Raw genomic sequence first — 116,507 nt, 5'->3', positions numbered from 1 at the left:
GGTGGAAGGCCCAGTGTGAGCAAAGCCACAGCAGCATCAAAGCATGAGGAAGGTGAGGGGAACCTAGACTACGCTGTGGGGCACCATTGCAAAGTTGCGGTTGATAAGGCTGCAAAAATGGGCTGGGACTCATTTATGAAGGAATTTGGACTTTTACTCTTAGAGACAATGGGGGAGCCACTGCAGCTTTCTGAGTAGGACAGTGATGTTGTCAGAGACTGTTTCCTTGATGATGAATCCAGCAGTGCTAGAGAGGAAGGGTGAAGTGAGAAGTGGAGGCCCACTAGGAGTGGGTTATGAGAGTTACAGAGAGATGAGGCCCTGATATGGATCAAAGACAATGAGGATGAAGGAGAGAAGCTTGGCGGGAAAATATTACAGAGGAATATGGTGGGGTATAAGGGACCGTGTTGAGGGTGGGGTGGGAGAGGTGATAAAGGTTAAGGAGGAGTCCTAAAGCCATTGAGGGCTTGGGTAAGGAGAAAGGCATCAGAGACATTTTGAGAAGGAGCTGCTTTAGGAAGGATGACCTGATTGCTTATATTTCAGGGATCAGGGGAAGGCAGACCGGCTTTTCTGTGGGGCAGTGTTTCCCAGCCTAGGTACTCTTGATATTTTGGGCCAGACAATTTTTTGTCCTGGGCATTTTAGGATGTGTGGCAGCATCCCTGGCCTTTACCCACTAGGTGCCAGTAGCACAACTCCCCAGGTTGTGATAACATAAATATCTCTGAACATTGCCAAATATCCCCTGAGGGCAAAATCACCCCCAGTGGAGGACACTGTTGTAGGGGAGGTTGTCTTCTCATGAGAAAAGCTGTGGGAGGAGTGGGAAAACCTGAGCTACACTTCCCAGGGGGCTCTGTGGGTCTGTGTCAGGAACTTTGACTATGGATGAGAAAGGTTGGAAGTTGGTAGAAAGAGGTGGCCTCAAGATGTGCCATCCTGAACTGGCCCCAGGGTGTCCAGATAGATTACCCTCCATTGTCCTCCATATCTTCAGTGAAAGCATAATGAAATGCCAGTCATGCTGGAATATTGTGGAGCAAACAGAAAGTGTGGTTTTCAAAGTAGGGTAGAACTGAGGCCAAGAGGACCCAGGAGTCAAAATGAAAAGAGGTAGGAGAAAGAGAGACACAGAAATCACAGGCTCCGGGGACTTCCCAGGACCCAGAATCCACATTTACTTCTGTCAAGTTAAAAGGGAGATGATAACAATTTGGTGCCTTTAAAAAAATCTCCGCATTTAAATCAGAAACACATTTTCTTAAGCATACAAGTCATTCATTAAAATGTCTCCTAACTTTGAGATCAGTAATGATACTACTGGACAGTCCTGCTAATGAGAGAATCTAAATATTCCCAAGGATATTGAGACAGCTATACGACCTTGGGCAAGTTAGTTACTTTCTCTGGGCCTCCATTTCTTCATCTTCATTAATTCCATCTAAATGGAATTAATAATTTCCATCTCATATCCCTGCTATGAAAATTAAATAAGACATATGAAATGCCTGCCACACAGTAGCCATTCAATTATTGTCTGTGTATCTATCCATCATCTATTTATTTACCTACCTATTTATCCATCCATCTCTATTAATTTAATTTAATTTATGTCTTGAAGAGTAAGAGATTATATGCAGCTATGGCACCATTAGTCCAGATGTGTGGTTTTATTGACATTATAATTCTAGAGAGTGCTTCTGGAGATGTCTATTTAAGACATCTGGCCCCCTCAAGAAACAGACACGCTGGATCTCAGTGATGTCTGTATGAAAAGTGGAAAGTCCATTGAATTACACATATATTTCAGGATTTAGATGTTTGGAAATGTACAGTAGAACCTTCATGTAATGGTTAGCATTTCCTACATTTTTCTGAGTGCTTTATGTCTGAGTTGATATACCAATATTAGCCTTGTTTCATTCTTGCAAAATAGATTGATCTGACCTCAGAAGTTCCAAGAGACACTGAAAAAGACCAGGAATTCTAGAACTGCATCTTGGTTTGGTTTTTGCCTCCTTTTGAAAATAAGACCTCTTTGCTAAGCTGGTATTGGTTAAATATCTTCCTTTCCTTAACCACATGGATATTGTTTTTCAAAAGGTCTAAAGGGCAGTGGCCTTTGGTGTCTGGAACATTTTTAGAGTATTTAGGTAATCAATACCCTGGTTATTATTTAGCCATATTTGAAAGAGAATCCAGTGAGTTCTGTGCGAATCTATCTGTATCTGGGTGAGTTTCCAACATCAGATAGATCTTACAGGTCCCAGCCTGTAGACATCTTTTACTCCAATTTCCTGAATAGATAGCTTTATTCCTTCAAGGTAATATAGCGTGGTGGCTTCTGGCTGAGATGTTTGCTGTTGTTTTCTTCATCTTGTCTTTGATGACTTGTCAGCCTGGGGTAACTGCACAGGAGAAGGTGAACCAGTAAGTGGGCCATATGTCTCTGCAAAACTTGCACATAGGAATCACCTGCTGGGGAACTAAGACACTTTTATGTTTGCAGCAGAGGCTGTGTTAGAATGGAAAATAACCTCTTTTCATGTTATTACTACTCCTGTGGAGGAGGATGGGACAGTGAAAAGACCGTGCACTTGGAGTCAAATTGGCCTATGTGTAAATCACAGCTCTAATGCTTAGAAGCTGAATAATTCAGGGTAAATCATTTCATCGGTTTGATCCTTAGTTTCCCTAGCTGTAAAATGAGAATAATAATACCTCTTCTATAAGAGTTAATGTAGATAAAATGAGATCCTGAATATAAAATGTACTCAGCTTATAGTAGACACTTAATAAATGATAGTTCTCCTGAGTGGTGCTGAACAGTTAACTTAACCCCTACTTTCTTATCTGTAAAAGAGCATCATAAGAGTACCTGTCTCACAGTTTTGGAGGAGGATAAAATTAGATAATGTGTTCAAAATCACTTTGGGGAAGGCAAAGGACTATAGAGATGCTGGGTCATTTGATTCTAAAAATGACTTTATCTTTTGCTATGGGATGATAGAGGGAGGTGATATAGTTTCATATGTACATTACATTTTACCCATTCTATTTTCTTGAGATTTCCAAGCTTGCTTCATGGGTTTTTTTTTTTTTTGTATCTTAATATTAAGTATTTTGTAGAGCCTAGGCAGTCCTTTATTTCACCTTTGGGATAGCTTTAAAGCAATCCCTGTCTCCCAAACATTAAAGATTTTAAATAGAATTATTTAATTCTAATTCTTGATAGATGATGCAATTTTGAATCATTAGTGCTTTTAAATGCTAGAGCAAGTGAGAATTCCTTTAAGTAACAGTTCAGAAGGGAGGAAAGCATTTTTAAAAGCAGTTAATTTGTAACTTGTATTTAAAGGAAATACAATTTTGAAATCAGAAAATTCATCTCTAATAATTAGAAGATAAAGGCAAGAGAACTGTGGTAAAGAAAATCTCCGCCGAGATATTCTTAATCATAAAAGCTTATCATTGTAATATTTTTTGAAAATGAACAAAGAGTCTTGATGTTTGATGAACTTATCAAACAAGACAGACCAGTGAAGGGGCAAATTTCAAGTCAAGGAAAAATAGAACCAATTAAATACTTTACAAAGTGCTGAAGAAGGAAATCATGAGGTCTTTGTAACTAATGCCAGTGTGTCTGACACTGACTTTGAAAGTGAAAAACTACATGGTGAAATGATTTTATTAGGTTAAAATTCTGGCACTGGCATTTACTAGCTGTCTGATCTCAGGCAAGTTATTTAATTTTTCCAAGCTTCATTTTCCTTACCTGTAAAATGGGAGGAAAGTAAGAACAAAAATTAAATGCATGAAAGTACTTAGATCAATACCTATTACCTATTACCTAGTAATCGTTCAGTGAAAGCTGTCACCAGTGCTGCTGTGTGATTGTTATTGTTATTTTTTGGTATTTCCATTCCCTTGATGGTTGACAATAATCAGACAAAACAAATTTATAATATGCCAATTGACAGGGATCTTTCTGATCAGTCAGAGATTTTAAACTTTATTTTTAAGTAATAGCACTCTTTTCCCCTGCAAAATTAAATTTCACATGAACCCTAACATTGAAAACATATTATATAGATTTACATTTTAATGGTACACATTTATTTTATAAGTTCATGTTTAACATTTGCTTATTATAAAATCTTAAAAATGTGTTATTTGAGAAAAACATTTTAAAACAATGGTGATGGAAGGAAGTTACAATCTTCAGCCTCAAAATCAGTGGGTCTTTATTACGTATTTTATACAAATAACACCTTTCAGTATGTATGTTGCTTAGAAGTTTTTAATTTCAAGTTTCTAATTTGCTTAGAAGTTTTAATTGCAATTCTTTTAATGTATTGGGATTTGTTTTTTACTAAGAGTGTGATTAACCTTAGTGAATATTCCATATGCTCAAAAAAGTGCATTATTCTGTTGTTCAGTGTAGTTCCAAGTCAATTAAGTCAAGTTGGTTGTTAATGTCACTCAAGTTTTCATCTTGTTCTATTGATTACTGAGAAAAGAATGTTGCAATCTCCAACTGTATTTGTGGATTTGCCTGCTTACGGTTCTATCAGTTTTTGCTCCACGTATTTTAAAGCTCTGTTATTAAATACACACACACACACACACAAACACACATCTAGAATTATTCTGACTGCTTGATAATTTACCCCCTTATTATCATGAAAGGCTTCCATGATAATAAGGCAATGGTCCTTGTTCTGCAACCTATTTTATTTATTATTAATACATATAGTTATGCTTGCTTTCTTATGATCTGTGTGTGCATGGCAAATCTTTTTCTATTATTTTATTTTAACTTATATGACTATATTTAAAAATATAATTCATGTGAACATAGATGAGGCTTGCTTTAGCTAGTCTAACAATCTCTGTCTTTTGATTTAGTAATTAGACCATTTACATCAAATATAATTATTGATATGCTTGGGTTTGAGTTCACCATGTTACTATTTGTTTTCTATTTGTCCCATGTCTTCTTTGTTTCTATTTTTTTCTTTTTTTGGGCCGTCTTTTAGATTTATATTTTTCTAATTCCAAGGTGGTATGGTTCTATGGGGTTATAGTTTTCATCAAATTTGAAAATTTTTGCCATGATTCATTCATATATGTTTTCTGCCCCATACACTCTCATCTATCTTTCTGATAGTCCAATTACAGAGATGCTAGCCTGCTTGATAAAGTCCCACAGGTCACTGATGCTCTTTCTTATTTTGTTGTTGGCAGTTTATTTTCTGTTTCATTTTGGTTTCTATAGCTATGTATTTATTAATTTTTTGTTCTGCAATGTTTAATCTGCTGTTAAGCCTGTCCAGTGAATTTTAAATTTCAGTTAATATAGTTTTCAGCTTTAAATGTCTCATTTGGTACCTTTTAATATCTTCTACTACCCTTCTCATTATCTTCTTAATTCTCCTCAAATAATGGGGCATATTTACAATAACCCTTTTAAAGTTCTTGTATGCTAATTCCATTATTTCTATTTCGTTGGTCTTTAGAATTAGGAAGGATTTAGTATCTAGCTTAATCCACTCATGTTGCAGAGCAAGAAACTGAACCTTAGAAAGAGAAGGGGAGTATTCAATAACAAGATAACTCAGATAGACATTTGTGAATACTGGCCAATTTAACCCTTATTACATTCTTCTAAGTGTGTTGTTTTTACTATCCATCAATTGAAGGCCAACATTTTCAACCCAACGTTTCCATTGATAAAAGCAGAATTCCTTAGGGGAATTAAAAAAATGTGAATGAGGACCCCAAACATAGAGGACAACTATCTAAGCGTCTAAAGTTTTTCTTTTTGTTAAGTAGGCCTATAGGTAGTTAACCCTAAAGAAGTTTCAATCATGATGTCCCTTTTTATTTTATTGCTTTTATGGACATCAGAGTATGTTTACCAAAGCATCTTGGGCCAAGGCCATGTGAATATTTTTAATAGTAGTCCAGAAGACTGAAAATTGATATGTATTCAGGAAACATGAATTTTTAATTAATAAAAACAATTGGAGTAGTGGATGTGACTCAAAAGTGAATCATGTAATATGGAAACTTTTATTCAGGGTAACAAATCTTTAGCAATACTTCAGGTGGCATTGGGTCTGGGCTATGAAGTATAATCGATCTGGGATTAAGTCCTGGCGTCACCACGCAGTGGCTATGGAACGTGGGCCAATTGCTTAAACTTCCTAAGCTTCATTTTTTTTTCATCTGTGAAATGGAGATAATACATATTTCATAGAGTTCTTGTCAGGACTTGAGTAAGTTTGTATAAAGTACTTATAACAGAACCTGGTACATGGTAAGCCTTTAGAAAATTATTTTTATTACCCTATTTCTCTTTTGTCAGAAATCCTTCAGAATACACCTCGGAATGCTTAAAAAATGCATAGGCTTTGGAGTCTTTGTTGGTTTGAATTCTGGCCTTGCCATTTTCTACCTCCATAACCTTAAGCAAGTTATTTCAACTTCTTATGAATCTGTTTTACTCATCTGTAAAATGGGAATAGTACTTCCTACTCCCACAGGGTTCTTGTGAAATTTTAATGAAATAAATTAAGATTATATGAGATAATATATTCAAGGTACTGTGCTCAGCACTAGGGTACAATGGTGAGCAATACAGTCGTGATCTCTGTCTTCCAGAGCATGCAGTCTAGGAGTAGGAATAAAGTGTTAAAAGATCTGTGTGTACGGCACTATGTTAGCATAGGACAGGCAGGCTAAAGAAAGCTATCTGGAGAGAATGAACTGAAGTGGAAAGGTTTGGCCAGATGAATGAGATATGATTAGCATTCTGTGGAGGAAATAGCATTATGCTAATACTGCAGGAGAGCCCAGTACATGCTTGGAACTTAAAGTTCTGTATGGAATTCTATGTGCATGTAGCACACAGTGGATACTTTCTTGGATTTATTTATTCATTCATTCAATAAATAAATATTACAGGTATGCTAGGTGTTAGGTAATAAACTGAACAGATAATGTTTCAACACTCATAGAATTTACTGTGTAGCGATGGAGTTAGTCAATAAATATGTAAACAAAAAATTATCTTAAAAATTGTGGGCATGGTGGCTCACACCTGTAATCCTAGCACTTTGGGAGGACAAGGCAGGTGGATCACTTGAGCTCAGGGGTTCGAGACCATCCTGTCCAACATGGTGAAACTCCGTCTCTACTAAAAATACAAAAAATTAGCTGGGCATGGTGGCACATGCCTGTAGTCCCAGCTACTCAGGAGATTGAGGCACGAGAATTGCTTGAACCTGGGAGCCGGAGGCTGCAGTGAGCCGAGATCGTGCCACTGCACTCCAGTCTGAGCAACAGAGCAAGACTCTATCTCAAAAGAAAAAAATTTTTTTTTACATTGTGATAAATACTGTGAAGGAAATAAATGGGGCCCTTTGTTAGAGGATATCAGAGCAATCTAAAGACAGGCTGATTGAGGGAATTTTCTGTAAAGGTGGCATTTAAACTGAGATGTGAAGGGCGGTAGGGAGAAGCCGGGTGAGGAGCAGGGTAAAGCGGAGGGATCACCTGTGCTGAGACTCTGTGGTTGGAAGTGGCTTGTCATGTTTGAGAACTGAAGGATGGGAGCAGCATGAAAGCAGAGAAATGTGCCTTAAGAAGATGTCACAAAATTGGACAGAGGCCAGATCCCAAAGAACCTTAGGCACCACAATGAGAAATTTGGAATTGAGTCTATGTGTAGTAAAACACACACAAACACAAAAACAAAAATCACTGAGAGTCTTATAAAGGAAGGATATTATCTGATTTCTCATTTGAAAAAAATTATCTTGATTGCTGTGCCGAGAATGGATTGGAGAAAGGTAAAATAGAAGAAGGTCTTGGCCCACAGGAAGGCATAACAAGGAGCTGCTTAAAAGAGAAAATGAAGAGTTTAGAAGTGGAACCATTAAGTTTGCCATGTCTAAGAGGCATTTGATAGACATATCAAATGGAGAAGTTGGATAAACAAAACAGAATTATAGAGGACTAGTCTAGGTTGAAGGTCTAAATGTAGGAACATTTGCACAGATGGTGTATGAAGCCAAGGTCGTGGATCTTACCTTCTTAAGGGTGAAAAAAGCAGAAAGAGAAAAAGAAGAAAGACCAGACTGCACTTTGAGGAATTCCAGTTTTTGGAGAACTGACCAGAGGTAGGAAGAGAGTGAGGAGGAATTGTGCTGAAGAAGTCCAAGAGATGAAAGTTCTCATGAAGAAAAAAGTGGTTCACAGACTGCGTCTTAGTCAGTTTTGTGTTGTTATAAAGGAATACCTGAAGCTGTGTAGTTTATAAAGGGAAGGAGTCTAATTTGGCTCATGGTTGTGCAAGCTATACAAGAAGCATGATGTCAGCATCTGCTTGGCTTCTAGTGAGAGCTTTTTTTTTTTTTAAATTGACGTATACATGCTTATTGTGTTTTATTGAGCACTTATTATATGCCAGGCACTGTTCTGGGCCCTGGGGATATAAATGGGAAAGACAAAGTCCTTGCTCTCAGCTCTCATGGAGCTTGTGTTCTAGAAAATGTATGCAAAATATTTTATAAACTTTAAGTTCTATAAAAAAAAATTAGGAACATCCTGGTGAGTACTTTTGTGCTGCGTCAAAACGTGGCAGAGAAGGTAAAAAAGGAAGTGGGCACATTCGAAGAGGGACCAAACAGGAGGAGGAACCTTGCTTTATAACAACTCATGTCCATGGGACCAGTGAGAATGAGTCTGTCTAGCCAGGAGAACCCACTCACTACCACAAGAGCAGCTCTAAGCCTTTCCTGAGGAATCTGCCCCATGACCCAAACACCTCCCACCAGGCCCAACACTGCCACACTGGGAATCAAGTTTCAACATGAGTTTGTTTTTCTCCCCCTACTTATTACACTCATGCAATCAACATGAGTGGGGACAGATAAACCATAGCAGAGGGCAAGTAAAACAAAACCAGACAACTTTCCACTGGACTTAGCAACATGGAGGTTGCTGAAGACTGAGCACTTTCAAAGTTAAATCTAAAATACCTCTATTGTATGATGGAATCTCCATGTAACTGGATGGGACTGGCTCAAGATTATATAATTAGTGATAATCAGATTTTAATACAAGCTGAGCCAATTTATTAGGATAACCCCCTGGTAATCATCAGGGTTAGTCTTTCTGACCTTCTAGCCTAGGATTGGTGGCTAATTAATTATTTTCTTTTCTAAATTGCTGAAGTGGCCACATTCTGGGTCAAGTATTTGACTTTCGCGTTGCTTATTCAACTCTAGGTTTTAGACCCTTTGCCCAATATGCTGCCCTATTTTAAAAGGCAGATGGGAAGCATCTCACTTGTCCACAGCCCTATCCGAGTACATTCAATACATTTTTGATGAAGATGGAGAGATTTGATAAGCATGTGTGAAGTTGACAAGGTTAGAGTGATGCTAACATGTATGCCAGGCTTGTGCTCGAGATTTTACATACATGATCTCATCCCATATTCAAAATAGTCTTGCAAACGATTTTCCCTGTTTTATAGCTATAAGAAAATTGAAGCTCAATAAGTAGCAGAAATCAGATTCAAATGCATATTTGCTGGACTCTAAACCTCTTTCTTTTACATCGGTGTTTCAACTGTGTTACATAGTCTTACAGATGATGCATACAAAAAGAAATGGCCTATGTTTCCTCACAAAGTTTGGGAAATGCCAGGTTAAGCAAATTAAAATGCAGAAACTCTCTGAGCCTTTAATATGTTATCGGGCATTTTGAATCTCCAAGAATGATATGGTGTATGCAGTTCATCCAAATGTATTTGACCATGGAACTTTTCTCCTCTTCCTCCCCAACCCCATTGCATATCTCAGGAACTGGTACTCTGCAGGGTACATTTTGAGAAACTCTGCAACAGCACCATATAGACTTGTGCTCATTCTACAGATTAAAAAACTAAAAGTCACTTAAAGCAGCTTGCTCATAGTAGCCCAGCAGGTGAGAGACAAACTGAAGATTAGAAGCAAAGACTCCTGAGTCCCTGTGCTCCGTATTAAATGTCTTACTGATTGAGTAGATTTTCACCAGCTGAGAGATGCCTTAAAAATATTTTCCAAGATTTATTAGGCCACGGAATTATGAATGGCCCCTTAAGTAATTAAAAAATTTATACAGTTCTTTTGGAAAGCCATTTGGCAATATGTGCCATAAGCTCTAAAATCCCTTCAATGCAGTCATCCCACTCTACAGGATATATCTTCAATAGATAACTTGAATACAGAAAAACTGGGGACTCAATAATCTAACTGTTTGATATAAGGGGTGTGGAACAATGTGTATTACCATAAATAGCTTATGTTTCTGCTCTATTATTAAGTGGAAGAATCAGGATATAAAATGTAATACTCAGTATGACCTCAATATGTTATGAAAATAAACAGAAGAAAATATAACTAAATATTAATGACAGTAAAATTTGGGGCAATTATTTTCATTTATAATCTTTCCTATGTTCTCTGTAATGAGAATGTATAACTTTTATAATCATCAAAAAATGAACTACATTGAAAAATTTATTGGAATAATAAAATGTTGGTCACATTGGTATTGGCTAAAAGGTTGGAGCCCTGTAATGACTTTAATGAATGGTCCTGGTGTACTTTCTGTACTCTGGCCTCCGTGATAGCATTAGCATGTACGCCTCTGTCTAGACATCATGTCACAAGGCTTTTAAAACTACAGCAATACACCAACTGCTCTCTGTCTAGGCTTTTGCTTCCATCCATTAGTACTGTTTCCCTCCGGTTTGACACATAATGCAGTCTCTATGGGCTTACAATGACATTATCTTGACAATTGTGTAGTGAGATGCAGAAATAATGCTAGAGTCCTTTTCTGTTCTCAAACCTTCTCCCTATACCTTCTCTCTCTCCTTCCAATTCTCCATGTTCCCCCACTTCAAACTTTTATTATTAGAACAGTCTATTAGAAAAATGACGTGTGTAACAAACCCTGAGCCATTTGAATGTCGAGATACCAGGATCTAATTTAATTTAGTTTATAAGAATCAGGTTCAAATAAATATCTCAATAATGTCACTGTCTATATCCCAGAAATTGGTTTTATTATTTCCCTTCCCTCCCTCTCTCACTCTCTTCCCTCCCTCTCTCCCTCCCTCCCTCCCTTCCTTCCTTCCTTCTTTCCTTCCTTCCTTCCTTTTTTCCCTCCCTCTTTCCCTTCCTTCTTTTTTTTCTTTCGTAAATATTTACTGAGCACTTTCCATGGGTCTGGCCCATGATAGGTGCTGGGAACTCTGTGCAAATATAGGCAGTATCTGCATTCATAGAGCCTAGAATCTGGTAGAGAAGAAATAAATTATACAAATATTACAAGTTTGATAATTAAGTATTGAGAAAATGTGCAGAGATTGACCAAATCATATGAAGGAGGTTTTCAACAAGTCTGGATATCAGGAAATATTTCCCTAAGGAATTGATGTTTATGATGAGAATGAAAGATACATAGGAATTAACCAAAGTAAAGAGGTAGATAATTGGATTTATTCAGGGTTGGGATTTACAGTTAGGTGTGACTGAGGGAACAGTAGGGTCTAGGTGTTTAGAATATAGGTAAGATTGTAAAGTGATGAATCATTGAATCAAAACTGGTTATAAAGGTAAATAAAGAGAAGAGGGGGGTCTTATTGAAGGGAGGAAGCTTAGATGTTGAGATAATGGAGATCCCAATGAGGTTCAACAAAAAGTGCAGTGGGAATCCCCTTAAACATATAAGTTAGAAGAACAAGAGGCTGTGGAGGCCCCAAGTAACTATTCACAGGTGATTCATGAATGAATGACTTGGAGGAGGAGTTGTTTTAGAGAGTGAGAAGGTTCAGAAGAGAAGATAATTACAGATAAGAGGAGCAACTGAGCAACCAGAGAATTGGATGACTCGTTTATAAGGATGATGAATCTCCTAGCATGATGACAGGAATTGATGTAGGGGGAAGATTGTGAGCTGGGCAATGAAGTTTTCTTTGAAGGGATGGGAGGGCTTGTACCTGCTAGCACCATGTTACAAATTAGAGTTTCTCAAAGTGTGTTCTGCAGACCCCAGAAAGTCCCCAATATCTTCTCAGGGGACCTGTAAGCTTGAAACAGTTCTCATAATAATGGTAAGACATTATTTTCCCATTTTACTGTGTTTACAGTTGCACTGATGGTACAGAGGCACCAATGGATAAAACTGCTAGGGCCTTGGTCAAAATCAAGGCAGTGGCACTAAACTCACAGGAAAAAACAAACAAACAAACAAAACTCCTAAGTTTTAAGTTTTACTTAAGAAAGTCCTTCTAGAAGCAGTAAGAATTGTTAATTGAATTAAACCTCAATCCTTGAATAGATGTGACTTAAATATTCTATGTAACAAAATGGGAAGAATGCATAAAGATATCACTGAGTATTCACTGAGTATGATGGTTGTCTTGAGGAAGAACAATTATTTGAGCTGTAAGTTAAGGTAGCCACTTGTCTTACTTCTTGGACTACTATAACAAATTACCATAGACTGGATGGTTTAAGCAGCAAGCATTTATTCCTCACAGTTCTGGAGACTAGGAAGTCCAAGATCAAGGCACTGGCAGATTCAGTGTCTGGTGAGGGCCTACTTCTTCGGTTAACAGGTGATCATTTTCTAGCTGTGTCCTCACATGGTGGAAGGGATGTGGGAGGTCCCTGTGATCTCTTTAATGAGGGCACTAATTCCATTCATGAGGGCTTCACCCTCGTGACCTAGTCACCTCCCAAAAGCCCCACTTCCTAATACCATCAGATTGTGGATTAGGTTTCAACATATAAATATTGGGGGGACATAAACATCAGTCAATAAGACCACTTTTTTTCCTGGAACACCATTTTTTCTTGATGAAAAAACTACCAAACTATGGTTATTTGGGCTTAGATATTTGGCGTGCATTGTATAAAAAAATGAAGAGATCCTATCATTTCAAGGAAAACAAATAACATTACTTGTTACTAATGACAAGATTTGAGCTTCTGTGAGAAAATTAAAATTTGGGGAAACATATCCACTACCATGAACTTGACGAGATCACTGGTGATATTAACAGGTTTGATGTTTAGATATTATACAGTGAAATGCATTAATATTTGTAAGGCACATACTCAGTGAACCATTATTTTCCAAATTTCAAATGCCTGATGTCATAAAAATTGTATATGGGCACAAGATCCATTCAAAGTGTAAAGACCAATGGATTTTAATGTGACAGAGAACAAAAAATTCACTGATATGCTTTCAGGTTCCACATACCACTAACATGTAAGAAATTGCCACTTGTCAAGTTTTCATGTAATACCAAAGGAGAACATCCACAGTTATTGGAAAAGGCTGTTAAAACACTCCTCCTCTTTTCAGCTACATAACCATGTGAGGCTGAGTTTTTTTCATAGATTTCAACCAAATCAATATATAGCAACAGATTGGATGAAGAAGCAGAAATAAGATTCTAGCTACTTTCTACTAAACCAGACATTAAAGGTTTTTGCAAAAATGTACATTTATGGTAACATGTAATAGGTTTGTTATTGTAATTTTAAATAAGTTAATAAATATTTTTTAAATTTCTCAGTTTTAATTTTGAATTCTGTGAATATTGGTAGATCTAGCCCACTTACCAGCTCTTTGGAGTCTTTAGTAATTTGCTGAAATGTAAAGGTATCCTGAGACCAAAAGTTTGAGAACCAGAGTTAAAGACAGACAAAATTTTCTGAACTATTCCATGGCTCCTTGTGCCAAGTTTCAACTTAGGTGTCATTATTCATCAAATTCATTACATAATTAGCATGAGATTTGAAACACTTTCTGTTCCTACACTAGGGTTATAATCATGCCATTTATCACAGCAGTGGCTGCCTGGTTTTCAGAGGCTGTGGTAATTCTAGTGTTAACAATGTTCTCACTTTCCCAGTGGGCCAGCCTGGCTTTGAAGTTGTAGCAGCGGTGCTATGGGAAGAGGCTAATGTGGAAGCCAGGCAAGCTTGCAGCTTGTCCCTCTGTCCATGGGTAGGCCTTTTAATTGGTGAGGGGGAAGTAAGTATAGGGTAAGAGAAGGATCGTGGGCTTGGAAATACACTCTCCCATGTCTGTTGCCTGATTCATAAAATGAGGCAGTAGCATGATGAGGAGCAGGAAGTGGGTTTTGCCATCCAACCAGCTAGTTCCAATTTTACCTCTGTCATTCCTGGGCTATGACTTCAGGGCTACTTAGCTTCTCAGAATCCCAGCTTTCTTACACTGTACATAAAATAGATCTAATAATATTTATCTCCAAGGATTGTTATACGGATTAAATGAGATAATCCACATAATGTCCCAGCATGTAATAATGAAAATCATCTTGTAGTAAACCTTTCATAAGCATTTCAATACATTTTCAATAACCCTTTTAGGTAATGTTTTTTAATGTAGTTTTATAGATGGGAAAGCTGTAGTTCAGAGATATTAAGTAATTTACTCAAGTTTTCAAAGTCAGAAAGTGGTTAAGATTCAAACCCAATCCTCTTACCCCTGACTCCACATTCTTAACCACTGAGCTTTCTGCTACTTTGGCTCTTCAAAAATTGTTAGCCCTCTTTAATATTCTTCTCTCTAAAAGTATAATAATTTGATGCATGGGGGACTGATATAGTATTAAAGGGATAATTTATATAAACCCTCTAGCACCATACACTCTCTCATTTCTGTTGGCATTTCTACATAAAGTAGGAGTACAATAAATGTTCATTCCTCATTTCTTCCAAACCATGTTTTACTGGAAGGAAAATGTGCACAGCTTTCTCATTTGCTTAAATTTTGCATCTCAAAATTGATGCAGGGATCTTTCCTTTCTTTAGGAGAGTAAGACGGACAGCTACACCCGCAGCAGTTACCTGCCAGCTGAGCAACTGGTCAGAGTGGACAGATTGCTTTCCATGCCAGGACAAAAAGGTAAGACACTTACAACCGGTTTTGGGGCATTTCGTATTTGATATGTGTATTAGGCATTCAAATGGAGATTAAGCAGTCCACTACGTCTAGGGGCCTGGGGAGAAATTGGGTCTAGAAATTGTTGTTTGAAATCCATTGTACATGGACAGTGAAACTTGTTTCCGTGTCTCCTGATTTTGTTTGTAAGGTAGTGTTGAGTGAGGCTGCAAAAGATGTATGTTATGGCTCATAGGCAAAAAAGTCGCTATCTGTACATGGGCACATTTCTCTCTGAGTCATGGCAAATCTATTGCCCACTAATGAGGGTCTTCTGGAGGAAGTAATAGCTTAGAAACAAAATACCAAGCTGCCCATGAGGAGATGAGATAATCCAAGGGATGTCCCAGAGTGTGTTCTTGAGAATTCCACTTTCATATATTGAAAAGACCAACACACCTAATGAAGAGAGGTGTGTCTACTTTGCCTATCTAAATGGTTTTGAATAGTTCAAAATGATCCCTAGTACCATTGACATATGAAGGGAAGAGGGATGTTGGGAGCCCTCCACTCAGGCAAAGGGGAGTATTAAAATTCTGACTTTGTTCAGAATCCCTGGCTCACAGTAATAATAAAACATAGTCAGCCAGGTGTGAGGGCTCACACCTGTAATCCCAGCACTTTGGGAGGCTGAGGCAGGAGGATTACTTGAGCCCAGGAGTTCAAGACCAGCCTGGGCAACATAGCAAGACTTGGTCTCTACACAAAATACACACACACACAAAATTAGCTGGACATGGCAGTGCATACCCATAGTCCCAGCTACTCAGGAGGCTGAGGCAGGAGGTTCACTTGAGCCCAGGGGTTTGAGGCTGCTGTGAGCTTAGATTGTGCCACTGCATTCCAGGTTAGGTGACAGAGCCAGACCCTGTCTCATAAATAAATAAATACATAATAAAACACAGTGTAACTTCTAGTCTGTTTTACTATTGTTTTAAAATTTCCTTCAGACACACATGCCTGTATCAGATGCTCCTTTCCCCACTCGGCATACCACTCACTGCCTGAACCTTGTCTATTAGCACATTACTGCCAAGTTTAAGTGTTAAGATTCAGTTCTGCAGTTTAGATCTGGCTTTGCCTCTTATCTGCATTGTTACTTTGGGAATATTTTTAATCATCTCTGTGCCTCAGTTTCGTTATGTATAAATTGGAGTATAAGAGTACCTTCTTTCTAGAATTACTGTGAGCAATACATGAGTAATGCACACAAAACCCTTCTCATGCTTCTGGCTCAGAATCCATGTTTAAGGAATTCTAGATGTTTTCCTTCTTTTATTTTTTCATTTTTATTTCAATAGTTTTTGGGAAACGTAGGTTTTGGTTACACGGTTAAGTTCTTTCGTGGTGATTTCTGAGATTTTGGTGCACCCATCACCTGAGCAGTGTACACTGTACCCGATGTGTAGTCTTTTATTCCCTCACCCTCCCACCCTTCCACCCCAGTCCCCAAAGTCCATTATATTATTCCTATGCTTTTGCATCCTCATAGCTTAGCTCCCACTTATAAGTGAGAAGATATGATACTTGGTTTTCAATCCTCAGTTACTTCACTTACAATAATGGCCCCCCGTCCATCCAAGTTGCTGCAAAGGCCATTAATTTCATTCCATGTTATGGTTGAGTAGTATTCCATGGTGTATTTGTACCACATTTTCTTTATCCACTCATTGGTTCATGGGCATTTAGGTTGTTTCCACATTTTTGCAATTGTGAATTGTGCTGCTATAAACATGTATTACAGTCTCTTTTGTATATAATGACTTTTTTTTTCCTTTAGGTAGATACCCAGTAGTGAGATTGCTAGATTGAATGGTAGTTCTACTTCTAGTTATTTAAGAAATCTCCACACTGTTCTCCATAATGGTTGTACTAGTTTACATTGCCACCAGCAGTGTAAAATGTTCCCTTTTCACCACATCCATGTCAACATCTATTACTTTTTTGATTTTTTAATTATGGCCATTCTATCAGGAGTAAGGTGGTATCTCATTACAGTTTTAATTTGTGGAATGCCAGCTGTTTTTTAATAATTATCTGTGCCTTCCTCTTCATTCTCAGTCCCATTGCCTTGAATTAATCCCTGCTTTTCTCTCACCTAAGTTCTTGCAGGGTTTGCGAATGGTCATCCTGCCTCCAGACCCACCACTCAGTTAGAGAGGTGCTCTGTGAATGTTCCTGATGAGTTATTCAAAATTGCATTGCTAGTAAGTGGCAGAAACACACACAATTTTGACCTAGTTCATTCAACATCAAAGCCTGAAATTTGTTATTCTGCCTGTCTCATCTCTGAGAAGTGCTGAAGAATCTTAGACTGTTCCTGTTTAAAAATGTCTGATCCCTACGTGCTCATTTTGCTCTGACATCCTGTATTAGTTTCTTGAGTCCACTGGAACAAATTCCCACAAACTTGGTGGCTTAAAACAACAGAAATGTATTCTCTTACAGTTCTGGAGGCCAGAAGTCTGAAATCAAGGTATCAGCAGAGCCATGCTCCCTCTTAGAGGCGCTAGAAGGGACTCTGTTACTAGGTTGGTGCAAAAGTAATTGCAGTTTTGGCATATCAAGCAACAGCAAAAACTGCAATTACTTTTGCAGCAACCTAATATTTGCCTCTTTCAGCTTTTGGTGGCATTGACAATCCTTACCTTGTGGCTGGATCACTGCAGTCTCTGCCTCCCTGGTCACGTTGCTGCCTCATCTGTGTGTCTTCTCCTCTGTGTATCTGCCTGTAATCTGTCTCTGCCTTCTTCTTACAAAGACACTATGATGACACTTAGTGCTATCTAGACAATCCAGGGTAATATCCTCATCTCAGAAACTTTAATAATGTCTGCAATGGCCAGCTTTCCAAATAAGGTAACATTTACAGGTTCCATAAATTAGGACTTGATATCTTTGTGTGGCCATTATTCAACCTGTTATATATCCTAAATTAAATTTTTCTTATTTATTTCAGTTTAGACAGCAGGTAGCACAAGACAATTACTTGCAGTTTAAAGCAGAATAGAATTATTTCCTTAGTGACTCAAAAACACGTGTGTTTTTAAAGTAATCCTTAAAATAATTAATTCTGTTAATTAGGTGAAAGACCACCCTAGTTTTTTTGTTAATATGTTTCTTCTTCTCAAAATCATCCAAACAAAGATGTACATTTCTGGAAGGAAACATTATCTACCAGTTAGAAAAGAAAATTATGTCTTAATGATCCCAACCACAGGCAATAGCACAGAGAAGTCCCTAAGGGAATATTGGCACCAACCTTCCTGCCACACAAATATCTTCATTACTTGATAGCAACCTAGAAAATGGGGAATCAATGGGAATGAACCTTATGGCTTGCACCATCATTCTCAGTATAGATACTATAGGAAGGATGACAAGGGCAGTAGTCACCATTTATTAAATAATTTCTATGTACCAGACAATTGTGCAAATGCCTTAAAAAAATTATCTTCTTTGACTTTCACAGCCAACTGTAAATGACAGACATCATCATCCACTTTGTTTAGGTCACCCATTAAGAACATGACAGAGCCTTGCTTTAAAACTTGGTCAGTCTGACTCCAAAAAGCTTCCGCGGCTGACCGCTCCACACTACTGCCTCCCGCTGAACCATCCTGGAGAGTAATGAGTGACATAAGTGGTCACTTCAATTCCTTTTGAAGTAGCCCAACAGCTGGATACAAGAATGATGATGACATTGATAACTACTATTATTGAGTGTATATCAGAAACCAGGCAAACTGATGATTTCTTTACATGTGTTATGATGAGTCTTTGCAATGTTCTCAGACATATTTCATTTTAAAATGAGAAAACAGGATCAGAGATGTTAAGTAGTTGATCCAGTGATGCATATACAATAGGTGGCAGAGCTGGAATTCTAACTCAGCTCAAAATGGGATTCCCATAGTATATTTAACTTCATAAACTTGTGAAGATTAAATAAGATAAGGAATGTAAAGTGTTTGGCCAAGAGTAGGCACTCAATACGTGGTAGCCACCATCACCATTATCAAGTTGGTAGGTACAGGTTTTAAAAATCGAATATAATTTTTAGAGTAAGAAAGAAAATTGGCTGCTAATTCAAAGAAGGAGTACTCAGAGGCAAGTACCTACTGTGTCTGATTTCGAATAACATTATGTGTTATTTGTTTGGAGAAGCTCAAGTCGTTACTAAACTATATTAAATCTGTTCCTATAAGTCACCGTGAAAGCACTGCAGAACAGTGGCATGTACCAGATCCCTGTTGCTCATTTAACTGTGAACTCCTCACCCCATAACATGTACAACAGGTATGCTAAGGTATCCTGGCACCAATTTTCAGGCTCAAATTTACCCTTTTGTCAAAGAAGCAAAAATGTAGTTTAGAATGACCTAACTGCAATATTCCAAGCAGCAATATTTTCTTTCTTTGGACCTTGGATAAATACCTTTACAATTCACTCCCAACCTCATTCTCAATGAAGCAGAATTATAAGCACAACATATTCATAATAAAAAGCTGTAATCAAAATAGATGTCATGTAATGGCAAATAGTCGTCTGTGTTGGAGAGCACTATACCATGCATAATGTCCTTGTTAGATATTCCATTCTCATTATGACATTGACTGGATATCTACTCAGTGCTGGCCATGTTAAAAAGTCTGAGATGCTTTCCTTCAAATAACATGTAACATTAGTTGATGATAAAGGAAAAATATAGAAAAAATATTTAAGATAATATATCTTAAGTTTCAAGTAGAAAATGGAGACAATAAGATCTATATGAGTTTACAAGAAAGTCAAAACTTTGGGTTATGAATTGTGGGAAAAAAAGTGAACAGTCTTAAAAGACCTCATAGTGGAAAACAGGCTTTAAGCTATATTTTAAAGGAAGGAAAAATTTGAAAGTGAGATGAGAAGTCATTCCAAGAAGAAAAACCATGAACAAGAGTCTACAGCCAGGAATAAACATAGTATGTTTAGGAACAATGAACAAGATATATTTGGCTGAAGTCATAGTTTCATGTAAGGAAATTATAGAAATGTATTTAACGTGGATAGCAGTTACACTTCAAAGAGTGGGAATGACTAAACACTTCGGAACAGGGGAAGTAACAGATAAACCAGTGTTCTTGGAAGGCACATCTAGAAATAAACTGATATAAAGAGAGGAAAACAAAAAAAGAAAGAAAGAAAATTGGCTCTACATTTCTATGCTGATCACTCCTTTATTTGCTGTGCTGAGGGGCAAGAGTGTGGGTGGGAAATTAAAATATACTGATGTTCTCCAACTGGTCATTAATTACAATCTCTTCCCACAGAATTTACAAATCTCTTACTGCTGTTATTAACTGAAAGGCAGGACAGACCTATGGACAGGTTTGATCTTCACCTCTCCTTGCTACCTTTGCCACTTTGCTAATGAGCAGCTAAGGAGACAGAGGTGGGTAAGAAGAGAAGTGAGATGCACTGCTCCACAACTCACCCATGGAATCACCTGGAAATACTGCACAGATAACAGTAACAATGTGAAAACCACCTCTGCTTATTGAGCACCAATAACATACCAGAAACAGGGTTGGGGGCTTCTTTACACATTCTCTTACTCAGAGCTCACACAGTCCTTTCAAGGGAAAGTGCCATTACACCCATTTCACACACTGGAAGACAGAAGCTCAGAAAAGGGAAGTGGCTTGCTCATGGGCAGTTGGTAAGAAAATCTGGGCCCCGAACCCAAGTCCGTCTAATCCTCATGTCCATGCTCTGTCAACTGCAGGACACAGGTGAAAGGATATTAGTCATTATAATCAGGTAAGTCATTTAGCTCACCCACCTCATTGCATAGATTTAGAAACTGAGCCACAAAGTACCAGACACTGATACTTCACACAGCAAGTAAGAAATTGATTGAGGTAGGAAACCCACTTCTCTTGCTGCTCAAATCATTGCTTTCTTAGCTACATACTAACGTTTTTAAAGGAATGGCCCATGGACTGAGCCAGGGAGAGAGGCACCAGGAAATACAGGGCTGCACGTTTCCTTATCGGCCACTGTGTGTTTGCTATCTGCGCTGCATGTTTTGTATTATTACACATTTTATGTCCTCAACTAGGGTCTAAGCTTCTTGAAGGCAGGGATAGAACCTCATGTTTCTCTGAATATCCTAGTTTTCAGCTTCCTTCTTCTACACTAGTGCCTGACACCGTACACTATATAGAAAGCATTATTATGAAACTCTAAAGTCCCAAGATTGGCGTGCATTTTAATTCCTTCCTTCTGTCAAGTGTCTATTTATCTGCAGTCAAAGGTGGACCCAGGGACTCAGATGATGTCTTCAGAGCTCTCTTTCTCTCTCTGTCTCTTGGATGGGTGCTTTCTGCATAATAGGCAAGGTATCTACAACTTGATGTCCACAGTTTCCAACAATTCCAGGAGAAAGAAGCTGTCTCTTTGTAAAAGAAAATCCCCAGAGAGAACTTGATTGGATGGGGTTGAGTCATGTGCCAATCCCTGAAGCAATGATTACAACAACTAGGCAGATGTGATGCTTTGGTGAACCAGGACTGGTTCATACCCACACATCCCTGTGACTGAGGAAGTGAGTCCGTTCCCACCTGAACTATAGGAGATATATCCCCAAAGAAAGAGGGGAATTCCAGGACCAGAAGAAATGCTGCAAAGAAAAAGCAACAGATGTCTTCTAAACGTGCCTCTTGAGTACCTGACCTTAGATCAAGTGCCAAGTGTATGAAGCCAAATAAGACATGGTCCTCTCTTCTCTACCCTCAATATGCAAATTGCTCACAGTCTGGTGGGAGAGATGGAGAACTATGTGGATGCTCAATTGCAACTTCATATGCCAAGTGCTAGTAGACAGGGAAGCGAGTAACTTGCAGAATGTTACCGAAAGATTAATAGGAATTTAACTTCTTCAAGAAGAGGGAACAGAGGTTCTTCCTAGCAAGTAGGAAGACCCTAGAAATATCTTGTCCAGGCCTTTCATTTGATGCTTGGAGGCCCTATTCAACATTCCAATTGGTGATTGTGCCACTTCTGGTGATACACCACTGTTTATGCATATTCATCCCTCAAAAGACAGCTTCGCAGGCAGGTCTCAATCATTAGATAATTATTTCTTATGTTGAGCTGAGACCTGGCTGCACAAGTCTTGGTTGATTGATTGATTGATTGACAAGAATGTGTCTTGTTCAAAATCTGATTTAGTACCGATACCGGAGCCTCTTGCAGCCAAACAAGTTTGGGGGAACCATCTGCAGTGGTGACATCTGGGATCAAGCCAGCTGCTCCAGCTCTACAACTTGTGTAAGGCAAGCACAGTGTGGACAGGATTTCCAGTGTAAGGAGACAGGTGAGTAGCATTCCAGCAGGATAACAGCTGTGCCTGTCAAAAGTGACATGTGAAACACTTCCCCAGGGAGCTTATTAAAATGCATACTCCAGAGCCCTTCCTCTCGAGGTTGCCATTCTCTAGGTTTGGGATGGGTCCTAGGAATCTGCATTTTAAGCCAAGCCAGCAGCCCAAGTAATTTTGATTCAACTTTGTAGGAACATTTGTTGATTCATTTAGAAAAAGACACAATTCATTCATTCACCCACTCATTGAACAAATATTATTGGCCACATATTATGTGCCAGGAAGTATGCTACCTGCTGTTAATATAGACATGAAAAAAATAATGCACCTTACCTTGATGTATTCCTAGTCTAGAGACCTAGAAGGAGTTAATTACAATACTGTGTGATAGCCATGGGCACATGCATGGCCTAGTGGGACTTTCTAGCAGGAGGTTCCCAAATCTGCTTTGGGCAGTCTGGGTGGGCTTTGAAATGGTAGTTGAGTAGAGACTTGGGAAACAAAATGGAACTTTCTAGGAGAAAGAACATGCAAAAGCATGGGGATCAGAGACTCCCAATCAGCCCAGAATGTTTGCAGCATCAGGGCTTTTGGAAGAGAGGTAGGTGATGGGTAGGTAGGTGATGGGCAGTTAGGGTCCAGACTGTGGCATTTGGAAGAAGAGGAATGGAGAACCACTGGAGGATACTGAGCAAGGGGATTACATGGGCAGACTGGCATTTTAGAAAGATTACTGGGGGCTGCAATGTGGAGAATTAGAGAGAGAGAAACTCAGGCAATGCCCAAACTGGGAGGCTGCAGATGGGAGCTCATGAGGCTGGAAGGAAGGCAGAGGCAGTGAGAACAGAAAGAGAATGGGACAGACCGGAGGTTTATTTCTGAGGAAGAAAGGACTTACTGATTGTGGGTGTGGGTCTGGAGGGAGAGGGGAACCCGAGGAGCAGCCACAGTCTCTCCTCTCCAGGTCGCTGCCTGAAACGCCACCTCGTGTGCAATGGAGACCAGGACTGCCTTGATGGCTCTGATGAGGACGACTGTGAAGATGTCAGGGCCATTGATGAAGACTGCAGCCAGTATGAACCAATTCCAGGATCACAGAAGGCAGCCTTGGGGTGAGGCCCTGCCTACTAACTATTTAGGAGCAGGGAATGATTTGTCTTCAATCGGGAGCATTAGTTTTGAGGATAGAAGGGGGCCATTTTGGAGGGTTCCTCTGGAGTGCATGCTGTGAGCTGCTCTCATTGTCCCCAGAGATGGCTTGTCCAGTCCTGCCTATGTGACACTGCCTATGCTCTCTCCCCATGTCTCTGCCTGAGAGTTCTCCTCTCTTTTAGTACACCTACCCTACTGCTCATCTCCCTTCACCCCAATGCCATTTCTAAGGCCCATTTAAGAAGCCACAGCTTCCATGAAGCCTTCCTGATGTCTCAGAAAGATAGCTCTTCTCTGATCTAAGCCATTGCCTTTCCAATAGCCCTGTTCCCAATCTGCTTTGCACTGTAGATGCTTGCAATAACCAGGGCTAATGGTGTGACACAGTGTAAAGAAAATGGGCTCAGGGTGAGACAGAGAGGGGCTTTAACCCCCACTTTCCCATTGCTTACTTAAACTTCTCAGGGCACAGTTTCTTTATCTGTTGAGATGAAATCAGCCTTGATTCTAACTTCTCTTCATTCACCTTATGTTCAGGTTCAGTTCCTTGAATGCATCACACTCTTTCCTTCTGAGTCTTAATCAATATTCCTGGAATATTCTTTCCCAAATTCCTACCTGGGTAACTCCTTATCTAATGTTCTGCACTGAATTGTGTCTCCTCTTACCCCCACATTTATGTGTTGAAGCTCTAACTCCCAATGTGACTGAATTAGGAAATAGGGATTTTAGAGAGGTAATTAAGGTTAAATGAGGTTATAGGGTAGGACCCTATTCAAGAGGACTGGTGGCTTTATAAGAAGAGAAAGATATACCAGCGATCTCTCTCTTTCCACACATGCATAGCGAATGAGCCATGTGAGGACACAGCGAAAAGGCGGCTGTCTTTGAGACAGGAAGAGAGCCTCCAGCAGAAAACAACCTTGATCTTGGACTCCTGGCCTCCAGAACCATGAGAAAATAAATTTCTGTTGTGTAGGGCACCTAGTCTATGGTATTTTGTTGTGGCAGCCCCTGCAGACTAGTACACCGAGGTACCATCTCCCCTAGGTAGTCTTTGTAACAGCCCCCTCCCCTGCTCTTGACTTTGCCTAGGTTGACTTAGTCCCCTCCCATTGCTCCCAGAGACTCCTGCAAGTCTTATTCTCACAGCTCTTACCCAATAGGGCTGGGGACGTCTGTTGGGGTGTCTATCTGCCTAGGCTAGGGGCTCCTTGTCATCTCTGCTTCTCCAATACCAGAACAGGGCTTAGCTCAGAGTGACTTTCTAGTATTGTTAGTCCTCTGCCACTCTGTCTTTGCTTAGGGTCTTGTCTCCTAACTTGAAAATAAACTCTTTGAGGGCAGAGGTTGCTTCTGACTCAGCTTTTTCATCTCCTCAGCCCCTGTGTCAGAGCTTGTCCTATAGCCTTTCGCTGAGTGTTGGTTGAATTGAAACAAATCAATATGATCAGCTGGATCTTTACAGATAAGGAAATGAGGAGATGTAGTAACTGTCACAGAGTGACACAGCCCTGTTGCAGCCCACTTAAGGACAAGTGGGGGTTCCATGAAATGCAGCCCTCATTCATTCTGGTTAATTGCTCTGAGATCAGAGCCCATCTACTTGATGGAATTGAACTTTGTAAGTGCATGTAGATATACATATATAAAAAGATGAGAAAATTCTGTTTTCTTTCATACCAGTAGTATTAGTTTGCTGGGATTGCCATGACAAAACACCACATCCTGAGTGGCTTAAACAGCAGAAATTTACTTTCTCACAATTCTGGAGACTAGAAGTCTGAAGTCAGGGTGTCAGCAGAGTGGTTTCTTCTGAGACCTCTCTCCCCGGCTTGCTGATGGCTGCCTTCTTCCTGTGTCTGCACATGTTCTTTCCTCGTACATATCTGTGTCCTAATTTCCCCTTCCTATAAGAACACCACTCACATTGGATAACAGCCCACCATAATGACCTCATTGCAACTTAATTACCCCATTAAGGACTCCGTCTCCAAATATACTCACACTCTGAGGCTTTGGGAGTTAGAATTTCAACACATGAATGTTGGGGAGATGTAATCCAGCCCGTAACATCAATAAAAGGGGATTCTTGTAGATTTCAAAAGTGACTGTAGAATAAACAATAGAAGTGTGAAATATTGACATGTTGAAATGAAAAATAATCCCTTCCTTATTGGCAGACCATGGATCTTCTCCCACGTGATTTAACTAGAAACATTTCGAATACACTTTCTGAACAGTGTGCTTCACCCACACTGAATACTGAAACTGGTAAAATGGTCCTGCTCCACTCTAACCACTGATGTTTGATGGTTCTTCTATTTATCTCAGATCTCAAAGGCCTTTCTTGCTCCTATTTTTTTCTAATTTAAGCATTTCCCAGATTAAAATTTTTATTTATTGTTCGAGAAGTAAAACATGTTTAAATAAAAATTGAGAGTTTTCTTCCATCTTCTCTTACCTGCACTCCATCCAACAGCCCTCTCTCCCTTCCCTCCCTAGACCTGACCCCTGTTAACAGTTTGGTGAAGATACTTCCAGATTATGTGAAAACTGCATTGACAATATGCATTATATAGAAAATATACCTATGTGTACTGGGCATTATAGACATAGGTATATTTTACATAAATGTGATCATGCTGTACATATTGTCTGCAACTTTCATGTTTTTACTTAATAGTAGAGTTTTAAGTTTTCTCCCAAATTTTCTATCTTTTTTTAACATACAGCATATTCTTCTATAACATAGTTAGCAAACTATGGTCTGAAGGCCAAATTCAGCTGGCTATTCTTACAAATAAAGTTTCATTGAAATACAGCTTTTACCCTGCAATGACAGAGTTGAGTAGTTGCAACACAGCTCTGTGACCTGCAAAGCCTAAAGCACTTACTATCTGGCCCTTAATTAAAAAAAATTTCTAACTCCTCGTCTATAGTACAATTATATAATTATTTGACTATTTCACATTGAAAGAGAATTAGATTATTTCCCATATTTTCCTCTTACAAACAATGCTGCAATGAACATTCTTGTACACATAGTTTTGTACACACGTGTGGATATTTCTGCATAGTAGATTTCCAAAAAGTAGAACTTCTTTGAACTACACCTTTCCCTTTTAACTGGGGCTTTCACAACCAGCTTTTCCAAATATATATAGGCTTTATGCTTAGAGGTTATAGTATACTCTTAGGGATTACCGTTTCTTTGAGTTTTGTTCGGTCTGTTAAGAGGCTGTATTTATAAGCTACAGGCAGAAACATGTTCAATGGTCAGGAAGATAGAAACTTCAGGGGAAGTAAAGGGAAGGAACCCAGGTTTTACTATCAACAAAATCTAGGAAAAAATTCAGCTATGACTAGAGACAAGTTATTTAATTTTTCTGAGCTTCAATTTCTGCATTTGCAAAGTTGTCATGAGGTTGAAAGCTAAGCGTCTAGTAGAGTACGTATTCAATTTATTGTAGTTATTATTACATCACTTCCACTAATATGAAGAAAGAGAAGGGGAAAGAAAGAGAAAAAGGAAGTTAACATACATTGAATTGCTACAATCTGCCAGATGCTCTATAATTATCCACTTATTCCTTTGAGGTGGGTTTTATTCACAGTTTATCCGCTGCTCCTTTTCTGCCTTGTGCCTTTTCACAGAGGCCATAAAGAATCATGACGATCGCTATGCTGTGGGTAGTCACTGCATCCCTTGGGAACACAGAGGAGGAAACAGCAGTCTTTCCAGAGCATTCAAAGAAGGCTGTCGACAGAAGGCAACGTCTGAGTTGGCTCCTTAAGGTTAAATAGGAGTTTGAGAGACAAAAAACAAGCAATAACTACATTATCTGTAACATAAGAGGCTTTGATTGTCAGGTCTTAGAACTCTTAGCCAACTCTAAGGTTTTTGTTCTGTTAACTTTCCCTTTTCAGAAAATTAAAGCTGTATTTCACCTGCTTGACATTATTTTACCTGAATATGGTAAAACCATCCATATCCTAAAACATGGAACCTGGGCTGATGATTTTTAAATACTCTAGAAAGGGAAGTATAGGGAAATATTTCTGGAAGAGTGTTGGGCTAGGGAAAAGTAAGTATAATTCGTTGAATGCCTAATATGTACTTTACTGCTGTTTTAGTTTCATACTCTCAGCTTCATGAAAACCATGAGAGGTAGGTATTATTATGTCTATTCTTTAAATGAGGAAAATGAAATGCAGAGAGCTTTTAGATTGTGTTCAAAGTCACACAGCTAGTAAGTGGCAAAGCTGGAAATTAAACAGGGGTCTCCCTGACTTTTAAACTGTGCACCCTCCAACGTCCCATGCTGCCTCAAAGATAATGACCTTTCTGAGGATTAGAGTCTTGACCTTAGCACTATGATTTGCATCCAATATTTCAAAGTTTTTTTTTAGCAGCAGAGCCCTTATACTAATAATTATACTTAATACTAACAATCACCACAACAGCAACCTTTATTCAGTCCTTAATGTATGCTGAGCAAAATTATGATTTCTTTACATGTTTCAACTCATTTAACTCTATCAGGGCAGTAGTATTTAAGAACTGCTTTTTACAAATGACTAAACCAAGGCACAGAGAGGTTAAATGATATGCCTGAGGTCACACAGCTAGATGTGGCAGAGATGGGAAATGGGCCCAGACTGTCTGGCTGCTGCCCTTGGATTAATGATAATTGCACATGTTCTTCTTTAACTTATTCAACAAATATTTAGGGCTGCTTCCCATGTGGGAATATGATTCTAGATGCTAAATAGGACTGTCTAGATGATCTAGGTAAAGGAAAACTGAAGGCTCAGGCCAGTGCATTTAGTCTCCAAGTGTTACCTAAAGTGGCCCATAAGCTTCTTGGAGGAACCTCAGGGCTCACAGAACATAGATTGAGAAACTATTACTTGTACCAGCTACAATGTCTTTCAGAAGATGACATTATATGCTACCTTGTCTTTCTAATTCTGTCTCCTAAAAGCTGCTTTTGCTTTTGCTTTTTAATTTCCAACTTTTATTTTAAGTTCAGGGGTACATGTGCAGGATGTGCAGGTTTGTCACATAGGTAAACGTGTGCCATAGTGGTTTAATACACAGATCATCCCATCACCCAGGTATAAAACCCAGCATCCACTAGCTATTTAGAAACTGCTTTGTTCCATGTAGGTACAATATCCTGACCCAGGAAGATGCTCAGAGTGTGTACGATGCCAGTTATTATGGGGGCCAGTGTGAGACGGTATACAACGGGGAATGGAGGGAGCTTCGATATGACTCCACCTGTGAACGTCTTTACTATGGAGATGATGAGAAATACTTTCGGAAACCTTACAACTTTCTGAAGTACCACTTTGAAGTAAGTCTGAACAGGGAGGCTCTGAGGCCACTGTGGTGTAGGTGGCAGAGAGGCAGAGGCCTATTTGTGGAGATGGCTTGCTCTGGAAGCTTTTGTTTTCTATAAAGTTTGCTGGTGGCTGACGTCTCCTTCATACCCATCCCCGCACATGCTTAGTGTTGAAGGGTGCTGAGAGGCAGATCATATATGTGGCTACCCACCTGTTAAATCTTGGCTCCATTCCAAAATCAGTAAAATAGATCTGAGGCTCTATTATCTGGGCTGCCGATCAGACAACTTATTTCCAAGTTGTGGATCTGTTAGACTATATACAAGACTGTTAGCAGCTAACTCACTGCCCTCCTTGGGCCCAGTTTTCTAATCCGTAGAGTGTGGGGGAGGACAGGGCATAGATGAGCAGGATTCTGAGACCTGTGCTTTTGTTTCACCAAGGGAAGCTCACACTGATCATTTTCATGTCTTGGCTCTTTGTATGTGATTTTGTGTGAAGCAAGGGTTCTTCTGTACAAAAATGCTTGCAAATTGCTGATGATCACTAAGACTCTCTCCATCTCTATGATTTGGTGGTCTCTTGGTCACTTGGAGCTCATGATCAGTCAAGAGCCTACTCATGGCCATTAATTTTCTTACCCTTCATCCTTTGGGTGAAACATCCACACAGCAAACATCATTGAATGCTTAACATGTCAGATCTTCTACTTTCAGACAAATTCTCCCATTTAATCCTCACAACACAATGGGATAGATATTATCTTTGCCTCATTTTAGACATTAAGAAAAAGAAACACAAAGGGTTAAAGTGTCAGGATCAAACTCTACTGCAGTTGGTGGCAGAGACAAGACCCACACCTAGATCTGTCTGAACTGAGTCCAGGCTGCACAACATTTAGAAGAGGAGATAGATTATACACTTTCTAGAGAGAGATAGTAGGATCCTAGGATTCTGAACGAAATACTGACAGAAAATAAGGTCAAGCTTATAGGGCCTGTTTTTAAGAAGTTTGCTCCCCCAACCCCACTCCAACCTCTACTCTTTATCAGGCCAATGGTAAACCAAGGTGGAAGACATAAACAACACCATCTTCCTAATCTCAAGGAAGGTCTTGGGCCTATGTATCAGGCAAGATGGACTAAGTGCTTTGGGAACAAAGAATTCTCAAATCTCAGCAGCTGAAGCAACAACACCTTGCTTATGCTGCTTGTCCACCCTAAGGTAGAAAGGAAACTGACCATCACAGACACTCAGGGACTCAAGGTAATGGAGGCTCCATTTCAACACATGTTTTCATGATTGCAGAGCAAACTACTCACAGGCTCATAAGGCTTACTTCATTGGATCAAACAAGGCCAAGACCATGACTCAGTTCAAGTCAGCAGAGAAATGAAATCCTGTATACCACTGCCTAAGACAATCCAAATCTGCGGGTTTCCTTTGCTTCTTTCCTCCCAGGCTTCCGCCCAGATGTGGCTTTCTGTATCTCACTGTTGCAAAGACAAGCAGCCAGCCTTCTCTCCTGGAAGGATAAGCCAGCAAGAAAGAAATCCATGCTCAGAGCAATATAGCATTTGATCAGAATCATCTGCGTCTGTGTGTGTGTGTGTGTGCATGCACGTGTGTGTGTGCAAGCACATGTGGTGTGTAAATAAGTATTTTATCAGTACCACTAAACACTAATAATGCTGTGTTTTCTATATTTTAATAAGTATCAGTCTAATGACTGGATTGCCTTATAAAAGAATTACCTACCATAATCTAAAATTTTAGATATTTTACAAAGCAAAGATTTAAGTATTAAATATGAATTGAGAAATGGCTCTATGTGCACAAAGCTAATATCTATTCATTTTTTTTTTCAGGCCCTGGCAGATACTGGAATCTCCTCAGAGCTTTATGATAATGCAAATGACCTTCTTTCTAAAGTTAAAAAAGACAAGTCTGACTCATTTGGAGTGACCATCGGCATAGGCCCGGCCGGCAGCCCTTTAATGGTGGGTGTAGGTGTATCTGAGTCAGAAGACGCTTCATTCTTGAATGAATTAAACAAGTATAATGAGAAGGTATTCAAACATAATGTCTGTGTCTCACAGTATTCCATAATATACACTGAACACATATTACCTTAATTGCATTAAAAAGTACAGTAGTAATTGAACCTTAATTTGCTTGTGTAATTGGAAATGTCTGATCAGTGGTAATCAGGTTTGTTTTTCTTATTACGCTTTTGCACACAGAATCATCACAAAGGGAATAAAATTGAATGATAAGACTAGGACTCTTATCACTTTGCCCCCCCTTCACCATCATTTTTTATGGTTACCTGGAGCATATAGGGAAATGTGTAGAGTGGTAATGTTTTAAGAGAAACAGCCGGACCCTCTAAATTTCACTTGGAAGAATTGTAAAGCAAGCCTTGCTTTTCCAAAAAGATAGAAGGGCTGGTATGCTAAAAAAAAAAATAAATTTCATTTTTCCAGCAAACCTTCACCATTAAGTGCCTATTATCCTGAGGGGTCAATATATGCTTCCTTGAGGAAAGAACATTCATCTAAGCTTAGATCTAAAGGTTAGTGCAAATTGTGCAGACAAAGGGAGACAAAAGTTGGCAGAAGGGTGCTCTAGGCATGGAAATCAGCATGTGCGAGGGCCTGGAGATGAGGAAGCCACACAAAAACTTGGGATTGAAAATACTTCAGCCAGCTGAAGCACAGGATGGGAAAGGAAAACAGAGATTGATGAGGCTGAAGAGATAATCAGGTGGCCAGGGGAATATTTATTGAATTAATTAGAAGCTTACTAAAAATTCTCAATAGCATTAATACCAAGACTATGGATCAAGTTGGGGTTCAAAAATTATCTTGAATGATGAAAATATAGTTATAAAAATTAACTTACTCAACACACATAAATTAAGTCCTAGAGCTTTGCCAAAGAATTAGCTATTGAGCTGAAGGTAAAGTCCTGTATTGTTCTAAGGGTTATCTGTAGTGTGTTAATATGGACTTTTCTAAAAGCATGTGGACGCCTCAAACTTCCATCATCACTTTGAATCAAGACTTCTATTGCCTGAAAGTAAAGCCCATAGATGGCCATCTTCCTGTAAAACCAATTCAAAATTCTTCCAGCGCTATCTCTTATTTTTTTTATATAAGGATGCTGCTTTTCTTTTTTACTTAGTTCAAGATTACTATTGGAATGTAAACTCCATGGGGGCAGGAGCCTATCTCATTCAAGATTATGTCCTCTGCATCTAGTGTAATGCATTCTACTATAGGCATTGTAGATCTTTGCTCAATAACTTCAATTGAATGACATTTCAGCATGTCACTAAAGATATCTTAAACACGATTTTTAATGGATATGTAATATTAGCATAGGAGGTTTCACAATGCAGTGCTTTGGTTAGCACTAGGAGAAGTGTGGGGGTGGGAATAGATTGGGAGAAGAACAGAAGGGGTGAAGCACAATGAAGAAACCGTTGTAGTAGCTCACCCAGGTGAGAGTTGATGAGAACTTGACCTAGGCAGGGGCAGTGGGAACAGAGATGGAGGTGTGGGGGAAGTCTGGCACACACTGGTGCCTAGTATGTGCTTGTGAAATATAGTAGTACTCCATTACATGTATTTGTGTTCATATACGTGTTTATATATAAATATATATTTATGTAAATACATATTTATATATCTATATATTTCTTACAGCTACTAAAAGCTGACCTTTTCATTCTTTCTTTTTTGTTTTTTTTTTTTTTTTTTTTTTTTTGAGACAGAGTCTTGCTCTATTGCCAGGCTGGAGCGATCTTGGCTCACCGCAACCTCTGACTCCCTGGTTCAAGCGATTCTCCTGCCTCAGCTTCCCGAGTAGCTGGGATTACAGGCATGCACCACTATGCCCAGCTAATTTTTGTATTTTTAGTAGAGATGGGGTTTTGCCGTGTTAGCCAGGATGCTCTCGATCTCCTGACCTTGTGATCCTCCAGCTTCCGCCTCCCAAAGTGCTGGGATTACAGGCATGAGCCACCGCACCCAGTGACCTTTTGATTATTTCTAATGGTAAACTATATGCTCTCTTTGCTCTTTTGCTTTATTCAATGGCGGTTGCTGAAAGAAATTCATTTTCACGAGAATCTTCACAAAGGTGCAGACTGCACATTTTAAGATGAGGAGGGACGACATTATGCTGGATGAAGGAATGCTGCAGTCATTAATGGAGCTTCCAGATCAGTACAATTATGGCATGTATGCCAAGTTCATCAACGACTATGGCACCCATTACATCACATCTGGATCCATGGGTGGCACTTATGAATATATCCTGGTGATTGACAAAGCAAAAATGGAATCCCTTGGTAAGTAAAGCAGAAGCTCTATGTACACAGTAGTCAACACAGACAACAGGTCATGGTTTGAAGTTTTCTAAGCACTGACTATGAGCCATGGGTGACCTCATTTAATTTTTAGGACAACTCTATAGGACAGCATAAGTATTATTATTTCCAGGGAACTGAGATCCAGAAGAGTGAGACTTGCTAATAAGCACCATAAACAGGATTTGAGCTCAGACTTGTCTAGCCCCCTAAAACTATATGCTTCCTATTGCATCATAGTTACTTTTATTTAAAAAAATAATTGGGGGGATTTTGTTATTTAAATGTGAAAACTTGTTTTAAATGTAGTATTATTGGTTAATGGAACTACCACACAGTCAGTGAAGCTAGAAACTTACGTTCATTTCAGACTCCTCCTTCTCCTTCACTCCGGTAGATCTCTAAGGTGCTTCAGTTCTCTCTCATTCTTCCGCTCTCCTCCATCTCCACTTCTACTGAGGTATGCTGGTGTCTCATCTTTCACTTGTTACTGCATCAGCTCCTAAATGGTTTCCGGGGGCGGGCTCACCCCTTCCAACCTATTCTCGATAATTGCCACCAGATGGATCTTTCTACTTCACAGATCTGATTATATCACTTCCTTGCTTAATATCTTGAATGGCTAAGAATAAAGACTATTAGCATCGACCACATTAATGATGTTACTCCAACCAAGGAGAACAGTGGTTCTCAAAGTGTGGGCCCCAACTGTCAGCATAGCATCACCTGGGAACTTGTTGGAAATGTAAATTCTCAGGTCTCCATCCCAAATCTAACTAAATCAAAAACTGGGAATGGGTCCAGCTGTCTGTGTTTTAACAAGATCGCCAGGTGATTCTGATGCTACTACAGTTTGAGAACCACTGACCTGTTCAATGAGTGAGAGGAAGGATGAGAGATCTATCCATATTGCAAAGCCAAGTTCAAATTCCCAGCTTTAAGAAGTTTCCTTGACTGCATCAGCCCAGGCTGGCTACTCCTCTTCTTCAACATGTACATAAAATTCCACACTAGGTAGTCTTTAAAAAACAATTTTCCAGTAAAATTGGGATTTTAATGGGATTGCTGGGTCAAGTGGTATTTCTGGTTCTAGATCCTTGAGGAATTGCCACACTATTTTCCACAATGGCTAAACTAATTTACACTCCCACCAACAGTGTAAAAGCGTTCCTGTTTCTCCACATCCTCTCCAGCATTTGTTGTTTCTTGACTTTTTAATGATTACCATTGTAATGGGCATGAGATGGTAGCTCATTGTGGTTTTGATTTGCATTTCTCTAATGACCAGTGATGATGAGCTTTTTTTGATATGCTTGTTGGCCACATAAATGTCTTCTTCTGAGAAGTGTCTGTTCATATCCTTTGCTCACTTTTTGATGGGATTGTTTTATTCTTGTAAATTTGTTTAAGTTCCTTGCAGATTCTGGATATTAGCCCTTTGTCAGATGGATAGATTGCAAAATTTTTCTCCCATCCAAAGGATTATAAATTATTCTACTATAAAGACAGATGCACAAGTATGTTTACTGCAGCAGTATTCACAATAACAAAGCCTTGTAACTAAACCAAATGTCCATCAATAATAGACTGGATAAAGAAAATGTGACACATATACACCACGGAATACTATGCATCCACAAAAAAGATGAGTTCATGTCCCTTGCAGGGACATGGGTGAAACTGGAAACCATCATTCTCAGCAAACTAACACAAGAACAGAAAACCAAACACCACAGGTTCTTACTCATAAGTGGGAGTTGAACAATGGGAACACATGAATACAGGAAGGGGAATATCATACACCAGGGCCTGTTGGGGGTGGGGGGCTAGGGGAGGGATAACATTAGGAGAAATACCTAATGTAGATGATGGGTTGATGGGTGCAGCAAACCACCATGGCACGTGTATACCTATGTATCAAACCTGCACGTTCTGCACATGTATCCCAGAACTTAAAGTATAAAAAAAATTTCCAAATGTTAGTATTATCTTCCTTATCCAGATAGCAAGATATTTGAAAACAAGTATCATGCCTGCCACTTTTCTATCTCTTTAACACTCAACACAGGGGTTAATACATAGTGTTCAAAACAAGACAGGAAGTTTGAGATGAAGCATTAATTTAGATTCCTGGCTAGAGTCATTCATTAATTCATCCACCTACATATTCATTTAAAAAAATAATTCAAATGCTCTAATGAGTATCCATTATGTGTTTGTGCTAGATATATGATGGTGAACAAATCTAAATGTGGTTCTTACCCCTCTTGCATTACAGTATTTTTCAAACTACATGTTGTAAGCCAAGTGTAGTTCTCAAAATCAATGTATAAGGATCACAAGAAAAGTTTTGAACAACAACAAAGGACAGAATAGAAAATATCATAGTGGATTATAGGCACTAAAGATAAATTATTACTTCAAGAAATCTTTTCCAGTTAAATAAAAACATGCATATTTGTATCATATCATGATGCAAAATAAGTAGCTTACAATGGATGTAAAAAATGTAAAATGTAAAAAAAGCATTTAAAAAACTTTACTCAAGTGGATCTTTTAAGAATCATTTGAAAACATGAGGAAGGAAAAAAGAGTTAACATTTGTTGAGCACCTACTAGGTTTCAGGAGCTATTGCACATATTCTCATTTAATTTTCTTGACACCACTTAGAGATTGGTGTTATCCAAATTTTAGCTACATAAATGCTGTGGCTCATCAGAGAGGCTAATTACTTAGTCCAGGCCTGCCAGAATCTGGGGTCAGAGCTCTGGACCTCTAGTCTTCCACCATGTGGTTGTGGTATAGCCTTTCATTTGGGCTCCCGTCTTTGGGGCTGGATTGCTAATTAATTGCCTCGGGTATCTGGTGGCCCCTCCTCTTTAAAATCTGTGAGGCTGAAATGGGCTTCCAATGTGGTTAATATTCAAAAGGAGCCCACCGACAAATTGTCCCAGGGATAATTACCTCAGCTCTGTTTATAGAAAACCATATGTCGATAATAGCACAATTTGCTATTTGTGAGAGCTGATTTTCTATAAATCCGTTAAGTTAGTGTTTCTTTTCTATAAATATGGAAATGTGCTAATCATCACCTCATCTGCTGGAGACCGCTAATAAATCAGAATGTCATTTACATATTAACCTACAAAGAACAAAAATATCTACCTTCTTTCTCTTTGACAAACAGAATCACACACACCCTTTCTCCATTTTGATGTTTGCTACATTGGGCTGTTCCAAAAGTAATTGAAGTTTTTGCCATTAAAAACCACAACTTTTGCATCAATCTAATAGCTTTCTCTCTGTCTTATTCTCTTTCCCTCGGTCTCATTCCCTTTCCTTCTAGGTACCTTTCTCTCTCCCTTTTCTCTTTCCTCTTTGTCACTGTCTTTTTCTCTCTCTATGTATCTTTGATCTATATACTGTTAATTTATATTCTATTAAGTGGTTGTTTCTAAGAGACATCCTGTGTGGTGAACATTCATGTCTGCAAAGGACTGAGCTTGGCATGGAATGATTTAAGTGAACATACTCACTGGTTTGCTCCGGGGGAATCTTTTGTCCTTGGGTTTGCTCAGATCCTCTCTGTGTTCGTCCCAGAGGATGCACGAGGCTGTTTTCTTCTAATGTGCCCTTTAGATCACATGCTTCTCCCCCAAAGACAGCATGAAACCATGCATCAAAAATCAAGGGAAGTCTTGGATGTTAGGGAGGTGACGTTAGACTTCAATGAGATCCTAACATTTCCTCAAGGGCTGTGACTGACAGCTTTCTACCTTCCGCAGGTATCAGTATGGTTTGGGGCTTAAATTTCTGGATTTAGTTTTTTTTCCCCTCCTTCATTCCTTCTTTGGAGCTCTCATTATTTGTCTTTGTATCAAGGTATTCAAAAGAGAAATAATGTATTCTGCATTCTGACTTCTCTGGTTACAAAGCTGCCAGTACATGTTGGACAGGTCAAGTACTTCAATGCCATTGTTCTGTTCAGTTGGATGTTCCTGGCCTCCTTTGCACATGCTGTTCTCTCATCTCCCAATGCTCTCTTCCCTGTCTTGCCAACCTGACAAACTTCAACTCATCCTTCTGAACCTTGTAGAGGCATCCCCACCTCTGTGAAATCCGCTCTGATATTGCTCCACCCCTTCTCCCATAGTTTCATCTGTTTATACATTCATTCATTCAACCATGTCCATTGAGTTTGTATCATGTGTGAAAAGAACAAAATCAGTATGGTCCCTGTTCTTGCAAAGCTTACGATCCAGTGGAGGAAACAAAATAAACAGCCAAAGTCCAAATATCATCCTTGGTCCTCTTTTACTTCCTGGCCCCATCAGCGAGATATGTTGACTTTACTTCTAAAGCATATGCATCACCTGTTCTCCCTCTATTACTGTCTCACTTGTCCAAGCCACGGTTGTCTCTCACCTGGATACTGCAAGAGTATGGTGGTCTCTTATTCTCTCTCTTTGTTGTTGTTGTTGTTGCAGGTGTTGTCATCACTGTTGTTCCTGTAACTCTCTGGCACTCCAAGCTTACTTTAGTCTAGAGTCATTGTATTAGCTGCCTTCTTTGCCGGAACCACCCTTTCCTCTGTTGTCTGTATGGCAGTATTCTTATCATTTGGACCTCCTTAAGTGTCACCTTTTCAGAGAGACCTTTCCTGACCATGTAGTCAAGTTTCTGTTTGTTATATCACCCTATTTTAGTTCTCAGCAAATCAGTAGCCTCCATACTCATAGGCTTATTTGTTTATTGTCAATCTCCTCTTTCTAGAATGTTCATTCCAATCATTTTTGTTTATTACTGCATATTCATTTCCTAGAATATAGTAGGGACTTAATAACTTGTGAATTAATTGATCAATATATAATTGCGAATTGTGATAAAAGCCATGTAGAAAATGAACAAGTTGTAAAAATAGAGAGTAACTTCAGGGGGTGAGGGAAGATATTCACTTAGTTTGGGATGATCTGGGAATGTCTGTTTGAGGAAGTGAAATCCAAACTGAGATGAGATCCAAAGGATAAGGAAATGCCAAAGACAAGGGTGAAGGTGTTCTGGGTGAGTGGACAGCTTGTACAAAGGCCCTGTCTGAGGAAAGAGCATGGTGTGTTTGTGAAGGGGAAGAAGGCATGTGTGGCAGAAGCCTCGGAAAAGGGGAATAATAGCAGAAACTGAGGTTGGAAGAAGCTAAGAGGTGTCAGAGGGTCTTACTGGCCATAGTAAGAAGTATGGACTGTATCTGCAGTGGCAGAGAAACTACTGCAGGGTCATCAACAGGGCGGTGCTTGGTCTAATCAATGGGTCAGCAGATCATTCTATTGCCATGTAGAACACAGATTAGAGGAGCAGGAGTGGACTCAGGAAGAACAATTAGGGGCATTGCTGATGTCCAGGTGAGGAATAAAGAATGGACATGAAAGAATATGATAGATTTGGGATGTATTTTGAAAGTAGAATTTAAGGAATTTATAGATAGACTGGGTGTGGATTGTGAGGTGTCAATTACTCCTTTCTCTAAATTGTATTTTTATCATAGACACACATGAGTGTGTGTGCGTGCACACATACACACAATGAGGTGAGAAGGACAGGATGTGCTTGTCTGAAGGTGCCAGCTTCGTGGTAAAGACATCCCACAGGCATTTGGAAATATGGTAGGGATTCTGGGGGTAAAGAAAGGACTCTAAATATACATACATATTCAAATGCATATTATAATAATTGCAATTATATATTTGTCTCTTCTGCAGACCATGAACTTTGATGTACAAGTCCTAGGCCTATTGTCCTTGGGGTATTTTTTGTATCTAGCACAAGGCTGGGCCCACAGTAGATGCACCATGAATACTCATTGAGCTGCATTCTCCTTGCTTCTTCTACTCCTGCAACTCTTAGCATCATGTGAATGACCTCCACATTTCCATCTAGAGTCTTCTGTCTTCTCCAGAATCCCTACCCATATTTTCATATGCCTGTGAACATCTCCACCAGGAAGCTGGCACCTCCAGGCGTAACATTCATGTCCTTCTCACCCCAAACCCTTCAAGCGTTTCTTCCTGAATTCTTTCTCTATAGAGACATCACCATCCTCCCAGTTTACTTGAAATAGAGAGGTGGAAAAATAATTATTTATTATGTGCCAAGCTTCATAGCAAGTCTCCTCACCTAAGATTGACAATGATCCTGTGAGGGAGACATGGTTTCCTCATTTTTACAGATGAAGGAAACAAGGCAAAAAAGTCATATCACTAGTAAGTGAAAAATATACAAAGTGAGTTAAAATCCAGGGTTGTTTCTTTTTCATCTCAGTTGCCTTTACTGGGACTCACAGCCTGGGAAAAATTCTGTCTCTCCACTCTCTCCCTCTACATATCTCATTAGTCACCTCCTCCGTATCCACAATCCATCCCTTTCTCTCCATTCCGGATTCTACTGATGACCATACTATGCCATTTTCTCTGCAGGTTCCCTCCAGCCAAGCAGACATGCAGAATGAGAAATTTATCAGAGGTTAGATAGATGTTTCATAAATGCCTTTGGAACAAAGTTGGTGGTGGTCTGCTCCAGACCCCTTCTGTGGCTCATGTAGATAGGACCTGATACATTTGCTTCAGTTTTTGTGTCCTGGGTCCCTCAAAATGCAACATGAAGTAGAATTCTTCCTACCAGTTAAAGAATCTCAGGGAGTCTGATCGGACACCTCTATCAGGGATGCTGTAATAGAAATCCTGCATAGAATAGAAAGTTAAACTGCTATGATTCTTGGCCTTATTGAAAGGGTTTTGCAAAGACCTCACAGAAAATGACTTATGTTGATGATTTGCTCACAAAAACAGCCGTAGCCATTCTGCCACCCTATCAAAGACAGCAGGCCCCATCAAAGATGGCAGGCAGTGTGGTAGTGGAAAAAATTTTCCCTGAGACATCTTTTTTTTTTTAATCTAGGCTCTAACATTCAGAAGCTGAGATGTCACATTTCTGAGTCTCAGTTTTTCCATGACTAAGGTAGAGATTGTCATAACTACTTTAAAAGTCTATTGTGAGAATTAACCAAGATAGTCATGAAAAGCACTGTGATACCTTAAATAGTGTCCAAGCAGCACTTACTATTATGGATTATAATTTCAGGTGGAGTCAGTAAGTACTAAAGCCATTTTGATCAAGCTCTGTGAAATTAAGAAACATGCCAGTGACATGGTAGCAAGGAGTCCACACTTTGAAGTCAGATACATCTGGGTGGGGATCTTGGTTCTATCATTTAGTAGCTGTATGTCTTTGATTGAGGAACAATAATTAATTTCTCTGATCCTCAGCTTCTTCAAGATCCAAATAAGAATGATAACAAGGGTTTGTTTGGTTGAGAATAATTCTAAGTGCATGTTGCATGATAAGTGTTTAATAGATATGTATTCCCTTTAATGAAGGATATGGATATAGCACAGTGGTTGGAAACATGGACTCTGCCACTTACTAACTATGTAATCATAGGCAGATAATTTAATCATCTTAAGTTTCAATTTCCTCACCTGCAAGCTGGAAATACTGTCATCTACCTCATAGAGTGGTTGGTTGTGAGGAATAAGTGAACTTATTTTGTACCCACATTCCAATAAACACTCAATAAATTTAAGTTGCTGAAGTAGGTTCTGAGTCAGATTGCCTGATTCAAGTCCTATCTCTGCCCTTTATCAGTCATGTGACCCACAGACAAATTAGTTAACCTCACTGTGCCTCAGTTTCCCCTTCTAAATGAGTCAATGAGAGTACATACTTCATAGGGTTGTTGTAAACTTGAGGTGAAACAATCTATGTGAGCATGTGGCATAGTGCCTGACACAGAGTAAGAGTTCAAAAATGTTACCTATTATTGCTGTACAATGTTGGTGTTATTATTACCACATTTTTATTATTCCCAAATTTACAGTTATCAACTCTGGAATGTTAATTTTTCTCTCATCTGTAAAGTGGGGATAAGAGGAAGATCCATCTCCCAGAGTTCTGCAATCACTCAGCTCTGAAACATTGCTCAACCAGGAGGGAAATCATTATCATGATGTCCAGCCTGCAGTGGCTGGTACATTTGCTGTGGACTTGGAGCCTCAGCAATCATGCCTCCTCCTCCACCTGCCCATTTCTTTGATCAAGGTCATTCATTTCTGTCTCCAGAGCTTCATCCAGTTTTGGAGGGACCACTCTTCCCATTTATCAAGGTCACTTTGAATTCTCATCACTATCTTTCAGAATGTTAACAACTCTGCTCAAATCAGTGCCTGCTTTCCATCATCCCTGGCCCTGATGGATGCCAGATAACAGTGACCCTGGGAAAGACCCTTCCAGCAAGAGTGCAGTACATCCAACCCATTATTGATCATCTTATTCCATTCAGGGCTTGTGGACCAGCCAGTCTACCACCTAACACACAATGTCTAAAAAGCTACAGGGACAGAATTTAAAACCTCACTAAAGTTAATGCCAATTATAGCTCTACATCCTCTTCCTCCTCCCTCCCTGCCTTCCTGTATTTCATTCATTCCTTTAGCCTTTCCCTCGACAAACATTTATGAAGTACACATAACATGGGAAACACTGTCTAGATACCAAGATGCTTAATACATTGTCCCTCTCATCAGGGGGCTCATAGAAAGGAAGGGGGTTTCTCTTCGTCATAATCATCTGATTATGGTCAGGGATAATTTACTCTGTGGACAGCCAAATTGGTTATCACCCAAAGTGAACTAGCAATTTATTTTCTTATTCACTATTTCGTTTTAATAAAATGTATTTGCATATAATAACATTTACTATTTGTAGAGCATAACACATCTGGCATTCAAATTGATCCTCATAATAACTTTATGAGGAATTACATTATTATTTTCCCCATTTTTATAGAAAGAAAGTTGAAATCCAAAGAGCTTAAGTAAATGGCTCAGTGTGACTCACTTAGTATTGAACCTAGGTCTTCTGATTTAGATTTTGTATATCTTCCAAGTACTCATCCCCTTTTCCATATATTCTGTCATTCATTCTGATACTATATGCGAGAGGCTTAGACTTTAGCAGTGGTGGTAAGTCAGCCAAGGTTTACTGAGTATTCACTGTGCGGTAGACATTGGGGTAAACACTTTAAATGCACCATCTCATTTAATTCTCAGGAGAGACCTGTGAAGAGGATACTATTATATAATCTCCAATTCACAAAAGAAGAACTGAGACTCAGTTATTCTCTGTTAAACAGCTTGCCCAAGGTCACATAGCTATTACTTGGTGAAGTCAAACTTGTAATGAAGAACCTGTAATGTTAAGCAAGGTGCTATAATGTCTCAAGGATGTCTTAACCTAGGATTTTTCAAACTGCAGACCGTAACCCATTAGTAGATTGTAAAAGAAATTCAGTGGGTCATGGTCAGCATTTAAAAAATAAAATATAATAGAACACAAAGTATCAAAGTATGTCACACAAAGTGTAGTTAAGCACTGAAACTTTTAAGCCAAGCACAGTGGCTCCTTCTTGTAATCCTAGCGTTTTTGGAGGCCAAGGCTGGAGGATCATTTGAGCCCAGGAGTTGGAGACCAGCCTGGGCAACATAGGGAGACCACATCTCTATAAAAATTAAACAAACAAACAAACAAAAAACTACCCAGGCATGGTACACGCGCCTGTAGTCTCGGCTACTTGGGAGGCTGAGGTGGGAGGATCACTTGAGCCTGGGAGGTCGAGGTTGCAGTGAGCCAAGATCACACCATTGCACTCCAGCCTGGATGACAGAGAGAGGCCCTGTCTCCAAAAGAAAAGAAAAGACACTTCTTTTAAATGAATGTGTATAGACTGATCATGATGTAAAATGTATTTCTTACTTTGAGAGTGATCAAGAAAGTATTAAAAACACAGTCTTAACTCAGTGTGCTCCACTAACTATAAAAACATATTTAATTACTTCAAATAAAGGAAAAATCATCAATAGCCCTAAGGGAGGCATTGGGAAGTGTATTAGTCAGGTTCTCCAGACAAACAGAACTAATAGAATACCTGTATCTCTCTCTATTATGTATCTTTATATAAAATGTATATATAATATAGAGATTTATTACAATGAATTGGTTCATGTGATATGGAGTCTGACAAGTCCCAAGATCTGCAGTCGGCAAGCTGGACACCCAGGAGGGCTGATGCTTTCGTTTCAGTCCAAGTCTCAAGGCCCGAGAACTTGGACAGCCAGCGATGTATTTCCAGTCTGAAGGCCAGCAGGCTTGAGACCCTGGAAGAGTTGACATTTCCATTCAAGTCCAAGGGCAGGAAATGAAAGCCAATGTTACAGGTTGAAGAAAGGAAGACTCTTCTCTCATTCAGAGGAGGGTCAGTCGTTTTGTTCTAGTCAGTCCTTCGACTGATTGCATGAGGCCCATGCACATTAGAAAGGGCAGTTTACTTTATTAAATCTAGCACTTTAAATGTTTATCTCACCCAGAAACACCCAGAATAATGTTTGATCAAATAGCTAGGCATTCCATGGCCCAGTGAACTTGACATATGAAATTAACCATCATAGGAAGATAGACATGTGGGAAAGCTGGAAGCAGATGTCAATAACAACTGTGGAGCTAGGTCTGGAAAGTCTCATGTAATCAAGTGGTTCCTAGAGTGCATCTCAGTGCAAATAGAGGAATAAGCATCATTGGGTTCTAACTCTGTGGCAGGCGGCACGCTGAGCCCTCTCATGCACATCATCTCATCCAAGCCTTGTGGCAACCCTTCAAGCTCTATTTTATGGCTGTCCTCATTTCACAGATGAGGACCACCAGGCACTGAAAGGCAAGATGACATGTCCAAGGTGACGCAGCTGGTCAGAGGCAGGGTGAGGTTTGAAACCAGGTTTCTAATTCCAAGTGCAATGTTTCTTGCAGTAAACCTAGATATTTTATTTCATTTATTTTCCTTTCTAAGAGCATCAAACTGTCATGATAGCTTTGAAAGCGAGTAAATTGGGTTTTAAAAATAATTAAGGGAATATTATTTTCTGTATCTATTTCTAAATGTAAAGGTGGGTCAGTTTGACCCATTGATTGGGAATTGTAACTGGGAGAATTGTTAATGTTTAAACTGACAAGCATGAGATTGTTCTGAAACTTAAGTACAGACACAGAGCCAGGAACAAGCAGAGTGTGCTGGCTGGTGACCCTCAAAGAGGTGAACCTCAGAGACTTGCAGGTCAGAAGAAGTGTCTAAGCCAGGGATGGCAAGTGGTCTTAATAGCAAATGCTACCTAGACTGCTGAGTTGAAGACTGGAACACAAGATACAGGCTCAGCCATAAAGTGCTATCATCGATTAGTGATGTCTGCCAGAGGCTGGGGACTGAGGGCAACAGGGCTCTTGGGCTGTGTACTTACTATACAGTTATTAAAATAAGACAAAGGCAGCTCAGATGTTTAAGCCATGTGCGGAGAGTGATTGGAGTGGGAAAGACATTTAATCAAAGTCCCTTAAATTACCATCACATTTATACATCATGGCTGGTTGTTTGATTATAACTCCCTTTCAGGACGATTCTGAGTAGAGCATTTACCCTTGTTGCACAAAGTTGGAAACAGGAAACAATCTCAGTGGAAAAACCGTATTCGTAATCTAATCTCCATTCATCCATTCATCCACTCATTCAGTAAATGCTCACTGAGCACCCATGATTTCTGGGAACACAGGGGTGAGACACACAGAGCCCTTCCCTGGAGAAATGTGCAGTCAGTTGGGTGCCAAGAATAACATAATGTGATAAATGTTTAAATAGAAACAAATACAGTAGAAGCACAAAGGAGGGAGCAACAACTTTTTCTGCTGCTCCCACTTGCTAGACCCTAAAGACATTCAAAACTCATCTTCCAAAATTACTAGGAGTAGAAGTTTGCCTGGAAGAGAAGGGAGTTGCATGGGAATGGCTGGGGCAGCAAGTAGGTAAGGATGAGTAAAAGGATATGAATGTCCAGATTCACTCAAAGGCTGGACTCGGTTTTGGAAGGGCTTGTTGCTGAGGCCAGGGCATAAATGAGAACAATCTTGGCTGGATTATGCCAGGAATAGTGATGATAACAATGGCCAGAGTCAGTGTTGACCTCTCAGAAACCACAGAGAGGATGGCAAGCTGCAGGAATCATGCAAGGTGAACACCGAAAGCAAGAGAGTCTCTGCATCTGGAAAAGAAGGCCAGCATTTCAGTGAGCATGCACAGACCTCCAGCTCATTGTTCACCATTGGGGTGCACTATACTGAGCAATATACTGGTCCCTGGACTTACCATACTCTTCCTCCTTGATTTGCATATGCTGTTTCTTCTACCTGGAATTTTGCACCTCTTCCTCTGCCCTTCCTTATTCACCTGGTTTATGCTTATTCATCCTCAGTTCTCTGCTTAGCTCAAATAGGACTCTTCCAGGCAGTCCTTCTGTCTCCCCAGTTCTGGGTTGGGAGCCTGTTTTAGGTGCTTCAGTGTACTCAGGACTTAGCTCTGAGTGTCACACTATTGCAGCTGCTTGTGTCCGGCTTGCATCCTGTTAATGTTGCATCCCAGAGTCTTGCCCATTAACTGAGCCTGGCCCACAGAAGAGACTCAGTGTCTTTCTAGCTTGGGTGGTTCCAAATCCAAGCCCATGTATGCTGGGCAGCCTCCAGAGCTTTCCTAACACTCTGCAGAGTCAGGGGTGGTATCCTAAAGTTCTGAGCTGAATTGGACAATGAGGAGGGTGAGGTGGGCAGGAACCTTACTGTAAAAGGTCCTACGTTCATGGCTAAAGGCTCTGGGACAGCCCAGCAGGTCTTTTTATTTATTTATTTATTTTTGTGCCTGCTAACAAACCAGTCACCCGAACAGACAGTCACTGGATTCTAACAAGCTCCAGGCTTTATCCCCAGTTACTATGACAACCAGGCTTCACGGTGATGGATGGTATTGATTGACTGACAGACTCCTAGTTTCTTGGCTCTGTCCTTACTCCCCTTAAGTCATCTGCATACACATGGAACTGAGACTCTCAGCACCATCCTTCTGATTTTGTCTTGATTTTGAATTTCCACCTCTAATATCACTGAGAACAGCTTCATACTTAAAGGAGAAAAGCTGAGATGGTGTCAACATTCTTCCCAGAGCCATCCTTAGCTCTCTTTCCCACAGGCGGTATAATATGGCATACAGAACATGGTCTTTGGACGCAGGCCTTGGTTCAATCCCAGTTCTGTTGTTTACTTAGTGTATAACCTGGGCAAGTGACAAGCTATCTAAGTTAAGTTTAAACTATTTCAACCTACTCCTTTCTAAAATGGGACTGATTATTCCTATTGTGGCATGATGTGTGAACACTGAGTGAGCTAACACATGGAATATCTCTACCCAGCACATAACAGTGCTTATGAAGTCACCGGGTGCCCTTGTCCTCCCCACTCACTCCTGGCCTAACCACTTATACTGCAGAAATGCCCATTAAGAAAACCTGATTTTACAAACACCTCAGCCTCCCTCTTTTTCTAACTTTTCAGATTCCAAATCAGGAGCCAAAAGCCTCAGTGTAGGCTGCAGTATTTCTGGCAACAGTAGTAATAGCAACACTTGACTGTGATTGCTAGCTCTGAACCAGGCACTGTCCTGAGCACATTACATGGCATGGATTAACTCATTCAACACTCAACAACAACCCTGGGAAGTAGACAGTATTAAAATCCCCATCTTACAGATGGGAAAACTGAGGCAAGAGAGGTTAAACAATTTGCCCACATAGTCATTGGGCAGGGGTGGAATTCCAGCTCAGGTAGTCTCTGTTTCAGAATTTGGCCTTCAGCTAAGCTGTCTCTTGTCATGGCTGAAATTATGTGGAAGAGTCAGAGCCTCTGAAGAACCCTTATCAAGTAGGAGGAAGACATGGGACTGCAGTCAACACTGCCTCCTTCTTCTGCCTAGCTTCCTTTCTCTGAGCTTCTTTGTAGAATGAGGTAGTCAGGGAATGAGGAGTTGGAAGGACTACCATTGGCTACTCACCATGCATGATGAATGTTCCTCTGCAGAATAACAGTAGCATGATGAAATGGAGCATCCATTGTGTTTGAGTATGGCATATCTTGCTTCAAGACCTGATTCTTGGGCCTGTTAGTCTTGGGTGACTTTGGCAAGTTACCTAACAATAAAAGCTAGTATTTATTGAAGACTTAATTGTGTCAGACACTTTTTAGGAATTCACTTATAGAAAAAACTATCATTCCCGTTTTAAAGATTGGGAGTATGAGGCAGAAAGCCATTAAATGAGTTACTCAAGTCACTACCAGAGAAGGTGAATGGTAGGACTCTGACCCCAGAGGTTACACTCTTACTCACCACATTTCCTGCTTTTTCCAATCTTACTGAGCCTGTAAGATGGGTAAATCCTCCTTGTCCCAGAATATTGTTCAGAGTCTCCAGTGAGGTAATGCAGCTGAAAGTGCTTTATAAAATATAGCATGAGATATTAATCTAGCATGAGATATTACAAAACTGTGATTTGCATCTTCAATTAAAGAAAGACCTGTGACTCCTAGAACGTTTTAGAGGCATTGTCTATATAGGCTAAAGTCAGCCAATCCCCAAGCCCTCCTGGGGGGCTTGGCACATGCCAGGCTCTGTGCAGAGATTTGCAAACCCAAGAGATGACTTAGAAGCTTGTAATCTTATAGGAAGAACAGACCAAGAAATTGACAATTACTAGAGTGAGCTAAATACCATGCTGGAGAGAAGCACAGGAATACACTGGGGGCATAGACATAGGGCCCTTGGGGATTAAGAAAAGGCTGTCTGGAGCTGAGTGGGAGAAGCTCAATGAAAGAGATAAAGGGACTTTCTAGCACCTGCAAAGGCACCGAGGTACTCATTTTATTCTCAGATGTTTTGGAAGAAGTGTGAATTTTAATGGATAAACAGAAACACAAAGGGGACAGGTGAGTTAGCTAACACCTCCCAACTAGCCCAGCCACACACTCCAATCATCTTTTCCAATGTGATGATAGAAAATAGACTATTAGATTCTCTTTCCCATTCTGAGGCTGTCTTTGGGGGCAACCAATATAGCAAAGCAATGTAGCAGATAAATTACAGCAACATGAATGGTATTTGTTTTTTGCAAAGAGATAAATAATGAACTACTCCTGCTGTTTTCCACCTAATGCTTTTAATCTGAGGAATGACAGACTTGCGGTGTTCTGGCACCTTGGAAATCAAGCTGCCTGGTTCTGCCTGAGAACCACAGACGTGCAGCAGCTCCATGGAGGTGCGAGGGCCGCTCTCCCACCTGCGCCACGGCCAAGACCATGTGGGAAACAAATAGAAGACATGGTGTCCAGACTCATATCCTTTGGGCTCCTAGCCTGTCGAGTAGACACAGAAACAGCTCACCTCGAGACCAGGCTAGACTGAGAAGCAATCCAGCATCCCACTACCTCTGTACTTCCTTAGGGACCTCAACTGATTTGCATCTCTCTCTTTTCCACTCTGGAGTTTAAGTCACATTGGCTTTTCTGAGTAGAATCTTGCTGCTGAGGAAACAAGTCCTCTGCAGGGTCTCCCTCATCTCCCATTATACTCCTACCTTTGGCTAATCCCTACTTGTTCTACTTGTCTCTGGCTCCTTCTTCTGACCCCCACAGATGCCTTCCCTGACCCTACTGCCCTGTGTCAGAGTCCTCCTCACACACTACAATAATTATCTGTTTCCTTGTCCATTTCCCCACACTTGACTCTCAGCTCGTAGAGGTCAAGCACTCTCCTGAGTCATCTTTATTTCTCAGCTAGCTCTAACACAGTAAAACGTTATTAGGTACTTATCAAAGTTGTCTCAAATGTTCTTAAAGCATTCCGCTGTGTTCTTAAAGTCTCAGGATCATGGCATTAGAGGTCACCTTAAAAGATGACTGGTCTTTTCTACCCTTCAAACCCTCCTGTACCCTCACAGGCAAACAGCCAGCCTCAGCTTGGTCTCCTGCAATGGTGAGAGCTCACTGCCTGCTGAAACACCTCATCTGTGCTTGACTTCTGACTGTGATAATGATCGATCTTATGCTAAGCCTAAACTTGCCTTCCTGTAGCTTTTGGTCTTTGGGTCCTAGTTCTTGCCCTTGCAACCACACAAATAAACCTAATTCTCCTTCCTCAAGACAACTCTCTGGAGGGTTTAATCCAGTTCTACTGGTCTCTCTTAAAGATAAATCTTTTTTCCTTTCTTCAAGTAAACATCCTTAGTCGCCTCTAATATTTTCAAAAGGATGTGGCTTTGAACATCTTCACCCTCATGCTTGTTCTTCTCTGATCATTCCCTATTTTTAAATTTTATTATGGTAAAAATACTTAACATGAAATCTACCCTCGTAGCCAATTTTAACAGTACAATACAGTGTTGTTAACTATAGGGACATGTTGCTCTCAGACCTTATCTTGTATAATTGAGACTTTATGGTCATTGATTAGTAATTCTACCTTTCCTCTTGCCCCCCGCCCCTGGCAACCACCATGATACCCTTTGATTCTATATATCTGACTATTCATATATCTAATATAAGTGGAATCATGCAGTCTTTATCCTTTTGTGACTGGCTTATTTCACATAGCAGTATATCCTCAAGGTTCAATCGCATTGTCACATATGGCAGGATTTTCTTATTTTTAAAGGCTGGATAATGTTCATTGAAGAAAATCGTATTTTCTTATTTCATTTTTTAAGGTGTTTTTGCACACAGCTCTGAGTTTCCCTAATCTATGGAGAGGAGAGTGAGATTACTTCCTGCTTCATTTTACTAATTATAATTTGTACCCTGGTTTCATTACCCTACTGAGCGGGGAGTAATCTAAAACTCTAAGGCCTTTTCTTTTGTTCTCCTGCTAAGCTGTGTCTATTTCTCATTGTGCTTATTCATTTGGTATTTTGTCTGTAGGGTAAGATGTTAAAGTTTTCCCAATTCAGTCTCATTTTGCTATGCTTGGTGATATGGTTTGGCTGTGTCCCCACCCAAATCTCATCTTGAATTGCAGTTCCCAAAATCCCCATGTGTCATGGGAGGAACCTGGTGGGAGGTAATTTAATCATGGGGGTGGTTACCCTCATGTTGTTCTCATGATAATGGGTGGGTTCTCATGAGTTCTGATGGTTTTATAAGGGGGTTTCCCCCTTTGCTTGACACTTCTTCTTGGTGCCATGTGAAGAAGGATGTGTTTGCTTCCCCTTCTTCCATGATTGTGAGTTTCCTGAGGCTTCCCCAGCCATGCTGCACTGTGAGTCAATTAAACTTCTTTCTTTTATAAAATCACCCAGTCCTGGGTATGTCTTTATTAGCAGCATGAGAATGGACTAATACACTCGGTCAGTGTATCCACCCAGCCTTTTGAGGCCTTTTTGGATCCTGTTTCTTTAACTGACTTATCCTTGGCTTCTTCTAGTTCTTATTCTGAGTAGATATGATGGAACTGGCTACTAAGTCCATATCCAAGGTATTGACAAAGGTATCAACTGAGACAGGATGCCAGAGTCCTGTGGCAAGCCACCAGAGATACTCTGTAGGACCACCATACTCAACATCTGATCCAAGATCCAATGAAGAGGAATCATCTGGGATACTTGTCTGAAAAACAGATTCCTGATTTCATAGAAATATACAATTAGAATTCATAGAGGTTGGGCCTAGTTACCTATATTTTTCAAAAGCACTCCAGATGATCTCAATGTATAGCCTGGGTTGGGATTGATCAACTCCAGAGCTCGCTGAGTTCAAAAGCCCCAAACAAACTGCGGTTTGACCTGGTCCAAAGTTAAGCCTAAGGAGTGCAGCCTGATGGGAGGAGGTGGAGCAATGGCAGAGGATTGCCTAGTTTCATGAATATAGTCAGTCTATCCACACTACACACCTATCTGGGCAAGTTCTCTATAATGGCTCCAGACCTTTGTCTGTTCCTTTCACCCCAGACCCCCACCCCCAACTCTTTCTGTTTATCTCTCTGGTTCTGCATCCTGGCTTCCAATGCCAGTTTCAACTCCTGGATTTTGGCACCAGGTTTGACTTCCTCTGCCCCAACCCCAACTTGTTAGTGTCATTTTCCCACAGGCTCAATGTAGACAGCTCTGATTTTGGCATCTCTTACAGCCTCTGATGAAAGACTCCTTTCTAGCCCTGGTATATTGAAACAAAAAACTCTCGGGATACAGATTGGTCTTCATTTAAGATATGGCCCCTAGCCTGCTAACTTCTCAAGGGCAGGATCTTACCTTTGCAGATTTGCATCATATTCACATTAGTTATATCCTCGAGGTGTCTACATTGCCCAATATGCGATATGCTGAGGATGGTACACAGTAGGTGCTTACTACATTTTCCTCTCAGATGGCAGAATTCTTTTGTCTGAAGCAATAACTGAGATTAGTAAAACACCACAGGCTTCTAAACATGACAGACTTGAGCGTGAATCTCAGCTTCACCATTTTTTAACTGTATGGCCTTAGGCAATATAATTAACCTTCATGAACCTCAGGCATCTCAGCTATAAATGAAAAGTATGAGCTAAGTGTCTAAGAGTGCTTAGGCTCTCAGGTTCTATGATTCTTTGTAAGTCACAGACTCCCCTTGCTGGCTGGGACCCACTTTGGGGTCTTAGATGGCAAATCTCTGCAGTCAAGTCATGCTTCTCAAGTCAGACTGGAATTCTCTTCTCCCAGCATCACGTGGCAGGCTGTTGCCAGAACTTTCATGAGCGTAATCACACCACAGGCATCCTCCAGCCCCCATTAATCAGCCTGTCCTGTCGCTTTAATTCAGCAGCACTCCACCATCCACCTAAATAATCACTCTGGCTTCTGCCCGTGAATTCTTTTCATCCACTTTTGTTTATCACTGTTGAAGCATTTTTTAATCAAAACAATTAAATATGCTAAATCTTCCCCCAATTAGTAATGCATTAAAAATTAAAAGTGTTTGAATGGAAATGGCAGAAGCCCTTTGCTCAGTGCTGAATGCCGGTGCTCAGAACATCACTTTCCCCAAGCACTTTCAGCTCAGGAGTGACTCAGAAACTGATATCCAAAGAGGCACAGAGGGCTGCAGCTGAAAGGGGGGTCTTGGAGATGACAACCTCTTCTTTCCATAAATGGAAAATGGAGGCCCAGTGGGATCATGGGTCTTTCCTAGGATCATACAGGGTGTTAGTGACTGGAATTTGAATTTAGGACTTATGACTTCTAAGTTTCCTTCCATCAGAAACCCTTACCAAAAGACTCGGGGCATTCATTTATTTACTCATTTTTTTCATTCATCAATCATTTATTCTGAAAGTACTTACTGAACACAGCACACACCACATTGCTATGCTAACAAGACAATTGTGAATTAGATGCAAGTCCTTGACCTCATAGAGTTTGCTGTTTAATGGGGACACAGGCAAATAAACTCTGATGCTCAATACTCCCTTGAAAATAGTGAATCTAATCTTTAGCTCAACTGAATGACAGGTGTAAATTATTTTTCCTTTATGGTTGATAGAATAACAGTATGACTGGAAATAATTATTTTGTATAGTTGTAGTTTAAAGGAATGATGTCTCAAAATACAAACTCCCGTTTACAACTTCCAGAAGACTCCTTTAGCTACCGAAAAGGTTGAACTCTGTAGCATGGGCAATATTCCTCCAGTCTATTTATCTAGTTTTATCTTGCCAGGCATACCTAGGGTTGGAAACCCAGCTCTGTTTATTTACATAGCAATGTGGCTTTACTGCTTTGAGAATTATTTTCCTCATCTGCAAAATGCAGGTTCCTAAGTGGATCCTCAGATGTAGACAAATACAGAGATGGCTAATGTGGGCCTGACAGTCTTTACGGAGTCTGAAGGGCAGGTAAACTTTCCATGGTGATCCACCCATCTTCTAGCAAGACTTTGGCCTCTCTGGGGTGCAAAGAGGACCTGGACAAAAAGAATTGTGATGAAGATGATCATTCAGGCACAGAGAACATTGGTAGCTCTGAAAAAAAAAGGAATTATTCAGATCCAAAAATGGTTCATGGAGTAAATGACATTTAAATGGAAGCTTGAGTAGCCTTTGGAAAGATGATGGAAAGGGAGGAGGAGGGGCATTTATAGTAGGGACAAATATGTGCAAAAGTTCAGAGTAATGGTGCCCATCATGGGCCGGGCACTGAGGTAGGCATGGGGGCAAATGCAGATGGATGAGATAGAATTATTGCCTCAAGGTGGCTCAATAAAGAATGGTCAAAGGAAAGAGTGCTAGAATTTTTTACCAACTAGCATGTGCAACACATATCTCTTCTCATTTCGAGAACTATTTTGGTTGGAACCATGCAGAAGAGAAAACTGAAACTGGATTAAAGAACCAGGCTTTCAACCCAGGGCTTTTGGATTCCAAAGCTGAAGCTAGCTTTTACTACTGTGACATAGTTGTACCATGTCAAGTGTCTTTTAATAACTCAGCATTTTGTGTTTCTCTGTCTCCCTGTTGCAGGTATTACCAGCAGAGATATCATGACATGTTTTGGAGGCTCCTTGGGCATTCAATATGAAGGCAGAATAAATGTTGGTGGAGGTTTATCAGGAGACCATTGTAAAAAATTTGGAGATGGCAAAACTGGCAAGTGTTTAGCAATAGATCTTTCCAAAAAGGAGGCCAGGCTTTCCTTTGGACACACACTGGGACATGGAAGCTATTTTTTTTTCCCAGTTGATTTCATTTTAGTCAATGATCAGACTGCATAGATGCTAAATACCCCAAAGCAATGACCTGCGGTAGCTCTATTTTGAATCTACCATGGGCTTAAAATCACCTTAGAAATATTTACCTTTATACGGGGCACCCTCCTAGATTTCAAGGGTTAGACAAAGATCCAAGTAAGAACTAGAATGAAAGGAATCTGGAAAATGGGCTGTTTGAATGAAGACCCATCATATTACAGTTCAGAGGGAGGAAATAAGGCTGTTGAGAGAGAATATGGTACCAAGTCCAAGCTCAAAGAATAATTATTAGAGAGAGATTGTACAGGAATATTTTATGGCATTTCCTGAACAAGTCAGTTGGGGTGTCCATGTATTCATTTACTCATCCATTCATCAAACAGGCATTGAGTTTTTTTTTCCCCAAGGGGGAGACACAGAGGATACAGGGATGATGAAGAAGTTTATAATGCAGTGGGTAGAATAGATATTAAACAGGTTCAAGCTATTCCTATTGCATTAGGTTACCTGTACCTCAGGGCCTTAAGTCAGATTGTTTCCTCTCTCTTTCTATCCTCTCTTCATTTACCTGGCAAATATTCACTTACCTTTGTAGACAATTCACCTTTCTTCCTGACTGCCTCCCACACCTCCTACTGTATAGCTGACTAGTTTCTTTCGCTGTGCCCCCATTGAGTCCTATAGTAACATCTGTTGTACCTATAGCACCTATAATATTTGATTGAACCTATTTGGCATATAGCAGGCACTGAGTAAATATTTGACATATGAATGAATGAGTGAATGAACGAATAAATGAATGACCACCCATTTCCTGTCCTCCTTATCCTCCATGTGGGCTGGGCTGTCCTCTCAGTATTTCTCCACTCCAGAGGATGGGTCTATTTCTGAGTCTTGGTCCTTCCCTTCTGCCTTGTCCTGCTAGCTAACCAAGAAGAGTAGAAGAATGGTAAACATCTAAGGAAAACATGTAAGCTTTCTTCCAAATCTCATTAGTGGGGTTTGTCAACCAGTCCTTGGGCTTTTTGGGAAATGAGTTAATGCAGTTTATCCTCTTGATGGCAGAAAGGGCCAGGAAGGCCATGGCTGTGGAAGACATCATTTCTCGGGTGCGAGGTGGCCATTCTGGCTGGAGCGGTGGCTTGGCACACAACAGGAGCACCATTACATACCGTTCCTGGGGGAGGTCATTAAAGTATAATCCTGTTGTTATCGATTTTGAGGTAAGTCTTTTCGCAGTTGAAGAAACTCTACGTCCATGAGGAATGAAAGTGAAGCAGACCAGATCATTTCATATTTCTTATTATGAGCCCATCAAAGAACAAGATTAAATGTAACGGCACACTGAACTAGTGGCCTTGCTTGTGCCTGACTCCAGGGAGTGCATGACTTCAGACCCAGGCTACGGGACAGCTGGGATCTGAAACTGACGATCTGGTCAGTGCCCAGTTTTACACTGCTCATCCCAGAAGTTCCTCAGCATTAGGTCACATTAGGCAAATCATGATTTTTATTTATGCATAAAAGACTTCAAAAATCACATGGGCTAAATTAGGGGGTGGCAAACTTTTTTGTAAAAGGTCAGATAGTAAATATTTTAGGCTTTGTGGGACACATACAATCTATAATACACAAAGTAGTAGTATTAGTTCTTCTTCTTTCTCTTCTTCATCAAATCTCTTTAAAAATATAAAAGTCATTCCTAGCTCGAAGGCCATACAAAAATAAGCTGTGGGTTGGAGTTGGACCCAGGCTGCAATTTGCTACCATGCTCCAAAGTTATCTCATCTCTCCATTAGAGGAACCTCTGTCATAGATACTATTCCCTCCCATTAAAAAGATTAGGAAACAGGCTCTGAAAAATCACGTGAAAATATTTGAGTTCTTAGAGCTCAGAGGTGGCAATGCTTGGATTTCAGACCTTTGGACTTCGTATCCAGTTGTCATTTCTCTGTATCCTAGCACCTCCGTTAAAGCAGTGGCTCTCAGCTACTAGGGGCAGTTTTCCTCCACAAAGGAAATATAGCAATGTCTAGAGATGTTTTTGATATTTTTGTCACCACCCACAGTGGTGGTGACACTGTGTCACCTGGGATACTGTTAATCATCCTTCCATGCACAGAACAGACCCCAGAGCAAAGAAATATCTGGCCTCAAGTGTCAATAATGCCAAAGTTGAGAAACCCTGCCTTAAATGCTTAACCTCGCAAAGTGTGGAAAACTCTGTTTTAACCACAAAAGAAGTAATTGTTCTAGCAGTTGCCAAAGTATTTCTGTCAGTACATGGTGTAGTCCATTCAAAATAAGAGACTGCGTTTCAGACTTTGAAGCAAAAGATCATCATTTTCTCATCCCTTTTCTCCCCACCCTTGCCTATTTTTCTACATATATTTAAAATCCCAGATATGGATATAGTCCTCCTCTTAAAACATATGCCTACAGTTAAACCTAGAAGTCTATTCTAACACCCTGGTCTCTGTGAAAAAAGCAGTCAGATGGATTAATCTTGATTTCGTTTCTTCTTCAATAAGTAAGAGACCATTTTCACGCAACTGTAATTCACATAGGGTTTGAAAATTGATGTCATCAAGCTATTAGTGATTTGAGCAAAAACTGTAAAATTGATATCAGGAGTAATATATAAACTTTCACAGGCAAGAGGTGAACTTGGTGTTTGCCTTGAGAAAAACTTCCCTGGGAAGACTCAGGGTCATCATTTGGAGAAGACCACTACAGTCTTTTGGGAAAAAGAGCCCAGGCTTTAGTAAGGTTGGGTGAGAGGGAGGAGAAAGACATGATTTAGGTCATAGCTCAGCCGCTTTTTCAATGTGTGACCTTTGACAAGTTATTTCCCTCACTGAGCCTCAGTTTCCTGCTCTATCACATAGAGATATTTCACAAGACTCAGGAGATTGGAAGTTACTTAGTAAATGTCAGTTGAAGAAACAGGTTCAGCACAATATCTCAAAATTGGCAAATGATAGAGTCCAACTCGAGTCATGTTTGACTGACACTAACATCCTCAGTCTCTTCACAACTCATATTGCCCCCTGAGAAGTTCAGACTCAATGCATTAAGCCACGGGCAGGCTTTATAGAAGGGAAGTAACACAGCTAGCACTGTGTTTTAAAAAGAGAATGCTCACTGGGAAATAAAGGGTGATTTGAAGAAGAGAGAGATTACAGACAAGGGGACCAGGTAGGGGTTATTTGGAGCCTGATGTTCAGAGTGGAAACAGCATGTTATTCACTTGCATATCCCCCAGAGTTCAGCAGTGCTTATTTATAACAAGTACTTAGAGTTTGTGAATGTAGGAGTCCTGTTATGTTACGTTTGTGTTATGTTATTTTGCTATGTTGTGTTGTGTGATATATTGTTATGCATTATCTTGTGTTGCTATATTGTATCATTTGACCTCTGAGTCTTTTTTCTCATCTGCAAAACGGGAACAAGATCATTGCCAATACCTTTCCAATCTCTAACGTCGTAAGATCCCTTTTCTCCACCTCTCTCTCCTCCTTTAACTCCACCAGTCTACCCTATGGAGTGCTTCCTCTCTTCCTGTGGTTCCTGGGAGGGAGGGATCTGAGGTGGGGAACTGGGTGCAGAGCCCCACTGGAAAGTCAAAGAGAAATTGCTCAATGGTCCTGGCTTTCCCTGGAACTAAGAGTCATCTTTGAGCAGGCCAACAGGGCAGCCTATTCTACGCTGACTTCCTAACAATGGCACTGAATTCCCTGAACTTCCAGTAAGTGGTTTTCTCCCCTTGGCTGGGGACCCTACCAGTCCTGATATTACCTGCCTGCTGACCTCAACCGCAACCCCTGACCACAGGCCAAAGTCTGTTTGCCACAGGTCTTTCTGTACACATTTCCAGGAACTCAGTCAAAGCTATTGCCAGAGCCCTCAGTTGACTTCTGTTTCCAGGGAAGTGCGACTACCGTAATGTGGCTCAGTCCTACTGCTGACTTGCTCTGGCTCAGTCCTACTGCTGACTTGCTCTGTGACCTTGGCAAATCACTTCACCTTTGGGGGCCTCAGTTTCCTTTCCTTAAAATGAGAGATCTGGAGAAGTGCCTTCCTTTTATGAATGTATTAAAATGTATAACATTATAAGCATGCTGAAGATAATCATATGTGCATGCAATTTGAAAAACATGGGTTTTTTTTCACTATTATCACATGCAACTAACAAAAATGGTGCTTTATTTTTTGTCATTCTTCCCTTGTACAGTAGTATCTCACATTCAGTATTTCTTTAGATCCTCATAAGATATCTGGGAATTAAGTATTATTCCTATTTTCTAGATAATGAAGATCAGACTTGGGGCAGTTAGGCCACATAGCTAGAAAGTGAGTCACATTTACTTAGCTTTTACCATGTGACAGGCCTTTCCTTTCCCCTATATCATCTCCCTTAATCCTCACAATAATCCTGGAGGGTGTGATGACTGTTCTCCCTTTACAGATGAGGAAGGAGGCTCCGTGTGTCATGTGCCAAAGATCACACAGTTGGAAGCAGGGTAGCTGGGGTTTGAAGCCAGGTTTTCTGGCTCCAGATTCAATGCTCCTTGTGCTTCATCTACTACTTCTCAGTAGAGGCAATTGTTTCCCCCAAGGAATATTTGGCAATGTCAGGAGACAGTTTTGGTTTTTACAACTGGAAGGGGGCTGCTGGCATGTAGTGGGTAGAGGCCAGAGACTCTGCTAAACAGCCTACAATGCACAGGACAGCCCACTCCTGCCAATAAAGAATTATCCAACTTGATACGCAATAGTGCCGAAGTTGAGAAACCCTGAATTACGGTCATGCCTGGAATGGGTTGCATCAGTTGTAAATAACCCCCACCCAGCCACATGTAGCTGCCACAGTTACACCATTAGGGAAATTGATCAGCAATGACAACAACACTACCTGTCAAGGATTTTATTAATTCCTGCATTGAAGGCTGACAATCAAAACACACACTTTTCCTGCTTCCTAAATGTGGTGGAGGGGGCAGATGAATTGGCACAAATAACTTCTAAGCTCACTTGGGATTGGGAGTGCACAGGTTTCAGAGTTAAGTAGGTGATTCTTGTGAGGAATGCACACATTGCTCCAGGATTATTGTGAGGATTAAGGGAGATGATATAGGGGAAAGGCCTGTCATATGGTAAAAGCTAAGTAAATGTGTCTCATGTCCTAGCTGTGTGGCCTGGGACTTTTAACTGCCCCTCTCTAAACCTGATCTTCATTATTATTTCTTAATAATTATGTGATTCTGAGCCAGTCACTTAAACACTGAGCCTCCCTTTCTTCTGCTAGGAGCTGAGGAGTTTAATACCTATGTCACAGAGTGGCTGTGAGGATCCAAGGTGGTGGGATAAATTGGGTGTCTGTGTCTGTGCCTGGCATGTATCAGGCCTTCCAGAAGCTTGGTGGCCGGATCTTGGGCTCTGGGAAGGTAGATAGAGCCCAGGGAGGGGCCCTGTGTTCTTTCTGTGCCCACAGATGCAGCCTATCCATGAGGTGCTGCGGCACACAAGCCTGGGACCTCTGGAGGCCAAGCGCCAGAACCTGCGCCGTGCCTTGGACCAGTATCTGATGGAATTCAATGCCTGCCGTTGTGGGCCCTGCTTCAACAATGGGGTGCCCATCCTCGAGGGCACCAGCTGCAGGTGCCAGTGCCGCCTGGGTCACCTGGGCCCTGCCTGTGAGCAAACACAGACAGAAGGTAAGGTCCGTGCATCCCCACCCAGTTCCAGCCTGGTCCAGCTCAAAGGGGCCAGTGCAAAAAGGACTTTTGGGGTTCCCAGCCCCTCCTTTTGGAGCTCTCCTAGCCACTACCCAGGAGCCACCTTTGAGAGTTCTGTTACTCATCCATCACATTTAGTGGTTCTTGTGTTTTGTCCTTGCCATCAAGACCTTTTCTCAGATGAGAACTGTTTTTCGCCAAGATGTATATGGACAACAGGATTCATTTCTGGAGGAATAAACCAGTTTCCTAGGGCTACCATAACAAATCATCACAAATTAGGTGGCTTATAACAACAGAAGTGTATTGTTTCAGACTTCTGGAAGCTAGAAGTCCAAAGTCAGATGTGTTGGCTAGGTTGGTTCCCGCCAGAGACTGAGGGAGTATGTGGTCCATGCCTCTCTCCTATCTTTTGGTGATTGTCAGCAGTCCTTGGCATTTCTTCGCTTATAGATGCATCACTCCAGTCTCTGCCTCTGTCTTCGTGTGGCATTCTTCCCTCTATAACTCTGTTTCTCTTCTTATAAGAACCACCAGTCATTGGGTTAGAGCCCCCCCCAATCCAGCATGACCTCATTTTATTGTGATTTCATCTGCAAAGATCCTATTTCCAAATTAGGTCATGTTCACAGGTAACAAGGGTTTGCCTTGAACATATCTTTTGGGGAAACACAAATCAACTCACTAAAAGAGATAGGTAGTTGTCATTATAGTGTAAGGAGTTATGACTAAAAACAAGGTTTGGGCAAGGAAGGTTTAAATGCAGATAACTGCAACATGAACAAACTGGTACCAGGGAAGAAAGTTATCAAACAAGCATTAAAAGTCCATCACTTAAAAATGAAGTCTGGGGACTTGGATGTGAATCCCAGATACTTTACCAAGTCACTGTGAGACACTAATTATTCACGTCTTTCTGGGGCTAAGCTTTCTCATCTATGTTCCCTTTTAGCCCCAAGAGTATGCATGTTCCAATTCCTAAGCTCCGAATTTTTCAGGCATATGAAACTGTTTATATGGTACATAAAATGATGGCAAAACGTATGGACTACGTAATCAATGTATACATTAACCTAAATTGACTATTGCAATGAAGAAAACACAAAGGGAAAAACAAAGAAGTCTGGATGGGAAATCCAAGGTATTACAATTGACTCCAGAAAACAAACGGTTGAAGCACAGGGTGGAGGGGGCTGAAGCCATGTGGCCCAATGGCCATGTGAAAGAAACAGGCCAACCATTAGTCCCAGTTCACCCAGTGAGAGCCTGATACAGATGACCCCAGAGTGAAAGATGAGTTAACAAAAGTCAAGAGCCCAGGATAAAATTCTTCTCTGGCATACCAAGATCTTTGTTCTTGGTGCCACACTTCACCAGATACTGGCAAAGCAAAGCAGGCAACCCAGGGAAGTGGGAAGGCTCAAACCTATGTATTAAGAAGATCTGGAAAGATTGGGAATTTTTGACATGAAGAAGAAAGACTCAGAAACGACAAGTCCCACATAAACCGCCATATGGGAGGACATGGAACTTGTATTCTATGGCCACTGAGATTAGGTTGTAGGACTAAAGGAGAGAAGCTATAGCAAAGGGATTAGGGCTTAATGAGGGAGGACTTTCTTCTGCATGTACTGCTGCAAGAGTGAGGGAGGGGGATAGATGACCACTTTTCAGGGAGTTGTAATGGAAGAGATTCATTCTTCCAAGGGATGGTTGGGCAAGACAGCCTCAAGGTCCTTCCTACCCCCAGAATCTCTGAGTCTCTGACCTAAACAAGGGATAGCAACATGGTGAGCAGTTGGTAGTTTGAAGCTTAAAATCTTTAAATGCAAAATTGAATTTAAATATTTTAAGCTTCAAGCTACAAATACCAATTTCTTTAGGATTCAAGGGGATCTTCATGGAGTAGACCTGGTTTTAAAATCAGATGATGTTGTTATTATTTCCTCATTGGGAGAGTAGTTCTAAGTAGGAGGCAGGATAGCATAGCTCAGGTATCAAACCGATCTTTAGTTTTTTGTTTCTGTTTTTGTTTTTCTATTGAGATGGAGTCTTACTCTGTCACCCAGGCTGGAGTGCAATGGCGTGATCTCTGCTCACTGCAACCTCCTCCCCCTGGGTTCAAGCAATTCTCCCACCTCAGCCCGCCCCACCCCTACCCTGAGTAGCTGGGACTACAGGCATGAGCCACCATGCCTGGCTAATTTTTGTATTTTTACTAGAGATGGGTTTTCGCCATGTTGGTCAGGCTGGTCTCGAACTCCTAGTCTCAAGTGATCTGCCCGCCTCAGCCTCCCAAGGTCCTGGGATTACAGGCATGAGCCACCGCATTCAGTCCAGGTCTTTAATTTCTAAGCTGCCAATTTCCATCTGGGCATACCCTATAAAATGAGATTATATTGGAACCTTCCTTAAAGGTTGTGTTGAGGATTAAACTAGTTAACACTTGTGGTAGGCTCTATTTTAATAAGCAAAAGAAGAGACAGCTTCATGTGGGATGTTTCATTGGTAGAGGATTGTTCTGGGTTGTTACTTGTTCAAATTCCTCCTTTGCTGGCAAAAGGGGATAGAATCTGGGTCCCAGTGAGCTGCCTGTGTACTGTGGGAGGTGTGCTGAAAGAGGTAAGCCAAGAGGGTGAGTGAAAGCCAAAGACCTTATGAAGGAGCAGGCAGAGAATACAAACCAAGGAGACCAACTCCCAGGGCCAGTTCCATCTTCCATGGAACTGCAGATTCCAGCTTCTTTGTGTGAATTGGGAAAAAGGCACTGCCTGGTAGGTGGGTGAATTGGGAGAGAAAAAGAAAACTACTCTGGATTGATACAGCCGAGCTCAAGGGCCCAGGGCTTTCCTGACTTCCCAAGCAGGGTGTGGACTGGGTTGTAGCCACCATTTTCCCATTGGCCAGGCAGCATTCCCAAGGGGACCAAAGATCAATGAACAGAAAAAATAACTAAGCCTTATTAGTAACAGCCATTAGAGCTGCATGTATATGAACTCATTTATTTTCCCAAGAACCTTATGACATAAATGCTATTATGAGTCCCAATTTACAGATGAGGAAAACAGGGCAAGAAGGACGGTTGGATAATTTGCTCAAGGTCACCTAGCTGGGGAATGAAAGAGACAGGATTTGGACCCGGGACCCAATCTCTTAACCATTACACCCTACTGAGTCACATCCTAAGAGTGAGGAAATTTGGGGAATGAGAGTAGAGGGTCTTAGACAACTTCAGTAAGTATCATTTTGGGGAGTGGAAAGTGGGGTATGTACCAGTTCATGGTTATCAACTTGGCCTGGCTTAAAGGAACAGATGTGAGCCTTGCCAGAGTAATTTAATTATAGCACTCCAAGGGCCCTCAGAACCAGTGACTTGCTAGGATCCCTGTCCACACAGCATAGAGACAGGAAGAAGGGGGAGTGTGGGCTACCCAGACATGCCTCTCCATGGTCCAGTGCCAGGCTCAGTGGCAGGCGGGCTGAGATACCTGCACACATGGTGGGCATCAGAGAAGGTGTGGGCATTACATAATGATCTGCAGGGAGGGAGGAGACAGAGGGCTGCTCCTGAGGTCCCATTCTTCCTGCATTCAGTTGCAGGCAGTGCACTTAGTTCATTGCAGGCAGCTCATGGCGCTCCATCAACCTAGTTCCAAGCAAGGTGTGGACATCAAGTGCCCTTGGGGCTGTCATACTGAACTTTCAGCCTGATGGAGACTGGGCTGGCAAGGAAGTCTGAGGCAGGGCAGTCAAATGCCATGGAGGCCCATTACAGTCCCTGGGAATTTTCCCAGTAAACCTTTGCCTATGGAGACTGAGGCACAGAGGTAGGAGAAAGAGACAGAGAGCCTTGCTGTGGCTGCCCCATCAGGGAGTATAATTACAGAGCTGGAAGGAACTTGGAGATAATCCAATCCAATGATAGTCACACTGTGATCTGAGGAGTCTTGGGGTCTCAGAGCTGCCCCAGCAGAGGAGGGCGAGCCTGACAGACATCCAGCTTCAAATAGAGCATCTCCACTTTCATCTGACTTAGAGGTTGGGGGTCCATGTAAGATTTCATTTAGGAAAAATGAAATTGTGATGAAAAAAAATAAAGATGGAAAAAAAAAACCATTGGATTAGTCCATCTTTCTCATATGATAGCATCCAAAACTCAGGCAGAGCCCCAGGCTAGGTAATTCTCTGAGCTAGATTTCCAGATAGTCCATGGTCAGTGCATGTGTTCAGATGCTCTGTGCAGAGAGCCTGTCACCCTCTGTGGCTCCATTGCCAGAATCTGAGGGGGTTTGATTTGCAGATCCTCATACAAAAGCTTAGCAATCCTCTCCAGGGAGGTGTCTGGCCAAACCTTTTCTCTGACTCCCCAGTGGGGCGGTGCTCCCCTCTCTTCACACCCTCCAGTGACTCTGTGTCATTCTTCCAAGGGAGCACACCTCCTGCCTCCCTCTGCTATCCATCTTCCATGGAACTGTGGACTCCAATTTAATGAGATGGGCTCCCAGTGGCCTCTTCTCACTCCATCCAGAGTTTCAAATTTAGTGCAAGGCAGTGAGCACAGAGGTCTTGGTTGGCTACCTGAAGGCATTTCCCCAAGGGGGATTGCAGACCACTCTCAGGCAACAGGATGGCCTTCCCTCCTCAGTAGCAGCTCTGCAGCTCCCTGGACAGAACCCCCAGGGGCAATTAAAAGCCTGACTGCCATGGTCTCCGCAGTGAAACTGCCCTTGCTACATCTGGACTAACAAAGGAGCAAAGACCCTATGTACCTTATCCGTACGTACCTCCAACAAGCTGCAGTTGACCAAAGGAGGGGAGCCCAGTCCCTCTCCCAAGGGGCCCAGCCACCCCTCCCTGTTTGTCACCAGACAGGCCCTTCCTTCTTAGCCATATGCTAACCTTCTCTTCCCTGGGAAATTTCCTCTGCAGGAGCCAAAGCAGATGGGAGCTGGAGTTGCTGGAGCTCCTGGTCTGTGTGCAGAGCAGGCATCCAGGAAAGGAGAAGAGAGTGTGACAATCCAGCACCTCAGAATGGAGGGGCCTCGTGTCCAGGGCGGAAAGTACAGATGCAGGCTTGCTGAGGGCCTCTGGACACACGCTGGACCAGATGCTGTGGATGTCGACCCCTGCACTGACTATTGGATAAAGACTTCTTTCAACTAAGAGAAGATGCAAATCAGCACACTTTTTTCTTTGTTCTGCCAGCTTCCAGGCCTAAGACTAGGTTTTGCTATCTACAGCCAACTATTCTATTACTTACAAAACTCAATCATTTTATTCAGCAACTGGATGTTGACTGTTAACTAGAAGCTCTGTCCTACTCACAGCACTTTGAATCATCAAAAAAATAAAGTAAAATAGAAAACTGAGAAAACTCAATCCATGACCAGGGAGAACTTACAGGATGTTAGAGACAAAACAAGCAGACACCTGAAACAATCAATGCCCAATAAAACAAAGTAGGATGAGAATTCTCTTAGTTCTTTGATAACAATTTGTTCATTCATAGAAACATTATTAATTGGTAGGGTAAGCAGACACTCTGAAATAATGAGAAAAATACTAAAAATTGACTTGAGTTATTTCAATTTGCCTTCATTTGAACTCATTTATTAATTCAATTAATTTCTCTAGTTCCCTTAAGTTCTTACCACAAATGTGATGTTTCTCCTGATTATTTTCTCATGGAACACTTCTTTTCCTACATTGCAATTTTCACAACTAGTGATTATATTATCTTAGTCTATTTGGACTGCTATAACAAAAAGCCATAAACTAGGTGGCTTATCAATGACAGAAATTTATTTCTTACGGTTCTGGAGGCTGGGAAGTCCAAGATCAAGGCAGATTCAGTGTCTGGTGAGGGCCCACTTCTTAGTTTTTACAGGACTGTCTTACAGCTGTGTCCTTACATGGCAGAAGGGGCTAGGCAGTCTCTTAGGTCCCTTCTTTAAGGGCACTAATCCCATTCATTAGGCCTCCATTCTCATGACCTAGTCACTTCCCAAATTTCCCACCTCCTCATGCCATCACTTTGGAATTAGAATTTCAACATATGAATTTTGAAGGGACACAAATGTTCAGATCATAGCACATATATTTAATCCCACATCTCCTGTGAATATTTGAGACCTATCTCTTCCTAAGAGATAATAATCTTGAGGGCAGAAGTCAGGTTTCTTTTGTTTAGCACTGTAGTCCCTGAGGTCAGACTTGTGCCTTAAATGTAGTGGGGACTTAGTAAGTGGCTGTGATTAAATAAGTGAATGAATTGAAGAGTCAGGTCATAGATGAGGTGCACATTGGTCAGCCTCCCAGAGTGGAGAGTGGATTTGAAGAGGCCAACTAGTGATGATCAATCCACCTTGTCTGACCCATCTCTAGGGGAGGCCAATCACACCAGCCAGCCTCAGAATCCCACAGCCCTCCAGTCATGCCTCAAATAGAGAACACGTTAGGTAGCACTGAATTTTCTGTTTATCCATAAGTTTCCCCTATCAGATTTTAAGCTCCTTGAAGGCCAAATCTACAATCCTAGTGTATAGTAGGTACTCAAGAAATGTCTGGTGACTAACTCCTTGAAGGCCAAATCTACAATCCTAGTGTATAGTAGGTACTCAAGAAATGTCTGGTGACTAACATATATATTGATGCTTCAAGTCATTCCAGAGTCCTCAATCTTGTTAAAGTCAGAATAAGAATTTTGTATATGAAACAACTAGAGGAGGTTTTAGGGAAATTAATTGTTGAGTTAACGCTAAAATATGTAGCACACAAAATAAGTGCTGAAGGAGGCCAGGTGGGAGAGAGATTTACCTTTCCATTAGTGTGTGTATTGCGGATGGCGTGGGGCTTGCCGCAGGCCCTGAAGGACTTTTCAACTAGGCAAACTGGGAGGAGATCTCTCGGACAGAAATTCAGCATGAGACAAAGTCTGAAAGTGAGAAAGACATTTGGGGGTGCATGCAGGTGCGTATGTGTCAGGAATGGGGAGTGGGGAAAATAATGCATGTAAATAAAATAAGGCATATAGAACACTTGGCACCATGCCTGTCATACAGGACATTATTACCCTCACGCTTATCGTCATCATTATTAAGACTATTATTAATTAAAGAATGTGATTTAGAAGTTCATTTCTGAACTCTTTAGATCTATCTGAAAGAAGAAAAAAAACTCTCTTATTGCTTTTCATCCTGTCATTAATTTGCTTTTTACTTTTTAACTTATATTAATAATTAACCTATATTCATTATTTACTGAGTAGTGGCAGTTACATGCTAGAAAGTGATCAAGGGCCAAATTGGCCAGGCCACGTGTGCACTTTAAAGAGAACATTTGATCTTGACCTAAAAACAGTGGTTCCTAAACTTGGTTGTATGTCACAATCACCTGAGGAGTTTTCAAAACCCTGATGTCTACAGGCTGCACCCCAAACAAATTAAATCTTAATCACTGGGGGTAGGGACCAGACATCTGTAGTTTTTTTGGGTTTTTTTTGTTTGTTTGTTTTGAGACAGAGTCTCCAGGCTGGAGTGCAATGGCACAATCTTGGCTCACTGCAACCTCTGACTTTGGGGTTCAATCGATTCTCCTGACTCAGCCTCCTCAGTAGCTGGGACTACAGGTGCACGCCACCGTGCCCAGCTAATTTTTGTATTTTTAGTAGAGATGAGGTTTCGCCATATTGGTCAGGCTAGCCTCGAACTTCTGACCTCAGGTGATCCACCCGCCTCGGCCTCCCAAAGTGCTGGGATTATAGACTTGAGCCACTGTGCCCGGCCTGACATCCTTAGTTTTAAAAGTTCCTCAGGTGATTCCAAGTGCAGCCAAAGTTGGGGCTCCTGAGAGTGGAGGAATCATTATACCTGCATGGGGAATGGGGTCTGTGACAAAACAAAAAGTCAGGGACAGTAAAGTTATTTGTGCTATTTTAACTAGTCTTATGCAAGATCTCTTAAGGTTTGTTTTCTATGTCCTATTGTGCAGCCAAGAAACTGAATCTCAGCAAGGTTGAGCCTCATGGGTCACAAAGCAGGCCAGGGTTTGAATGTATCACATCAAACACATGCTTCCATTTCCTCCACCCACACTTTGCTCTTGTCTGCTGGTGGAGGGATTTGGAGAATAGTGTGTGGGGCACAGGGGAGGGGAAGAAACCAGAGGCAGGGAGGCTCATCAGGAGGTAAGTGTAGTAATCTGGGCAAAAGATGAGAACTTTGAGATTAAGTAATTGCCTGGATCATCTATGAGCCAAAACCACCAGCTGAGCAATGCTGTCTTCCTGTCTTCTGAGCCAGAGAACCCAAGCCAGCATCTGTCCCACTCCTCTGAGGATGCTACATCCCCAAAAGCTTTACAAATTAAAATATAGCGGCAGTTTCAAGCATAGCAACCCTTTATTACATCAGCAGCTTTCCCTCTTCAAGAATGACTGTCTCTCACAAAGCAAAAAGCATAAAACTCATCCAATGCATTTTCCCTTAGGTCTTTTAAGAAGATCTATAATCTAAGGTTTTATAGGTAGTGGGTGTAAATACATGGTTTAAAGATATAATCTTCAGCTTGACAAGGTGTCTTTTGAAAAGTAAATTAATGACAGAATAAAAAGCAATAAGGAGAGGCTTTTTTCTTTTTTTTTTCATTGTGAGAAAAGAAGATCTAAAGAGTTCAGCACTCAATGAATCTCTTCTGAACTATATGCCTTTAGGGTGAAGAAAATAGACAGAGAGAAAGGGTAGGCTTCAAAAGCCACATTGCAGAAATGAGAGATGGCAAAGTGAAGCCACTGAGTGCTATGAGAGGAAGGGGATGTGATATGGATTAGAGTAATGGCATGAAGAAAATTTATGGTGCTACTCCTTCACATCAGAAATGGGCAAAATACTCTCTGGAGATCTCTTGTGCAGGCCCCATGCTGGGTGCTGGAGGTTCAGAAATGGATCAGACATGGTCCCATCCCTGGAAGAATGCAGCCTGTTAAAGGAGAGCTGTGAACAATGGCAATAGGTCCCAGGCAGCAGGAAGCCCAGGGACCTGTGGGGGATAACCAGCTGTGGGAGCAGGGCAGGCAGCCAGGACGTGGCCAGCAGAATCTCAGACACAGAGTTGGAGCATCAAAGAAAGCAGAAGGAGGGGCACGATTTTGCAGGGGAAATGTGCAAAGTGACAGAGCTGGAAAACCAGGAGATAGAGTGTGGGGCAATTTTTGCTCAGCTCTTTGGGTAATGGTGCTGGAATTTGTCAGGCTGGAGATGACTGAGTTTGGAATTCCAGTTTGATCACTGGGCCTTTCCTGAGGGCAGCCAGTGCTTGGTCCCAGGGAGATTGCCACAGACAGCCCCTTTGCTGATTACCCTGGGGTACTCTTGGGCTTTCAGCAAGCCCACAGCTATTGTTATAAAGGCCACGAATTTCAAACTGGATTCATAAAGCACATCTCTGAGGTTGATGTACCCCTCACCTTTATCTCTGTTCAGACTTTATGAGCCAATTGTGCCAGAAATCTATTGTCCCTGACTTGAGGAACAAAGCTCTGTGTGATGAGCCCTTGGCTCCCTCTCATGTCCTTCCCTTCACTTTTTCCCTCAATCATGCTGCTCCAGCCATGCAGGCCCTTTTGCCCTTCCTCATGCACACCAGGCCCTCCCCTCCTCAGGACCTTTGCACCTGCTGTCCTCTCTGCCTGAGATGCTCACCATCTAAATGAACTCATCCACAGCTCACTTCCTCATTTCATTCAAGTCTTTGCTCAAGTGTCACCTCTGCAAAGACATTCTCTGTGCACCCTATGTAAAGAGGCTCACCCTTTTCATTGATTTTTCTCATACAGAATTACCATTACCTGACATTATAGATTTGTTTATTTTTTCTTTTTTTCTTCTCATATATTATGGACTGCAGGTTTTTGTACCCCCAAATTCCTATGTTGAAATCCTGATCCCTAATGGGATGGTATTAGGAGGTGGGGCCTCTGGGAGTGCTTAGGTCATGAATATGGAGTCCTCTTGATGGGATTAGTGCCCTTATAAGGAGAGACACCAGAGAGCTTGCTTCTCTCTGTAATCTGCCATGTGAGGATATAACAAGAAGATAGTGGTCTGCAAACCAGAAAGAGTGACTCATCAGACACTGAATGGGCTGGTACCTTGCTCTTGGACTTGCCAGCCTCCAGAACTGTGAGAAATAAATGTCTGTTGTTTAAGCCATCCAGTCTATTGTATTCTTCTATAGCAGTCTGAAACGACTAAGACACTATGACTCCCCCCATTATTAAGCAAGCCTTTTCACAGTTAGATCCCCAGTACCAAATAGTATTTAGCCTTAGTAGGGGTTCAGTAAATGTTTATTGAATTAAAGAACTATTTCTGCCATGCGCGGTGACTCACACCTGTAATCCCAGCACTTTGGGAGGCTGAGGCGGGGGGATCACTTGAGGTCAGGAGTTCAAGACCAGCCTGGCCAACATGGTGAAACCCTGTCTCTACTAAAAATACAAAAATTAGCTGGGTGTGGCGGTGGGTGCTTGTAATCCCAGCTACTTGGGAGGCTGAGGCAGGAGAATTGCTTGAACCCAGGAGACAGAGGTTGCAGTGAGCCTAGATCACGCCACTGCACTCCAGCCTGGGCAACAGAGGGAGACTCTCTCAAAAAAAAGAGAACTATTTCCAATTTAGTTCCCCAAATAGGTCAGGCCATTTATTGCCTCCAGCTTTTGCACATACTACTCCTGGAAGAACTACCCCACTCCCACTTCTCAGCTCCCATCTTCTCCTAGCCACTCACCAGCACTTTCCTGGGCATAGGTTAGGTGTCCGTTGATCCAGAAAACCAGCCTTGACCCCTTCCATTACCCCACACTTCATCAGGTCCTCCTCCGTCACATAGCTCTGTATTCCAGCATTTTTCCATGCTCCATCCCTGTAGCCTAGTTGTGTGTCTACCACACCCAGTGACTTCTTGCAGGGCAAGTGGGGAATCCTATTTACCGTTGAAGCCCTAGCACCTGGCATTATACTTGGTACATAGGAATTTTCCAGGGAAAGTTTGTTGGCTGCTGTTGTCTCTGGTTTCTCTGTGCTGGAGGTAAAGACTCTAGAATGGTTTTTGCGTCTAGCTTGCAGAAACTCATGAGAGGAAACCTAATGAAAGACACTTTCACAGGACCCCTGAGTCCTGCAAACTTCTTGGTATATCAGAGGACAGCCGAGTCCACATCGTTTCTGAAGCCTGCACAAATTCAAGAGACAGCCCACCTTTTTCACCTTAGTAAAGGGAAGTCCATCAAATCGAGTTAAAAATTCCTCATTCACGGCCTTAGGATTTCCCCTGGGAGAGATAAAGGAAAATATGTTTTCCTTCTATATTAACAGCTTAAAATGTGAGATAAATCCTCCTGTCCTAACCTGTTTTTAACAAATGGACTCTGCTGACCAGTGGCATGATACACGTCTGACAGATCTATTTATCCATTCTATTTCTTTAGAGATAGCAGCTAAGAAGTTTTATCTATGATTTGCCTCCCTCCCCCATTCCCGTTTTCCTAGGCAAGCATGTGGAGCAAGCATTTGATGGATGAGCAGTGTTCGGGATAAAAGGGGCCAGAATCAGATAGTTTTCAGGATGTGAGCAAACTGGCTTATTAACAAGGAGTCATCTGGCAGGAGGTGGTGAGGGAAGGAGGAGTGGATATAAACAATGGCCAATGATGGATGAAGGAACACCTGGGGTTGCAAGGTGTAGACTTGAGATAACTGGTGGATGCAGCCAATAGCAATAATGGGAGTGCCCAGGCTCCGGCACAGCCTCCTACACAGAGGTGAATGTTAGACTAGCCACTTGACTCCCTTTGACAATCCTCCAAGAATTCCCCACTGCAAATGCAATCAACATTTCTTTTCGTTTTTCGTTTTGTAAAATATATCCACCTGCTCAAAGAGACAGATGCTAGGCAGGGTAAAAAGAGGCAGAAGTTAGGCAGGACTGTTTTGTTCAGCACCCAAGAATGCTAATCCTCACAGTTGTGCCCTGAAGATTAACAGCCTCATTTTCTGATGAGGACACTGAGGCCAAGAAAGGAAAAGTGACTTGATTCAAGGCACACAGCTAGGAAGTAATGGCGTTGGGTGTTACACCTGTCTGTCTATTGCAAAGCCCTCCAAACCTGCTCAGTTTCTCCACTGCAGGGATGTCAGACCAAGGGCCTTTCTCTGCCCCTTCTATGTAAGCAGGCAGGTGGGTATTCGCTCTACGGATGAAGCTGGATCTGCCTCTGCTATTGTGGGAGACATGAGGACAGAGGCTGCAACTCTTGGACTGAGCTCTGCTGCTGTCAAGCTGTGTGGTCTTGGGCAAATCACTCAGGTTCTCCGAGGCTCTGTCTCATCACCTGTCAAAGGCAGATAATAAATCCTTCCTGTTGCAAGCATTGAGAGGATTAAGCTGGATTAGGTATGTGAAAGTTCTTTGTAACTGGTAATGCCCTCTGCAAATATTAGTTATTATGCTGATACATTTTTTCTTAATAACCCAGAGCTTGGGATAGAAAAACCCTCCATGTCCTTTATTAAGACATTCCCTAGGAACTAAGCTATTTTATGTCTTTTTGTTCTTGTATGATATAGTGGGTTTTACATTGAAATGTCTTTAAAGCAGTTTTAAATGACTTAAAAAGTAACCAACCTGTGGTTCTTGTTGATGTTTTGAAAATCCCTGGAAATGATGATAGTAATGACATAGCTAATTATGGAATGCTTACTAGGTTCAGGGTGCTTTCCTAAATGCAGTAATTCACATAATGTTTACAAAACCCCAGGAGGCTGACACTGCCACCATCCCCATCTTACAGATGAGGAAATGGAAACACAGACAGGTACGTAACTTGTATAAGGCCACAAGGTAGTAAGTCACAGAGCCAGGCTTCAAATGTCAGCAGTCTGGCTTCTAAGCACTATGCTATTTGGCCTCTATGCTGTCCTTCCAGTTTTGCCTAAGAGGTTGTGACAACACCCCCCCTTATCTCTATAAACAGATCCCTTAGTTTCTGAATACCTCATTTTTGGAATCTGGCCTAACATTTAAGAATGGTAACTCAAAGAGGAAAACACAATATAGAAAGATCTGATTTCATGCCAACATTCAATAAACAGGGAATCTCAAAGATCTAACCTGCACTATGCTAATGTGTTGCCATTAGGTTTTTTGTGGCCATTCTAGGTTTAAAACTAATGTAGAGATGAGAACACTGAGGGTGAAGCAGAATGTTGGAAGATGATTTTTTTAAGTTCCTCTTTCCTACCTCTGCCACATAGTAGGTAGGCCTTTTAAAATCTCTTGAGCCTTGGTTTTCTCATCAACCTGTAAATGTGCTTCTCAGGTTTACTCCACCAATAATTGCAGAGTTTTTGTTCCCTTCCTTGGCAAACTTCCTTGGGGATTCCTGGCTGTCCCCAGGAGGTGTCAACAATACCGCCTCCAAACAGGTATTATCACTCCCTTCATGACATCAGCTGTTTTTTCTTCCCTTTTATTTCACTTTGCTCTTGCACTGCTGCCCACAAAGCCAGTTGAATGTGCCTATCCTTCACTACTACGCGGGTTGCCCCTATCCTAGGAGTTGCTCTGCCCCTAATCTCATGATGCCACTATCATGTACCACAAATTCACTAAAGGTTCTCACCAGCATGAGAAAGTTCTTCCCTAGGCCCTACTCATTCCTTTCATTAATTCATTAATTACCCAATTATTTATTGATGGTCTATTTGTGCCAGTCACTAAACTTAGAAGTTGGGATATATTAGCAGAGTAGGCACTGTCCCTCTTTCATGGATGCTATATTTGAGACAGAATAAGCAACAAGTAAATTATACAATGTCTGCAAAGTCTAGAAACATTGGTGGGTAGACATGATGTCATTAAGGACATCTTCAATCTGTAAAACAAAATATTATCTCCATTTTCAGACTTTCAGACTTACCTCTATTACGATGGTGGAAGTACAGAGTGAAATGAAAACAGAGAGAGTAGACATCTCTCTCTTAACGTAATGGAAGCAAGGAAGGCTGTAGGAAAGAAGAGACAGCTGAGACCTGGAGGATGAGTGAGGAACTGGCTTCAACAGGAGGGCGAGTGGTGGGGCTGCTGTGTGCAAGATCCTATGGCCAGTATGTTTTTCCACCAAGGTGCAGATCATGAAGTTCCTGAGGGATGCCAGGCTGATGTCCCCAAGGGCTTTCTGTGCCAATCCCACTTTCTCCTGAGGACTTTTTTTTATAAGTACCTGGGAGCAGGCCAGAGTCCTCTTCTTTAAGACAGAGATGACTTTTCCTTCTATCTGGATTCTCTGCCAGCAAGTGCTCTTTCTCCTGACCTCTGTATCCCATCCTGACTTCTATAGTTGACTCATTAGTCATAAGGATTGAGTTTCCATTGAAGCTTTCTCTACCTGTCATCCAATGATTGTATTAATATCTACCCTATGAAATTCAAATGAAGATTAAATAAGATAATGTAGGTTAAAAGACTTCATAAACTGGGAAGCACTCTATAATTGGCAGCTATTATTATTATTACTATTGTTAAACTAATTATAATAATTATTATTCCCATAGAAATTATGTTATTAGTCCAAGGTCACATGGAAAGCCTCCCACCTGGACATTAAGCACATGAAGCTAAAAGCATTTCAAAGATTTATGCTCTGGGATGCAAAAATCTCCCACATCCAGACATCTTGTGCTGTGTTCAAGCTTCCAGGACCACAGCCAAACTGCCCTGCCTGGACTCTGCCCCTCGAATACTGCAGCTCCTTCACTCGTACACCAGTGAAATCCACAGTTGCCAAGATTTTCCAAAAGCACGGTTTGCATTTATTTTGTTTAATTCTTACATTATGTTTCAGCCTCCTCCAAAATGCATTTGTTTGCAGAAAGAGCCACGTGGGGAAGTTCAGCCCACAAATAAGAATATAATTATTACACAGTTTAGCGATGCCTGGGTGTCACCCGGGTATTCACCGGTGCTCCAAAATTCAATTGTCTCTCCTTCAAGACTGTATTTAATAGGATAAACAATTTCTGCTAAATGCAATAAACGTGAACCTGGGCTGTCATCTCCATAATCAACTCAAATTTCCCATTAGAAACAGTGGCTGTGATTGAGATTCAGAATTTAATTTGGCAGCGCTCACTTCAACGTGCTAGTGTCAACTTCAGGGGAGCCTCCCATCAACCAAAGACAGAATCGCTCTTCCCTGTCTCAGGGGAATCTTAAAAGAAGATAGATTATAACTCAAGAAAATTATACGGCTTCAGTATAATGAAAGAGATAAAACATTATTGGATTATCCTGTTGAAATAACAGCAGACGGCAAAGCAATAATATTAAACCAAACAAGGGCCCAGACCCGTCAGCTGAATTGCAGGGGCCATGGGGATGCAGGAAGGCAGGCAGGATCACCATACTTGCTGGAAGAACCCCTAGAAGTACAATAGCAGCTCCTTCTGATGGCTGTTCTATGGACTCAATTCCAGATAACTGGTTGGGTGAGATTGCTGTGTGCCAGTTACCAAAGCTTGGTGTCATGTTAAGGTCTCAGGCCCCAGCGTCAAACCCAGTGGTAAACTCCAAGCAGATGATTTGGCTGAAAATCAACGGGTTGAATCAACAGGATAAACCAATTCACCTTTAACCAACTGCTTTTTACCCCACCAACTTTATTTCAACAAATTCACCTGAAGTACTTAAATCAGACAGGAGGAGCCCAAGAGCAAAGAAAATCTTACAGGATGTTTTAATATGATTGAATGAATGAGAGAAATAAAGCTTAAATGCTCACTTGACAATCTAGACAATTAAAATTTTATTTCTGGTAGCCCAGAGAAAAATTGTCTTCTTATTCTCTTCTTCAAGCCTTCCGCCCTCCCCGCAAATGGTATTTGCACAATAGCATAAGTGAGCAAAGTAGAATGTACAGACAGTTTCATGGGGGAGGTAGGGAACAGTTTACCTTGCACATTACCCCACAGCCATCAACTTAAAATTCTCTTTCACGTGTTTCCTCTTCCAGCCACCATGATCTTCTCTTCTTTTTCAATTTTCTCTCCTTCAGGGATCAGTTTCCCTGGCTCTTGTCTCCAGCTCAGGATCTTCCCTGGGAACCCACCTTGCCACTCCTTTATTAAGCACAACAATTCCACTCTGCCCCAGAACTCCTGCTTCCAACATGCACAAACACACCCTTCCTATGCTCAGCATCAGAGTGAGCTGGGGGACCAGGATCCTCTCTCCTCAAAAGGGAGTGGCTGGAGATTTGTTAATCACACACACACATACACACACACACACACACACACACACACACAGTAATTTCTGCTGCATTTTATTTCATGAAAAATTCTTTGTTAATCAGATACTCATTTACTGAGAGGTAAGAGAGCATGATAGTTAAGAATTTAAAACTCTAGAGCCTGACTTTGTAGCCCAGGTCTGCCGCTTTCTAACTGTGTAACAGTGGACAAATTGCTTAAGTGTTCTAAGCCTCAGTTCCCCCCAGCTGTTCTAGCATCTACCTTATAAGGTTGTCATGAGGATGGAAGGGATTAATACACAGAGTCCATGGCTGACACATAGTAGTCATCCAATAAACAGGAACTACCATTATTATTGAACAAGACCTTGTACACATCAAGGAAAGAATGCATTAATATTTATTCATTGATTCATTATTAAGCACCTATTTATGCCAGTCACGGCTAGAGAGTGGAACTGAAATGTGAATGACTTCCAACACAATTCCTGGCTGGTAGTCAATATGAGTGAAATAAAATTGTAGAGTGAATAAGGTGAGAATTACAAAGATGCTTAAGCCTTTAACTCAGTATTTATTTAAATCAACTTGCATTTTACAAGCTAACATCTTTATTGTAAACAGCTTGCATGGCACTGCCTTTTGCCTCATGCCCTTGCATGAACTCCAGGTGGAAACTGGTATAGGGCTGAGCTGACCTGAGTTCTTGAGGGCTCAGGGCTCTCACTGTATTTAGCCCACTGCTGTATCATCTGCTAGGAGCAGTCAAGTGTTTCTGAAGCAGGGCCTGAGCAGGGGCTACCCCCATTTTGAGGAGGTGGATTGTTACACTGCCTTTGTCTTGTCTTATGTCCTCCAGAGCATGAAGACCAATTTGACCAGCAATTCCACTTCCCATCAATGGGGATATCTATAAGAAAGAAGGTCAACAAGCATCAATCAGCTCTTCTTATATTCTGGTGCCTTACTGGGGTTGGGTGAGCTATGTAAGCCAAAAGGCTTTGGGAGTCTGAATCTCTGAGCTCCCTGCTGCCATTTTCCTGACCATTGTACTTGTCATGCTCTTGCCTACCACAGGGCCTTTGCATATGATTTCCCCCATGTGCCCAGAACACTCTTCCCTCCTCTACTCACCTGGTCAATCCAATTCACCCCTCGGATCTCAGTAAAAGTGTTATTTCCTCAGGAAAAGCTTCTTTGACTCCCCCAGTCCCCATCAATTCCCTGTGACACCTAACTCTCCATCAATTCCTCATATTTTAAGTTCTCTGAGCATTTTGTAGCAGTTGTTACAATTTAAACTTTAAAGAACTTTATGGGACAATTCAAATGATATTGGCCTTCCTTTCCAAAGCAAAATCTCGATTGTGACTGGGGCTATATCTTATTTGCTTACCTAGCAGCTAGGCAGGCAAACAGAAGGCCCTTGCTAAACATGTGTTAAATGGATGAATGGATGAATAAATAAATGAATGAATGTTTTCCAGCTTAGACAGTTCCCACCTATAGGATGCTGGATAGTTATCTTCTTCTCAACCTATATGACGGGAGCTGTGTTATCTACTGTGAGCAATGGATGTTGTAGATGAGGTGACAACAGACACCAGTGCTTTCCACACCCTGACACTTGGCTTTCACTTGAGGATTTTTGATTGTTGGTGAGATTGGCAAGTCATCAATCACTTCCATCATGATATATCATGTGTCCAGGTTTGCCACTACCTCACAGTGTAATTCTGGGTAAATTACTTAATAACTCTGGGCCTCTCCATTTGAAAAATAAGAGAGCTGGAGTGCACGGTTCCCAAGGGCTCCTCCAACCAATAGGAACCCTGTGGTTGTGTGACTGCAGACTCACTGGGAAGATGACTGCTAGGGGCATGGTTGAGGTGCAAGACGAGAGGGTGGACAACCTTGAGTGTTTTACTGGGAACGTAAGAGTGCAGGCAGGAGTTACGATCAAAGGCTGTGGGGGCAGACCCACTGGACCTGAACCTGGGTTTCTACACTTCCTAATTGTGTGACTATTGGGTATGTTAGTTAGTGACCCAGTGAACCTCAGTTTCTTCATCTATAAAATGGGAATATCAATAATATCTACTTCATGGGGTTGTTGTGAGGATTAAAGAATTTAATATATATAAGATACAAAGTAACAATGTGCTCTTTAAAAAGTAACCAATGTTTATCTTGCTTTTACAATGTGTAAGGTATCATTCCAAATGCTTTATATGCCTCCTTACAAACTCAAGACAACTCTATGAGGTAGTTAATATGATCATATTCATCTTACAGGCACAGAAACTGAGGCATAAAGAGGTCAAGTATCTTGCTCCAGGTCAGTTATTAAATGATGGAGATGGAATTTCAACCCAAGCTGAGTTTAAGCACTCAGCAAGGTGTCTATTATATAGTAAAGTGTCCAGTAAATGTTCGTTGTTTGTTTTACATGTGCCATTTCCATATTGAACAGTATCACCAAAAAGTCACAGAAAGGAATAAAAGTGAGAGAGGAGTGAAAGGTTGAGAGCTCTTATGTGTTAAACTGGCCAAGGAATTTGAGATCTGGAAGGGATCTTAATGATAGCCAAGTCTTTCATTTGTTAATTCAACTATTATCACTGAGCAACAGCTGTGCCTGGCTACTGAGACACAGAGGTAAATGGGACATGGTCCCTACTCACAGATGCAGAGGAGTTAGATAGATACATCAACCCAAAGTACAATGCAGAAAGAGCTATAATAGATACATGTTCAAAGTCCTGCGGGAGCCAGCAGGAGGAATTAGCTCATTCTTTGGGGATTAGAGGAATTCTTTATGGAGGAGGGGGCATACGTGCTGGAATTTGAGGGCTGAATAGGAGCATACTAAGCAGAAAAAGAGGGTAAGCATTCCAGAATGATCCAAAGAGATGGCTTACAAAAACCACACATTGATATTTCTCTAACATGAAGCACTCTCTGTTGTAAAAATAATGAAATGCATAACAATCAATCCATCAGTTATTAAATGATGGAGATGGAATTTCAACCCAAGCTGAGTTTAAGCAGGATGGATCTCAGGTTTCCTAGTATCCAGCCCCACACTCCACACCCGCTCCTTGCTCTTGTTCTGGTGAATTATTCTCTGGACCTCCCCAGAGTTCCTTTTTCAATCAACTTACTCTTCCGATAGGAGACCTCACAGGCTAGGCCTTGGGATCCAACAGGACAGATGCAGTCACAGCGTGATCCTGAGAAGATAAGGCAGAGAAAGTGTGAATCATCCCAGGTGGGGCAAAGAACTCCTGGAGCTCAGCCCTCCACATCACTGCAGTTCCATCAGGTTAAAACAGACCACATATTTAGTTAAATGGCTTGCTATAGGCAGGTTCAGTGCCAGGAATACCTATTCCTTTCCTGAGGGCCTTTGCCATGAAGGGGTGTTTACTGTCATCCCTGGGAATACATAGAGTTGTTGAGGACAATTACTCATTAGCTGACATTTGACCCATACTTAAATGCTTTCAGTGTCAGAAGCTACATTAGCAGTCACTGAGGCCAATTGTCATTGATGTTCAATTTCATCCCAAATAATTGCCTAGCCTAGGCTTGAATACCTCGAGGATGGGGAACTCATTACTCTTAGATGTCTCATCTGACTTTTGGCCAGTTCTGACTCCTTGGAAGTGATTCCCTATGTGAATTTGTGATCTGTCAAGGAACTTCTCATCTGAATCACAATAAATCTCTTTACAGGATTGTCCACCATAGGTCAGGCCCTGCAAGCATCCCAGTCTCTGGCTCCATATTCTCCCTCACCTTCACTCTATAGCCTCAGGTGGGTCCAAGTTTCTAGGTCCAAATTTCACACAAGGCAAGGGAGAGTTCAGCAACCCTAGATTAAAATCTTGAGTTGATGAGCTGACCCCACTTGCTGCAGAACTAACCCTCACACACGGGTCCTTGTGCTGATAGCAGAACTTCTAGGCCGTATGCTCTCACTTATGTCTTTTCTGCTCATGTCTATCCTGTCCAAGGAGCCAGAGACATATTCCTCAATCCCAGTCTGGCAACTGGACTCTTTCTGCCTGAGAATACACCTCCTTCTATATCCCTTCCATTGAGCTAACTTCATCCACATGGGCTCTGCCTTGACTCCAGCTGGTTCCCTGGGCTGAGACTTGCTGTAACCAGTTGCTCCTGGTGCCCTGTTTTGTGTGCTGGGCTGGCCTCTTTTTTAGAGTCTTGCTAGGCTATCACAACAGGAGCATAAGATTCCAGGCTCTCACCCCTCCCAGTCTGCCCTGCTCACTGCAGTGACCCCAACATGACTCTTGAGTTTAACAATCAAGTTCTAGTGGCCTATCCTTGCCGCTACCCCCAAATCTTCTTATTACATATTAGTCAGGACATGCACAAAGGGCTCCTCCTACTCAGCCCAGGCCCTCTTTGGGGTAGAGATTCTCTGAGTCTATTCCCACTCCTTGCTGTGGACCACAGGATCTCAGCCTGCTCCTGTCTTCAGCTTAATGATGCTGTCACCCACGGTAACCCTTGGGGCTAGAACCCAGGTATACTGACAGCCAGAGTAGTATCTCCCAGTGGACTAAATTCTGACTTCTCGGTGAATAGAAGCAGGCAAATGGCTGGCCCCCAGCCTGCTTCAGATTATGGCTTCCACCAGGGACACCATCTGCCTGAAAGTGGTACCTTTCAGGACAGGGACTCCATTTCCTTGGCAGGGAGCACAGTGGCAGGAACTAACTTCCTTCTGGAACTCCTCCAGTGCCTGCTTCATGTTCTGCTTCACTTTGCTGGAATAGGCAAAATCTGTGGCTGTCACTAGTTCATACAGAGGCTCCACCTGGAAAAGGAAAGGGGCATTTATTTCAAGAGAAAAACATTTATCAAGTAGAAGTGTAAAGCAAAACTACAAAGGAATGGACTGGGATCAGTGCATAGAGACCACATGTGGGTTCCTATGAAACTAGATGGATCTCCCATCTTCTCTCTGCTTCCCCTTACCCGATATACACAAATTAGCTCACTCAAGTTCAGGTCAACAAACACTTAGAATGCTTAACTAAGTGCTAGGCATTAAGTATAAAAAATGAGTAAGATAAAATCCTTACTCTCAAGGAACTCAGAATCGAGAGAGACAGACAAACATACCAACAGATGGTTACCACATGGTGGATACCGGCACCAGCAGAAACTTGTAGAAAGAAGCAGGTGAGAGCAGAAAGGAGTGGATGCTTCATCTATCTTTGGTGGGGCAGAGAAGGTGATTTTCCAGCAGCTCATTGGAAGGATTATAGGAGTACTGTCCCAACATCACTACGCCCTCTAAACCTATCAAAATCATTCCCATCCTGCAAGAGTCACTATCAGGAACTTTCCAGAGCTGCAAAGCTCACAGAACACCTTCCCTCCATTAATCATTCAACATACTGTCTGCACTCCTCATCTGAAACAAATCCCATGTTTTTTACTGCTCCTTTATAGTCAATACTGTTTTTTTTTCTTTTTTTTATGAGCAGAGTTCCTTTTTTTTCTTTTTTGATTAGATTGTAAGCTCCTGGAGATCAGGGCAACGTTTCAGCTCTGTGTTTTGAGGGTCCAGCCCCCAGCTAAGTGAATATAGTGGCTGGATGGATGTAGGGGGATGGAAGGCCTCATTAAGGTGATGGCAGGGGGCATGGATGAGAGAGTTTGGCTGTCAGAAGCATAGAGGAAGAATCAGCAGATGCTACTCACTCAGTGGGCATGGCTATGCTTGAGATGGAGAAGTCACAAATAGATGTGGCATTATTTGTGGGTTAGAAAAACCAGAGGCACAGACAGTCCAAATAGATAGTTAAAAATATTCTGTTCCTCTTGGCTCAAGTTGCAACTCCAGGGCCAGGTTCCTCTCCAGCTTTTGCTTGTGATTCTGCCCTAATCCTGCCCTGGAGAGTTTAGGGTATGTCTAAATGCAGGCAATCATGACTAATAGAAGCCTCCCTTGGGAAGAAAATTGCTTCCATTTCTTAATGCATCTGATGCTGACCTTCGCTCCAGTGGGCAAAGCAAGGCCCCTTGGTGGTCCCATTGTCTCACCATTTTGTGGTCAATGAATTGATCCAGAGGCTGTTTGCAGAACCATCCAACCTGCTGGCCACACAAGGGGTGGGGGTGGGAGTTTGGAGAGAGAAAGAGGGGAGCTTGCTTTACACCAATGAAGAGCTCCTCCAACAATCTGATTTTGCTCCCAAAGCACCTTGAAAGGCTGCCATTAACCACAAAGGCATTTTCCTACCAGCACTGAGATTTGCTGCAGGAGACAGAGGAAATCAGAGGCCAAACTGGAATAAACCTTCCATATATACTGTGTCCTGGGAGCTGTGTGGAGGTCTGCAAATATGATCCTGCTTCATCCTCACAAACTAGCAATTATCAGCCCCATTTTCAGGTCAGGCTAAGTAATTGGATCAAGATCACACAATTCATATATGGTATTACCAGAATTCTATTCCAAAACCTGTGTTCTTCCTCCTAGTTCACCATGATTATTGATAAAAATGGCTTGATTATTCCCATTTACAGTCTCCCTCCTAGGCTTCTCCAAATTTTGCAAGCTATGGTTTGACTTGCAGCTTAACAGCAACTCCTCAAGACTCCAAATTTCCTTTTTAAACTTAATATAGCACGTTCGTCTGTTCTTTGATTTGCTGCTCATTTTTTTCCTGTCTTTTTTCTTCTCTCCTTTTGCTCCTCCCTCCTTACCTTTTGTCCTCCTTTTCTCTTTCTCTTTCTTTCCCACTTCTCCCGCAAATACACAGTTCTAACCACTGACATTGATCATTGGATCCCCAGCACACCTGCCCTTCTGAAAATTTTCTTTTATCATGTTGCTGCAAAGAAATAGTGAGCACCGACTAAACTCTACACAAGTTTCTATACTAAACCTTGGTGTTCTTAGTGATAACAAATAATTATTACCATAGCTAGCATTTATTAGGTGCTGAATTAAACACTTTATATACATTATCTAACTTAATCTTTACAACAATCTTATGAGTTCATTAGTCTTTTGTTTCCTTCTTGTACAGGTGAAAAAGCTGAGGCACAGAGACATTAAGTAGATTGACGAAAGTCACATAGCAAGTGAGTGGTGGAAAAAGGATGGACCTGTTAACCCTGTGGTCTGTTTCCTTTCAGGGTATATTTTTGGGCAGGTAGGTGGACCTATCCAAAGGATGAATAGGTAGCTATTTACACCAAATTGGTGGCATAAGTGTAATTTTATATCTCACTTTCTTCACTTAACATCCGAATATGAGCATTTTTCTACATGATTCCATCATCTTTGATAAAATGGCTTCTTACAGCTTCAGAGTATCCTTCTATATGGATGAGCCACAATGTATTCAACTCTTTTTCTGTTCTTGAGCCTTTAGGACATTTCCTTTCTTTCTTTTCCCTTTTGTTACTTCAAATAACAAACTAAGACATGCCTTTACACATACATCTTTACCAACTTGTCAAATTATTTCTTTAGTACATTCTTGCATTGGGTGTTGTTGGATGAAAAGCTATAAGCATTTTTAATGTTTTGAATATATCTGCTTAAATTCTGTTCCTAAAGAATTGTATCAGATTATATTTCCATCCTATTTGACAAAAATATCCATCTCATCACAGTCAATGCCATTGAGTATTGTAGACTTTCAATCACTGTCCCTTTAATAGGTAGAATATAATATTTCAGTTACTTTAATTTTTATTTTTTATGACTACAGAAGTTAAACATTTTGCATCTTTATAAACCAACTGAGAAGTGTTCATCTCCTTTGAGATGTCTCTTTCTTCAAAACTATCATTCCTTACATATTAAGGATCTCATTTGTGGTAAATTTTTTTTTTTGGTGTGTTATCAGCCATTTAGTTATATTCGTGGGTTTTCTTTGTTTTTTCTTTTCTTTTTTTCTTTTTTTTTTTTTTTTTGAGACAGAGTCTTGCTCTGTCACCCAGGCTGGAGTGCAGTGGCACGATCTCAGCTCACTGCAACCTCCACCTCCTGGGTTCAAGCAATTCTCCTGCCTCAGCCTCCTGAGTAGCTGGATTACAGGTGCACGCCACCACACCCAGCTAATTTTTCTATTTTTAGTAGAGATGGTTTTCACCATGTTGGTCAGGTTGGTCTTGAACTCCTGACTTCACATCATCTGCCCGCCTTGGCCTCTCACAGTGCTGGGATTACAGGTGTGAGCCACCGCACCTGCTGGATTTTCCTTTTTGAAATTCAGAATTTATTTTTGCAGGTGAGTTTTGTCAGTCCAAATCCAACATTGTCTTTCCAGGCATATGCTGCCACAGCATTTATATTTTAAGCACTCCCTGGACCAGAGTCATTCGCTTTGAGAAAATCTTTGATACCTTGCTTTGAGAAAGGTATGAGGGTCATTATTACAGTTTATTAAATATTTCAGCTACTTTTCCTTCTGGGCACATGGTAAGGCTGACATTCTTGCTCTCTTTGAAGGCAGGTTTGCAATGTGACTTGTTTTGACCAGTGACAGGTGAGAAGAGAGTGTCACTTCAAGGTTGAGACTTTCCAAACAGAGTGAGGTGATTTGTCCCACTCTTTTATTATCACTGCTGTGGTGATCTTGGGAGCACATGACAAGATGCAGCCCCCATCATCTGGATCTGTGAGCAACTACATTGAGCAAATCTCCCTTGCCAACACAATTTGGACATACGTGATTGAGAGATAAGCTTTTGTGGTATCAAGCTACTGAAATGTGGAGGTTGTTTCTCTGCATCCTGACCTATGCTATCCTGATCTCTGTGTGGGCACCATTCATTACTGTATTTTTTCCCTTCTGCCCTGGGCAATGACAATAATTCATACAATGGCTTCTCTACCAGCATAGGACCCAGCCAACAACCTAGCTACCCTGACTAGCATAGAAATGTACATGGATGACAGACTTTGTGACTAGGATTACCAGTTAAAGTCAGGCCATTCAGTTATATTTTAATATGAGATTAAAAAACAAATTTTTTTTTTTACTTTAAGTATATCCCATGCAATGTTTGGGAGATACTTACACTAAAAAATTATTCCTTATTTATCTGAAATTCAAATTTAACTGAACTTCCTGTGTTTTCATTTGCGAAATCTAGCAACTTTTTATGTGACTCCTTTACTATCTAAAATCTCTTTGGAATTCTTCAACCATTAATGACCATTTCACTAGGTCACAAGTTTTTCCTTCAAGACTCCTCTGTTGTTGCTCCATTTTCTTCAAGCATTTCACACTGCAAAGAATTCTAGGGCCAGTTTGACTTTTATTTCTGTAGGATATATTTGTTCCTAAAAGTAAACATTTTCACCAGGATGTGTTTCAGTTTTGTTTTGTTTTCAGTACTTGGCTTAGTTTTCAATGAGCTGTTCATTCTGCATTATCAGCTCAGGGAAGATTCTCTTCTTATATTTTTGATTAATGTGTTTTCACATTTAATCTTGTCTCTTTCTTAGGAAGAAGTCTCTGTGTTTTAAGCTTTCTACTCCTGTACTCTCTGTCTATCATATTTCTTTTCTGCCATTGTTTTAATCTCCCTGTCTCTTGCGTCTGCATTATAAGAACATGTTTATAACACCTTCCACATCACTGTCTCAATTTTCTGCAATGTCAATTCTGTCCTTTATAGCTTCCAATGTGGGCTTTAATTCTGTTATTGTATGTTTGGTTTCCTGTATTCAGCCACTTACTTGCCTTTTCATCTGATTAGTGTCTAAACACCTCAGCTTTTATTTCATAAATTCTTCATTTCCTTGAATTGTATGATAATCACGGAAAATGTATTCTAAAATCTACTTCTATTTTTCTGGTTTTTTAGACATCATTATTTCCTATATCATGAACATAATTTCAATCTTTTGTGTTCAAGATCTCTTTATATGTTCATTGCTGTCTCTTAAGTCTTCTTTGAACAAAGAGCTACCTATGTCTAAAGTTTACCACTAAACATTAAGAATGGGTTCCTCTGTGGTCTCCTTCCCTGCCTACCTGCTTCTATAGAAATCACGTTTTAGGCCTTGATCTTGAAGACTGGTTTACATAATTAAGCCTTGGCTGAAACTATTGCATCTAGAAATTACTTGTCTACTGGGCTCTGCTGTCCTGAAATCAATTGCCACTCCAGCTACCTGGTAAGCTGGCTTTGCGGAGAAGAATTATCCTGACATAATGTGAAGCCATCTGCAGTTCCCTCTTGCCAGAAAAAAAATGCATGTGAGAGTGGGATGCCCAGAGTGTATATTTCCAACTCAGGGTGGGAAGGTACAGAGGTGTGTGAAAGCCATCAACATTCCTGCCTCCTCCACTCCTGCAACACTCCCAAAACATCTCTGATTCTCTAACACATCCCACATCACATCACATGCTTGGCATTTGACATTCCCAGTGCCCAGGTAGGCACATTCAACTGATCTGAGTAACCAGGGCATTCATTTGGTTCTTAGTTTTTTAAAAAAGATTCAGGTAAGATATCTCAGGAAAAAGAGATAAAGGCTAGGGATCTATTTTCCCTTGAACTCTGTTCTCTCCCATTACCAGCTGTGATGCCAACCAATGTCACCATGGCATCAGCCAAGCCCAGATTTCTCAGAAGCTCCTGCAGCTCAGCTGATTTTATCCTTTTCATGTTTGCCAGCAACTGTACCCTAAGTGCCACTGCTGAATAAGTGCAAAGGAGAGGGTTTGAATGGCAGCCTTCTTGTTCTGCAGAAACTATGTATTTGACATGCAAATAAAGAAATCACCAGGCTGGGGACTGCAGAGTCTCTCATCAGAGCACCAGCCCCTCAACCCTCCACCTTGATTGCAAGGTGGGATCTCCAGCGAGTAGGTACTGGCCCATAATGACTGTACAGACATTGGCAAGAAGAGCATGGTGTTAAGACGTGCTATGGGCACTGTGCAGAAGTCCCCACAGGCAAGGACCTACCATTGCTGACGTGTATGACAGTCCTGGTCTAACAAACATCTTTTTAGTTTAACATTGTAAAACTCCTCTAGTTTGGGTGACAAGTGGTTAGGATCATTATGTTTTATTCATCAAACCCACAGGAAAGTCTAGAGGGGAGGGAAGAAGTCAAAGTCTTTTGTTTGAACCGAATAGACTCTTGAGCAGCCAAAGATGGATACAACTTCTCTAGCCCTTGATTTTTGTCAATCACAATATGGAGATAAGAATAATTAATTTGCAGACCACTGTGGGGATTACATAAAATAACATTTCTAGATGTTAGATGAAGAAATATTTCTAAAGAGGGTCGTGAATATATTAGGTGCTCAAGACATGTTAGTTGTTGTGATGTCTTATCCTGTCCTGTAAGATAGTTTTGTGTGTGTGTATCTTACTGTTCCTCGTAGACCATATGCTTTATCCTTGCATTTTCCTCTGTTTTCCCCTAGTACCTTACTTCCTGTAGCATAGCAGGAATTTAGCAACTATTTGTTGGTTGAATGCATAATGTTTAAATGAATAAATAACTAAATGAGTGATTCTCTAATGAAATAAAAGGAATATTCATTTAATTGATTAAATTTAATTGATTAAATTTTAAATGAATTAACATTTCTTTTATTTCACTAGAGAGGCTAGAGGCCAGGCACAGTGGCTCACACCTATAATCCCAGCACTTTGTGAGGCAAAAGTGGGAGGATCGCTTGAGATCAGGAGTTCAAGACCAACCTGGGGAACATAGCAAGACCCCATTTGTAAAAAAAAAAAAAAAAAAAAAATGTTAATTAGCCAGGTGTGGTGTCATGCACCTGTAACCCTGGCTACTTAGGAGGTTGAGGCAGGAGGATCACTTGAGCCCAGGAGTTGGAGGCTGCAGTCAGCCAAGATCATGCCACTGAACCCTAGCCTGGGTAACAGAGCAAGACTCTGTCTCTAGAAAAGAAGAAGAAAAGGGAGCAAGCTAGAATTAGAAGCTGATTGTTAGTTTCCTTTAGCAACTTGGGGCCCAAGTGAGAGGGAGTCGAGGGTCTCTAGGTAGTACTGAGCAGTGCGTTATAATTTATTTATTTCAAATATATTTTCTACTATCGTATACGTGTCTCAAAATTAGGGCCTGGGTCTTAGTGATCTCTGCATTTTATACCTTGGCTCATGGTAGGTCCTCAGAAGCTATTTTCCGGGTGGAGGAAAGGATGGGTAGAGCAGCGTTGTGTACCTTAACTTTGGTGATGGCTGGGTTGTACTGCACAGCGTCTCCCCACTCCTGCATCAGGTCCGCTGTCGGCAGCTCCTGGTATGCCAGGGTGGTGATGTGCTCACTTGCCCCTCCTCGTACCAGGACCACCAAGTCCTCCACCATGGTGTCCCTCTTGTTTCTGTCTGGAATGGACACAGAGAGCTAGCAGGTCACAGAAGATATCCCTTTGCCCCCTAGAATTTACTGCAACCCAACCAACAATTTGGGTACATCATATTCACTGAACTTGTCTGAGAGATGTGGGTGGACCAGACACTTCCTTGCCCACAGGGAAGTCATGATGTATGGGGCAAAGGGAAACTCACCCAGCCATAGGCAATACAAATTGAGGGCAGGACAAGAAAAAGACATTTATCTTGAGCAGCTGTAAGTGCTAGTTTCTGAGTAAGTTTATGGAAGATAGATGATAGCTAGATTAGATAGATAAATAAATAGATAATAGGTAGGTAGATAGGTAGATAATAGACTGGTAAATAGGTAGGTAGATAGGAGAGTAGATAGGAAGATAGATGATAGGTAAGTAGGTAGATAGATAGGTGATAGGAGATAGATAATAGATTGGTAGAAAGATAGATAGATATATAGATAGATAGATAATAGATAGTAGATAGATAATAGTAGATAGATAGATAGATAATAGACAGACAGACACACAGACAGGTAGATGGATAGAGAGAGAGATAGACAAGCTATGATATTTTCTTTTACTAGACAGCAATTTTAGGAGCCCAGCATTATTAGCTCTACTTCACAAATTATGAAACACATACCTGGAATTGTTAAGTGACTTGCCAAGGCCTGCACAGCTAGTAGCTGATAAAGATAAATTTTAAACAAGGTCTGCCTGGTTTCATAGCCACTGTTCCTTGGTCAAATAACTTTCCTCTCTCCAAACTGGCTCCTGCAGGTAGAGTGTAGTGGAGCTCACCTGGTGGAAACTGAATTCATCCTCTCCTCTACTCACCCTACACACCTTGACCAGGCATGAGTCCAACTCTGACTTTGTCTAGCCTTGTGGTTTGGGACAAATCATTTATACAGTATGAGATTTCTTTTTTGTTCTCATCTATAAAGTGGATACTCTGCATCCGTGTAAAGAATAAATGGTATATTAACAGCTAATAATTATTGATTATTTATGTGTCAGTCACTAATCTAAGTGCTGTACATGTATGAACGCATTTAATCTTCACTACAAAATAGTAGCTATATAATCCTCACTGTGCAGATAAGAAATCTGGGAGAGATGAAGGTACTTACCAGACAGCCCTGTCCAGGCCCTAAATTGTCTCACTTCTTTGTGTGAGATGACAATTATGGGAAAATTTATAAAGGCTGTGCTAAGCATGTAGTTGACAGTTACTAAACAGTGGCCACTATAAAGCAATTATTATTTTGACTTATGGAGTTGCCCAGAAAGCCCTCAACCATATCAGTGAGTTATTTCCATTCTAATGTGTCTATGTCGCCAGTGCCAGAAGAACTGGTGTAAAACAGCCCAGCGCGGTGGCTCATGCCTGTAATCCCAGCACTTTGGGAGGCCGAGGTGGGTGGATCACTTGAGGTCAGGAGTTTGAGACCAGCCTGGCCAACAATATGGCGAAGCCCTGTCTCTACTAAAAATACAAATATTAGCTGGGCATGGTGGCACACGCCTGTAGTCCCAGCTTTTGGGAGGCTGAGGCAGAAGAATCCTTTGAACCCGGGAGGCGGAGGTTGCAGTGGGCTGAGATCATACCACTGCACTCCAGCCTGGGTGACAGAGTGAGACTCCATCTCAAAAAAAAAAAAAAAAAGAACTGGTATAAAACAGCTCCTCAAGTCTGAGCCTACAACACCTGAGCAGCATTAAAAAGTAGGGGAGCGTCTCTGCCAGGCATGGTGGTTCATGCCTGTAATTCCAGCACTTTGGGGGTACCGAGGCTTGTAGATGGCTTGAGCCCAAGAGTTTGAGACCAGCCTGGGCAACATGACAAAACCCCGTCTCTGTAAAAAATAAAATAAAATAAAATAAATAATAATAATAATAATTAGCCGAGCATGGTGGCATGCACCTGTAGTCCCAGCTACTCAGGAGGCTGAGGTGAGAGGATTGCCTGAGCCCGGAAGGTGGAGATTGCAGTGAGCCGAGATCACGCCATTGCACTCCAGCCTGGGCGACAGAGTAAGACTCTGTCTCAAAAAAAATAAATAAATAAAAATAAAAAATAAAAATAAAAATAAAAAGCTGGGGGAGGGGAGGAGTCCTCATCTACTGCCAACAGGAGTATAAATTGGTACAGCCATTTTAGAAAACAGCTTAGCACTATCTAGTCAAATAGAAAAAGCACACCCTCTAAAATCCAGCAATTCCAGTCCTATGTGTATTCTCTGGAAAGACACTTGTACGTGTGTACCAGGTAACTACGTAAGATGTTCAGAGCAGCATCAATTATAATTTCTTGAAAGAGGAGATAATGCAAGTGTTCATCAATAGTAGAATGGACAAAGAATAAGTGGTATATTCAACAAAATAGTATGCAGCGATAGAAGTGAACTATAGTTATACACAAAAACATTATTTTGAATGGAAAACACAGGACTGGAAGGATTATATTCCATTCATATAAAGTTCAAAAATAAGCAACACTAAGTCATGTTAGTTAGCGATATGTTAGGTGGTAAAACTATAAAAAACAGAAGGACATACTTGGCATAGAAGTTGGGATAGTATTTGTCTCAAAAAGGGAGGGAGGTGTTGTAATCACCAGAGGCACTAGGAGGATAAACATTGTAAGTGTGGAAGTCACAAGCCCCTGTCACTCACCTTTTATTTCATTCAGAATACCTCTGCATTTGCCTGCGGACACGCCCAGCTTGACGTAGACCTCTTCAATGGCACCACCAATTTTAAAATCATTTTTGGCACAGGCATGGACGTTGTTAAGAGTATAATCTGAAGAAAACAAGGAAAAAGGTCCATGACGTAAAAGGTAATTCACTCTGTCCCTTTTCCTATGATCGAGTCCAGAGGCCTAGCCCTTGTTGGATGTCACAAGGACTCGGGTTCAAATAAATAGGTCACCAGCCTGATAACAAGAAATGTAGGCTGCAACTGGCACCAGGGCACAGACCTTGTAGAGCTCAGGCCCAACTTCCCCTTTCAGCCTCCCCGCAATGCTCTCTGAGGATTTTTGCTGACTTTGAAATAGGGGAAGTGCTCAGAGTCATTTTCTAAAAATTTGATCTCCTTATTGATTCTCTAGGGATAGATCCAGTGAGTAGAGAGACTGTTACAATCTGCCTGCCCTCCCTGACCCACCCTTCTCCAATCTTTGATAAAGTAGAAAAAGTGTGTTAATTAATTAGTTGAGAAAATGCATATAAAAAGTAAGGCATAGTATCTGGCAAAGAGACGGGGCAAATTTCCCTGATTTCTTCTTCATTTTTGGACTATTTCCTACTTCTTCCTCCCTAATTCTCCCTGAGGCATCCTCCTCCTCTTGTCTTGCTGAAATTCCAGACGTGACTTATAAGCACCTCTCTAAGCACTCTGAGGCCAGTTCAGGGAGAAAAGAGCAACTTTGACCACGAGGGCTGTCTAGCAATGTTGGTATAGATCAGTTTTTCCCAAAGTGCATTTCTTGAAACATAAATCCCGTGAGATGGTAGCAGATGTTATGAGAAAAGGAACTTCTGTGGTCAAGAAAGTGTGACAAATGTTGCATCAAAATAGGTGGAGAGGTCATTTTATTGGAGTACATTCATGAAACTTTGAGAGTGAAATCTATTACGTGTTTTCCCAACTTATTTAATGATTAAGCCCTTTTGTGGGAAGCAGTTTGAGGAACAGTGGAAAGCACTTTTGAGACCATTTTTATGCAGAAGGTACCTCTGATTTTGACAAGACTGAGGCCACATTATAAAAATTTACATTGTGTACCGTGTGTCCTCTTGCAAGTACATGGACTGGTAATCAAGCCCTGGCTCCACCACTGCAATCTGTGTGACCTACGGCAGTTCACTTAACCCAACAAGTGCCATGTGATAGGAAAGGATATTGGGTTGGAAAGCAGCAGACTTGTAGTTGACTGGAATTGGAAAGAGCTGGGATATCTCTATAAAGATGAATTATAGGGGAGGGATGGGGGTGGAATATTACTTTGGAGACCACAGTAATAATCTGAGACCTTGCTATGTAAAGTATGGTCTATCGGCCAGCAGCATCAGGATCACTCCAAAGCTTGTTAGAAATGCACTCTCAGGTCTCACTCCAAACCTACTGAATCAGAATCTACCTCTTCCAAGATTCATGCTTGATTCACATCCACATTAAATTTTGAATGTGAAGGTCTGGTCATGGGGTGAACCTATGGTGGTAATAGGAAAAATAGAAAATATAATTTGGAGGTAGAGCTGATGGATTTGAAGAAAAGAAAAAACAGTAGATTTGAAGAAAAGAAAAATAATCAAGGTAGACTGCTAGTTTTATGGCTTGAGCCACTGGTTGGATGGTGGAGCCGTTTCTGAGGTGTAGATGGCTATAGAAGAAACATATTGGAGAAAGAAAGTCAAAAGTTCTCTTTGGGCGCATGTTCAGCTGGTGAGAGTTGTTACACATTCACATACAGACATCGAAGAAACATTTTAACATAAACTCTTGGGTGCAGGAAGAGATCCAGGATGGATCCAGGAAGAGATCCAGGAGTTATCTGCATGCTGAAGGTATTTAGAACCATGGGATTGGATACAATTGCATAGAGAGAAAAGCTGTAGAAAAAAGAATGGCCTAGGGAGCTAGGCAGAGGAGGACTGACATTGTCAATCAAAAAGAGGAAGAAGAGGAATCTGCAAATGACACTGGGAAGGTGTAGCCAGGAAGTAGAAAGAAAACTACAAGTTCAACTTATGACTCTTCCCCCAGCTTTTAGGAAAGCCGTGGTCCCTTGGGCAGTGTACCTCCTCTCTCCATGGCCTCTTTGTTCATGACGAGGGTGTATTCATAAATGCCCCCAAGCACGGCCTCTGTGATGTAGTGGGTCCCAAAATCACGGAAGAGATCTCTGTATTCCCCATAGCTGTACTCCAGGGGCAGCCGCTTAACTCTCTGAAGGAACTCGTAATGGAGCATGAGGCTTCTGGGTTTCAGCTTGTAATGTGCTACTTCAAGGTCAGAACGTGCATGCAGAAACATGCTTTTCTAAATGAAATACCAACATGGGAAAACCAGACCTTTAAAGTTAGGAATCTGGAACGAAAAGATGAACTTTACAAATACCATCCGATGTTCTTGGCCCGGGGTCATCACTCTTATGATTCCTTTAGGATACTTGAGGGAAGACAGCCTCTTTGACAAGCTTTCAATGCTCATAAATATTCTGACATCCTGTTCAGGTTGGAAGAGCTTGCTCTTAACTCACCTCCTTACTGTAGAGAATAAGGACTGGGAAGGGTAACAAAAGCAGGCACGGCAGGGAGCAGCTGGAGGGCATGGGACCTCTCTGATGGGACATGGGGTTTGCTAACCTGCAAAAGTGCCTGCTTTGCTGATGCCTTGTAAACTCTGAAAAAAAAGCAGTGCAAGAAAGAGTAAAAGTGGTGCTTTAGGAAAACCAGCTGTGACAGCGTACGGCAGGAGTCAGCAAAATACAGCCTCACACCAAACCCAGTACCTGTACCTGTAAATAAAGTTTTATTGGAACACAACTGCATCCATTTATTTACATATGGTTTACAACTGGTGTCACACTCCAATGGCAGTGTTGAAGAGTTGCAGCAGAGACCTTGCAGTCTCACAAAGCCTAAAATATTTACTATCTGGACCTTCACAGAAAAAGTTTGGTGACTCTCCATGTATGGAACCGACTGAAAGCTGGTGATGCCAGATGAAGTATAAACATCTAGAAAGTGTTCGTACAACCCTAGGTGAGCATTCCCTATACTGCTGTACAGGCAGAGAAAAAGAGGAAGGTGGCAAACGCCTGTGAGATACGTTCGGCCTAATCCTAAATCCTTCAGCTCTACAAAACCATGTCAGCTGTGCTGGTGCCTATTTCCCTGGGGCCTCATTTCGTCTCCCAGCTTGCCCTCGCCCCATTCTAGGCCTGCCTCAGTGACCTATGACCCTCTTCCTTCTCCCTTACCCTTCCTAAATAAGCAGTCACTAGGTACTCTGTTCATTATTTTTCTGAATATTTTATGTTGCATCTCATTTTGTTTGCATTATTATAAAAGCCTCCTCCCTAATCTCCTTCCTTTCTTTTGCCTCCTTCAATGCCCCAATCAGAGTTGACATCCTAAAATTCAGATTGTATTATGACAATGCTCCTCTTGGCTTAAAGCAAAACCTTGCATGGCTTGCTGTTGTCTTCAGAATAAAATCAGCTCCCCTACTCTGAGTATAAGATCATCACAATTTGTCCTCCAGTAGCCTCTCTGGCTTCAGCTTCTACACCCCTGAGGTTTTCCTCTCCATACTTTACTACTTTCTACCAACCACGTACATCAGCATTCATCCAACTTTTCACTGTGCCCCAAGCCTGCCATTCTCTTTCATTTTATTTTGCACATGCTGTTCCTTCTCCCTGAAATGTTATTTTCTCCCTTTTCTGCCCTACATATACCTACTTATCTTTTAAATTTCTACTTTGCCATTGCCTCCAATCTGACAACAACCTGAAGGTCCCAGATGCACCCTGGCACTGCCTTTTCTAGGATTGCATTGTACTTGCTTGCATTTCCTTTATAGCATATGCCATGTTGTATTATAACTGATGTAATTAAGAAAAATACGGCCGGGAGCGGTGGCTCATGTCTGTAATCCCAGCACTTTGGGAGGCCAAGGCGGGCAGATCATGAGGTCAGTAGATCAAGACCACCCTGGTTAACATGGTGAAACCCCGTCTCTACTAAAAATACAAAAAAATTAGCCGAGCACGGTAGCACGTGCCTGTAGTCCCAGCTGCTCGGGAGGCTGAGGCAGGAGAATCGCTTGAACACAGGAGGTGGAGGTTGAAGTGAGCTGAGATCATGCCACTGCACTCCAGCCTGGGCAACAGAGCAATACTCTGTCTCAAAAAAAAAAAGATAATATATTGGCTTTCATGTTTGCTGCTCCTACTACACTGCACTGTGAACATGAAGGCAAGAATATTATCTTAGAGACTACAGATCCCTAGTCTATCTCTAGGATAGTGCCTGGCCCAATGCTAGCATCCTATAACTGGCAATTTGAATCAGGGAGCTCGAAGGGAGAGAAGGAGAGAAGGAAAAGGGGAGGGAGTAAGCAACAGGAAGCAGATGATATGGTCAGATTAGTATCATAGAAACATTTCTTCATGCGTGTGAAGGGGAAAGCTAGGAGACAGAGAAACTATTTAGTTGGGCACAGTAAGAGATGAAAGGACATGGATTAATTAAGAGGTAATAGGAGTTAGTGTAAACAAATATTGAATAGTAATACTGAAGGATTTGGTAATCAACAGATGTGGACACGAAGCAGAAGTGAGAGCCAGATATGATTCTGGCTCAGTTCTTAGTCTGGAAAAGTAGACGGGAATATGCTATTAACATCCATTGAAAATTTAGGAAGAAGACATTGCCTTGGAGTGTCAGCATGATGCCCAGGTGAGATGCTCAGAAGAGTGGATAGGGAAGGTCTGAAGTTTAACCGAGAGGTTAGAAGCAGTGATGAAGGCTCATAGCTTGTCCCTGTAAAAGAGGAAGTGAGTTGAAGAGGGCAGGCACCCAGGGGAGATTGGAGAGTACATCGAGAAGAGGGCCACGAATTAAATAAAGGACAGATGGGAATATTAGACCCAGGAAGGAAGCTGATAAGGAGCAGACAGAAAGCAGGAGAGCGATGGTTTGGTCATCTCCACTGAGCACCCTAAGAAGTCAAAGAAGAGATCTTGGGTGACATTCCAGAAAGGAATTTCAGCTGGATATCTGGGATAAAAGTCAAATTCCTGTGGGCTGAAAAGTCTCCAGAGAAGTTCTGGTCTTCAAAGCTACATCTTAAGCTTATTGAAACCCTAAGGGAAAAGTTTATTAGAAAATGAAAGAAAATAATTACAGAAGGTTATCTCTGCCTGGTCTCTCTAAAAAGTAAGTTAGCTATTTTTTTTTTAGAAGATTTCAAGACAACAGAAAGATAATTGGTTGTCAGGACTAGTTATAATGTGGAATATAGGCACATCTGGGGCATGTCATTTCCAAAGGATCCATATGCTATAGCTGGAATGTCCCCTCCAAAACTCATGTTGAAATTTAATTGCCATTGTAACAGTTTTGAAAGGAGGCACCTTTATGAGGTTATTATGTCATGAGGGTTCTGCCCTCATGAATAGATTAATGCTGTTGTTTCAGGAGAGGGTTAGTTATCGTAGGAGTGGGCTCCTGATAAAAGAATGAAGTTCAGCCCCCTTTTTTTCTGTCTCCTGCATGTACTTCCTCACCATGTGATGCCTTCTACCATGTTATGATGCAGCAAGAAGGCCCTCACCAGATGTGGCACCTTGATCTTGGACTTCCCAGCCTCCAGAACTGTGAGCCAAGTAAATGTCTTTTCTTTATAAATCATCCATTCTGTGGTGTTCTGTTACAGCAGCAGAAAATGGAGTAAGAACATATACGTTTAAAAGCAACAAAGACATACTTACAGTATGAGAGAATCGTTTGGTTCTCCTAATATAGTGTTTGCCTCGATCACTTTGACTACTGATGCCAAGTTCAAATATTCCAGATATTTTAAAACCAAAACTGAAACCAGACCCGCTTGCCGTTTTCTCTATGACATTGCGTTCAAAATCTGAGTACGATTCATACTCTTTCAATATAAATTCGTATTTGCCTTGGGTCTAAAGAAGAAAAAAGAAAGGGTTTTTTATTTCATTTGACTCAAATCAGTTCAATACCAGTGAGCAGACAGCCACTCTACTCCTACTATGTGCTGGATACTGAACTAGATGCTCTGGATACAGAAAAATCAGGGCCAATTTGTGTCCCCACCTCAGGGCTCTTGGTTCAGTAGTAGAGACAGACCTGATCAGTACCTTGGGTGGAAAATTAGAGGTTGGTTTTTGATTTGTATTTCAATGGGCAAAAATGTAGGGGAACATTCTGGGCTGTGGGCTCAGCTTAAGCGAAAGCATGGAGGTGGGAAAGGGGAGGGTGTGCCCCAGGAACTGCAAGGATAGCAGTGCAGGTCATTGAGAAGTTGAAACAGTGAGCAGAAAAAGGGGATGTTGTGAGAGGATATTCTGACATCAAAATAGGCTTTTGAATTACTTGTCCTGAAATCTGGGCTTAATTCAAGTATGACCTAGCAGAGGAAGTAGATCAAGCCTCAGGAAGATGATGTGGGACAACCTGGTGGTTGGATTGGAAGGGAAAAATTTGAAGTCAGAGAGAAAAACCCATGAGGAGGCTGTAAGAGCAATGCAGGTGATGGTTGATGTGGGTCTGGTCTAAGGCAGTGGCTGGAGGATCAAGTGACAAGGGCAGGAAAGTGCCTTAGAGAGAACTTAGGAGAGCCATTTGCTCAAAAACCAGTGTTCATGGCTCTGTGTGTAGGGGAACTGCCAAGGGTAGTGCCTTGGGGGCCCTGGAGCGACCAGTCCTGAGTCACCTCCCTGCCCACAGCTCCTATCAGCTTCAGCTTCTGCCCATTCAGCCTGCAATTCCCAGAGGAGGGTGCAACAGCTCAGCCGCTACAAGGGGAAGGAGGAGCAGTTCGGACATGGTCTATAGCGTGGCCACTGGGATGCACTGCGTCTCTGCTCTTGTCTAGTCGGATGACTTTGGACAGTTGCCTTGACCTCTCCATGCCTCAGTTTCTTCATGTGTAAAATGGAGGTGATAATGGTCCCTTTCATCAGGCTTGTTCTGAGGATTGGGGTTTATACTGGTAAATCATAGCATGGCACCTGGCACAGCGCTCAAAGAATGTTGGTATGGTGAGAGGAGAGTTTACCATGTATGTCCTGCCTGAGTTAGGATCCACTTGCACCTGGATGGTAATGGTTGCTCTGAAATACTCCCTTGAAATTAGAGGTTTTGTGGATGGCACTGGACACCCTGATGGAGAGTGTGTTTGACGCTAAGCCAAATTTTTTCTTTCTTGGCTAAAAAGTGTGTTGGGGAGGAAGGGAAGGAGGAGTAAGGAGGAGCTAGCCTTCAAAATGGGCAATAAATACATTTTAAAGACATGATCTTGCTTTGTTACCAAGCTGGAGTGCAGTGGTACAAACTTGACTCACTGTAGCCTCAACCTCCTGGGCTCAAGTGATCCTCCTGCCTCAGCCTCCCGAGTGGTTGGGACTATAGACATGAACCACCACACCCGGCTAGATAAAAGGGAGCAAATTTGGAAGTGGAAATTACCGTCAAGATCCTCTAGTCTCATCCCCCAATTTCACAGATGAGAAAACTGAGGCCCAGAGTGGAAAAGGAACTGAACCTAAGGTAAAATTGGGACCCATGGCAGAGCCAGTCCTGGAACCCAGTGTGTTCCCATCAGATCTCAAGTGTGTGTGTCCTATGGGCTATTCTAAACCCCACTGTCTGTGAGATGTGTTTCTAAGTTTGTACATCAATCATAATAGGGGCTTACATTGGTAAAGCATTTCATAAAATGCTTAGAGTAATGCCTGCTTTTAATAGGCAGGGATTTGATAAGAATGCAATAACAACAGCAACAAGAGTTAACATTTTCTGTGGACTCACCATTAAGCCAGGTGCTGTGCTAAATACTTACGCACATTATCTCACTAATCCTCTCCCTGCAGGGTAGGACCTCCATAACTCCCAATTTAAAGATAGGAAAACAGAGGCTCATAGCCTTTAGGATTATATGGATGGTAAGTGGCAGAGCCACCAAGTCAGTGTGACTCCAAATCCTAAGCTTTATTTCTATCTTCAAGGTAGCTTTTGATATTATGGTTTCGATTATTACTGCTCTACAACCACCCTCCTGTTACTATGTACAGCATGTCATCTTCACCACAATGTCTGGAGGAAGGAACTGCCCATATTTACATACGAAGAAACTGAAACTCAAAGGAAAAAGGGGATGTGTCCAAGGTCACACAGCTAGCAGGCTGTCGGGCCGGGCCATGGACCCTGCTAACTGGGTGCTCAGCTGGGGCTCCCTCCACTGCTCCCTGGCTGTCTCTTACCTGTGGCGTGTAGCTTTCCACATTGTAGGGCTTCCTAAACCTCGTGTTCAGGATGTAATGTGGGGAGCATCCACCTGCATAATACCTGTGATCAAGAACTGGGCCCTCAAAACTGTTTGTGAACAAATTTATCCTGTGAGGAAGAGACAGAGATGGCGAAGAGGTTAAGGTTTGGGGTTGCTTAATCTTGATTGTCAGACCCTACTGAACGAAAACAAAAATTCCTTGGCACAGCCTTCAAGGCCCTTGATATCTGGTCCAAACCAGCTTTGCAGCTTCATTTCTGGCCGATCTTAACCACAGCCACGTGCCCTAGTCCCCAGCCACATGAAGAGGCTTGCTCTTGCTCCAGTCTATTCAGCTCCTTCTGTGGTAGGTACTGTTCCCTGTGCCCAGAATGCCCTTCCACCCAGTCACTGTTTTATCTCTGACTTGTCTGTCAAGATTGAGCTCTGTTACCACTGTGGTGAGAGGTTTCACTGACACTTGTGCTTGAAGCCCACAGCCCAGCTGGGTTAGGGGCCCTCATAACACCCTGTGCTCGCACTGTTGTGTATTTATTGTCCTGTATTACTACAGTTGCCTTGCGAGAGTTGGGTAGCATAATAGTTAAGTGCGTGGACTTTGGAGCCAGACAGCTGAGATGCAATCTCTGTTCTGCCCCTTACTGCCCAAGTGACCTTGGGCAAGCCAATTAAACCTTGGGTGGCCACTTACTACCTCTGTGCCTCAGTCTGCTCATATGCAAATAGGCACTGTGAAAATACTACCTCATGGGGATGTTGTGAGGATCACGTGTCATGTTTATGAAGTCCTTAAAATACTGCTTGGTCCACGATAAATGTGCTATTTATGTATTTGTCACCCTCACTATACTGTGTGCTGTTTGAAGTGGCAGTTTTCTTAATTTCTGTACAACCCTCATCACCACGCATTTACAATATTATTCACAATAATTACTGTTTACTGAGGGTGTAACTGGTGACAAACACATCAGTGGGTAGCTACATGCATCATCTCATTAGTGTCCCTGCAGCTCTGTGCAATAGATGTTATCTCTATTTTAGAGAGGAAAAGAATCCAGCCCCTCCTTAGACATTATTTGTCACTGCCTTCAAAGGCAAGCTTCCACTCTTGACCATCTCTAACTACTGAAATTTCTGTTTTTATTAACAGTCTCTGTCTCCTATCAGCTTCCACTTACTGGCCTTGGTTCTGTTCCTCACCAGAATTGTCTGGGGTCTCTTTCCCATGACATATTCCATGTATCAAAATAATGTATACATATTTATTTTCTTTAACAACTATAATGTGGTGCTGACTTTGTGGAGGCATCATCCTAATCAATTTACACACAATGGCTCATTTAATCCTTATGAGGATTAATCATTAGGACGTAAGTATTATTATTATCCCCATTTTGCAGATGAGAAACATGAGGGTAACTGACTAACCCAGAGTCTCCCTGCCAGGAACAATGGGTGGACTGGACTTTGAAATCTGACAGTGGAGCAAGAACAGAGTCTGTATTCTTCCCACCACACAAGCTGCCCAGCAACTCGTATATTAGTCACATTCGCTTGTTCAATCTTCACAGCACTTTGAAAGAAGCATGTTATTAACTTCCTCTTGCAGATGATAAAACTAAAGTTTCACGTAGATAAGTGCCTTGCCCGAGGTGCCCTGGCCAGTGAGCCACTCCTTCTGTTCCCTCCTACAGGGTTCTGTCAGACCCTACTGCTGGCTTTGAATGTCTGCTATCCCACACTCTAGCTGGGTGACCCTGGAACTCACTCAACTTTCCTGGGCCTCAGTTTCCTTATCTGCAAGGTGGGAATTATAATAACTAGCTTATAAGGCAGTCCTGAGAGAAGCCTCCCACGTGAAGAGTCTCTACTGACAACTTTAAAAATTGAGATTTGATGGGTTTTTTTAGAAAGAAGGTAAATCCCATTCGGGGTCAGTGTTCCCTTCCCCAGGCTGTGTCTCATATGATGATTCCTAAAGCATATGAGAGGAAGGTCTCCCTCTTCCACCTGCAGGCTGAGAAGCTGCAAAATATGGCAGGAAAGTAAGGTGCAAGCCAGGCCAGTGTGGCCCCTTCTGAACTTGCTCCTCTGTCCTCGCCAGAGGACAGGACCAACTCAGAGATCCCCAAAAGCCCTGGAAATCCATCCCTTCACTGTCTAACTAGAGACCTCTCTTCTTGGAGGGACCAGTGCTGGGAGATAGGGACAGACCTGGATAAAACCTGCCTGCCAAGTTGTCAATAGGATTCAAGGTGTAAGGCTTAGAAAGCACCTAACATGGTTACACTGCAGGTGTTAAAATAAAGGCTCCCCTCCCTACCCCAGCCGCCCTTGCATAGCAGCCTGTGTGGTTTCCACATATGCACAGCTCTGTCCCAGTGTTCCAAACCAGCCCTCCTGATGCCTATGTCTGTCCATGGGAAGTGTTCCTGGAGCCACTTGGAACTGCCCTCAGAGAGAAACCAGAAGTGTCACTTACAATACAGTCTTTTCTCAGAAAGGTGAGTGAGGACCTCTGTTTATATCAGTTCTCTCATTCTCTATCCTCCAGAATTCCATTTAATGCTGTGCCTTCCCATCTATACCACAGAAAAATGGTCACTTACCCACTGGCCAGACTGCCAATTCCCCAGTATTGGTCCATTTCATGCTGACATTTTTTATAAATCCTTCTACAGTTTGCTTCATCTGACTGGTCTCCGCAGTCATTGTCCCCATTGCAAAGAAGTCTGCGGTTTACACACCTTCCTAGAATGGAGAAAGAGTATTACCTACAGCCACATGGTTGGCAAGAAAGGAACTAACACAGTATAAGCACCAACTAGGTGCCAGACCTTTTGTCAGGCCTTGCATGCTGCCCTGTTTTAATTAGTCATCCTGTATCCAGATAGATTGGTTATGGCACTAACAGTTTATTCCTCTATTGCCACCTCCCTCAGCAGAAGAGGCCAGTGTTGTATTCCAGAAAGCAGCAGGACAGTTTGGACTCTCTCTCCCTGGGGCTGGAAAGAGGGGGTGGGATGGGTGGGTCCTGTAAATTGTGTGAGCTGGGCAACCTTTCTCTTGTTACTTAACCTCTCTGCCTCAATTTACTCACCTGCAAGATAGGAAAGTCATCATACCTATCCCATAAGGTTGTTCGACATTTAAATGAATAAATAAAACAGTACCGACTCCTAGGAAGTGCTGTGTAAGTGTTATCAGTACTATTAGTGTTTTTGAGGGCCAAGTGCACATTAACTAGTAAATATTTGCAGTGGGATTGAAACCTTTAACTGTCTAATCACAAATTCTTCCCACTAAACCACACTGCCTTCAACAACATAGTCATTTGGATTATGAAAAATTATTTTCATCCCTTTTGCTTCCTTTAAACATTTCCTCCGGATTGATTTCCTTTCTTATTAGTATATTGTTGGGAGATAAAGCCCATAAGACAGGTAGTCCTATTTCCTCAGATATGTCTGGTCATTTTAAACCAATGTTCTTGGAGTATTAAAAGCAGAAAAATAACAATCTGGCCTTCAAATGTTTCTTACCAGACATTTAAACTAAAGCCTGCCCGAATAACCATCACAGCTTTGGTGAGAATCATGGAACACTGGCCATAATGAGTCCATGGATACAGTGTAAAAAAGTCTCTCAGATTTATTGGACAGAATTTTGCATTTGCAATAACCCCTAGAAATTGCTCTAAGAATCCCTAACTGTTTCTTGAAAGATCCCCATGCACAGTCCACATGGGTACAGTAAATGTAGAGAATTGCAACTTCCATCTAGAAAATGTGGGTCAAAATACTCTCATTTTTGCTGGAGATGGAGAAATAGAGAAGCATCTGTTTGCTTGGATTCTCTGAATGAATTGAAAAGTTGTGTTTATTTAGTTTTGCAGCAGGTGATTATTCACTTGTGTACTCCTTTTTTCCTACCTTCCTTCCTTCTGTCAATCTATCCATCTGTCCTTTTTTCTTTTCTTCCTTTTTATAAACAATAATTTTTACTGGGTATATCATGGATTACGGATCATCTTGGACTTAGTGATGCAGTAATGCAAATGGCGGGAAATATCTTTCTAAAGATTTATCAGTGATAAATGATGCTAACTGCCCTATGTAACCATTCTAGATTTTGTCACATTCTACTTAACCCCAGACCTCTGAGAGAGCTAAGGGAGCCAACAGTCCACAAAGAGCTCTCATAGCTATGATGTCACTTGATGCTTATAACAGACTTGTAAGGTATTCACATCACCCCTAATTTTCAGTTGAGGGAGCCAAAATGCAGAAAGGTTAAGTGACTTCTGCTAGTCACAAAGTCAAATTAAGACTTGACCCAAGATTTCTGACTCCAGCACACATACTTTTTGTGTCTTTAATGTCAATGAATGTAGTCTGAATTCTCAAATTTCCAATAGAAGCTTTTCCACTTACCTGCTATATGACGAAGTAACCTCTTCAAGTCTCGATTTTTTAAGATGTATAATGAGGATAATAATAACACTTACGTTATAAGGTGATTTTTATAAAATAATGCATGTGAAAGGAAGTCAGAGATTTTAGGACAAGGAGGCCTCCTGAGCTGCCCCATGACCCTGATCTTGAGCACTGGACACGGCCTGTCCTTGGTCATCAAGAACCATTACCTCATTTCAGGCTTTCCCCTCTTACTCCTACATTGATTTATACCTGTCTGTGCACACACAAAGCCTTCACATCGCACTTGACTTCTGCATGGTCTGTTGGTAACACAGTCTTCGACTTCCTTGTCAGAGAAGTTGCACGGTTCCCCATGGAACTGAGAGGGCTGGAGCAAGTAGGCATACCTGTACTGTAGCAGAGAGGAGCCAGGTGAACCAAGGGCAAAGCCTTAGATCTCAGGAGCTGAGGGATACTCTGTGTAAATGGGTCTTGAGCCAGGATTTGGGCTCCACAAGAGCACTGAAATATCTGATCATTATTCCCCCAGCCCCTTGTGCTCCCCCCATTATATACACTTAAGGAGCTATGTTGTGATTTGCTGTTTGCTGGATGGTTTCTTCAATTAGTCTGTGAGCTCTCTGAGGGCAAGGACCTTGGCTTTGATCTCTGCTTCTGCAGTGATCAGTCAAGATTTGCTGAATGTGGGAAAGTCAGCCCATGCTGACTCCATGGGCTCTGGAGTCAAAGGTTAGTAGATGGACTCATGTAGCCAGTTCAATAACACAAAATAAATTATCTCTCAGCTTAATTACTCCACTGGGTTGATTCAAGTATTCTCCTTTATTCCTGAAGGCATCAGTATATTATAAATGCAAAAACATGGGCTTTGGAGCTACAACTGATTCTGATACTTTAGAGTCGTGTGATATTGGGCAAATTACTTAATATTTATGAATCTCAATTTACCCATCTGTAAAATAGGGATCATGAATTATCTAAATGTTCAGTTATGAAGTTTAAATTACATAATCTCATTATGTTGTTGGATATATAGTAGGCATTCAATTTCTTGGACTTGTTTTTCTTTATTATTGCTTTTTAGCAGTCAATATTGCTATATCTCTACCATCTTATTCATTTATTCCAAAATGACTGATTGAGCCACCCAGTGTTGAAAAGGTAGGTGTTATTGTTGCTTCCTTGTTTGGTCAGTTTTACTGGTAATTGTATCCCCTAGCCTGTTCTCAAGGAGGTCACAGATGCTGGGGGTGGGCCCCAGGCAGTTGCAGCACAGTGCAATGAGTGCCATGACAAGGGAGGCAGAGTGCTCTGTACACTCATCGGGAGTCCCTCATGCAAACTTAGGAGAAGCCCAAGTGGAAGGCTTTGGAAGAACTAAGTGACACCTCAGCTGAAACTAGATGGCTGAGTAGGAATGTCTGGCAGGTGTGAAGAACTGGTGAGAGTGGGGCTCAGAAGAGTGATATGGGTGGAGGTAATTCCTGTACCAAAGCTGAGAGGACTAGAGAAGCTGTCCCATGTTCCAGAAAACATTAGAAAGATTCATTGTGGCTGGGGAGAAGAGCACAAGTAGGAGAGTGGCCAGAGTGGGAGGGAGATATAGACAAGAGCAGATAACACAGGGGCCTCCAGGCCTTGGGAAAGTGATTACAGGATTTTATCCTGGGGCAATGAGAAACTGCTGCAGAGGAAGAAAGTGATCAGATTTGGGTGACTTCCAAATGTTAGTTGCAGTCAAGATTTTAGTAAACAAAAGAACACAGGAGGCAAGCCAGGACAGCAGCCCATGCTTTGCAGGATGACATTAATAAGGCATAGTTATTACCTTTATGGCATCTGTACTTGGGCCTTGGAAATCCAAAAAAAGAAATGTAGATAACCATTCACCTATGCCCTTTGTACTTGCAAAGGGTCATTCTTTCTGGAAGGCAGAGCCTTTCAGGACAGGGACAAGGCTTGCAGAGAACACTGTGAAAAAAAAAAAAAAGACTAAAAAGCTCCAGGCTCCAAAGGCAAAGTGGGCTCCAGGAGTGTGTGTAAGTGGTGCAGGAAATACATCACCCAATCTGACTTGAGAGGCTTTGCTGAGCCCCCAGCCAGTGACCGTGCAGACAGGGATGATAACCAGCTGAGGGAATGTCTGCAGCAGACTCCGAGCCAGTGACCGTGCAGACAGGGATGATAACCAGCTGAGGGAACGTCTGCAGCAGACTCTGAGAGAGGAGCTCTGGCTGCCAGGCTGATTCATGCTGAGTCTTCCTAGTTTGTGGTGCAGATGAAGCAATTATCCAGATAATTGGATCAATGCTGATACCTTCAGCAATAAAACCTACTTTGGGAACTGAATGATCCACCTTGGCTCTCTCCATTGATCCAATTAACTGCGTGATTGTCCTGGGCTTACTTCCACAGCCTCTTTAGAGTCTAAGCCCATGGCTGGTTTGGTTTCCCAAAGATCTGGGGAAATAGCAACCATTCTCTTTTCTCTGGCATATCTATTGTTCTCAGAACTAGGATCCTGGGTCAGCCCTCCTATGACCAAGGAGGCTGAATGACAGATATTGCAGAAATTGAGTGTGTTCACTGGAAGAACCCTAGACAAGGAACACTGGACAGTGGCCTGAGTTCGAGGTCTGCATTTACTACTAGGTGAACTCAAGAAGCCATTTACCTGCTCTGATTTCCTGTTTATCTATCTGTTTAACAGAAAGTGTAACAACAACATTCCCTTCCCTATAGAAATATCAGAAAACAGAACAAGATCAAACACCACACATTTATGAAGAACCTATTCTGTGCCAGAGATTGGTCTACACATTGAAAATGCAGAATTGAATCAGCCTCCACAAGTTCACTGTGTATTGAAGGTGAAAAATAAGTGGCATGATGTGATAAATGTGAGGATACAAGGGTAATAAGGAGCTATCGAAGCTCATAAAAGATTGCTTTATCCAACTGGAGGTAGGGCTGAGAAAGAGTCAAAAAGCTTTCTCAAAAGAGGCAGCTCCTGAGTAGGAGTTTCAAATTGTGAGTAGGTGTTCACCATTGAAGGAAGTGGGAAAGGTCACCCTACCTGAGAAAGCAGCATGAAGAAACGCCCAGAGAGAGTGAAGGCCAGAGTCATAAAAGGGTCCATTGTGCTGGAAATGTAGGCTAGATTCGGTCATAGGGATCCTCGAAAACCATGATCCTGGACTTGATCCTAAGGGTCATGGGTAGACTGTGAATGGTTTCCAAGTGGGCAAAGACAACTCAGACATACACTGTGATTGCTTCCCCTGTTTCATGATGAAAGATTGATTGAAAGAACAGGTTCAAGGCAGAGAGTCTAATTAGGAAGCTAGTAGAATGAGAAAGGCTGGGTGTGCTTGGAAAACACTGGAGAACCAAAGGAAAGAACTTATTGTTGCTTGGAAGCACAGAAGGAAAGGATGCATTTATTAAGTTAGCCGATATTTATTGAGGGCCAAACTGTGCCAGGCACTGTTAGCAATGGCTCAGCCGATCTTGCTGGGGACAAAGGCTCCTGGAAGCTTAGAGCTGTCCCAGGCCTGGTCGCTTACCCTTTTCTTCTGACAGGGGTCACATGTGGTCCAAGAGGACCAACTAGACAGCTCACAATCAATGGGCATCAGGGTAGCATCCACACTCCGCGTCTGTCTGCTCTTAGCAAAGCTCTTGTTGACTGCATTTGACTCAAAGGAATATGGCCTTTCACCTCTAAAAGTCAGCATGAGAGAAGAGAGTCACATATCAGAAGGGAATTAAGTATACATCCAACCATCTATTTGTGCATTCAATAAATATATATTTGCTCACTAGTGCAAGACTATTAGTTTATCATTCCAGGATAGGTTAATTAATCCAACAAATATTTATTGAACATGTAGTAAGCACCTAACATTACAGCTAGAGAAACATGTCTGTGAGAAACATGTCTCACGTCCTAGCTCTATGGGACTTTATCCAGAGGGCAAGGATTTCCAGCATGCAGGCCCCATGGCTGGAGCTGTGCAGGCCCAGTGGGAGTCAGGAAAGCCTGGTAGTAGGGAAACAAGGAAGAGGCTGGCAGCAGCAGTCCCGTTGAGTGGTATAAGCCTGAATCATGGCAATGGCCAGGGAGAGAGGGTGGGGAGAACTAGCACATGAAATGCTTCTCATGTGGAAGGGATAGAAAGTGATGGTGGATGGTGGAGGTGGGGTGCTAAAGGAAGGCCTTTTAAGTGGATGCTGTTTTCCCATTTGAGTGTGTGGGCGGTGGGAAACACAGCAGAAAATAAATCTTGATGGGGAAGACTTGAGTGTCAGGTGGGGCATGCTGAGTTCCAGGTGCCATGAAACACCTACGGAGACTCATTTAGTAAATAGTTCCTATATGGGCTTGGATCTCAGGATGAGAGATTTGTGCTAGGTACAGATCTGATCACGAAAAGCTATGGAAGAGGAGGAGATGGTTCTTGAGAGGAGAAGTGAGTGAAGGATACTTATTCTTGGAAACCTCAGCACTGCCAGCAGAGATAAGGCAATGCTTTTTGTTCATTTCCTGGAGCACATTGGGTTATGAGTGAATGAATGAGGATGCTATTTAATTTGCCTGGGCCTTCACTTTCTTCCTCTGTAATATGAAGTGTGTATGATGATTCTTATTTTTTTCTTACAATTGAAAGGGTGTATTACACTGTAAGATTCTTTGTAATTTGTGTTCCTTTCCAGGGCACAAAAGGAGATGGGAAGACAAAAGGAATGGAGGTTTGCTGAGCACCTATGACAGACATGTCAAGGCTGTGCTCAATGGCCCAGCATCACCCATGCTATCTCCTTCTATTTTCACAGCAATTCTGGAAGGCAGCTGTGGAGCACTGCCACCTGGGCAGATGAGGGAAGTGGCCCAGAGAGACAGCGACACGTCCACTGTCATGCAGCTGGTATGCAGTGGTGTTACGATCTGAGCCGAGGTCTCTTAGGCTCTAGAGTATATATGGGCTTTGTCCGTTGCCCCATGCTTCCTGGAAGGAAACAGGGCCAGCACTGACTCCAACAATCTCTTCCAACCTCTATGTAAGGCCTCTTTCTTTCCATATCTAGGATTGAGTCATTAGGGAGAAGAGCATCACGTAGTTTTCACCATCTCATATACACAGGATGTCACTCCCGACAAGGTCATTAACAATATGTTCTCAATTGGCAAAAGTCCTAAAAAGAGGATAATATTAACTACGGTGAAATCCGTGTCCATGACCACCCCAGAGACCAGCAAAAATCAATTGCCTAGTAAAGTTGGATCTTTAATGAAAGGTCAAAGACTACTGGAAACCACAGGTGGATACTTTAAAATGGTTACCTGAGGCAGGATGCTGCACACCAGTGGGGGGCTTCAGAATGTGTTCTTATCTACTAATTTGCCCAGGTTTGACAAAACAATATTGTCTGTGATTTGGCTTCTCCTAAGTATGTATTTGACAGCTCTGCAGGGTACCCTCTTCCTATTTCAACTACAAAACAGTTACATTGTGTTTTTAGCAACCAAGACAACTCCAGGGCCACAGGTGAGACTGAGCAGGTAAGTAATGTACACACTAGCTATTAAGAGTCACAATTATTTTCCTCTCTGAGATTTGAAAGCCTGTTAATGGGCAAGATGATCACTTACAGAAAGAACTTGGTAAAAAGTAGTTATATCCACCACATCTCTCATTTTTGCATCCAATTTTCATTATGGAAGGTGGCAATATAATGAAGTAATCAGCTGAATAAATAGTATGTTTGTAAATTACATCGGATGAGATGTGTGTGGTTTATTAGTACTGTAAAATGCAAATCTGAAAGAAAGGCTAGGATTAAATCGCATCTTTAGTTCCTGGGACTAACGAGGAGCCACATAAATTCTAGGTTCCATCAGGGCCTCTATGTGTGGGAACAACATGAGCCTTTCACCCCTATGAATTTCTATAAAAACAAACCTGATGGACATTTTGACCAACTGACTAAACTTCTGTCATTAAAAATCCTCTGTATGCTTTTAACATTGAAAAATTAAGCATGCCTAGAGAAGTACAAGAAATAATATAATAAACACCCATGTACTCACATCCAGATTGGCAGTTGTTCACACTTTGGTACACTTGCTTCAAGTCTTTTTTTACATTTTTAACTTTGACATCTGCATTTTACAGCAGCCTCAGTTTTGCTCCCCACACCTTACCCCCAGAGGGGCTATTGCCATGAATTTGGTGTGTTTCCTTCCAGTCTCTTTTAGATAATTTGACATCTATACACTATCTATAGTATTGCTTGTGTGTGCTTTATTCATACTTATACGTATGATTCTGCAACTCACTTTTGTTAATCATCATTGCATTTCTGAAGCTATCCATGTTGATTCATAAAGAGATCTAGTTCATTTCTTTTGTCTGGATGTTCTATCATATGACACGCATTGCATTTAATTTATTCCTTTTCTTTTTGAGGGACATTTAGATTTTCCCAATGTTTTGCGATTGCAAATAGAGCTACAGTAAACACCCTTGCTCAGCTCCTTGAACATGTGCCCCCTCTACTTAAGGACTGGCAAGGAGGTGTCTTTCCCGGGGATGCAGAAAATGCTGTAGCCAGCATTAGGACACATTTCACCGGGCCCAGGTCTCCCACTCTCTTCCTAACAGGCGTCTCTGATCAAAATAAAGATGGATCCATCCAGTACGGCAGGATTGGGTCAGCAGTAAATTGCAAGCCATCAGCTTATATAGATGGGGTGCGTCAATATATTTTGGCTTTTGGTAGAAATGCCCTGACACAACAACTTTCTTGTCACACACAATTTGTTAAGCAGCTGCATCCCCGTTGCAAACAGCATCCTTTTTCTTTGCTAGAAGGGGCAGCTTCTAGGTGGCGGGTTTTCAATTTCTCTTCTCTCTGTCGTTTGCTGTGGTAGACATGAAATTTAAAGCAACATCTCAAGGCAACAAATGTGTGGCCCAGAGATGGAGAAACAGCACAGAGGCCAACAAGTCAGATACACAATGTGGGGGTTGGGGGGTGGGGTGGGGTGGGGAGGGGACAACGCGTTAGTGAGAAGCAGAAGGATGCAGAGAGAGTGCAGGGGCTCTGAGACCTCAATGAAACTGGATTTGAATCCATAGTCAGCTGTTTGTTAAGTGGATAGCCTTGGGACACTTATGTTTTCTGTTTCCCCCTCTGTGAAACTGTAAACAGTAGCACTTACCTGGAATAGCTGTGAGGATTATAGCTAATGTTTCCAAGTTGCTGGCACAGAGTGGCAATACATAATAGGTCTTACGACACAGTGATTATGATTTCATCATCTGACTTGATTACAAGAGTGAGTAAGAACAAAAAACTCTCTTGGCCAATATGAAGGTGGTCTCAGCATTTTCTGTTCCAGAACCAAAGACTATTCTACTTCGCAGATGGAATTCAAATACCTGCCGTGTTCAAGACAGCCCCATGGGGATTATGGGTGGATGTCAGAACTATACCTGGATTCAGGTAAGGGTTTGAGACCCTCACCACACATGCATGAATCTTTTCTTGTCACTGAGGATCAGTTTGTTCTCTTACATAGCGAGGAGAGATTACAGCCACCTCATGATGTTGCAGTGATGATTAAATACAATTTCTCAGGCTGCACTCTAATCAACCATTTGCCCCTCCACTCCCTACCTCAGAGTGAACTTCCTAATATATAAATTTGATTGTGTCACTCCTTTGCTTCAACCCTTCAATGGCTTCCCAATGCATTGTGGTGAGGATATGGTTCAAGTTCCTTAGCTGGTACTCCAGCATCCCCCAACTCTGCCCATGACATGATGCCTGTTCACTCCTACTCTATCTCATCCCTCTCAACTTCCTGCCGGGACCTGTGTTCAAGGCCCACTGAAGTGTATGGAAGCTTCAGGAGCAAGCCAGCTCTCTCACACTCACGCACCATTGCCTGTGCTGCTCCCTCTACCTGGCACACCTTTCAACCCCTTAGCCATTTGGCAAACACCCACGCACCTGTAGAGATTCAGCCCTCACACTCTCTCTTCTAGAAGCCTTTCCAGGCCCTATGCCCCGTAGAGCTGATCATTCCCTCCTTGTTTCCCGGCTGCCCTGCAGCATCTTTTGTAACGGTACACATAGCATGGGCTCACATGTTGGCATTCTTTGTGAGAACATAGGCTCATCTCTGTATCCTCAGAACCCAACAGAAAGCTCCACCCAGGGGCACAATGCTATAGATAGGGTTGCTATTGTTCCCTTAAGTCCTCCATTCCGGAGACATTTTCTTGGGTCCTGAATGCTTCTCTGTGTACACACAGTACACACAAGGAAGGGCTTGGCAGCTTAGTTATTCTCTGGGCTAAATGGAGATTCTTGATCATCCTAATAGCTGTTACTTATTGAGTGGCCAATAGATAGTGAATGAATGCTTATCATCCTGTGGTTCCTAATGTCAGCTCAACAGAACTGAGACCAGAGGCTGTGTCCCATGGGTAGGAGGTACTCCTCACATAAAGTGAAAGGTTTGTTCAGATCTCATTTTTGGACTAAGTAAAAGGAATGGAATTACAGTCCCTCTTCCCACAGAAGTGTTTACATGGAGGCCGGGGACACATGCACGCTTCAACATCTCATGGCAGGGGTTTCTCATGCACACGGAGCATCCCCACATTGCTACATCACTGGCTCTTCTATCACTGGAGCCCAAGTTTGAGCTCCCACTAAGATATTTTCTTTAGCTTGTTTTGCACCTTATTAATGGAGACTAACAATGATGAAATAAGTCAGCTGGCATTTAACTGCTGGGAACCTTGTGGGGGGTGAGAGAGAGAGAGAGAGAGAGTGTGTGTGTGTGTGTGTGTGTGTGTGTGTGTGTGTGTGTAAGAGGGTGGTGGGAAAGAACCTGAGAATCTGAAGATTTGGGGTTGATGAACAGGTAGAGTGGGTCAATCTCATTTATTAAAATCATCTCATGAATTGGCTCTTTTGTCCTCTGTACGTAACAAACTTTCTTTTTCATAAAGAATCACATGGAGGCTTTTTTCAGAATACAAAACAAATATCCTATTCTTCTCAGCATGACAAAATACATTTAAACATGTCAGTTTCTTACAGGAACTTTTGTTGAAATCAGCCGCTTGGTTCCACAATAATTTGAAGAGAGTCGTTGATAGTACGTTATCAGATGCATGCAAATTGCCTCAAGAGACATTCCTCATTCAATAGGCATGCAGCAAAGAGATGGTCAGCATCATGTGGCGCACCTTCCCTGTCATATTATTGATCAGGGAATTATCGGTAACTGTCACTTACCTGGAGCCAGGCAAACTGAGACAGCCCAGGGCAGCACAGAGAAGAAATAGCTCCACCGGTGCCCTCCAAGCCCGTGTCCTGGAATTCTTCATTTTCCCAATGTGACAGGAGATGCCACAGAGGCTGCTAGACCCATAAGAAGCCTGTGCTGTGAGTGCCACTGTCAGCTTCTGTCCCCAAGAGCAAATAGCTCTGCAAAGTAAACAGAAAGCCACTAGTGACTGGAAACAGACTTTGCACAGACCAAAAACTTACCTGTCACTCTGGAAACCAACCAGAATAATGAAAAATCTGTAGCAGCATGGTGTTTATTCCTCTATAACTTTGGGGTAAGCTGCTAAGTGGACAGGCTATTAGTGAGGTGGCAAGGACTGTGGGCTCTAGGTCCAGACAGCCTGGGTTCAAGTACATTCTCTGCCACTGACTAGGTTGGTGCAAAAGTAATTGCAGTTTTTCTCATTGCTTTTAATGGCAAAAACCACAACTACTTTTGCATCAACCTAATAGCTTTGGACTATGGGCAAGTTGCTTTACTTCTGTGCCTTACTCTCCTTACTTGCTAAGTGGTGAGAATTAAACAAGTTAATATAAGGAAATGCTTAGAACAGGCCTATGTTGGGTGCTCAGATATGTAAGCTATTGTTACTTAGTAGAATTCAGGGTTTGGAGTCAGACAGGCCAAGGTTTGAATTCCATGTTTGCCTCTTTCCAGTTACGTGATGTTGAGCAAGTCAGTAAGAGGCTGTAGGGCTCTAGAGCCCATCTACCTGACTTCAAATTGCTTCTGTATGATTCACCAGCTGTATGGCCAGAGAAAATTACTAATCCTCTCTGGGCCTAAGTTCCTTCATCAATAAAACAGGGATAATAATAGTACCAACCTCACCGTATTGTTGTGAAGATTAAATAAATCTAATTTATTTAATATTCACAACATGTTCAAAACATGTTGAACATTGCCTGGCACATTCTCTGTGCACTCTCTATAAGTGAGCTGATATTTTTATTGACTGTCTCTGATTCTGTTTCTTCATATGTAAAATTAGGAGGACTATGCCAGCTTACCACTCACAGTTGGGAGAGTCAGACCAAATACTAAATGTGTAATTGTTGAACAAATAGGCATTATAGAAATAACTACATGACACTTTGGGAGGCTGCGGCGGGTGGACCACGAGGTCAGGAGATCGAGACCATCCTGGCTAACATGGTGAAACCCCGTCTCTACTAAAAATACAAAAAAAAATTAGCCGGGTGTGGTGTTGTGTGCCTGTAGTCCCAGCTACTCGGGAGGCTGAGGCAGGAGAATGGTGTGAACCCGGGAGGCAGAGCTTGCACTGAGCCGAGATTGCGCCACTGCACTCCAGCCTGGGTGACAGAGCGAGACTCCGTTTCAAAAACAAAACAAAACAAAACAAAACAAAAAAACCCAGGAAATAACTACATAAAAATAATTATCTAAATATATATGTGCTGTTGTTGTTATTGTTTGCATCCCAAAAGACGCAAATGACTGAGGTTCTCAAACTTACCTTCCTGAAAACCATCCCTGACTCCCCAGAATCAACATATTAAAGTCCAAACTGCACCAACCTGGCATTTACAAAACCAACCTGCAACGCATAAAGGGCTGAGTCCATGTGTTGGATGGCGTCCTGTTGCTTTTGCTATTGCAGATGTGGGTGAGGAACCTCACATGGGAGAAGCAGCTTGCAAGGTATGAGGGTGGGCTAGTAGAAAGAACACAGACTGGATTTGCTTTCCTTAAACACAGTTACAGAGTTTCTCTAAGACTCTGTTTTCTCATCTGTGAAATGGGGATAATAACTCATTACTACCTACTTGATAAGTTTGTTTTGGGTTTGAACGTACAAAACGGTAAGGCTTCCCCTCCTGCCATCCCTGCAGAGTAGCTGGGTTGGGGTTGGAGAATCAAATAAGGAAGTATAGTGAGGGGATGGATGGGAAAGCCACAGAAGATGGTAGTCCTCTCACATTAATTGTGTCCAAAACACAGAACAAAAGTTCTGCTGCCAGACCACCCAGGGTGCATTCCAGTTGTCATAAGCCTAGGTGCAAGGCACCATGTCACCGTTGTCCCAAAGGATGAATTGACCTGAACCTTTACACAATTGATTGTGGTGGTTAATCATTTGTAAACAAGCAGAAAATTGTGTTTCAAGAAAGATCCATGTCCTGTCTCCTATCTGTCTGCCTTTAAGAGAAGCCAAACCCTTAGAAGACAGGGCTCCCCTTCGACCTCCTCAACCTGATGTACTCACGGAGGAGCCTGCAGGCTTAGAGAGGACAGTTACACGAGTGAATCCTGTGCTCTCTCACCTCCGGGATTTTTGCATGCCGTTCCCTCTGTCCAGAGTATGTGCCACTTAGCTAAATACGACTCATTATTCAAGTTTTATATTAATGTCATTTGCTCAAGAAAGCCTTCCCAATAGATTCCCCTGGGGTTCTTAACGCTCCAGGCTCCCCTAGGTCTCCGGGAGTTCCACCCTCATCGCGCCCCCTGGTGGTTTCCCAGTGCAGCTCACCTGAGAGCCTGCCTGGAGGACGGCAGCCTCAGGCTGTAGTGATAATAATACACCTATTTTTCAGGGACAGTTCTTAGCAATTTAACAGTTTTCCCATACATCATCTTGTTTGATTTTGACAATAAGCCAAGAAACTTAGTATCATTTTCCAAGCTTCTAAGATGGGGTTTCACAGCTGTTTCCACAGCTGGTTAGTAGGAAATCTATGGCTAGACACACTTTTTTTCTGACTCCTAAACGCTCCTTTTTCTAATTCTGAAGCTTCCCCTTGCCCTTAGAATGTGCCAGCACTGCTTTAAGTCTTCACAGTTATCACACCACACTACTCTTCTGGTCTAGCTGCTCTTACTCACGGCTATAGATCTCATCTCTGACCATGCGAAACCTTTGAAACTGTTCATATGTCTCTAGGCCTTTAAACTATATGTAGGAATTTCTAACTCTAGGTCTACAGATCTACTAACAGTTTGTTGTTTTTCCAACTTTTATTAACTGATTTTCCAGGCTTCACCCAGTTCCACAGCCAATGCCACTTTTCACGTTTCTGCTATGGCAGCACTCCACTCCTGGTACCTATTTTTGTATTAGTTAGCTTTTGCTGCGTAACAAATAATCCCAAAATTGTAGATTAAAACAATCATCATTTATCAGCTCACAATTCCTTGGGTCATCAAATAGGCCTAGGC

General features: G+C 41.7%; 2 protein-coding genes across 3 annotated transcripts; one reads left to right on the top strand and one right to left on the bottom strand.

The window, feature by feature from the left end:
• The first annotated feature begins 2,245 nt into the window (after positions 1 to 2,245).
• C8A (complement C8 alpha chain) lies at positions 2,246 to 65,357 on the top strand. The gene is made up of 11 exons (XM_054451357.1): positions 2,246 to 2,436; positions 14,922 to 15,015; positions 22,267 to 22,411; positions 23,382 to 23,529; positions 28,743 to 28,932; positions 30,790 to 30,990; positions 33,038 to 33,278; positions 53,804 to 53,929; positions 55,096 to 55,253; positions 59,525 to 59,747; positions 64,698 to 65,357. The coding sequence occupies exons 1-11, from the start codon at positions 2,360 to 2,362 to the stop codon at positions 64,847 to 64,849; spliced, it is 1,755 nt and encodes a 584-aa protein (XP_054307332.1). The 5' UTR covers positions 2,246 to 2,359; the 3' UTR covers positions 64,850 to 65,357.
• A 10,774-nt stretch (positions 65,358 to 76,131) lies between these two features.
• C8B (complement C8 beta chain) lies at positions 76,132 to 114,996 on the bottom strand. Of its 2 annotated transcripts, XM_054488770.2 has the most exons (13): positions 114,886 to 114,996; positions 113,273 to 113,464; positions 107,521 to 107,677; positions 104,204 to 104,345; positions 102,125 to 102,266; positions 99,490 to 99,622; positions 96,973 to 97,170; positions 93,272 to 93,512; positions 91,140 to 91,268; positions 88,292 to 88,455; positions 80,767 to 80,920; positions 79,239 to 79,307; positions 76,132 to 76,984 (listed from the first exon to the last, which is right to left on the bottom strand). In XM_054488770.2, exons 1-13 carry the CDS (start codon positions 114,894 to 114,896, stop codon positions 76,830 to 76,832), a joined length of 1,887 nt encoding a protein of 628 aa, XP_054344745.1. In that variant the 5' UTR covers positions 114,897 to 114,996; the 3' UTR covers positions 76,132 to 76,829. The 2 variants fall into 2 exon arrangements, with proteins under 2 accessions (XP_054344745.1, XP_054344748.1); XM_054488773.2 differs by lacking the exons at positions 107,521 to 107,677; positions 113,273 to 113,464; positions 114,886 to 114,996 and adding an exon at positions 107,031 to 107,242.
• Between the last annotated feature and the right edge of the window lie 1,511 nt (positions 114,997 to 116,507).

Source organism: Pongo pygmaeus, chromosome 1 (assembly GCF_028885625.2).
Source record: "Pongo pygmaeus isolate AG05252 chromosome 1, NHGRI_mPonPyg2-v2.0_pri, whole genome shotgun sequence".
NCBI classification, from domain to species: Eukaryota; Metazoa; Chordata; class Mammalia; order Primates; family Hominidae; genus Pongo; species Pongo pygmaeus.
Note: the sequence above shows the minus strand (reverse complement) of the source record. Positions and strands in the feature narration are given on the sequence as shown.

Bases quoted from the DNA above. Each gene is read 5' to 3' on its own strand.
- C8B (XM_054488770.2), bottom strand. The intron at 91,269-93,271 runs GTACACTGCCCA...TGTTTTCTTCAG, and splicing joins AGAGGCCATGGAGAGAGGAG to ATTATACTCTTAACAACGTC. The intron at 79,308-80,766 runs GTACCACTTTCA...TTATCTTCTCAG, and splicing joins TGGAGTCCCTGTCCTGAAAG to GATCACGCTGTGACTGCATC.
- C8A (XM_054451357.1), top strand. From the start codon at position 2,360: ATGTTTGCTGTTGTTTTCTTCATCTTGTCTTTGATGACTTGTCAGCCT. The intron at 2,437-14,921 runs GTAAGTGGGCCA...TCCTTTCTTTAG, and splicing joins GCACAGGAGAAGGTGAACCA to GAGAGTAAGACGGACAGCTA. The intron at 23,530-28,742 runs GTGAGGCCCTGC...TGTTCCATGTAG, and splicing joins TCACAGAAGGCAGCCTTGGG to GTACAATATCCTGACCCAGG.